At 42.2% G+C, this 122,867-nt stretch overlaps 2 protein-coding genes and 1 long non-coding RNA gene across 10 annotated transcripts; 1 reads left to right on the forward strand and 2 right to left on the reverse strand.

Annotated features, from left to right (window-relative positions):
- Nucleotides 1-4,454: 4,454 nt before the first annotated feature.
- On the reverse strand, nt 4,455-15,023 carry LOC117043423. Its single transcript, XR_004426186.1, has 2 exons — nt 14,813-15,023; nt 4,455-4,795 (listed from the first exon to the last, which is right to left on the reverse strand). It is a non-coding gene; the product is annotated as an uncharacterized LOC117043423 (long non-coding RNA).
- Nucleotides 15,024-37,976: 22,953 nt separating this feature from the next.
- ID2 (inhibitor of DNA binding 2) lies at nt 37,977-40,176 on the forward strand. Its single transcript, XM_033143059.1, has 3 exons — nt 37,977-38,490; nt 38,820-38,884; nt 39,530-40,176. Exons 1-2 carry the CDS (start codon nt 38,143-38,145, stop codon nt 38,874-38,876), a joined length of 405 nt encoding a protein of 134 aa, XP_032998950.1. The 5' UTR covers nt 37,977-38,142; the 3' UTR covers nt 38,877-38,884; nt 39,530-40,176.
- Nucleotides 40,177-50,053: 9,877 nt separating this feature from the next.
- Nucleotides 50,054-109,479, reverse strand: KIDINS220 (kinase D interacting substrate 220). Of its 8 annotated transcripts, XM_033143067.1 has the most exons (32): nt 109,297-109,479; nt 98,695-98,831; nt 97,019-97,117; nt 96,493-96,591; nt 95,740-95,838; nt 94,159-94,260; nt 93,186-93,284; nt 92,305-92,502; nt 92,084-92,182; nt 90,588-90,686; nt 89,331-89,429; nt 88,771-88,948; nt 87,166-87,330; nt 86,637-86,816; nt 85,767-85,932; nt 84,727-84,878; nt 83,650-83,939; nt 83,161-83,301; nt 82,059-82,302; nt 81,811-81,899; nt 80,994-81,138; nt 79,640-79,802; nt 73,146-73,324; nt 69,810-70,036; nt 67,648-67,758; nt 66,058-66,114; nt 62,516-62,548; nt 58,845-58,973; nt 56,595-56,693; nt 54,820-55,065; nt 53,729-53,809; nt 50,054-50,295 (listed from the first exon to the last, which is right to left on the reverse strand). In XM_033143067.1, exons 2-32 carry the CDS (start codon nt 98,800-98,802, stop codon nt 50,275-50,277), a joined length of 4,197 nt encoding a protein of 1,398 aa, XP_032998958.1. In that variant the 5' UTR covers nt 98,803-98,831; nt 109,297-109,479; the 3' UTR covers nt 50,054-50,274. The 8 variants fall into 8 exon arrangements, with proteins under 8 accessions (XP_032998958.1, XP_032998951.1, XP_032998952.1 ...); XM_033143060.1 differs by lacking the exon at nt 50,054-50,295 and having other exon boundaries at nt 51,354-53,809; XM_033143061.1 differs by lacking the exons at nt 50,054-50,295; nt 109,297-109,479 and adding an exon at nt 109,051-109,149 and having other exon boundaries at nt 51,354-53,809.
- Nucleotides 109,480-122,867: the final 13,388 nt, after the last annotated feature.

Raw genomic sequence — 122,867 nt, forward strand, 5'->3', positions numbered from 1 at the left:
CCGACAAACAAGGGACCGTAATATTCTTTTTTTTTTCCTCCCTCCCTCCCTCTCTCCCTTTTCATGGGCCTGCTAACAATTTTATGCTTTTAAAAATAAAAAGCAGGGAGATTCTCCCGTTCTTGAATAGGGTGGGGGTGGGGATTATTTGCTAGCTTTTGTGTGTGCATATACAGGAACTCAGAGAGGGAGGCAAATCCTGCTTTCAGGTATTGTGATTCTAGGACACATTTGCCCCCAGTTAAGTTGACTAGCAATACAACTGTTCTCTCTGTTCTCTATGATTGCTGGAAAGGGATAGATAGGGTCACTCGGAAATCTCCCCTCTTTCAGAGCAGAATCGTGATTTTTGCTGCTGTTCAATGGCACAGGATTCTACTGAGAACATTCTGCTATAATGCAGGCAATCTCCTGGGCCAGGAAGGCGCCTGATAAGCAAGGAACAGTGAGATCTTCTTACTTCTTATGCACAACCTCCAGTGAAGGAGAGTCCACCACCTTTCAAGGTGGTCCATTCCACTGTTGAACAGCTCTTACCGTCAGAAAGTTCTTCCTAACATTTAGTCAGGATCTCCTTTCTTGTAATGTGAATCCATTAGTTCTGATCCTACCCTCTGGAGTAGCAGAAAACAAACTACCATGCGGCACTCCTTTAGATACCTGAAGATGGCTATCTCAGTGGTCTACTAAACCCCCCTAGATCATTTTCACATGCACTGCTGTCAAGCCAGGTGCCCCCCACCCTACATTTGTGCATCTGGTTATTCCTGCCTAAGTGGAGGAGGAGGAGTTAGCACATTACTACTACTACTACTAGCACCACCACCACCACCACCACCACTCTGGGCAGCTTCCAACATATATAAAAACATTCTAAAACATTACACGTTAAAAAGCTTCCCTATACAAGGCTGCCTTCAGATGTCTTCTAAAGGTTGTATTATCTCCTTGACATCTGATACCAGGGTGGGTGCCACTACTGAGAAGACCCTCTGCCTGGTTCCCTGTAACTTCACTTCTCACCATGAGAGAAACACCAGAAGGCCCTCGGTGCTGGATCTCAGTGTCCTGGATGAACAATGGGGATGGAGATGCTCCTTCAGCTATCTTGTCTCTTGTTCCCATAACTGTTCTTGTGCTTTTTTCCTTTGCTGCGGGAAGTACCGAAGATCATGACTATGCTGTGCTAGTTTGAGACCAACATAACAGCAGCTGGCACAGAGGAACTGTAGGCTTGGCCTGCCTGTTTATCCTGATGTAAACTCAGACGACATCAATAAGAGACCCTCAGTCAAAGGCAACAGGTGAACAATATATGAAACACCTCAGCGGGAAATCTGAATGAGGGCCTTATCTAATTAAAGAGGGCATTGCCATGATTACCTGAATATCAGTCTAATTATTATTGGAAAGTGCATATTCACAGTGGAGGGTTTTAGGCTAAAAAGTTGATGAGCTGATCATTTGTGGTCATTTAAAAATCCCAAGGCACCCTTTGTATGATGAGTGGTTTTAATCTCAGTATCTTGGCTGGTTTCCAAACATTGGTAATAAATTACATTCCTCTCTTCCTAAATCCCCTATATTTTACCCCAGAGATGGACAAACTTCCACTGACAGACGAAGGCTTTCATCCACATGAATTGCAAACCTTTAATATTGGTGTTGGGGGGGGGGGGGAGGCAAAAAAAATCTTCATAGCTTTGCGGAGATGGGGGGAGGGTAGCAACTCAATAGTCTAAGAGTTCAATCCTTCAATTTAGTGTGGGAGTTCAAAACTGGGCATAGAGTTTACACTCCCCACAATCATTGCTCTGTTTATTTAAATAGAAAAAGTTGTTCTACACGCAGGTAAATTTGCATACAATATTGAGCTGCCCCCTCTACTGGAGTTAATGAGACAGCTTCTGTGCACATATATTCTTGTGTTCTGGGCTAGAGGGTTGGCCTAGGAATCGTAGAATTGTACAGTTGAAAGGAACCCCCTAAGGGACACCTAGTCCAACCCTCTGCAATACATGACAGACAGCCACTCAACCTCTGCTTGAAAGCCTCCAAGGAAGGAGAGTCCCGCCACCTCTCGCGGGAGTCTCTTCCACTGTCAAACAGACTCACTGTCAGAAAGTTCTTCCTGATGTTTAGTCAAAATCTCCTTTCTTGTAACTTGAATCCATTGGTTCGGGTCCCATCCTCCAGAGCAGGAGAAAACAAACTTGCTCCATCTTTCATTTGACAGCCATTTAGATATTTGAAAATGGGTATCGTATCTCCTCTCAGTCTCTTCTTATCCAGGCTAAACATACCCAACTCTTTCGACTGTTCCTCATAAGGCTTGGTTTTCATACCCCTGATCATCCTGATCACCCTCCTCTGCGCATATTCTAGCTTATCAACATCCTTCTTAAATTGTGGCACCCAGAACTGGACACAATTCTCCAGGTATGGTCTGATGAAGGCTCTATAAAAGATTTCAAATGGACAGGGCACCTGACACATGGGCAGAACAGTAAGATTGCGGTTTTCCGTTTTCTAGTACACAAGGGTATGAGAGAAGCGGGAAAGCTGGGTTCTCAAAAGAAGTGAAGAACCTGCTGTGGTGATAACTGTTGAAGGGGACTGTCTTTCTTCATCCCTAGTTATACTTTGAGAATGGCTTAACAATGAAGACTGTTTCCCTCTTTCAAGGCTAACAATTCCACTGTTGGAGAGTGTCCTTTTCTTTTCTTTTTCTTTTTTTAAAATTGTCTTTATTGAGTTAAAATACAAATACAGTCATACCTCATGTTACGATCGATCGCTGCAGGTTATGGCTTTTCAGGTTGCACTCCACGTGAACCTGGAAATACTGGAAAGGGTTACTTCTGGGTTTCGGCGCTCGCTCATGCGCAAAAGCACTAGATTGTGCTTCGCGCATGCGCAGAACCACCGAATTACATCACACATGTGCGCATATGCACCACTTCGTGATACGAACCCTGCGGGTTGCGGACGTGCCTCCGTCACAGATTACATCCGCAACCTTGAGTGTCCATTGTATATATACATTCGTACATAAATTTAAGAAGAAGAAAAAGGGTTAGAACAAAAAAAGTGAGAATGTCCTTTTCTTTTTTAAAAAAAAACAAAAACGAGGGGGGAGGACAAAATTAAAATGTGGAGGAAACAACAAGTGACTATACTGCCATTCAAGGATTGTTATTAATCTGAGAGATAACTACAGAGACCACAGTGTCACAAGTTTGCCGCTCACCCTATTTCCCCACAAGATGGAACACACTGCCCAATCCTGCACAAGGCCGAGACGATGCACTTCTCACTGCAAATTCTCCCTGTTTTGTCATTCTACAGAAGGGAATGTGACCACCAGCTTCAGCCAAAAGCACGTGCCTCTTCTGTAGGCAAACAATTTAAGATGGTTCAGTCCTATTACCAAGAGGAAGCAGGAGAAAACGATAAAAAGATGAAGGAGGCAATGTGAAAATGCTGAGCGCAAATATAAAGACTTCATAACAGGGTGTAACAGCTACAACTACTCAGAGACTGAAGGGTCCCTGCCATCCTGGATCATGAACTTCTCTTACACAATTTTCCTTCCATTGTGATGCCTCCCACTCTGAAAGCCTACTCATCTTCACATTCGAAGGATGGCATATGGGGAGAGGGAAGTGGGACAATGAGCTCAGAATAACTTATGTGGCAGCAACTGATACAAGATGAAGTCTCGCATAGAGCGATCGTTATCCCCACCACCACCACCAGGTTGTCCTGCAGCCGGCGCCTCAGAAAATATTTGTGGGGCTTTGCCACAGCTGCTGTTTCTGCCCTCTGGTAACTTATCACTGACAGCTTTGCTCTGAAAAACACCTTTGGTTTCAATCTTCTGAGGCATGGTCTACACCAGGGGTAGGGAAACCTCAGTGATGCTCAACGTTGGGGAACCCCAGTGCGCAACAAACCCTACTTATGACACCCCACTCAAGAGAGAGCATACAGCCACACAACCAAACACCAAATTGCCAGCAGGGGTGCGAGTCGGGACAGAATGTAATGGGAACAGTCAAATGGCCTACTAAGAACTAGATTTGCTGTGAGGGAATTCTATGAGCGATGACAGATGTTGTGGGGCAAAGAAGCTGCCTCAGTGTGATTGTATTTCATTTCCTGTAGGATTTGGGGGTCCTTCTGAATTAAAAGGCAGGATAGGGATCGAATGAGCAATAACAAAATAGGCTGTTCAATGTATCAGAGCTCTATCACCTCATTTACGTGTGTGTGTGTGTGTAAGTGGGGGGAGTGAATTTAGCATGAGGCCTATGGAAAAGTTGTTGATTTCTAGACTCTTTTGTGTGGAGATGAACAACGTAAATTAGATTTTAGGATAAGAAAGATTTGCCTTAAAAGCAGAAACAGCAATAGCTAAGGAACAAGCAAGAATAGACTAAAACCATCCCAAGTAAAAGATATATTTTTATTTTTCTTACTGGGGTGCCATCTTGATTTTCCTCCTCAAGCACCACAATGCCTTGGACCATCTGTGGATATCTGGAGGTACCCTTGCATCATAACCCTGTGCTAGCCCTCTGCAGATAAACAATATCCGCCAATTCGATCCATCTCTCTCCGAAAGATGCTGACAGAGAACATTAAACAAAACATCAGAAGAAGAAAAGGCAACTGAAGAAAAAAGACAAGCTTGCTTCACATCAGCATCAATTGGCCATGCTCCTTTGACACTTTCTTATTTTCCAACAAGCAATTTGATTTCACTCTGCCTCAAAGCAAAGTCATGGGGTTTCTTGAAAAGAAAAGGAACAACAAATATTAGTTATTTTAATGTATGTAACAATGATTTCAATGAACAAATGAAACAATGAATTCTGACTTTCCATGTCACTGTTGCCACACACTTCAATTTATGCATCAGAAGCTCTCTCTCTCTTTTCCAATTTATGTGGGAAGGATGGGGCAGAACGACATCCATAGTCTCTGCTTCCAACCCTACAGAAAGATCACAGGTCTGTGGGTCAGGTGAGACCCCTATCTGGATTGGATGAGACCCCCCCCCTATCTGAAATTCCGGCGAGCTGTAGCCAGTCAGTATAGACAATACTGAGATAGATGGACCAACGGCCTCACTTAGTATTCCAGTCGTCTTATTTATTTTATTTAACAAAGCTAATATGCTGCTAACATGCTGTGAATAAACCTCTAAGCGGCTGCTGCCTCCCCATGTTCAGCTGAAGGTGGTCTGACTGCAGCCTAAATCGGGGACCCCAATCACACAGCCTACACATGTACTCTCTCTGTTTGGGAGCCTTAGGGTACAGAGTAAATTTCATTAATCTCAATGGGGATTGCTTCTAGTAGACAAGTATAGGATTGCACTCTTAATTCATCAAAATGTGCTGATCTGAGATGCAAGGAGGGCATGCATAACCCCAATGCCACACACATCCCATGCACACGGTATTGTAATGTGCAGAGAGCCCGATTGCTAGTATTTTCAAAGTTTTTTGCTTCATTGGAATGAATCTGGCAAACTGAAGATGCCACTACCAAAACAGGCTAGCAGAGTCCAGTTCAAAAGAAGACACAAAATACATATTTTCAGCTTTAAAAGAAAGTGTTTGTGCAAAAGTGTTCGTCAATAAGCTTTTTATCAGTACAGTGGCACCTCGGGTTAAGAACTTCATTCATTCTGGAGGTCCTTTCTTAACCTGAAACTGTTCGTTAACCTGAGGTACCACTTTAGCTAATGGGGCCTCCCGTTGCTGGTGCACGGTTTCTGTTCTCATCCTGAGGTAATGTTCTACTTCCGGGTTAGCGGAGTCTGTAACCCAAAGTGTTTGTAACCCGAGGTGTTTGTAATCTGAGGTACCATTGTAGTAGTTCTTACTGTCATGGTAATGTCCACATTCCAAAACAGGAAGGCTCATGAGAATTATAAAGCCACTATTTAAATTTTCCACAATGTCCCTGATGCCACATCTCTCGGTGATATTGTGGGAGATTAAAACAGCGGTTAGGCTCAGCTGCCCAGTGCTGCATGAAGCACTACCACCATCACGAGGGAAACCCACCAGGCCCACTGACTGAGTTAACATCAGACATCGCTTTGCCTGTCACACCTTGTCCATCAAACTCAGAGCTGAAACCCTGAATAGTATGAGTACCATGAAATAACACTTGCTCTTGAGGAAGACACACTTGTTATGCAGTTTATCTGTTGACCTGAGATTCCTTCTTTAATTGATACCTTTTAATGGGATTGTTTCACTGAGTGTTTTAATTAGGGAAATTTATATGAGATTGTTTTATCGTGTATTCTAACCATGGTAAGGTAAAGGTAAAGGGACCCCTGACCATTAGGTCCGGTCTCGAACAACTCTGGGGTTGCGGCGCTCATCTTGCTTTACTGGCCAAGGGAGCCGGCGTACAGCTTCCGGGTCATGTGGCCAGCATGACTAAGCCGCTTCTGGCAAACCAGAGCAGTGCACAGAAACGCCGTTTACCTTCCCGCCAGAGTGGTACCTATTTATCTACTTGCACTTCGTGGTATATTTTACTACTATTCTGTGTTTTAATAAGAAGTCATTAAACAATACATACATTTTTAGCAGCAGCAACACATTTTTTCCTGAGGTTTTTATTATTATTTTAAAAAATGGGGGACTACTCAGTCTCCCATCTGCATTCTTAAGTGACTGCAGTGGGGGCAGGGGTGCTAACTTGAATAAAATATTGGGCGGGCAGGTAAACCAGGTGAGCCCAGCCCCACATAATCTATCACACACACACCACTTGAATAGCAATGCCCATCAAATTTGGGGGGAGCAGTCCCCTCAAATATTTAGGGGGGGGGCAAAGACCCCCCAGCCCCTAGGAGCTGTCTACTATGAGTGGAGGGTATTCAATGTGCTTTTCAGAATGTGCAAACTGATCCGCAGTGAGTTTCACAAGGTCAAGAGGAAGTGTGAAACAGAAAGAGGTGTGGAATAAGCCAGGTTGCCATCCTATGGGACGACACCCAATCACCTTTGTCTCTGACTAATTTCCCCCTACTGACCTTTACATTTCAGAAGGGACAATTGTGAAAAGCAAATATTTGGGTCAGATTTGTTCCAAGGACTTAAGATGCGTTGCTTTGATTTCTGTATTGTTCACTCAAGCTTTTATCAACATAATCTGAAGGAACATGAAAGCTTCGCAAAGGCTCAGACTGTGCCAGATTTGGTAAGGATTTTATCTGAAAATGGAAAAAGACAATGGTGTGTAACCAGTAAGGTAAGCAGAATGAACATAGGTATCTATTTCCTAAAGGTGGTCTGATTCTAGCAGGAGATTTCCCGCCCAGACTTTCCATTTAAGGGGAGAGTTAGGGCACCCATATGGGTGGGCTCTAGATATGTGGGGCCCTTAGCCCTCCATATCCCTCTCCTATGTCAGTGCTACCTAGGTAAACTTCAGGCTTAGCAATTGGCCTGGGCAAACCTACCATTTAAAATTTCCCACAATCCCCTGGGGCGATGCTATGATGAACATTCCAAGGCATTGTAGGGAATTTTAAATGATGGCTTGAAACCACCCAATGCAGGGGCCCTAGAGAACCTATTGCCAGTGGACCCTACCAGGGCGACAGAGCCCAGGCAGTTGCGCAAAACTGCCAGGTAGCATCAGCAGTCTCGATACCCACTTAACTTCCATGCCACATAAGCAGTAAACACATTCTTCAACAGTCTTCCACAACCTCCCCCCCCCCCCAAATGTTGTTCGAGGCCATCCACACAAGCCAGAATGACTTGGGTTGCCATATTTCAAAAAGTGAAAATCTGGGCACAAGAGTTGTTGAACTTTTTTCTGCCCAGATGCTGTTTATGGAGGGGGGGGCAAATCCCGGCTATGTCTGGGAGATTCCAGACGTATGGCAGCCCTAAGAATGACCAATGGTCAGGGATGATAGGAGAAAGTTTGACATCCAAGTACCCATGCATTACCTTAGCCTTTCCATCCCATTTTCTCTGGACCCTGAAGTTGGGGGTCAAAGGCATGCCAATCTTTAAAAAGGTATATACTTTTAAAATTCTGAACTGATACACCCTAGAGAGTGCTCACAGTTCTTAAACCTGCAAATGAGAACGTTCCAACAGTTCATTTGAGCTTTCATAATCATACCAAACAGATGTGTAGGGTACAAATAAAATTTATTATTATTACCTACTGCACACTTGACACCAGCGTCACAGCAGCAACACCAGTGACTAAAGCATGAAAAATAGGGACCTGGTTTCATATAAATGAATTTGAAAATGAAGGATTTAAAATTGTAGAGAAAGGAAAATTAGTACATTTCCCCACCTCTCCATACCAACCTCCCAATATAGACTTAAGGGGCCAGATATGAAGTCCTACACATTACTTTATAATAGAAAATGATACATTTTTTAAAAAAAAATCAAATTTTAAAAATACCTTATGCATAATGATTTCATTTGACATCTACAAGCCACCATCATAAACATTTAAATACTCATATAATCATAGCCATATGTGGAGCTATTCTCTTTGCAGCTACTTGGTAGACATTTTACAGAAGTCCCTGCACATTATTTGCATTAACGTCAATTAGGTGAACAACCATAAAAGCAAGTGACATTTTGAGAAAATACAGAGAAGCCTAAATGAATAACACGGGGCACAATACAGCTTGAGTTAGCAGCACAGTATATGAGGCCCATTGGAAAAGATCAGAGAGCAGTGCCTTGTACTGAGTTAGGCCCAGCTCAGTAGTACCCACACAGGCTACCAGCAGCTCTCCAAGGTATTCCCCAGCTTAACCTGGAGATTCCAGGGAATGGACCTGGGACGTTCTGTACATGAAGATCATGTGTTATACCTCTGGTCCTTTCGATGACAGAGATTCAAGCATATAGAACATAGAATTGTAGAGTTGGAAGGGACCCTGAAGATCATCTTCTAGACCAACCCCCCGCAATGCAGGAATATGCAGCCGTCCCGTACAGGGATCGAACCAGCAACCGTGGCGTTATCAGCACCATGCTCTAACCAGCTGAGCTATCCAGGCATGTTTAGCTCTTCCTTTTTAGTGGGACTTTAAAGTGCACAATTCTAGCCGCATGTTGTAGGCTGATCTAGCCTTAGAGAGGCACAAAGGGAAGGCTAGCTAGATGTGCTGATATTATTTTGGTGCCCTGGGCCTTATTCCTCATGTGTTGTGAATGATACACGAATTGCTTATTACAGGCAACAACTATTATTATTATTATTATTTATTGAATATATACCCTGCCCTTCCTCCACAAGAAGTCTAGGGCATCACGCAGAGCAAGTATAGGTTAGGGAAGAGAGACAACCTCATCCCTAAATGATAGCGAGCGGGGGCTGTCCCCCACATTTTTTTCCAATGCATTTCATTCCTTCCCACCTTGTTCCCTCTGATTTTCACTCATGTTCCCAACATTCCTGTCTTTTTCTTTCCTTCTTTCTCCCTTATTTCCCTGCCTGCCTGTTCCTGTTTTCTGTTGGTTTCTGAAAGTCCAGGGGCACGTGAGGGGCAAACTGCTTGTGTAATAAGAGCAGGGGCAAGAGAGAATAAACCCTGCATTGTAGGCTGGGCTTCAACTTTTCCTTGATCTCACTGTTGAGTAGCCCTTGCTTGTCCACCCAGCTGTAAACGGATGCTTAATCCACTGGGATTAGGAAATCAAAAGGCGACTTCACGCAGTGAGCCTCAGTATACTGCCATGTGTTCTGCTACAAAGTCGTAGAAACTGTCTACCTTAAAACAAACTTGCCTCATGAGCTGGAAGCATTGACCTTTGGTCTGATGATATAAGGAGGAGCACGTAGGTTTCATGGTAAAGAAGTCACGTCGTCTGAAGGCTGCAATCCTAAACACTTACTGTTTAGTTTGCAATCTGTTTATTAGCCTGCAACAACACCTTTGGACTTTAACCCAAGATCTTACAAGTTTTTAAATATCGAGAGCCTTCGGTTCATCAGTTTTAATGGGTCTACTCTTGGGTGTGACAAGTGGGTGGGTGTATATTATCGCCCTGCCTTCAACCCACATCAACTGTTTTCTGTTCCTCCTGTGGTGCGGCACCCAAGACCAGTCCACATACGTTTTTATGGTTGTTTACAAGCCATTGAATCACCCTCGGTTTCTACTTGGAACAGCTTTCGTCTTGTCAGCTACGCCCTGCTCTGAATTATTCTCAGCTCCTCCATACATACTATTTCAGTGCAGGGCCCAAAAGGCGAATGGGAATGTTCTTTTAAACATTTTTACCGAGGCAATTTTGTAATAGTAAACAAGCAACATACTTTTGCTGTCACCGCAAAAGCTACCCACCACAACCTTGCAGACAGTCCTTGCATTCCAGCTCAGCTCTGCGTTTACTAACAACTTCAAAACAATCCAACCTTGAACCATTCGAAGAGTTCCCATTTATATGGCTTCTGAAAAATGTTAGCCAAGCCCTTGTCTGGTATCACCCAAGAATGCCAGTCTTTCTATTACGAGTAGCCTTTACTCATTTCCAGGAAAGTAGCCATGTTAGGGCCCTTCCACATAAGAGGTTGATTGTGGAATTAATTGGTGTCAGTCATGGACTTGAGTTTTTTGCCCCATCCAAATGATGCCGCCATCCTCAAGATGCCAGTCATTACTTTAAAAAAAAAAAAGTAATCTGCCTCTGAAAATTGTAAGAATGACCACCCCTTCTCCACGTACACACACAACTGTCAATGCTGGAAAAAGTCAAAGGCAACGACTTCAGCCCAATGCATGAGTTAACAGTCATTCCATCTTCTCAGATATATTGTACTATGAGCTGTCAAGACCAGACCATCCAAGTGTCCCTATTTCCCAGTGACAGTCTCGAATTTACAGAAGCTGTCCCAGTTTCTGATTTCATCCCATAATGTCCCGCTTTTCCTTAGGAAGTCCATATTTTCTTCAGAGAAATGTTGGAGGGCATTGTGTTATGTGACTTTTGTTGTTGTTCAGTCGTTCAGTCGTGTCCGACTCTTCGTGACCCCATGGACCAGAGCACGCCAGGCACGCCTATCCTTCACTGCCTCTCGTAGTTTGGCCAAACTCATGTTAGTAGCTTCGAGAACACTGTCCAACCATCTCATCCTCTGTCGTCCCCTTCTCCTTGTGCCCTCCATCTTTCCCAACATCAGGGTCTTTTCTAGGGAGTCTTCTCTTCTCATGAGGTGGCCAAAGTACTGGAGCCTCAACTTCAGGATCTGTCCTTCTAGTGAGCACTCGGGGCTGATTCTTTGAGAATGGATAGGTTTGATCTTCTTGCAGTCCATGGGACTCTCAAGAGTCTCCTCCAGCACCACCATAATTCAAAAGCATCAATTCTTCGGCGACTTTACAACCTTTAAAAGACAATTGAAGGCAGCCCTGTATAGGGAAGATTTTTTAAAAAAATGTTTTATTAAGTTTTAATATATGTTGGAAGCCACCCAGAGTGGCTAAGGCAACCCAGTCAGATGGGCGGGTTATAAATAAAATAATAATAGTAAGAGTAGTAGTTGTAATAATAATAATAATAATAATAATAATAATAATAATAATTGAATAAAAGGTAAAGGGACGCCTGACCATTAGGTCCCGTTGCAAACAACCCTGGGGTTGTGGCACTCATCTCACTTTACTGTCCGAGGGAGCCGGTATACAGCTTCCGGGTCACGTGGCTAGCATGACTAAGCCGCTTCTGGTGAACCAGAGCAGTGCATGAAAATGCCATTTACCTTCCCGCTGGAGCAGTACCTATTTATCTACTTGCACTTTGACGTGCTTTCGAACTGCTAGGTGGGCAGGAGCAGGGACCGAGCGACGGGAGCTCACCCCGTCGTGGGGATTCGAACCGCCGACCTGCTGATTGGCAAGCCCTAGGCTCTGTAGTTTAACCCGCTTCCCAATAATAATTGAATAAAGGTAAAGGTAAAGGGACCCCTGACCATTAGGGAGAGTATGTGAGACTCAGGAGACATACCGGTAACTGAAAACCTGATGGTCTTCTGGCACATATGCATGCTTGCTTACAACATTAAAGAAAGAAACCTCAGTAGCTCTCCGAAAAAGCAAATGAAAACCCTCCCAAAACACCTCACCAGCATTTTAGCGGTGGCACGCACCAGGGATAATGACCGCTCTTGGTTAATAAGGACAGTTGGGACATATGTCAAATAGCATTTCAATATACACGTCATCACACCCTTAAAAACGACAACAAACGTTTCATTTAGTTTTCATGAGCAATTTACATTTCAGTTGAAGTTTCTGAAGAGGAGCCCTTTGGCACAGAATTTGCAAGAGAAACGCTGCAAAAGGTATTTCTCCCTCTCTTAGGGAACTGAGGTACGGGAGCCTTCTCTGTTCTGCCACTCCAGAGACATATGTTCTGCTATCCCACCAGTTATGAAGTGATTATTAGAGTGGCACAAACAGATTTTTTTTTAAAACAAAGCGAAGGTGCTATTTTCTCAGGTTCTGCGAGAACACACACACTAATTTTTACCCATCCAATCTGTTCTCTAGGAGCTCAATGTCCGCAGGGTTTATGAGGCCATCTTAGGTGTTGGAGTTTTAGCAACTTTTATAGGGTGCTACCTTACAGCAGAAGTTTGAAAGGTGGGGGGAGAAGAAGTGGAAGAGAACAATACAAGTTTAAAGTCTGTGGGGAGGGAATAATTTAAAAACGAATTCGAAGTTATTCACCCAGACTTTGCCTTGATAATAATGCAAACAAAGCCATGCTTTAAAAGGCAACTCTCTGAGGAAACCATGAATGGTCAACTGAAGCAGGGCCTCTGATTTATTATTTCAGATACAGTGGTACCTCGGTGTTCAAACGTCTCCGATGACGAACATTTCGGTTTTCGAACATGCCTCGGAAGTCAAACATGTCACGCGGCGTCTGCATCAAGTTTTCCGTACTGAGGCTTCCATATTGAGTTTTCAGTTTTCGAACGTTTCAGAACTCAAACAGTCTTCCGGAACGGATTGCGTTCGAAAACCGAGGTACCACGCTGTATTTGTATAAACCTTAATATTCAGAATTTCTAAGCAGTGTGTCTAAAATCGTTTTTTATAAGAAAATTGTTGATTGAGAATTCTTGACATAAAATACAGTAAGAATCAGACTAGTCTACAGAACAAGAATTGAAAAAGCAAGAGGAGAAAGAGAAAGAGAGAAAAAACGGGGGGGAAACTGTAAGGCCCTTTTTCATATTTTTATCATATATATCCTATAATTTAACCACACGCAAAGAGGTAGATCCTCCCATCTCCCACCTGGGATCCTACTTCTTCTCTCTGGGAGACCCTTTCATTTTTTATTTTTTTATAAGATATTTTATTATTTTCAGATTAAACAACAAAAACACAATACAGACACAAACACATAATAAAGAAAACATAATAAACACATAAACAAAAACATCAAAAAATAAAAGAAAACTTATACATACCTACATACACAGGAACAATAAACTGTCATTATTTAATTCTAGTTTCTATCTTGTTTGGGGGGGGACTTCCCCCGTTCCCTCAACTGCGTTCAATATTAATATACTTTGGTAACTTTGTAACTATTTTCTTAACATTAACCACTCTTCTTAATCGTCTTCAAGATATTAATTAATCAGATATAATTCATTACTTTCTGGGAGACCCTTTCAATCCTGCCTTTCATGCCAGGACCCCCCTTCTCCAACTGTTCGCTTCCCGTGTGTGTCCTCTTCAGTCCAATTTAAAGGACTCCTCCCACCCACCCTAAAAAGCTTTTTATAAATGTTTAATACAGAGAATATGAACCATTAAAATTCATCATGCCAACAAACTGAACTACCTTAACATGCCTATTGAAATAAAGTCTTTGTCATGCACCTGAGGTTCAGCAAGGAGGGTGCCTGTCTAATCTCAGGTGGGTGGGAGTTCCACAGGCTTGGGCCCGCTATACCGAATGTACAGCTTCAAGTGTCATGCAGCTGAACTGGAGGGTGGGGAGGGGAGGGGAGGGGACCCACCAACAGAGACCCTGAAAACCTCAGAGTTTGGGAAGGGGTGTTAAATCAACAGTTAATGGATTTCACATTGACCAAATGATTTAAACAACTATTTATTAAGAAGCTGTAGAAGGAGTTAAAGGGGCTTGTTTTGTTCTAGGCAATTGGGTAGTTTATGAAGGCGCAGGAGCAGAGCAAGTAAATAAATAAAAAAATTGGCAACACCATTTTTAAATGCATGCCTTGACCTGTCACAAAGGTTTGGTTGGAGTGGTTAACAAATGTGTCCTATAGGTATAAGACCACCACAAACCACCTTTCTCTGGACACCCTAGCATTTGTAAATTTGGTGCATGGACCCCCCTTCAGAAATGTTAGAAAGGAATCCATTGTTTAAATGGGCATTGGCAAAAATCTCTCAAAGTTTTCAGAGGCCCTACTGCACCATTTTTGATTAACAGTAGGGTGCACCTTCCGGGGGAAATGTGCCCCAAATTGATTTTTCAATGGGTCGCAAAGTTAAAAGTCTTCTCGTTTGCTCGTTTCTGTCTCCAGAGATAGGACAAAAGTTGTTCCAGGGCAGGGACACACACACACACACACACACACACACACACACACACAACTTTCTGACTTTTTAAGAAAACAGTGTCAGTGCATCTGAGAACCGTCTATAGAATGAAACATCCTCTTTGCTAGAGGAAAAAGTATTAAACCAATGTTTCCAGAAATAGGTATTGGTTTACACTGAGACAAATATACTTACCACTTCCTAATAAAGAATGTGCAAGGAGCCATTCTCTCTCTCTTCTGTTGAAACACCTCCGCACCATCTTCTTAGAAAATGTAACCACATGTGTGCTATCAAGCTTCTTGAACTGGAGTTTTAAATACAGTGATGGAGTGGTAAATTCTGAAGTGCAGAAGCTCATCGTGACACCCCCATAGCCACGTTCCCAAAGAGAGTCGAAAAGATCCAGGCAGCTGTGTTGATCCAAATACAAATACACACACACACACACACATACACATGGTAAGGGTAAAGGTAAAGGGACCCCTGACCGTTAGGTCCAGTCGCAAGCAACTCTGGGGTTGTGGCGCTCATCTCACTTTACTGGCCGAGGGAGCCGGCGTACAGCTTCCGGGTCATGTAGCCAGCATGTCTAAGCCGCTTCTGGCGAACCAGAGCAGCGCACGGAAACGCCGTTTACCTTCCCACCGGAGCGGTACCTATCTATCTACTTGCACTTTGTGCTTTCAAACTGCTAGGTTGGCAGGAGCAGGGACCAAGCAATGGGAACTCACCCCTTCATGGGGATTCGAACCGCCAACCTTCTGATCGGCAAGCCCTAGGCTCTTGGTTTAACCCACAGCGCCACCCGTGTCCCTACATATACAGGTACATATATATACATACATATACACAAATATACACCCACCAAAAAGCAGCAGTACGTAGCATAATAGCATCAGCTCACAATCACAGAATAGATTTTTATAGAAGAAATTCAACTCGAAAGACAAATGGAGCTTTAACAAAAGCTGAAATGAAACCTTTTGATTTTAATTAGAAATGGAGACAACCTTGCAGAGCGGTGTTGCCATTTGAATGGATAGCCTGAAGTAGGGACCCTGTCAAAGGAAACGAAAAAGTATCTAGCCTCTGCATTAATGTTTTCCTCATTCTCTGGATTCCCCCTATTCTGAAATTTACTAGACTAGTCTAGCAAACCGCTGTGACTTGGTGCAACTGCGTGAAGGAGAAGGATCCAAGGGAAATACTTTCACGAAGGTCTTGTTGTGGGCACATTTAGCATGTTTGCTGAAGGCTAGTGCCCATGAAGTTATTAGCTGCTATCACTGATCAATGACCAGTGGTGGTACAGTGGTGGAGACTTAGGCAGGCATGAACCTTGAGATTGTTCAATGGGAGTTTCTACATCAGCATAGTGCCTGAGGATCCCCCAGGACCCTCTTGAGATGGCTGGAAGTTATTGTGTGTGACACTGATGTTGGAGAGAATGGCCTGCTAATCTAGGCACTGTGAAAGCAGAGCCCCAAACAACAGAATAGGCAATTTGTCCCAGAAACTATTTGGACAGGTGCTGCAATATCAGCCCATCATTTACTGAACTTCGTGATGGTAAGCAATAAAATGAAATCCAGCATTATAGCCACAAGTAGTTTCCTGCCTCAGAGCAACTTGTTCTACTAGCAATCCTAGGGATGGCAATGGCTTTTGGGGACATTCACAGGCAGACAGTATGTTTGTGGCGGGTCAGTTCCAACAGCCAAGTGGACATGTGGTCAAGAACAAGGGTTGCTGCCACAATCCCGCTCATTCAGTGTGCCTACAGTCAATGCTTAAAGAAGGCTTAGCATGTGCACCTTTAAAATACTGTGATGAGTTGGTGGGTGATAGACTTCTCCTAATCCCTAGGACCAATAGGTGCTAGAATTGAATTAAGGCTTGGGTGTCAAAAGCTAATTGGGAGAGGCTAGTCTCCTATGGAGGAGACTCTTGAGAGTCCCATGGACTGCAAGAAGATCAAACCAATCCATTTTCAAGGAAATCGGCCCCGAGTGCTCACTAGAAGGACAGATCCTGAAGTTGAGGCTCCAGTACTTTGGCCACCTCATGAGAAGAGAAGACTCCCTGGAAAAGACCCTGATGTTGGGAAAGATGGAGGGCACAAGGAGAAGGGGACAACAGAGGATGAGATGGTTGGACAGTGTTCTTGAAGCTACTAACATGAGTTTGGCCAAACTGCGGGAGGCAGTGAAGGATAGGCGTGTCTGGCATGCTCTGGTCCATGGGGTCATGAAGAGTCGGACACGACTGAACGACTGAACAACAACAAAGTCTCCTATGTGAGATGATTGCTAGACCTGTGTGTATTTGGGCTGTGTGTTGAGCCTTTTTAACCCTCCAGAATTAGCATGTGTGAAAAGCTAATTTCCCAAACTGTGTATTAGGCACTTCTAAATCTTAGGGAATCAACGTGGGTTAAGAACTAATCAAGACAAATTAATTTCCTTGTAGGTGGTTGCCTGGAGGTAATGACCCATCAGCACACAGTAATGACATATGTGTAAATAAACCATATGTCATTAAGACATCAGTCTCTGCTGTGCCTCACTTTCCAAAAGAAAACATAAACCCTGATAGGCGTGCCTGGTATCCCTGGAATCTCGCATTGCTGTCAATATTGGGGTGGCATGTAACAATACTTTTGCAGGAAATTTATTGTACTTAATTTCACTTTCCCCAATATCTTCCCTGTAACTTTATAAATATTTCTGCCAAAGCAAACATTTTCGACTGAAATTTACTTGTTGTAAAATCTGAGGAATAATACGCATGGTCCTTCATTTCAGACACTGAACAATGGGGCCAAACTTGTTCTCTTGGAAGTCTGTAAGAAAACAGAGTGATTTTTCAAGCCATTGTGTCAGCATTGTGCTTTGATGTCTGAGAGCACACAGGCACTGAACAGGAGCTCAGCATCACTGATATTAAGCGACTGCAATGTCTCTGGTGGGTTCTTTTCGTGGAATCAAAGAGACTCCTCCTCAATCTGCCAGGACTTTAAATACAGAACAGCCTGGCCTGCAAAGGATGTTTAGCCAGTCTTGAATTCTTGGATTGCTGAAAGAAACAAGACTGCAAAGAATTGGAATATTGAGTAGGAGGGACCGGGGGGGGGGGGCAACCCACCACACTGTTTCACTGTGTGTGTCCTCTGTGCAAAAAGAAGGGGGTAAAACATCTTTGCAAATTCAATGCAGCTATGATAGATGTACGTTGTATCTTGTCAAAAAAAAATTAGCAGTTTGTGTGTATGTGTGTTTGCAGGAGATAGCGAGAGAGAGATCTTTCTCTGCACCATTTAATGTGCTTTGCTGTTGAAACAGCAGATATCCTTGATTAATAACAAAAGGGTTTTCTCTTCTCTCCCCCTGCCTTCCCCCCCTCCGCCTCTTAGGGATCAGAGTCGTTTCCCACCCTCTGTATGCAAACCCAGCAACACAAACTGTGTCCATTAGCATTTCAAGGAACTTCCTATTAAAGAGCGGCAATAAAGCTCCTCTCCGTGGGTAAAATCCATTTTGTCCTCTCTGGTGACATCTGTTCTAACTTCTCAAGCCAAAAAGGAAACCAGATAATGCCACAGAGCCTTTTGATTTACTGTATTGGCACTTGCAGCAATGTGTCGAACTCTGAAAGCATGTAACCCTAGTGGACGTACATGGCTGTGTCAATGGCAACATCTGCATATTCCCACCACATAGTGTGAACGGAAGGAATTCCAGAACTCCCTTCCCCGGCTTTTTTACTATCACACTTCACATTCCCATTCTTGCTTGGTCTGCTGTTGGACAAAATGCATTTTAAAACACCACCACCACCACTTTTGCTGTGTATAGGCTGCTGCTGGTTTTCATACCCTCCAACATTTATCCGATGAAAATAGGGACGTCTATTATTATTATTATTATTATTATTATTATTATTATTATTATACCCCGCCCATGTGACTGGGTTGCCCCAATCACTCTGGATGGCTTATAAAAACATAATAAAACATTAAACATTTTTTTTAAAAAAAAACTTCTCTATACAGGGATGCATTCAGGTGTCTTCTAAATGTTGTATAGTTACTCATCTCCTTGGCTTGGGGGGGTTGCATAACTCCATACCATCCAACATTTCTCTGATGAAAATATGGATTTCCTACCATACCCTCTACCATTTCTCCAATGAAAACAGGGGTGTCCTGAGGAAAGTGGGACATCCTGGGATCAAATCAGAAACCAGGACGGCTTCTGAAAATCCGGGACTGTCCCTGGAAAATAGGGATACTTGGAGGGTCTGGCTCTGAACCCCTCTTTTCCCACAAGTTGGCTTTCATTCATAAAACAATAAATAATAATAGTCAAGCAGACGATCAGCCCAGATGACCAATTACTAAATGGTCACTTGCTACAATACGTATGCAGATTTTACAAAATGTTGGGCTTGAATGGTAGCCTGCAACCAACCTTGAATTATTATTTTTGGGGGGGGGGACAGAGAGACATGGGAATCTTGGTATTTATACTTCAGTTACAGACACCTGAACAATGCAGGATAAAAGACCAAATTTAAAACGTGCAGGATTGTTACTCCTTTATACCATCTGTGCTGTATAGGCCTTAGCTCTTTTACATTGGTCATCCTGGGAACAAAAAGCTGAAAGCAGATTCCAGCAGTTTTTCCATTCACTATTCATTCAGAGGTTCATCAGCTCCATATGGATTCAGCCAACTGCTGTGTTAAATCAGAGGCCTTTCCCAGAATTGACATGGTAATGAAGTCATGGTATTACTCGCAGAAAAGGGCTCTATAGGTATTCTACTCTTCAACAAACCCAGCCTTTTCACCCTATTCAGTCCCCAAAATAGACTCAAACCATTCCAACATCTGTGAACTGGGTTCTGGTCTTTGGGTGAGCGATGTGTTTTATGACATCAACATGTTTTAAGCACTGGTTAACAAGACTCCTACATGGTCCTGGGAAAACGCAACAGATCCCAATGTATGGGGCACTTGCTAATATGTACTGCATCCCCTTTTTATTCATTTGCACTCAAAAACATATTTAAACCTCACACTTGATCTGTAACCCGAGTGCAAGTCTTATAAACATTGTCTTTGCTAAGGAACACTTAAAAAAAAAGCTGCCAAATAGTTTAAAGGACAAATAGTTTGAATGACTTTCTAATAGCTAATGAACCAGTGCCTTTTTATCAAGTTGCAAAAAAAAGTTTGAATTCAGACTGATCAAGGATAAGGGAAATACATGATTTTGTAGTAAACTATCTGCAGATCAGGCAGACCCTGATCAAGAGATAGTGATTATTAGCTTGTGAAAGCACATTTCTGCTTATCCATCACCCGCTGGATTAGTAGCGGCACATGCAAAAGCCACATGTGCAAAACCATGTGCATGTGGTCCACAATGCTAGATCTCTCTCACTTGGGATTTTAAAAGGTGATTTTAAGCCACTTGGGATTTTAAAAGGTGAACACCAGCACTTTTGAACCAATCCCAAATGCTATGCAACAATTGCAAAAATGCAAATGTAACATACAAACAGCTGCAAATTATGACAACTGCTTACTGCTGCACAAGTAAGGGCTAATAAGCACAGACGTGCCTCCCCCCCCCCCCCACTTCTTTTTCTTTGCTTTCACAAAGTCAGTGAGAGGTTGGGAGGAAACGCTCTGGCATTCATGAAAGGAAAGACACATGCACACAGGTGTGGTCGACAGATGGATCTTGCATAGTAGATTACTCAGAAAAGTTTACTTCCCATGATGTAATTCTACTGCCTGAACATTAAGATGACAACTGCTGAGTCACACAGAACTGGCCAGTCCCATGTGATCCTGTGCTTGCAAGTTCTTTAAAGTTTAAAGTACAACCAGATAGAAAACTCAAAAGAACTTTGCTTTAAAAACACAGCAAGGGACAGAAGAGATGGCCTGCGTGTCACGTTAAACTACTTAAAAGCAGCCTTGGCTTCCCCAACTGTGGTTTGCTTGAAATAAACAAATCACAAATGCTGCGTCATGTGCAATGCTAAGCCAGCCTCTGTCTCTCCTCCTTATCCACCTTACTTTCTGGTATAGCACAAGCAGGAGCAGGGAAGGAGCAAATCAGGACCATAGCTGTCAACTTTTCCCTTTCCTTGCGAGGAATCCTATTCGGAATAAGGGAAGGTACGTAGTGTGCGCACGCTCAGAGGATGACCTCCAAACCATCCTAAATATCTTTGCAGAAGCTTACGAAATGCTTGGCCTATCACTCAACACCCAATAAACCAAAGTGCTGCACCAACAAGTACAAAATAACCCCTCTGCAACGCCACAAATCCAACTCAATGATGTAACGTTGGAAAACGCCAATCACTTCTCCTACCTAGGTAGTTATCTTTCCACAAGGGCCAACATTGATGCTGAAATCCAGCATCGCCTCTCCTGGTTGAAGTGCAGTGTGTTTGAGGACCAGGACATTTGCAGGGAAACCAAAATGCTTGTTTACAAAGCTATTGTACTACCAACCTTACTATATGCTTGTCAGTGGCGTAGCAAGCCTCTGCGCTGCTGGGGGCAGCGGCAGCGCAGAGGCACCCCCCTGGGGGAGGGGCACAACGCGTGCGTCGTGACGTCATCATGACGTCACGGCGCATGTGGATGCAGAAAGGGGGAATTCCCCCCTTTCCCCGGCTTTTTTTCGGCGGGGGGTGGTGGCCAGCGAGGAGGGGGTGACAAGCGTGACACACACCCCCTCGCTGGCCCGCCCCCCCGCCGAAAAAAAGCGGCGGAAAGGGGGAAAAGAAGCAGAGCAGGCGCTTGGATGTGCATGCTCTGCTTCCTTCCCCCCCTTCCCAGCGGTTTTTTCGGCGGGGGGTGGGCCAGCGAAGAGGGGGTGTCATGCCAGTGACAGGTATGACACCCCCCACTGGCCCGTGCCCCCCCACCGAAAAAAGTGGCGGAAAGGGGAAAAAGAAGCAGAGCAGGCGCTTGGATGTGCATGCTCTGCTTCCTCCCCCCCTCCCAGCAGTTTTTTCCGGCGGGGGGTGGGCCAGCGAAGAGAGGGTGTCATGCCAGTGACAAGTGTGACACCCCCCCTCGCTGGCCCGTGCCCCCCCCCACCGAAAAAAGCAGCGGAAAGGGGAAAAAGAGAACCAGAGCAGGCGCTTGGATGCGCCTGCTCTGCTTCCTTTCCCCCCCTCCCAGCGGTTTTTTTTCGGCGGGGGATGGGCCAGCGAAGAGGGGGTGTCATGCCAGCGTGACACCCCCTCCTCGCTGGCCCACCCCCCACCGAAAAATAGCTGCTGGAAGGGGGAAAAGGCGACAAGCCCCCGTTCAGGGCCGCCCAGCGGGGCGGGGTGGGAGGGGGCGGCCAAAGTGTCACCCCCCTTCCCTGGAACTAGGGGCGGCCCACCCCCCCTTTGCGACGCCCCTGATGCTTGTGAAACATGGACCACTTATAAATGCCATCTCCAACTCCACGAAAGATTCCATCAACAGTGTCTCCGAAAAATTTTACACATCACTTGGGAAGACAGACGAACTAATATCAGTGTAATGGAAGAAGCAAGATCACCAGTGTTGAAGCAATGATTCTTCAACATCAACTTCGTTGGTCTAGTCATGTTGTGCGGATGTCTGATGATTGTCTTCCAAAGCAACTACTGTATTCCGAACTTAAAAATAGAAAGCGTAATGCTGGTGGTCAACAAAAGAGGTTTCAAGACTGTCTCAAGGCAAATCTTTAAAAAGTGTAGTATAAACACTGACAACTGGGAAACACTGGCCTGCGAGTGCTCCAGTTGGAGAACAGCCTTTACCAAAGGTGTCATGGGCTTTGAAGACACTCGAACTCAGGACGCAAGGGAGAAACGTGCTAAGAGGAAGGCACGCTTGGCAAATCCACACAGTGATCAACTCCCACCCAGAAACCAATGTCCCCACTGTGGAAGGATGTGTGGATCCAGAATTGGCCTCCACAATCACTTACGGATTTATTGTTAAAACCATGTTTATGGAAGACAATCTTACTCGGCTACGAGTGATCGCCAAAGAAGAAGTACATAGATTTACCCTGCATAGTTAAACATTGAAAACAATTCTGTAATTTTTTGTGCGGACCACATAAAAGTTGTCTGCAATAAAGGGTGTTTCACTTTTTGAAAAATGTGAATAGCAGCCCCTGGTAAATCTGCCCCTCATTTCTCAAATACTTATGTTTAGTTGGGATGGCCCATGACAAAACAAATAGTTAAGATAAGCATCAGTGGGACACATTAGCTCAGTTGGTTAGTGTGTGGTGCTGACAGCTACATATTCCTGGACCAGATGGTCTTCAGGGTCCCTTCCAACTCTATGATTCCAAGAGAGGCACATTTATGAGTCTCCACCACCACCACCACCACCACCACCACAATTTCAGATACAACATTCATTGGGTTAGGCACCGCATTAGCAATGAACTTGGGAATGCTCATTCCTGGCTTTGGTGCCAAGAAAATCGTGATGAAGGACGAGTAAAGATATTGGGTCTACAGCAGGAGATTCTTTCATGCAGTCTTGGTGTGTGAGGCAAGAACAAACTTTCTCAACCATAGTTTGTTAAGGGGCTTAAATATATATATATATATATATATATATCCTATGGTACAATGTTGGCTGAATTTTCTTTCTAGTGTTAATAATGCTGCCTTTACATAGCTGCTAAAAAAAATAAATGCCACTGCTGTATTTGGAATAAGTGAATCAGCCAACTGTTTGTTTAAGTCCCATACAATATTCTGGGAGCTTAGCTTCTTTCAGCAGCTATATTTTAAACATGAACCAGCCAAATGACCTTTGTTGCTGAGCCCCAACTTTTACCTCTGGCTGTACCCACCAATGCAAAGTGGCCCCTGAAAGGCTGATCAGGAAGGAATGTGGCCCCCAGGATGAACATTTTCTCACCCCTACTCTAACCTGATTCCTGAGAGGGAAAGCAGGAGTCTCCATTATGCCACCTGCCCATGAAACATGTTGCAGATGGCATTGTATGAGATCTTCGCACATCACGAGAGGTGAACGCAGTGTGGATTTGAAACATGAGAGTGGCATCCAAATGGTTGGTTTCCTATTAACGGGGTTCCTGCGTCCTCGCCCACATCCTTGAGAAGAAACCAGGATCTTCCTTGTCATCACCAGTTTTCGTAGCCTTTGTCAATATATAGAAGTGCTCGGGTCAAACTTTAAAGGCTCCTTTGATAAACAGCAAGGCGGCTCTTTCATAGAGCGTTGCAGGTTTCCAGGGATTAGGGTGAGTAATTCTCCTATTGTTGTTGAAAGCCGCCATCAGTCATACTCAACGTTAGTCAACTGGTCCAAGCACATTGCAAAGCAAGAACTGGGATAGAGTGGTTTGATCATAAAGAACCCAAATAGAGGCTGAGAGAAAGGGAAACAATGTAGCATTCATAGGCAATATAAATAAGCTCCCCCCCCCCCATTTTTCTTAATTTATTGCATTGTTTTTTGAGTTAGGGTACATTTTCCATCCGTTTTCTTTCAGCATTCTTCGTCTCCCTGATGGCCGACCCCTGCAGTACCTCCCATGCAAATCTTTTTAAAACGCTAGACATCGATTTAACAGGGAAGGCTGTTTGAGAGTTATTAAATGGAACAGTCTCCAGGATCAGGAAAGGAGTTGGATCTGACAGAGTTCCCAAGCTGCTTATACATGTCCGTGTGAATAACATTCTTATTAATCTGTTAATTCTAGACTCAAGATACATTAGCACGGAGACAAAGAAAAAGGTTAGCCCTCTCCTCGCGCAGCCTCGGGCCTTGTTTGGTTATCACACTTCGCTGCACCACCTCACTGAAGACAGACCAGTGTGTCTTCATCTACCGCAAACATAAATAGTTCATTCGGTTTCGGCCTTGGTTGTTAAAGAGAGTTCGGATTCTCTGCTGCAAATTGATGCTGGTTGAATCCACTTCCATCATGCATCTCACCTGCATTGCCTGGCTTTTGGAAGCCAAAGGAAGCTGCTTTGTACAGCTCAGCAACTGGTTCATCTAGCTCAGTACTGACTACACTAACTGAGAGCAGCACTTCTCCAGATTTTCAGGCATGGATCCAGCCCGACCTGGAGATGTTGTGGATTGAGCATAGAGCTTTCCAAGCAAAGGAGATGCTCTGCCGCTGAGCTAGTCCTTCCCAGGAAGGCATGGCTTCATGAAGCATAACATGTCAAGGTTGAAGGTTCGATCCCCCTATGGGACAACTGTATGGCAGGGGGTTGGGCTGGATGATCCTCAGGGTCCCTTCCAATTCAACAGTTCTATGATTCTATTATCTCTCTCTCTTTCAAGAGAAATAAAGTGTCTCGAGTTGTTGTTTTTTAGGTGTAGAAACAAAACTCATGACAAATGATGCTGTTCCCTATCCCGTCCTTTTTGCCACATTTGCTTCATTGTGCGAATTTGTGCGTCCCCAGCCTAATAGCTGGGCAATATCAATTCAGTGGTAGACACACATTCAGAAGGGAAACTTTTTTGCCAAGGGGATTGAAGACCTAACTTCCCCATGGAATTCCTGCCTTTTCTTACACAGTTCTGTATTGCTCTGGGGAACTCTCGGCGGCCAGATGGAGAGGCTGTGGCCTCAAATTAATTTGCACTGGTGGTTTTTCCTCTTGGGTTACACAAGCGCAAAGAGAAGGTCTTGTTCTGCATCTGAAAATTCTGGGGCTTTGGCAAGCCACCTAAGGAAGGGAACATCAGGAGCATGGCACACAGGATGTGCACAGGAGTTTCAAGCCTAATGAGCACAGCAACTTGTCTCCTGCAGGTCTTGCCCCCATGAAGTAGTTACTGAGGCCGAAGGTTTTGCAGGTTCCCCCCCCCCAATAATAAAGAAAAAAAATCTTGTTTACCAGAGGAGAAGTAGGCGAACCACCAGGAGCAGCACAAAACTCCTTCAGATTTCCTTAACCCACCCCACCCCCCCAAGAATATATATGTACATGTTTATGCATCTATCAAAAAATGGTGATTGGATGCTGACAAAAGGAGCCTAATTGATCTTTTGCAACTATTGTACATTAAAAAAAGAACTCTGCCATTCCCAGCATAATACATACTGAATTAACTTCAACTTTCCATCTGTCTAGTCTGGAAGGGACACACAATAAAAGTAGACTACTGCATTGTTACATTTCTGCAAATAATCCAGTTATATCCACATCTAAGAAAGGAATCGTTTCGAATTTGTAAGCCTGAGTTTTTAAACCTCCTGGAAATAATTGTTTCCTACAGAGCACCCCTGAGCTGTGCAAGCGTGTTGCCACGAGCCAGGATTGTTGAAATTATATGGGAACCCTGCAGGCAACAGCTGGGTCCTGCTACATATTCGAAAATGACCGATAATAAGCACCATGGAGACTCCCCTAATACCAGTAATAGCAGTGTCAGTTAAGTCAGCCCGCCGAAAGCATGTGTTTTACGTTACTCTCCATTCCTGACTCGGTGGGTCAGAATGGGGAGCAAGTAATGGCAGTACAGACAACAAGCTTCCAAGTTTACTGAGAATTAGCTTACCGGTATATATATATAATCTGGAGATCTCAAACTTCCTCTAAAACTTTAAGCTATGGTGGTGGTAGTGATGATGATGATGACGACAGTGACATAAATAATGCAGGGCACTTCATGCAAATCCGTCTTAACCCCCAACCCTGCTGCTAAGTAGGAAAGGTTAGCTCCCCCCTCAAACAGTCACCTGGAACACATTTCCAAGATCTCCTTGCTAACCCAATTTCCCATTCGCCACCCCCCAAAACCCTCCAACGAAATTAAAACGGCATTCTATGATCCTCATTCACTGGGGGTCCTGCTCCTTGAAATCCGTCACCGAGGCTGTGGTGAACAGCATAGGTATTATTTTCAATTTAGTTCGTCCTGTAATTCCACGAGCTGGTATCTGCAAGCAATTTTCCAAAAGACTCCTTCCACCCCTCACCCCCACCCCTGCAACAACTATAGTTGTTAAGAGGCCATTTTGAGGGTCCTGTGTGCCTTTATAGGCTATTGTATGGGTCGGACTCTTAATATGCAGATCAACTTCTCCTCTTGCTGCAGAGGGTGTGGCACAAACCAGATTAAAACACTCTACACAAGAAATGTTTCAAAGCCACTGCTGCCTCTGCCTCATGAATTAGTGAAAGGAGGGTGTTCTGGAGGGTGGGTACTATCACTGAGAAGGCCTGCTTCCAAGTGACAATCTTGCAAAGCACTAGCAGAGTCTCCTCTGAAGATCTTAAAAGATCAACTTCGTCTGCACTGGGGAGGCTGCTAGGTGCCTGGTTCCAGATTACCGTACTTATGGCTTTAAATGCCTGCAGCAAAACCTCAGAATTGAGTCAGTAGCTAAGAGGCAGCCAATGTAGATGTTTCTCAGTACGATGTAATATGTGTAAAAGCTCAGCATCCTCAGTTGGTAGAACACAAGACTCTTGATCTCAAAGCCATTGGTTCAAGCCCCACATTGGGCAAAAATATTCCTGCATTGCAAGGGGTTGGACTAGATGCCTCTAGTCTAGAATTCTGAGATTCTATCCTCGCAACTGCAGATTGCACTAACTCCCCACTTTTGCCATTACGGTTTTTGCCATACGGTTGGTACGTGGGTCAAACTTAAGGAACAATTTGATGCATCTCAATGGACAAAGATCTGCTCCATCATCTCTTTTAGACTGGTCTCTGCCAGCAAGTTGGAGAATTCTTTAAAAGTCATCCATTGGCGGTATTTTTTCGCCAGCATGTTTGGTTCTTATTGCAAGATCAGGATCTCCCTTGTGCTGGCGAGGCTGTGGAAGCACATGGTGGAGTCCATAAATTTTGGAAACAAATTATTGCAGAAATCAGTACACTTACCGGTAATGTGATTCTAGGTCCTACTCTGTGTTTTATCTGTTTTTGGTAAAGGCAATGTGGATCTTATATGTAAACAGTTAATTGTATATCTGGCAGCTGCTCGTTCAGTAATCGCTCAGGGCTGGAAAGATGCTTCGTGTTATACCCTAGATAACTGGGTCAAGAAAGTTGTTCTCTGCTATTTCAGACATTGACACATAATCTTTGTGTTGCTAGGGGTTACGCCAGGCCAGGCATAGGCAAACTTGGCCCTCCAGATGTTTTGGGACTACAACTCCCATCATCCCTAGCTAACTGGACCAATGGTCAGGGATGGTGGGAGTTGTAGTCCCAAAACATCTGGAGGGCCAAGTTTGCCTATGCCTGCACCAGGCTTCCTCAAACTTGGCCCTCCAGATGTTTTGCGACAATTCCCATCATCCCTGACCACTGGCCCTGCTAGCTAGGGATCATGGGAGTTGTAGGCAAAAAACATCTGGAGGGCTGCAGCTGAGGAAGCCTTGGTTACGCTGACCCTTCTGATTTCACCTGTTTTGTGAGCGTTTTATTAAATATATGACATCTGCAGTGACACGGTTGGCAAATTCCTTCAAAATATGATTCTGTTTGGCAGCGTCTGTAAACAGGCAAGAACTTTCTTCTTGCCCCGCCCCCTATTTTCTTCATTGTAAGTTGTATTTTTATACCCTATTTATATTTTTATATTTTTATAATTTCATAATTGCACCGTTCATTTACTTCCTGATTTTGTTTTGGTTTTTTAAAAAATCATTTTACTTTATCATCAAAATCTCATTGTGTTGTATACATGATTTTGTTGTTAATGTCCATTTTTCTTTTTGTGTATATTGTCTTAGTTGTTTAGAAAAACAATGTAATGTAATGTAATATATAGATCACCATCACAATGTGTCAGGCTCCAGGGAATCCGATCGCCCCCCCCCCATGGCAGGCTACCAGGGATTAAGTAGACAAGAAAGCTCTTACCAAGTATTTTATTCAATATTCACAGAGAGAGGCTTAGGAATGCTGTCTCTTGGAGTAATGGCATGGCTCCGGGTAATCTCCACCCTCCTTCCCTTCTCATTCGTCCCCCGTGCCACCGCCCCCTTACGGGGGCAGCTTAAAACCTATTGCCTCTTAGCTCACTGCTCGCCGGGTTCTGGGAGAAGGGAGGTCTGGAATGCTTTCTAGTGGTGACGTGGCAGCCAGCTGCTCCTGCTCAGCTTCCCCCCCCCCCTTCCCTCATCATTTCCCAGCTTTGCCCCTCTTCTATCTCTGAGCTGTGCCCTTCTGCAAACCACTGTTGTAAATCAATACTGCTTCCCTCTTCTCTGGAAGGTTCCACCATTCCTCTTCAGCCCAGTCCCTGACACAATGCTATCTGTATCCAGGAACGGCTGCACGCGGTGCACCAACCAAAATCAATAATTGTTCCAAGCCACTGAGGTCATGTGGACCTGTAGCGATGGATTTAAGAGCACCCGAAAACTAGGCACTTGCTCCATAAGATGGAGTACCCTCCCTCCTCCAGAGCTGGTACACCGCCCAATTCCTGATCCAGGGAACAGCACGTACATAATGCTCAGATCTTGCCAGACTTCAGTCACCATTTAATACCTTTCAACCAGCCCATGACTGTATGCACACATCACTTCCAGACGTGTGCAGAAATTGAGGTGGGCATCATCAGCATACTGCTGACTCCTTGTCCCTAAATGACTGCCCCCACCACTGATATTAAATATTGGGAACAAAACCATGCTTTGTACCACCCCCTCACACAACGAACAGCATGTTGGTTGGGGCTGATAGGAGCTGGGAGTTTGAAAAGATCTGGAGGACGCCAGGCAGAGAAAGGCTGGCACACGCCAATGCATCTCAAAGCCTATTCCAGGCTGAAAAGCAAGGCATATGTATATGGTTGGATCCTGGCCATCAGCATACTTTGAGTAGACCCACTGGAATCAATGGGACTCAAGCTGGCCATGACTAATGTAGGACCCATAGATTTCAATGGGTTTACTCTTCAAATGTAATTTATGTCCAGGATCCAACCCAACAGAAATGAGAAACAGCATTTCAAAAGTATAGGAAGCAGATGTTCCAACTTGAATAAAATATTGGGGGGGTTGAGTCCAGGTAAGCCCCGCCACACAGAATCGATCACAAGATGAGGCACACATACACCATTTAAATGGCAATGCCCATCAATTGGGGAGGGGCTGGCCCCTTCAAATACTTTATTGGGGGGATGGCCCTTATGATAGGAAGGGTTTTCGTTTTGGTATCCATTTTCTAAAGCGTTCTGGTAAAAGTATTGGTTCACTCTGCCTCGAATAAAGATTGTCTATGGGGAGGGGGAAAACATAGGTGATCTCAAGTTACCGCAAATAGCAATAACAAAACAGTAATATATTCTGTGTCTGAACCTTGCTTCTTTTTCTGCAGGGCAGCCAAAACTTTAAAAACGAAAAGCGCTGCGGTTTAAGACGAAACCCAAAGATTTTCTCTTGCAAATTTACACACACATCTGGCTCTTCTCTGCCCGTCAGCCTTGCATCAGCTCGGGCGACGGAGGCGTCTGCTGCCCGCCGAGGAAGCCGCGGCCTGGTCCGCCTCCCCTCCCCGTCGTGGAACTGGAGCCACCGGCAAAGTTTACGCAGAGCAGCACGCGACCGGCGTGTGGCGGAGAGTTCGCAACAGCGGCGCCTGGTGTTCCGCAGAACCGGGCGCAGAGGCGGGAGGGCGGAGACACAGAGGGCGGGGAAACCGAGGGGTTACGTGGGGGTGGGCGGTTGGCAATCTTGTTACCTAGGGGATAGGCGGCGTGGAGGAGTCCAGAAACCTCGTGGAGAGGCTTTGCTGCGCGAGGGCAAAAGAGGAGCCGGAAAGGGGGGTGGGGGTCATCAGCCGTGCGCATAGCAAGCAAAGGGGTGCGCAGTGCAAAATAAAAAAATTTGATATGGAATATAAAAAGAGGAAATGAGTCAGCAGCAAACTTCGAGGGGGACGAGCGTGAACGAGTGAAGCGGAGGTGGGAGGGGGGAGAGAGATACCGCTTCTGCATGCAGCTTGGTAGCGACGCATTTCTACCGCCACCCCTTAAATAAAAATAAAAGCAATTAAGTTGATGGTGAGAACTCTGAAGTTTTCTAAGGTGCCTTTGCGCCCCTTTCCCACTACTCTGACTGCGCCCAGTTACTCTTTAAAAAAGAAAGAGGCGGGGAAGGAAAAAGCAAAGAGCACAATGTGTTTCTTGTTACGCAGCCCAGCCCGGCTTTCCCCTTTCTCTTTTTTTTCTGTATGGATTACATCGTAATATTAAGCTGCAAGTTTTAAGTTCTGGACAAACAATCTCTTGTTGCATCTCTAGGACGCGCGGAGGGGGGGGGAGTTGATGAATTCCCACAGATGATGTTGCCCAAACAGTGATCGGCTTGTGACTTGATTTCAAACATCATGATGGCTGGTTGGTGTGTGTGTGTGGAAATGGAAGGAGGGAAGTGGGGCAGGGAGGGGAGGTCAGTACAGAAAAGCGCTTTGAAGGGGAAAGGCTGCCTACAGCAGGATTGTTTCTACAAGCTAATTGTACTGAGTGCAGCTGCACAAAGCTGGATCAACAGTAATAGAAGGCGGCGCAGACTTCCTGACGCCAGCCCTGCAGAGCTCCCACCAACACTGGCAATTCCAGATTGTTTTCCAGACCTTATCTCTCCCTAGTTAATTTCTTTCGCTCACTCGAGTTTTGTGACCGGAACAAAAGTAACAGCAGAATCCTTTGTGAAAGCAGGAAAAAAGAAAAAGAAATGCTGTTCGAGATCAGCGCACTTCAGAGATTTCGGCAGCAGTATTTCGCAGGCATTCCTCTCTCTCCACCACCCCCCCCAACCCAGCCAGCGCGCGCGCCTCCATGAGCTGTCCTTCTCCCCTCGTTTTCTAAAACTTCTCTCTTTGAACAGATTGGCAATGCGATGCAAACAACAGTAAAAAACAAACAAAAAAAAACCCGTTGGCAAGTCACTGCCCTGGTTGTAAATCGGACAGGGTTCACCCAACCCCTACCCTGTGCAATTCTCGGATCTATTTACAGTGTGCAAATTCTATGGCATGTATGCAGCATGCGCAAGCAAACCTTTCTCCCAGGTAAGCGCGTGTAGGACTGTTTAGTGACTCGGAAAACGCATGTGGGATTCTGTCAAGATCCAGAAAATGCTGGGATCCTTCAGGTTCTAATAACTCCACCTTTGCATTGCATTGTTGCGGCACTATAAGAACTGGTTTTGAGTTTGCAACCCCCCCACCCCACTTTTTTTTTTTTAATAGTGTTTCATCCCCGTCATTCGGCTGTTTCCATATTAAAGCCACTCCCCATTTATGTGTGAGAGGTTTGTGAACCCCGCGAAGCAACGACTTCAACCTTAATCATTCATCTAGGTAACATGTTCCTTAAAAAGTAGAACCACTTGTGGGAGCCTTGCAATTAAATCTATAGGTAGTTGGTTAACAGCGTGGTGCTGATAATGCCAGCGTTGTGGGGGGCTGGGCTCGATGATCCTCATGCTCCCTTCCGACTCTACAATTCTATTACTCTATATAATCTTAAGTACATAGACCTGCTTTTAATACCTCCCCTCCCCCAAAAAATAAACCCTTTTTTTTTTAGTGTCTTTAGGATTTTGGAGTGTTGCGCCCAAAATGGATTGGAGAAACACGAAACTTTTCAAACATCGGCGAAAGTCACTATTCCCACACACGCAACAAAAAATAAATAAATTTTCACGATCCTTACATTGGACACATAAATGCACGCAAATGCCTATGTAACCTTTGCCAGAAATTATCACGGGACTAGGAAAATATCCCAGCCACAGAAGCTGTTTAGGGGTGCAACCGTGGTGCAGCAGCGCTTTCAGTTCTTCCGCGGCGGCGCAGACTGGCGGCGAGCGGTGTCTCTCTGCGCGCTGCGTCCGCAGAAGGAAAGCCTCCCGGGGCCGCTTCGCTCCTTCCGCAAGCGCGCACCAACACACACCGTTGCAAAGAACAAGCAGGGGGGGGGGAAGAGAGAGAGAGAGAGAGAAGGAGAGCGCGAGCTGCACTGCAGGTGCGGGTGAGAAAAAAGCGCGCCGCTGCCAAGCCTGGGCCGGGCCGGGTCCGCCTTTTGCAGCCTCCCCCAAGCCCCGGGCCGAGCCCCGGTCTCCATGGCAGCCGCCTGAGAGGCGCCGCCGGCCTGGACCGGGAGGGAGGGCAGGCAGCGGGGGAGCGACGTCACGGGGCTGGCGCCGCCGAGTCGGGCCCGGCCTCTGGGTGGGAAGGAAGGAGGGAGGGAGGGAAGGCAGGCGGTGGGAGGCCTGCCCGGAGGAGCGGGAAGGGAGCAGGAGGAGGAAGGAGGCGCTCGGCTGGTGCGCGCACGGCGGCACTCAGGGAAGCCCCCACTGCAGCCGCCGCTTGCTGCCCGTGCCAGCCCAGGTGCAGGAGGCTGGGATTCGGGGAAAGGGAGGGGGCGGGGCGTCCTTTTTTTTGCTCACTTATGGGGGGGGGTGAAAGGAAGTGGGTCGTGAAGAGAGAGGCCGGGCTAAGGGGCTTTCCCCCGCCACCCCTTTTTTGAGGCGCAGGAGCTCCTAAGCGAGATTTTTTGCACACTTAGCCCCCCCCCCCCGCGCCAAGCCCTCTTGCAAGAAACAGGAGAAACGCCCTCTCTTTTCTCACCACCTCACCCCCCCCCCAATGGTGTACCTCCCTCCGCCGCTTCCCTGTAAAAGGAACCAGAGGCGGGTATCAAGAGTTGGAAGGGACCCCCAGGGTCATCTATACCAACCCCCTGCTAAGCTGGGATCTCTTGCCTGCACGAACCCGCGACCCTGAGGTTAAGAGTCATGGTCTCACTCTCCTCATGCCCCATTGCATACATAGACGGCTCCCACGCCTTGTCTTCGCCATCAAAGGTGGCGCAAATACATTTTCCTCAAGCAGACGCTCTCACTGTTCTCTTTCCTGCAACAGAAGATTAGCTGAGAGGATGAGCGGCTTTTACATCAGGCCCTAAACAAACTCTGAATTCCCAACCAATTTAACTCTGACACCATTATTAGAAAGGACTTCTTTTTCCAGCTTGTAGTACATTTCAGAGCCCTAAAAGAGGAGGTTCTCGGAATGCACTGGTTTTAGTCTTCAGGACACCACACAAGGGTTTAGGTGCTTTTTCCATCTGTTGTGCTGTAAGGAAGCAGTCTCCCAAGTATGGGAAGCCAGCACGAATAACTGGCTTAAAAGTCAAGCTAGTGCAAACTACACCGGATCTGTTCCAGAGCAGGGCTATTGCCATTTGAGTTGGCCTAAACCTGGCAGAGGAAAACAAGCCTTTAACACAGGGGTAGGCAACCTAAGGCCCATGGGCCGGATGTGGCCCAATCGCCTTCTAAATCCGGCCCGCGGACCGTCCGGGAATCAGCATGTTTTTACATGAGTAGAATGTGTCCTTTTATTTAAAATGCATCTCTGGGTTATTTGTGGGGCACAGAAATCCGTTCATTTCCCCCTCCCCCCCAAAAAATATAGTCCAGCCTACCACATGGTCTGAGGGACAGTGGACCGGCCCACGGCTGAAAAAGGTAGCTGACTCCTGCTTTAACAGTTTGACTTACACCACACCTTTTGCCGGGCTCCTAAATTCTGGCAGGTTGCCATGCCACATGACCAAGCTGAATGGAGTTAGGATCCAGCTTTAAAAAAAACTCAGCATGATCCCACTTTCCTGGAACGGCCATTTTTCAGAGCTTACTCCAGCAGAAGTTTCAATGGTCTCAGCTCAGTTGACTTGAGGCTGGCATATCTCCAACCGAGTTGGGGTTGGGGACTTGCTGCCAGCATAGGCCAGCTGAGCTGGGATTTAGTATGCTGAGCCAAATATCCGCTGCATCTTAACTCATCCCAGCAGACCTATGGCTAGGATTGTACCCTACCTAGCCTGGTGAGGTAGAAACAATCGAGCATTGAACCGGAGCACTGGAATGCAAATAGGTTTGCAGAGCTGTACAATCTAGTTTAGATTTAGGTTGCAATGAGAATAAACCCCTCTGAATACAGCAAGACTTCTGAATAAGCATGCGTGTGACAACTTAGTTTCTGGAGAACACTAGTGCACAGTTTCTCAATAAAATACAATTGGATATTATAGTGGCTTCCAACTGAAAAGAAAAGCTAGAGAAGATAACATAGCCCATGTTTCGCCTCAAGCAGAGCAACGCTTCAAAAGTATTTATAGTAATAAATTGCTTACAAAGGTTAATATAGCAGTAATTGTGTAAATTTGTTAGTGGAAGTGGTAAATGTATACTAAAGTAATTTTTATCAAGGAGTGTTCATCCACATTAAGTTCTTCTCTAGCACTGATTTCAGTGGAAGAGATTTAAGCATGTACTTAACAAGTCACTTTTAGATAAACATTTACCTGAAACTTTGGCAGGCAAACATCCAAAGTGTTTCATAAATGTCATGTGCCAAATTAGTATGGCTTTGGCCTTCCTTTTAAGATGCTATCCTCTGTATTTCAAAGTGACTGCAGTATATCCTGCCAGCCTACCTATTTTTTTTACCTTTCCCTACCTATGAATGTTTTTGATTATTTTTTCCCCTTGAGCATACAGTAACAAACCAGTGATAAAAATCTGTTCGATTTGCATACAGTCTCGTCCAAAATAAAAACATGAAGTGATGAAGCCTGACATAGCCAGAAAAATGTATCTCGGAAGACCTCAAACACAGGCTAAGAAATCAGCTGATGATAAGGAAATATTGTGGGGGTGGGGGTTAAATCCTTGGGGCAAAATCATGTGTTTTGAGGTTTTTTTTTACTAGCTATCGTTAAGACTCGTTAAGTAGCAATTCTCACTGAGCTCATTTACTTCTGAGTAAGCATAGTTAGGGGTCATGCTGCATGGATCATGGCCTTCCACTGGGTTTAAGTAGCCCAACAGCTGGATTGCAGTTTTAAAGTGCAGCCCTGTGCTTCGTTACTGAGAACTCTTCGGTAGAACTTCCATATTATCTGCGTAGCATTACAGGGTCAATTAATCTTTTCTTTAGCATAAGGCATAGTAAAGCTTCAATGAAATGAGTGGCGAAGTACACAGGAAACACTACCAGGTCAGTTCCTTAGTCCACCTAGTCCTGCATTGTCTACTGGCAGCCATCCACCAGAGCTTCCAGCCTTGCATGGAGATTGCTAAACACTGAACCTATGCTATAACTCAGCACTGTGGACGTAGACGGGAGCAGATGCATCCCTAAATGAAGTAAATAAATAAAAATACTTAACTCATTGGCCAATTGAATTGCAGATAACTTGGTTCTGCCCCCTCCCCAACGAAAAGCCTGCCCCCTGGCCACGCCCATGCTCTGCACCCAGGTACGCTGATTAGGAATGTAAGTGTAGTCTTGTATTGTGGCAGAGAAGCCACATACCTTGGGGAGGAGGGAGAAGTGGGGAAAGGGTTGAGTGAGAGCAAGTCCAGGGTCATATCTTGGTTGGTTGGTGGAAGCAGCTACTGCTCTTCACCCTCTTACGTTCCTTTCCAAGAACATGTGAGCTGGCACTCGGTGATTACAGCCACTTGTGTGGAGTGCAATTTTATTTCCCTTGCAGGGTGGGAAAAGAACATTTACAAACAATAACTCCACATGAGGAAATGTCACTGGGATGTTAACAATCCACACCTTAATATATATATATATATATATACAGGGGAGGGACACCACCATAGCTGTCAACTTTTCCCTTTTTTTAAGGGACATTCCCTTATTCCGAATAGGATTCCTCGCAAGAAAAGAGAAAAGTTGACAGCTATGGGCACCACCTGTCCTCATTATGGGAGAGAGTTGCTCACAAATTATGAGATGGATCGAAAGGCAAAAAAGTGGGAGAGAGGAACATGAGGGATAGCAAAACCTGAAGACCTTCCAGTAGCCCAGAGAGGTCAAAAGGCAGAGGTGCCAATGTCTGATCTTACCTGCACAAGTAATCTCTCTCAAAGCTAATTTCAAAGTACAGTGCAGGTATATAGACATTGCATTATAGGCAGCATAGATATTGCAAAGAACCTCAAAACCACCCATGCACCCCTGAATCTAATGTTTACTGGTTGTATATTTATTTTCAGTGACACCCCCCCCCCCATGCCATAATTTAGTATAATGACCCATATGGAGTGGTGGTGTGATTTGTTTTGAGCAGGTTTCTGCCATAGTTATCTTCAAGAAAAGCTTCGCACATCCAAATAAAGGCATTCATATTTGTCCTGTGATTCATTTTTATCTCTTTAAATGCCATGTATACATTAAAGGGGCACAAGCAGGAGTCTTACATGAACAATATATGTCTATGGGTGCTACATATGCACGTTGGCCTAATGCTCTGAAATTTATAGCGTCGCTTAGCTAGCATACTTGCGGAACTAAACAACTCCATCACCTCGAAAACTTCTGGATTTCTGCACCGCTGGCAGAGAGGGAACAGTTCCATTTAAGCCTTGCATGTTTGACAGATGTGCTTGACTTGATTACAGTTACCCCCCCCCCCCACTCTCCTGCGGTGCCTCGGCTTCCTGCATCCCATTATGTTTTTCACTAAAATAGCCACATATAAACTATTCAGTTGTTTTAGCCAAATTATTACAGTATCTGACCGTGAGTGAGATCACACACACTCACAAATCTCAAGGGAACTGCTTCAAAATAAGTAATCTGTGATTGCAAGTCTTGAGCCAATCAGGCTTGAAACAGACTGTCAGCGAAGACTGGAAGTCACTATCACTGCTGTTTGGGTTGCTTATAAAAAGAACTTGTATGTTCCCTTTTTGGTAGGCAATGCATCCAAAAACAACTCTTGCAGGTTCTTTAAAAATATATATAATAATACTAACTCTGTGGCCCGTGCATGGAAGAAAACTAACTAGTTACACTCATGCTTGCCATGGTGACAACTGTATATGATGCGACCTATGTCCAGTTGGTGGGAATGACACGCAGAAAGAGTGGGGTAGCCATAACCACTGTGAGAGCAGGATGCTGCCCTAGATGAGATCTCGTTGGCCTGATCCTGCAGGGCTCTTCTTGCGTTCTTTTCTCAGGCCTGCCTCTGCCAAGAGCAGCCCTTTCCGCGTCTTCCTCTCCCTCGGAATGGTCTCGGTTTAACTCCAGGCTCGGCGCTTGCCTGTACAGTATTTACTACCCACAGCTGTGCTCGGGGCCCGCCCCGCTCTGCCAGGATTGGCTGCGAACGCGGAAGGCCCGAGCCTTCTTTTCGGCTGCCTTGGCGCCAGTGAGAAGTGCCTGCGCGCCTGACGGACGTGTCCAGGGTGCCCAATCGCAGCGCGCCCAGGCTGGATTTGTCAGCTGCTGAACGTGCGGTATAAAAGCAGGAACTAGGCGCCTTCGGCTTCATTCCGAGCGCGGATCGGGCAGCTGCAAAGAGCAGGAGTCGGAGGAGGAAGTGAGGCAGCGCGGAGAGAAGAGAAGCGAGAGCCATTTCCTCCCCGCGGCGCGTGCGTTTTTGCGCTTCGTCTCCAAAAGGCAAAGCCGGCTCTTGCTCTCTTCTTTCCTCGAGTATGAAAGCATTCAGTCCGGTGCGGTCCGTGCGGAAAAACAGCCTCTCGGAGCACAGCTTGGGGATATCCCGGAGCAAAACCCCGGTGGACGACCCGATGAGTTTGCTGTACAACATGAACGACTGCTACTCCAAGCTCAAAGAGCTGGTGCCCAGCATCCCGCAGAACAAGAAAGTGAGCAAGATGGAAATCCTGCAGCACGTTATCGATTATATCCTGGACCTGCAGATCGCTCTGGACACGCATCCCAGCATCGTCAGCCTCCATCACCAGAGACCGGGACAAAACCCTTCCTCCAGGACCCCGCTGACCACCTTAAACACAGACATCAGCATCCTGTCATTACAGGTAAGCACCCTGTCCTTGGCTTACTTCTTCTTCCCCGGCGATTTCGTGTATCGCATCTTTAATAGGATTTGAGAAAGCGACATTGTTCTGAACCTGCGCGGTTTTAGATCTCTCTCTCTTTTTTTTAAAAAAAAAGTGGTTGGATTAAAAGGGAATGCATAATGAGTTGGGGTTCCTTGTCCATTCTAATGTTCCCCATTGTGGTCAAATCGGAATCCTTGCCCGTCACGTTTAGTGCCTTTGTAATCTGGAGTGTACTTCATATGCTTTCTTGAACTGTTAAGCATCTTAACACCACACTGTCTTCCCCCTTCCCTCCCCCGTTGCAGGCAGCTGAATTCCCCTCAGAGTTAATGTCAAATGACAGCAAAGCACTTTGTGGCTAAAGGAAATGGTAAGTTGTTCAGGTTTCTTTCTGTTTTTTCTAGTATATGATTTAACAATGCCGCACATCAGAAATGTGGGAGGGGGGGTGTCTTGCTAGTGTTCAGAATTGCCCTTGGAACTGTCTTATAATTACACAGAACCGGGGATCCTATGAAGTGGCAGTTTAAGTCATAAAATGCATGTTGGCTTCTGCATATTCTGTACCCAAAACCATGTTGGATGCTGTAAATTTAGGGACAACCTCCAGAAAGCTTAAGCAAATGGGGGCAGTGAAACTTAACATGGAGATACAGAATTGTTCCTTGTTAAAGAACTTGTAATCAAAGGATAATTGCTCAGAGAAGTAGGTTAGTGTCTCTTGTCACCCCAAATAGAGATTCAAATAATTATTATATAGAGAATTTGGGGGCAGCGGGGAGGGTGTTACCAGGAGTCTCTTCATACCCAAACCCCAATTTTTAAAATTTCATATGTGGTGTGTGTATCAGAGTGTGTGTTTGTGTGCGCATGCTGCATCTGGACGCCAGGGTTTGCCCAATCTTTGAGTGTTTGGTTAAATGTTCAAACTGTGGCTTCCTCTCTGGCGCCAGTCTGTCCGGATCTCTGCCCTGTTAGCATTCTTCTAAATATGCCTCTCTCCAATCTTTTGCAGGTGTTTGCTGACTTTTTTTTTTTTTTTTGCACAAGAAGACAGCCTCTTTTTTCCCTTCTTTTTTTGGGCGAGCTGCTGAATCTGATTTTCAGCTGTATGTGGAAGGGGAGAATCCATATCCAGTTAAATGGACATTTTAAGCAAAATTGTGGACACACATCTCCCCTCTTCTGCAACATGGACTAATCTTAATTATTTATGAAGAGACTTTTAAAAATGCCCTTTCTCTAGTTGGAAGGCTTCATTTATATAATATCCCCACAACGGGGAGCAAAATGAAATGTAAAAAACGAAACAAAAACTCATAAGGAATTGCCTGTTTTAAATGCAGACTTTGCCTTTTTTCCTCCAAAGGCGGAGCGTGAGTACTAGAAGGATTTAGTGTTCAGTTTTTCGGTGAAGTCTTTGTCAAAAATTATCCTCTTTTGACACAAACGTAGGACTGAATGCTATGTATATATTTATATATAAATATGGGAATGAAACTATGAACTCTTTAATTAGAGTTTTCTTGTATAGTAGCAGAAATGTGCATTTCTGCAAAAAGTGTAATGATGTACGTAATCATGCTAAACTTTTTATAAAAGTTTAGTTGTAAACTTAACCTTTTTATACAAAATCAAAATAAATAATGTGTGTTTATTGAACAGTAGTTTGCTTGCTTTATTCATAGGGATGAGCGTGATGGGGGGAAAGTATCTGTAAAAAACCTACACAATAAAAAAGTACCTGAAATGAATTTATGTTCCTAAGTTGCTTTAAAAAAAGTGGGGAGGAGGTATAGTAGATGTCTGATAATCAGCTTATGAAAGCGCCGTAGGAAAACTGCTTAAGTTGTTCATTACCTAGAGAATGATGTTAAGCTCTGGCAAAACCAAATTCAGTTTAGCCAGAGAAATTCCTCTGGTCTGTTTGCTCTTCATCCTGGGTTGATTGACTTGCATTAACTTCTCACAGGATCTACTTCAACTCCAAGCAAACTTGCCCTTTTGGATAATTATGCCTAACTAAGATTAGCAGAGAGCTGTTACATTTCCCCAGCCACCCAGTTTCTGCAACACATTTTAACGGAGAAGCTGATGTGTAGCACTAAACTGAAAATTCTACCTAAATCCATGCAATATTTCAAGGCAAAGGGTATTAGTTAATCAGTTGCAGCAGCCTCCCTATATGACTATGCTATTGAGAAATGAAAGTCACCCCTCATGTTATTGATTAAACTTTGGCTGCTCTAAGCATCACCCTCTCCCTGCAAAAGAAATTGAGTTGTATTTGTAGTACTGCCTTAAGGCAGGCTGCAATCCTGGACATAGTTAGGATGTTGCAATACAGTGATTCACATGGAATTCAGGCAGCATAAATATGTGTAGGTTTCTCCTCCCCCCCCCAAAAAAAAATTATGCACCTTTTTCCTGTTCTGCATGTAACCCCAACTATCTAGTGCAGAAATACTCGTTTGTAGCAACTAAACTATACCTGCCTGTTGGAAATTAATGGGATGTGGTCAGTTTCTACCACCAGCAGCCACTTCTCGGCACACTATGTTAATTTCCCACTTTGGGCAAAGCTGCACAGCAGAAACATCTGCAGCAGACTGCACAAAGTTTTGGGGGAAAGAGTCCTGCTGAGGAATGCCTCCGTTTGGCACCTGGGCGTGAGCCTGGGATTTCTGTGCTCTGGGGACTCTTACACTGAAATGCAGAAGCCTCACCTGGGGCCTGTAACACTTTCACCAAAGAGAACAGGTGTGTGGGTGGCGCCGCACAGTCTGCTGCAGCTGTCTTTCCTCGCCCTTGACATCAAATCTATCCACAGAGGGGGGGGGGGAGAGCCAGCTCAGATCAGTTTAGTACAAAAGCTGCCCCAACCAATCAGCGGCCCAGCCTTCTCAAAAGGGATCAGAGCAATCTAAGCAGGAAGAGAGCTCATCTTCTCTGCCTCCTGTGTTTCGTCACTATTTCCCTCAAAATAATAAGGGCCTCAAGCCTTAAATATATGATACGATTTTATCTTTCATGGATGAATTCCACCAAATAGGCAAAGTTCTGTCGACAGCAGAACGCTAGGAGTTTAGAGTCGCATATCTGAACTTTCCACGTGCGCTGGGATGCATATCTGCACACTGGAATTTAATTTGCAAAGGGTTTTATTAAGAGTGTTTTGGCTGCTCCCAAGAGCAACCAACATAACTCACTATCCTGCTTCCTCTTTCTTTCAAGGCATTTCATCTTAATATTCAAATTCGGGCTCTTTGGCCTAGGCAAAACAATGTGTCATTCATGCCACTAATGTTTTTGACTCCTCCCCAAGAGTAAAGTAATAAGAACACTGAAAACTTTCCAGTTATTTACACCTTCAATTTTGAACGCTTGGGCATCAGCGGACACTACAGAATCTAAACCCATAGCTGCCTTCTCCCTACCAGTCAGTTTTAGTGTTTGCATGTAACAAATGAGGGAACAGTAGAGAATTAATTAAACCTAAATGACAAATAATTGCCTTAAACTCCAACAACTCACATAAATTGTGTATCTACCCCTTTTTGTATTATGGGCTTCATTAGTTGCATGATTCTGTCAAACAATTCCTCAGCATTTTAACGGAAACAACAGGTTTTACATCAAATTTAGTTTTGCTGTTAAGACGGATTCCACTGTAGCGTGACAAACCCAACATTTCACAAGAAGGTACAAGTGTTATAAAGATGACAACATACTCTCAAGCCTGTATCAGATTGTGAGAATGGAACAGGAATAATCTATCATTAACATGGTTCATAAACACAATTTAGATGGAAGTGAATTTCAGGGAACAGCCAGTCTCAATATTTTATTTTCCAGATTAACTGATCTGTGGGGCTTGCTCTCAGTCCCTGATGTAGAACAGCTCCCAGAGCAAGCTTCTGAAAAGCTCTTTAACTATATCCAATATGATCACACTTCTGTTCATATAAACAGCTTGGTGAAAAGGTAGAAGACCCTGTTGACTCACTAGTGAACAATTCCAATGTGTGTGGTGTACATCTGACTCAATTCACCAAGAGTATGGTAATTTAAAAGCCTTTTGCAAAAGAGTGGTAAAAAATACTGCACTTCATCCTGCTGTGCAGAAAAAGAAATGTAGGAAGGATTAACTGAACTGTTTGGCAAAAGTTTCCTAAGGAACAAACATCAGCATGCCAATAGTTCTCTCTTTGGGGGCCTAATCTAATGCAGAACAGGATCGCAATAGTGCACATTTGCAGATACAGCACTGAACAAAAAGGGTGGTCAATACAGAGCAGGACAATCTATGGTCGGAGGTGTGTCAGCTAAGGATAGCTGACAAAAATGATTCCATGTGGCAACATTAACACAGTGTAAGCCAGTCTTGTAAGATGTATCACTGTCATGTTCAAATTACAAGAGAGTCAAAAAAAGGTTAAGGGAACTGTCCAATCACAACTTTGGGTTGCTAAGAATTTACCAAAGTGCTTTTCAAATCCTCTCTCTCTTACCTAAAGAAGTCCGCCATTCTGAAATGTAACTGTGAGGAAATGCATGCAAATATTCCTATTTTTGAGTAGCATTCCATTCGTGCCAAACATTACTGTTTCTGTCCGTGGACAGTGAGCACCACCTTGCGGCCTAGACAAAGATGACAACTTCCACTTAAAAGGAAAAAAAAGGTTTCCTGCTGTATTTACAAATAGATCAGAAATAACTATTTGAAAGAGATACTGACTGAAGTAAATTTGGAAGTCTGAACTTATTTGCTTTATTAAGTTTATATCCCACCTTTCTTCCATTTTAATGATTCAAGAGAAACAAATGTCCTTGGGCATTTTCTCAAAAAGTTGGCTTGTGATTCTGTTATAACTCAATTTGGCTGCCAAATAAACAAACACAAACTATTTCCTGTCAAAAAGGGCCAGAGATCATCCTTGTAACAGAGAGTCCAATGAAATACGGGACGCCCATTGCATTCTATAGGACAAGATAGTCTAATTCAAGTTCTCCATTAGTCACAACATTTAAGTAGCCCTGCTTAGCATTCCATCCAACTGTATCTGAGAGATGAGACACAGAAGCCCTCCCACACCACAATTCTGGCTGGGACTGGCTGCCGTTTGGCTCCTTTCATTTATTTCTTTAATTGTAAGATTTTTCCAGTGCCCACTGCAAGGTTGCAGGGCGGGCTGCAGTGCAGCAATACTTTTATACAATAAAAAGCAAATCAAAGTCCAGCTGTTTATACAAAAAAACCAAGTAGAACTAATTCAAGCAAAAACAGCAGAGTATAAATTAACCAAAACAGAAACGTTGGGTCCCACAGTACCATAACTTGTCAAAGGGTAGGCTAAAAGGGAGTGCATCTTCAGCATGACAAGGAGGCTATATAATGAATATGCTAGATGCACCTCTGTGATCTTTTCTGGACCACTGTACTTGAGGGTAGTTTAACATCAAAAGGGCCCTCTTTGCTCACACCACCACCCAAGAGGGTTGGTAGGAATGGAGGCGGTTCTTCAGATATTTGGGCACTAAGTTGTTTCGGGCTTTCTACCCCAATATGAACACCTTGAACTGGGCCTGGAAATAAACCAGCAACCAGTGCTTTTTTAAAACGGCTTATATGAGCTTTAAATGAAATCCCAGCCAGTAACCTGGCTGTTGCATTTTGGAACAGCTGGATTTCTGGAGTCTCCATGTAGATCGCATTGCAGTGGTCCAATATGGCAGTTTCCTGAACACGGAGTACAGTGGCCACATCATCTCTGTCCATGAGGAACCACAGCTAGAAATGAAGGCACTGCCAGCCACAGAGGCTTCCTGAACGTCCAGTGCTAGTGCTAGACCCAGGAGCACCTCTAAGCTATGAACTGGCAGGACAACAGGGAGGAAGAAGAGGAGGAAAAGGATCCCTGCCAGGGGTGTATCTGGGACTAGGAAAACACTGGGGCAAGCTTGGGCTGGGGAAGGAGAGATTGGTGTAGAAAGTACTCACAGGGTGACGGAGGATGACAAGATGAGGGTCAGTGCACAGGAACCAGAGCAGCAGGGAGGCCCATCTTCACAAACGCAGCGGGCTCTCAGGCCTAGGGAGCAGTGGGCAGGGTGCTCCAAGAGGCGGAGGCAGGCAAGAGCCCACAGCCCAGCTACCTAGCTGGCCAGGTGGGGCTCGCTAACTCTAGGAGGAGGTGTGTGATTCCTCAGCAGCAGCAGATTTGGAACAGGTGAGGGTCACCTGCCTCAAGCCCAGATGCTGCAATCAGCAGAGCAGAGGTGCTGAGTCTGCTCGACTGCCCACCTTGATGGCTCTCAACTTGGGTGCTCCAGGATCTCTGCGGGGCTGTGCTTCGGTTTGGACTTTGGAAACGTGCATTGACCCCAGACTGGGAACCTGACTTACTGACTTGTCGCCAGATAGGCCAGGGGTTCGGGACAGGGACCTGATTTTTCCTAGGGGGGGTGCAGTCCTGTTCCCAACAGGCAGTTTCCCCCCTCCCCCCAGACTCAAGAACTCTGTCTATTCAGGATTCAGCATCCGATTTCTCCCGGAATGCATTTCCAACAGTAGCCATTCCAGTCAGCAGCAGAAGAACGATGCAACTACTATACTGTATATATATGAAACAACCAATGGCATGGTTCGGTGGCTAACTGAATGCCTTCAGGATGGAAGGAGGCAGGAAGGCAAAAAGCCTTATAATGCTAAGTATTTGGTATTCAGCGACTTAGGTGCTTGGTATTCAGAGACTAGCAACAGAATGTCAGAATGTGAAATGACAGTGTGTATGAGTTACAGCCAGCCATGCCATCTTCCAGGACAGAAGAATTTCCATCATTTCCCCTCACACAACACCCTGCTTTCTGCAGCCACTGAGCATTACGAGTTCTCATTTTGCTGCTTGGGGGTTCCTCCTTAGGATGTTTCTCTAAAAGTACTTCTGCTAATGTTGGGAGTTCCCTAATTTCTGCTACATAAGGATTGTCAGAGAACGAATGCCTTATTAGTATACAGAATACAGTCTTTTGAGTATAGCAAGCGGACTCAAATTGGTGCCATTGCACTTGCAGAATGACACACTAGAGGTGTCTGATAATGGAAGAGGCAGATTCTGCCTTTTCCGTGGTTCCCTGAAGCTGATTTTCTGGCGATGCTGAGGGTGAAGGAAAGCGGGGGGACATGCAAAAACTGACCCAATATCTCTTTCCTGAACAGTCACAGTCACTGAGACCCCAATCAGCAATTGGATACCATTTTTGCCCCATTTGCCATTCTGCTGCCGAGGGTACTCATTTTGAGAGATCTTCCTAGAGCTCTTCATAGTATGCCTTCAACTTCACTATACCAACTGAATGCCCTCTGAAAACTCTGCTCTTGCTATTCCACCCTGGCATCAGATCAGTTCTGAATGTTAATGCAAACAGTCCCAACACAACTCCTGTATTGTGAATTGGTCCACTCCTGCAGTTTTCTGCTCTTTAACCAGCTACAGCTGCTGCCCCATGATTCATATCCTGTGTGACTGCGAAGTTTGCTCAGGAGTCTTGGGTGTCAAAAGCCCAATTGTCTATTGAATCACACCATCAATATGCTTGTTGACACTCTTAAAAGAATTCTGAAAGGTTGATAAGGAAAAAACTTCTCTTTGTAAAGGCCTTGTGATGCAACATCGCCAAGGCTTGTTCTTTTGCATGTAACTGGCTAAGGATTAATGCCTCCTCCCATATGTACTTACGAGTGTACTCAAGTTTCAGAAGCCACGCTCAGTTACTCTCTGAGGTCTGAAGTTCTGTAGACCCTAGGGATTCTTCAGTCACTGCACCTCAGCTCTGGAAAGCCCAGCTTCTGGCATATAACCTGAAACCTAGCTATTTAGAAAAGCCTTTGGGCAGGTTAGCATAGTTACTAGCTGTGGCATATATTTTACGAGATGGGTCTTTTTTTCCTTAGCTCAGCTTTTTATTTTTAAATTTTTGAATGTTTCACTTTACGTTGCACGGCAGCTACAAGCAAAACAAAGGCAAGACAAAAAATATTGGGGGTGGGACACTGATCTAAAATTCTCAAGAAACCATGTTTTAAGATGGGTGCTCATCATAAATGGGGCATACATTTACTAAATCACTTTGGGAATAATGGAAGACTGATCAGATGTTTAGTTTGGTGTGTAATATACGTGAAAGCACAGACCCACATATATAGTAGCATAGCCCCAGTACATTATTTTTTGTTTTTCATTATTTTCTCCCACAATGATTCTATTCAGAGGCTTCTAATTTATTGCGTTCAAGAACCTCAGGCATATAAAGCACAAAAGCTGTTGCAACAGACTCCATCCCTATGTAGATTCTATATCTGGGCATTATTAAATTATAGTAATTCCAAGATATCACAACATATGCCCCTTCAACTATACAGAAAATCTTCTGGATGCTCACTAAGAAGATCAGTCATAACCAAACGCTTGTAATGAGACATTTGCTACACTTACCTGAAACTTGATGGGATTCATCTTATATGGGAGACTTGTACAGTTGCAACATCAGGAGCCTTGTGTTTAACTTGACTAAGGTTTTGACTAATTTAGTCTTCATAAAGGCAGAGTATTATATGATTTTAAGGCTGCCCCTAAGGAAACACCACCTTTCTTATTAAAGGAGACCATGGGTGAGATGCAAAGTGGCACCCGTGGGCATCTGCCCATGCAACAGGACTTCCCCCTCCTCTCTTCCCTCCAGAGACCCCATATTTTGGGGGCACCCAGGAAACAGGAACAGAGAAACCAGATTTTCATTGTGCAGGCAGGCAGGACATCCTTGGATGTTGCCACAAGAGAAGGTAGAGCTGCCCTCCTCCCTCATTTCTAACCTCCAGCTAAATGCCAAGGAACTCTGAACCGGACAGATTCATAAAGGGGGGGGGGGGTTGGGGATGTGACCATCTCTTTTTAACAGTGAAGAGGCACCAACACTTGTACTTCAGCAGATTTCCAAGGGAAATTAATTTCACAGCAGAGGAGCAGCCTCTAGTAACACTTCCATTACATGTCCTTGCAGCCCCATCTTGAGGTATACTAGAAAATTTAAGAGACCACTATTCAAACATTCTCAGAGATTGCACACAGTGCGGCGAAGGAATAGGAAATGTTTCTTTGTTGTGCAGGGCAGAATTTGGAATTGATCCTGTACAATGTTGGGGTGTCAACACAGGCTCTGAAACGGTGTTATGTACTCCTGCTCTCTCTGCACAAGGGCAGCTGTATGACGAGCACAGTATATGCTTGAAATGTGGACTGCACTGTAATTTGTGCCAGCATAATTCTCTCGTGTGTTCTAGTATATTTCAGTTGCCTGTAATTGGAATGCTCTGTAAGCTATATTGGGGGAAAGACTGCATTTTCTCAATGACAAAATATGGCAGTCAGGATGCCAGCGAAATGCAATACCCCAGAAACAAAAGCTCTTCCTTGGGCAAAGATATCTGGATCCTCCAGAACTGCATGTGGAAAACAGGGTCAATCTGACCATGGAAGATGGTCTGAGCTGTTTCAGGCAGCAAAATGAGCATGCTTTCTCCTAAGACACCCTGCCCCATAGAAATCACTGTCCTACAAACGAAGATAGTGATGAATGAAGGCAATAAAGCCAGTTAAAAAATGTCTAGCCCTAGCATTGGCTGAGGCAGGGGGTGTACCGAGGGGAGAAGAGATGCAATGCAGTGCTCTGATTCAGGCAGCATTCCGGACTAGCAGTGTAGAAAAATTGCCTGGCCTCACCAGTTATTTATCAGGGCAAAAATCCCAATGTAATTTTGGAAAGCTGAGAACCTGGAGTAATGACAATTCTCTGGGTGAGCTATAACCCCAACCGTATGTGTGTATGCATATAGAATAGGACATCTCACTTTAATGATGCTCCCAACCTAAAAAAGGAATGGAACAGGGTTTTTAGGAATGTGACCTTATCTTGAAAAACATATTGGGGACTAAGAAAGGGCTCTGGTTTACAAAACTTTCTTGAGGTTAGGCTGATGTCGATCTTCAAGTCTTTGACCAGTGACCAGTACTGCACACAGAGGATCATATCCGGTGTCCATTCCACCACGCCACTCCCAGAATGTGACAAAAGACCGACCCTTTTCTTGTTGAAGAAGTTTGAAAGACATAAGCCACAAGAGGCTCTGACACCATCATCAGCAAGATGACTTCCTATGTCCATAGATTTGGCCTCTCTCTTTCTCTTTCTCTCTCTCTTTCTCTCTCTCTCTCTCTCTCTCTCTAGCAGGTGCCCATGAATAAGATGGAAAAGAAAGACAGGATGATTTGACCTGGATTTCCCTCCCCCCCCCCCCAATTGCTTGGGAGGAGATTAGTCACAGCTGCTATGTACAGGAAAGCCAATTTCTATCATTCTGTGCTCAACTCGGGCAGATGGGTACCTTCAGAACCGGGGAAGGAAAACCTATTGCCTGGTTTTTTATGCTTCTGAGGAGTCCCATTGAACATGAATAAATATTGTGAGCGCACATAGTACTGAAAGAACAGTGGGTCAGAACAATAATTGGGATTCCTTTTCACAACTAGTTAAGAGAAGCAGCTGCAGGAAAATCCTGAGACTCCATCTTTCCTAACTGAGGCATACAGCAAAGGAACAGATAGCTGTCAACCTGGAAATATTTAATACCAGACTGAATTGTCACACCAGGAACCTCAGGGAAGGATGGAGCTTCCGCATGGCTAGCAGATATTGGGATTTGTTCCTTCCTACAATTCTAAGGACATATTGCCCAGGATTAATACACAAGATGTGCTCATATTAGTCCTTAAAGTCTTAAATATTTGCAAATTCTAAGCAATTCTCCTCCTTCTCTAAATTATAAACCTCTAAGACAAATGTGTTCATTCTCACTTGCTTTTTTCTTTCTCTTTTTGTCACTCTTTTTATAAATGGAATTCTTCGAATGAAATATTAATAAATAAAATCTTTCAGTTTAACCTGCCTCGCAGGACTGTTGGAAGGATAACTCTGGGGGAGAGGCTACAAAGGATTTGAGTTCCTTGTATGCAGGAAGGGCAAAATAAAATGGAATCCATCTAGGAGAGTAAATAAAAAACAACTACCGTCTATACACCAATTACATTGTACATCCAAATGTCAGCAACTAGTTTTTAGGAAGGCCGCTTTGAAGAAGGGATTCAGGACAGCTGATGCCAGCAAGTTGCAACAGCCACACTCCTCTACAACCTTCAATCGCATCAGGCTTGTTAATTTGGAGGGCGGAGGGGGGAAGCAGCTGGTATTTCTCAGGAGACCCAAGTTTGGGCAGCCAGTTTATGATCCCTAGTAACATTACTTAAAGTTCTCACATTGTAAAAATGACCATATAGCCATCCTTACATTATGAACTTTTCATAAAGGAAGAAATAAAGTTTGGCATGGGGCTAAAATCTTTCATAAGAGGTATTTGTTCTGTGAACTGAAAATCTGGGTGATATAATACGGCTAGTGGTGATTCAAAGCAACAATATTCCAGGAATAGGAAATGTAATGTTTTAGTATTTTACAAAATTCTGTACATATTATATTAATCATTTAGCATACATTGGCAAAACAGCAATGTTAAATATCAATTGTGTGCTAACTCAGACCTGGGTTCCTTTCTCCTGTGTTTTTAGAATCTCTCTCTCTCTCTCTCTCTCTTCAGTCATTATCTTCCTCAGTTTTCCCCTTCCTCATTATGGGGATATTGACCCCTCTCTATTTTTGTAAATGTTCATCCTGTAAATACCAATAAAGATGTACTCAACTCAAAGTTCAGTCATTCTGAAAACACAGCAGCAGCTTTTATATATCACAATTACAAATCAGTGTATATTCAAGTGAATCCAACTATTTAAACGAAGAGACCTAACTCATGCCCAATTATTTCTTGGATTATGCCTTTTATGTACAAGTTCCACTAAAATCACTGAATTTTCCTTCCACGTGTGTTCCCTAATCCACATCACAGAAAGGCTCTGAAATGCATAGGGCTCCAAAGTAGCTGCTGTCCCGTCAAGAAAGGAAAAGCTGTTTCCTTTCTCCTTCCTTCGGCTTCATTTGGATGTCACAACAATCCATGGCTTATGATGACAGGAACAAGTTTAATATTCTGCTGGGCCCTTTCTTCAGCAAAGAAGCAAGGAGTTCCAAAGCTTTTGCTTCTGTATTTCATCAACCACAGCTTGATAGGCTGTTTTAGCTTAATAATATGTGGCTGACTATTGTTGGTTTGAAACAAGCCGACTCCAAACTATCGGTATGGAACTGGCTTGCTTAAATAAACCAAAGTTAAGATGAGAACCACAGATTAGGATTCAGATATTAACATTCAACTGTGATTAATTTAAATCTGAAGCAAAAGCTTCTTATCAATGCCCTGTGGCCGTGCTGCAGGAGGGTGCAAGTTAAGCTAGTTTCCATCATGATATACCAGGGTTTATTGTGACCTCTGAACACAGTCATTGCATATACACATCTTTCATCGTTCAAGCAAACGGCATTCCTCATTGAACAAATCACCTGCATCTTACTATGCAGAAAGGAGCCAAGCAATTTTCAATTAGGCTGTTGGGTCAAACAAATGGTGGAGAACTGGAGCTCTTCACAGAGCACCCAACAGTTAACATCTATCCAACTCTGGATAAACGGAGATGCAGGTGCTTCATACTTCTAAGGATAACCTACATTTTTCGTCATTAATTCTCTCGTTATCCAGATATTTTTTTTAGAACCAGTCGCCTTAATGCTTCTAATCACCTGAAGACACAAATAAAAAAATGTCTGACACAAAGAGCATCATGCTTATTATTTTATTGTCCTCTCGGTGCTAGTGGAATACACATGGTTCACTGATCATATTCAAATTCCTGCATATTTCATCTGCAGAACAAATTACTGACATTACAGGCACAATACTAGAAACAGAAGGGGGGAAATTATGTACCGTTTTGTTGCACAATGCCAAATGTTAGATTTTTTTTTTTACTTACTCTTGAGGTAACGACAATTTCTCATTCCTCAGACTTTCTACAATCCGATCAAACCTATTAATCAAAGGCCATGATTTCTGAAAACTGTAAATATTCATAATAGCTCCAAAGACTACACCCAAACTGGCTTCACCTAACACCATGACCACGGCTACTTTGTTCAATTACTTCAATACTACTGTGGGCACCATCTACAACAAACAGAGAATACAGCCTGAAATCCTATACAAAATTACCTGGAAGTAAGCCCCACTGAAATCAAAGGGGCGTACTTCTGAGTAGACATGTGCAGGATTGTGCTGTTCATCAATTACGTCCAAATCTCAGCCACAGCTAACATGTCCAACATGCAGTAATCCATTAAAACTAGAGTCACACACATGACACATCCCCAAAGACTGCACTGCTTAGAAGGAACAAAGAACACTTGTACTTTGACCACTCTACATCAATACTTAAACCATCAAGACTTTTAAAGGTGTCACACATAGAATTGGAAAATGCAAATTAACAGTTGTTTCCATAGTTTCAGGTTCGTAACAGTCTGAGCCTTCCGCTTCGTTTGATGTGAGACATTCCTTCCTCCTATTTCTAAACAAATAAGTAGTACTGAACCTTATGATATGCAGATAAACTATTCGTTTTTGCCTTTGTGAGATCATCCAAATGTTTAAGGCATTTCCCTTTTCAACATGTGGACTAAGGAATTTGTACTCACACTGGAAAAGTTAAGCTTTTATTTAAAGAGGAAACACTGGTTTTGTTTTGCCTAATTTTAAGCAAGTGGTTGAATCTCTCCCATTGAAATCTATGGGACTCAAACATGCTGAACTTCAGCTGGATTCTGTCCTTCACTTGATATGGAAATTCACAAGTGAAAAAAGGACAGGGAACCAAGCCTTGGTAAGAGAAGATTTATAGGCCTGGCCAAGAGCCAGCATGTCTAAAAAGTATTTAAGCACTATATGTTTTAGCTTGGATCTCTTTTAAAGAATACTTTCCCTCTCTTCTCCAAAGCCTGCAGCATCAGACCCGGTAACAGTAAGGAGCTCAGAAGAATCTTTCGAAAGCCTGGCATAACTCGAGCGCTGGCTACGCTTATGGGCCACACCTTTGATGTTATCATTTTGAACCGGAACAGAATTAGGACTCGGTCCAGGGCACAAAATGATCTGAGAATGCTCTCTCATGCTCTCAATCTCCTCAAAATTCTGATTAGCTCGGTTGGTTGGCTGGTTGGCGCTGTTGTTATTCAGCGTGACTGTGCTGGGTGTTCGGTTTAAATTGTAGGCTTTCTGGCATGCTGGCCAGTTCTCTTCAGGGCTGCTCGCTATTAAGCTGCTGTCCGAAGGGCTTTTCTTGTCTTCTGAGCAGATTGACATACGTGCCATGGTTGCGTCTTGAAGGCCGCTCAAGCTGAGGGGGATTCCCCGTTTCCCACTGCGGCCATCGTCTTCAAGCTCAATGAGATTTGCTTTTTCGAGCTGGGAGTCATCTGTATCGTTGTGGAGAGAGTGGTTTGGAGAACTTTCACTGGATCTTACCCCAGAGTCAGAGGAATCCTTTTTGTCGAGAAGAGCATCCGTCAAGTACTCCTTTGCTTTAATCAGGGTTCTAATGGGCTCAGACCCATGTTCTGGAGATTTGGGCTGCTTCTCTGTTTTCCCTTCGACTTTTCTGTCTTTACCTTCCTTGAGGAGGGGAGTGTTATCAGATTCTTCTGTTCCAGACTCATCTTCATCACTTGGAAGTTTCTGATAGCGCAGAGCTACACCCTTCAGCTTCAGGTCTGCAGCTTGGAAAATGCTGGTTCTTTCAGAAGATTTCTTCCCTGGGAGAAGTTTGGAGCCAGACTGATCTGATTTTTCATCTTCTTCCGTGATGGGATCCAATGGAGAAGCATCGCTAGTAGACACACCTGATGTACTATAATCTACAACATCATTCCGTTTAATCAAGAAGGACTTCCTTCCATCGTCTTGCTTTTGCTCAGCATCCTTTCCCTTATCTTGTTCCACACTGGAATGAAGGGAGCCTGTTGATGTGCTCTGGCCCATATAGAAGGCTGCTGAACTGTGAGGGGAAGATCTACCACTCACCGTGCTAGAACTGGCACCCCCTTCTAATTGTGACATTTGAGCAATATATTCTCTATATGCATCTCTATATTCTGCCTGTACCTTATCGGTAAGCTTTGAAATTTCAATACTAGAATCTTGAGAATTCAGGCTTGAAAGACTTGGAGTCCGACGGGCCTGTGACTGTACAAACAGAAAAGAAAACACATTAATACAAAGTCAGCGGAGTTGACACCAGTCCTTCAAAACAGAAAAGACATTGAACCCAAGGACACAGTTGTGAACAGAGCAGCGTAACACTTGGCTCCTTCATAACCAAAGAGGACCAATAGCTCAACGGTATAGCATACGCCTTGCATACAGCGGGAATACTCAGTGTTGTGGGCATACCAATTATTACCTGTGCACAGAACATTGAGCACTATGTTCACTTACTATATAAATATTTTTACGGACAACTTGAGATGCATGAATTTCTGCATCTCTTATTTCAAGCATCTTAATTTAGCTGATGCTTAGAATAAAAGGGTGAGAGAATGTATGAATCCTGCCAGGTACTGTATACAGGAACACAGAGACATCTATCATGCAACATATTTTTGTCCCATTCTACAGTGCTGCATGAAAAAGTTCGCTTCAATGGAAGAGGCAACCATAAAAATCTTGTATATAAACACACACCCCTGCATTTATGCAAGTTCACACATGCAAGGTTTCAGTTGCAGAAAGCTGGTCTTATACACACACACACATCTCATATATTAGTTTCACCTTTGAAGTTGAATTACTGAAAGAAATGAACCTTTCCACGATATTCTAATTTTTCGAGTTTAACCTCTATTTATGCATTCAGAGTTGCCTCTCCATTGAAGTGAAAGGGGAAAACAGTGCCAAATAGAAGATTTATATGTGTCCATCTGGTTTTGTAAGTCACTTTGCATATCAAGCAACTAAACTGAAACAACAACAACAACAACAACAACAACAACAACAACAACAACAACAACAGCTGAAATGGGGTTTATATTTGCAACTCCAGAAAATAAATTTAGTGAACATAAAATGTGGCATTTCCTCTTCATGCCACCACTGCCTGCTGATTTGGGTGAGGGAGGAAGCTATTTGCTCTGTAAAACTGCTAATGTTAAGAGAGAGAGAATGGGCTGAGATTAAGTCTATGTTGAAGAGAGTACCTGCCAACTCAGGTTACTATGACGTGGAGGGGCTTCTTCTAAACCAATGGTGTTCAACTCTTCAAAACTGAAGTTGAGAGCATAGGGGGCTTGACCCGGAAGACCAGTCAGTTCAGTATGAGGCAATTCAGTGTTCAGTGCAGGACGACGAGCAAGATCATTATGAGGTATGGTACTGGTGTGTTCATTCGCTGCCCGGGAATCTTCATGGGCAGCCTGACTCTCAACATTTCTCAAGTCAAGCACCTAACATAGAAAATGCAGCAATTAGGATGCAGCATGAAAAGCTCTGAAAAGATAATCTGGTTGAGGTGATTAAACACTGGATAAACAAGTCACAGAGTATAAAGATGTGAAGCACACTTCTGTGAGAAAACCAGGATTTGTGAAAACCCTTGAAAAAGTTCTTTGAAATCACTGAAAAGCTACTCTGGAAAATTGGGAGACCCAGTAGAACAGGTCCTACTGTAACATAATGAGAAGCGGAAACGTGAAAACTCTCACTGCGTGTATATGAAGACATATGCGCAAAGGACTCTCTGAAATCTGTACTGTGTTTGTGAACACTTTTCACAAACAGGCTAAGACATACACATTTATGCAAGTACACGGTATCAAGATGTTAGCTCCAAAACACCAATCTTATATAATTGTGTGTCAAAACAATGGACCGTTTCTAGTAAGTGGGATAAGAGCATCACTTTAGTATGGGGTTGGGCAACCTGTGGCACTCTACTTAATTCCAAAAGCTCTCTGCAAGTGATCAGTTCAAGCCTATGGGGCAAGACTGATCCATCCCTTTCCTGGCAGCCCGCTGGGTGGGAAGGCGAAAGAGAAAAAGTGGGTTAAGTAAAAGGCAGTTTTGGCTCTGCCCACCCGATCACGGGCTTCGGCCCATCAGCTCGGCATGCAGCTCTGACAGATCACCCCCAAAGGAATGCAGCCCTCAACAGAAAAAAGGCTGGCCAACCCTGCTTTAATAAATAACTCCTTTCTTTCCCCAATGCCTCCTATAAATACTCACCCAGGCTTTCTGTGAGTGCACTGACAGGGCTGAAACAGACAACTGTTCAAGGCCGCAAAGCCTTGTAAAAAGCAAACATTCCTGGCACAGTGCTGCCACTTTATATAAAAACACTATGCCAGATACGATGTCAGACATTATTTTGCAGAAGCAAGGCCTCAGAGTTTGGCAAACCAAAGCACGCAAAGGCTGCATTTCCATGTATTATTTACCTGGTGCTAAACCAAGAGTGAGGAACCCTTCTTTGGCTAAGATCTGCAAACCCTATGGGGAACAGGGATGGGCGATATATTGTGCAAAACCGGTTTGAAGTCAGTATCATGATATGGGTTTCATAATTTTTGGCCTGACCATGTTTCACGAATCATGGTGTGTGTGTGTGTGTGTGTGTGTGTGCGCGTGCATTGGGGGAAAGACTGCATTTTCTCAATGACAAAATATGCAGCCAGAGAGGAAAGGCTAGCTTTTCACTGCCCCACTGTGCCACATTTAGGCTTCAATAACCCACCAATGGGATCAGTAAGAGGATTTTGTGAAGCCTAAATGTGGTACTGGTAGGTGAAGGGGTTGGGAGGTGAGGATGGAGGCTGGGTGGAGAGCATCCAGACTGTGAGCCAGCAATTCCCAGCCCCTGTGCTAACTCCTACAAAAGACAGTGGGAGTTACTTCCAAGCTGACATGACTAGGATCCAGCCACACAAGCACCGTCAACAAGGCATTTGTATTCACATAAGACTTAAAATTCTCTTACTGCACTTCTGAAGAGATGCCAGTCGCCAAAATTCATGTTCATCTCTCTCTTCAGTTCATCAACGTTGCACTGTGCTAAAACTCGACCATTTATATTGGCCTAAACAAATTTTAAAAACACAAAACAGATAAGTACACCCTTGCCAACTGTAAATACTTTGTAAGCTAAAAAAAAACCTGAAATTGAATATCACATGAAAGTACATGGTTAATACGAGTGGGATTTGCAAGAAGAAATTTAAACACTTTGATAAAATATATAATTTCCACATAAAACAAATTGTAAATTTGTAATGTCAGAAAACAAATCAGATGCATCATATTCCTTAATTACATATAGGGAATTTGCATTTTCTGGATTTAAATCTGGCCTTTTAGAAAGCCTTCTCACAAGACAGTTTACAAAAATATATTCAACCAACAACAACAAAAATCAACGATAAATAAACATTAAAAAATCAACGATAAATAAACACAACAAAAACAGCTCATCTGAAAATATTTCAAAAAGCAAGTCAGCAAATGTAGATTTAGAAACTTATAATAAAATGCCTTTCAATTATTTTTTAAGCACTTAAAAGTGTAAGGGGGCTTGCCAAATTTCCCCAGGGACAGAATTCCACAGGCGAGGTGCTGCTGCAGAAAAGGCCCCATCTCTGGTTCACATAAAGCAAGCATGAGATGACTATCTTAAATGTCTGATAGGCTCATACTGGCAAAAGCAGTCCTGGGAGGCACTGAGGGATTTAAAAGTCAAAACCAGCACCTTAAATTGAGCCAAAATATATATATCAGTAAACCAGTGTAACTGGTGTAGGATAGGTGTCGCCTGATCCAACCAGCATGCTAATATCAGTATTATGGCGGCTACATTTTGAACCAATTAAGTTTCCAAGCTGTCTTTTATGGCAGCCTCATGTAGAAAGCATTGCAAAAATCTGGATGTACCAGCACATGAATAATTTAAACCAGGTCTGTTTTCCTCAAACAGGGACACAGTTGGCAAAATCAGCCAAAATAGAAAAAAAGATAATCTGAAACTCTGATGCCATCTGAGCCTCTAAGGTTAGCGCTAGGTCCAGGAAAATTCACCCAGCTGCAAATTTGATCCTTTTAAGGAAGTGAGACATGAGTATGTAGGTATTATGGAGGAAGATGGTTACATTTCTTTGTCCATATCAGCAGAATTTCCCAACTAACAGCCCTTCAATCTTTTCTAGATTAAGTGTCAACCTGTTTGCCCTCATCCATCCCAGTTTTCAGACACCAGTTCAGAACATCCATGGTACAACAGAGCTTTAGAGGCTCCTTTGTCCAGCTTTCTGCCAGCAGTTTCCTGTTGAGATGCCAGCTAAGTTCTCTCAAGCCAAGCTCAGGGGTACATAAATGCCCTCTTCAAAAGCAGAAGTGAGCCTTAAAAGCCTTAGAGATTTCCATCAGGCTGAGCTAACCCTGTGCCAACCAGGGAATTATTGCAAACAAAGATCCAGCATGCTAACAGAACATTCAGTGCACTGATTCTTTAGCAGCCAAAAAAAACTTTATAAACCTCTTAATTTCAGCTCTATGCAATGTAGTGGATTAGTGTTGCTGTATCACACTGAATAGTACCAGGATTAAAAGATGTAGGGTGGAAAAGGAAAATCAACCCCACAACCAGGTATTCTTTGGGTAGCACCCTTGATGGATGATATTATCATCATCATCATCATCATCATCATCATCATTACTACAATCTATATTCTGCCTTTCTACAAATAACACCCAAGGTGCCTAACAGTGCTAATACCACTTAAAATATACAGCAACACAATAAAAAGAAGTGATGGTTTGTCATGAACATGCCCATCTAGGCTGTTATGTTCCTTCATGTGAATGCACAAAAAACAAACCATAGTCCTCATCTTACATATGAACCAGGAACTGTGGCTTCTCTCTCTCTCTCTCTCTCTCTCTCTCTCTCTCTCTCTCTCTCTCTCTCTCTCTCTCCCCAACCATATTCAGTAAGCCAAGAACACAACTTGTCCTTTCACGGTTTGTTTAGAGCAAAACAAACTATGTTCTCTTCTTTCACCATCTTTCTTCTAGTTAGTTGTGCTTTCTGCATGACATGTTGGTATTCAACTGGCAATGAGTTTTGCAGAAAAAGGAAGGGACACTCAATATATGATTGCTGGAGAATGTAGAGCCCAAATGAAGGTGACATTTTTTAATGAAAAAAGATGTGCAATTTTTAAATGAAGGGACTCACCTTCTTTATAGTTGCAGAGTACTGAGCCAGCATATTCTGGTCAAGTCCTTCGATCTGTTTCAGCTTCTCGCACACAGCGTCGACCGTCATCGAGCTCAAAGGCACTTGGGGTGCTCCTGAGCCTGTTCCCTGCGCAAGGGAGAAGTACATACATGCAATATGTTCAGACGCTCATTATGCCTACTGCACGTTGTTTTTCTTTGCAGAAGCAAAACATAACACACATCTGAGTCACATTGGAAATGCAACGCCCCCCACCCCCCCGGGAGCTGGGAATATTGGTATACTGTCTGGTGTCCCCGCCCCACCCCAGTTGAGGCACTGCTCTTTCCAGATTAATACTCCAGTTTTTAAAGTGTTTAAAAATTAATAATAATTGCATTGCATCGTTATAAGCAAGGAGACCCATTAGAGATTTGCTCAAGATGTTCAGGGATTTAAAAGTTAAATAACTTCTGCCATAAAGACCAAGGAAACTGCAATATACTTATTCTTCACATATACTTTCAGTGCTTGGTTCTTATGAGAGGAAGGTCTAAGAACCAAGGAAGATGCTCAAAATATCACTCATTATATAAATCTGTCCCAAGGATTCCTGGCACAATAGCATAGTGTCCTTGAACCAGATCTTAGCTAACGCTAGTTCTAATCAGAGCAGACCCAAAGAAATTAATAAACCTGACAAATTTAGGTCAATTTATTTCAACGGATCTACTTTGAGTAGGACTAACACTGGCTGCAACCTGATGCTTTTTGAATTGCGTGACCCAATAAAGAGGAGGACATAAAGGTATAAAGGTATGTCCCCAGTTTTAGACATTTTGTCTTAGGGAGGAATCCAAGAGGCAGCTGTGCCATGTGAGAGCCCTCTATGTGTTTGTGTGTGTTATGTGCAAGGGAAATAAATGCACATTTCGAAAAACTGGTGCTTTAAAACCACTAAGGTTCCCTGCTAATGGAAGCGCGTCTTAAAAAAAATAAATTCATGTCCATCTCCCAAAAAATGAAGGCTTCTTTAAAGAACTGTAGCATCCTCATTCAACTTGTTTAGTAAGGAGCCACCTCGTTGACACTGAAACATTCCACTTCTCTGAGAAACTAAATTCTTTTTTTTCACATTCAAAAGCCAGGAAAGCTCAGTCTAAAGGACCATGATCAAAGACCAGGACAGATAATTGGGGGGGGCACTGGATTAGGAAGCCCTAGTGCTAAATAAACATATTTGCAAGAAAGGATGCACTGAAAGCCCCAGAACAACAAGCTGCTTCAGGAAGGGCATGATGTTGCAGCAACAAAGTATTTTAATGCCATTGTGGGGTGTTTGCACTCAGCTCAGCTCACAGGTAGCAGATTCAACTACGGACCTGTCAAAGCAACTGAAAGCCAAACTGTGACAACCGATACATTACAGCAGGCATGTCCAACAGGTAGATCGTGATCTACCAGTAGATCACTGGACGTCTGTGGTAGATCACCAGCAGATCAGTTGCTCCCCCCAAAGAAGCTAAAAAACTTTGGCTCCCCTAAAAAAAAAATCTCACCATCTTTGCCCTGCACCCCTAAAATGACCTGAACCACCAAAAACAGGGCTTTCCTCCCTAAAAAAGCTCAGCATCGCTTTCCTCTTCCCTAAAGAAGCTCAACTACTTTTACGTGAACCCCCCAAAACAGGGCTTTCCTTCCTAAAAAAAAAAGCTCAACAACTTTGACCTGAACCCCCCAAAAGGGGGTAGATCACTGCCAGTTTTTAACTCTGTGAGTAGATCACAGTCTCTTGGAAGTTGGCCTCCCCTGCATTACAGTATTCAGAAAATGTCTGGAAAGCAGACTGCAACCTGTCTGGTGCAAGGTGGAAATAAAATTAAGCAGATTATTATTATTATTATTATTATTATTATTATTATTATTATTATTATTATCTGTTTGCTTACTGCAGTCTTGAAAAGGTTTCCATGAGTGTTTGAGTCAGGCCCACTACTAACAAAAAATATGCTACCATAAAACAAAAACAAAGATTCTCAGATGCTAAATCTACGCCTCATTTCTGTATAACCTCTACACCAGGATACCTCCCAAAACTGTAATCTTAAAAGACAGTTGGCGTAAAATAAAAAAAGTGATCAGTGGTCGTGTTGCATGGTAAAATGAGCAAAGACGTTGACTTAATAAACCACACTGCGCACAACCCACATGCTGGTGCCAGAATTAATGGATAGTCTTAAACCAAGGTAGGTTGGTTGGTTGCTTCTGAATCCTGACTTGTTAGGGAGAAAGAAAGAAAACAATGATCCTATGTTTGGATGCCATGCTAATCCTCTCTATGGTTCATATATCCACTCATGCAAAGGGAAGAACAAAGTGGGCATCGCCAGGCACTATACAGTTTATTAAACCATGGTTCTTTAGGTTATCATTACACATGAGTGTGGCCACTAAGAGATGGATGTAATTTGAAAAAAAAATTATAATCCTCTGTACAAGTTTTTTGAAATATTCCTTCACAAGACTGGCTTCACAGCTTAACACAACATTGACAAAGTAGTAATTATTTTTCTTTAAGTGATCCCAAAATGGTCAATGAGACCATACATTTCTCAGGATCTATTCTACTGTGACCAGATGCAGGGGAAAGAGTGTGTGCCTACAACACAAAAATGTCTGCTAGAACAGGGAAATTCCTCCCTAAACAGCCACCCACCCCAGCATTGCATGGCACAGGCGTGTGTTGTGTGTGTGTGTGTGTGTGTGTGTGTGTGTATACATACATACACATACACACAGACTATGGCTACATGGAGATGGATAACTATGGCTTTCCATCTTCCTTGGTCAATATGTAGCAGTGATAGTCTTAAGTTTCATTGTGTAACCCATTTTCACATTCAACAAGTGGCTCTGATAATGTTTTCTTAACAGAAGTCACAATTTTTATAAGACATAAAGATAATGAATAAAATATTCCATAAAAACTGAACCAGAATATTATAGATAACGTCCTACTCAACTTAGTAATTCAAACTATATTAAAAATAATGCCTAAATGCATTAGTTTTATCTATATTATATAAATTCTATATACAGTTTTAGTGGGCTTTCCTAACATGTTTAGAATTCAGTTACAATTCCAACTATCCATTTACCAAACTCAGTATCTGAACTATGTATGAAGCAGAAAGGAAAGCAGAAAATTGCTAAAATACAAAATGTAGTAATTACTGATGCTGTATTTCAGTGGCAAATAGTCATTTCAGCATGCATTGTAAGCTATTTTAGGGAAGATTTTTCTTACAAAAATACATAGATTACTGGTGTCAATGCATGAATCATATGACAGAGATTCAGTTTAATCTGGAATGCTTCCTATTAAAAAAGCAGTATTTAAATAATAAGCAGTGCAGGTGCTTTTAGTGATATTTGTCATAAGTGAATTGGAACCGTACTTAAAACCGACATATTTTTTTCCAGTGGTAGTCTCTTTCATTATAGATGTGGAAAGAACATTAATTCTACTAAATATCTGCCATGCAAAATCCAAAAAGCAGGATGTCAAAGCAATCCTCAAGACTTGAAAAGTGCATTAGTGCATAAGACAGCCAGCATGAAGTGCTAGTATGGACATTCTACAATGAGAATACAAAAATAAGTGAACAGTTTGCAGAAAGTTGCTGTACCTGTCTCTGTCTGTTTAACCCAGTTTTACACTGCTTTAAGAAAAAGGACAAAAAGTGACACAGCTTAACATGAAACATGAAAAAGCCATTAAAGAATGAGCTAGTATGGTTATTAAGATTTCTTCATCAAAGTGATGGAGGATAAACAGCTGGGATTTCTTTTAAAAGTTGAATACCTCCTGATTAACACATGCTAGACAGGATCCAAAGAACTGTTCAACACACCCAAGGGGATTCTGTGCCTGTGTTTCTCCAATAATTCCATGTTGCATTGCAAACCGATGTTGGGCTTTCAAAAGCAGCTTCTGATATCGCATCACTGATCAAAACCCCACAGTGCAGTCTCAGGCCCTCAGAGACGCAACTGTTTGACAACACGGTATGCACTGGAGAACTTTTTGCGCACCTCTGCAGCTCGTTACACTTTTGATCTGCGGTGAAATTCCTGCAAAGCAAGGGCAGCCAAACTTTGGCTCTCCCACTGCTGCTGGACTCCCAACTCCCATCATTCCTTGCTGGCTGCGGCTGACGGGAGCTGGGAGACCAACGACATCTGCAGGGTCACAGCTTTGCCACCCTCTTTGCTACAGAGGGCTTTTAAGGCACAGAAGACTGTGTAAAAAATATCACGAAAACTCAGGGCTTCCAGGTTCAAAATGGTATCTAATACTGCCTGCGCAGACTTCCGTTCGCACAACAGGAGTCACCTTCCCCTCCTCCCCTCTACAGCTTTCACGTGCCTGAAAAATCTGCTCTGGAAGGTACCCAAACTCAATGGAACAGATTTTGAGGGCATTCAGAGGTTTGGAGAGAGGAAGAGAGTAAGGTGAAGAAGACCCATTGTGCACAATGAGTACTGTCCTTGTTCAACTACGTTTTACTCAAGAGTAAACCCACTTAGATAAACACGACAAAGTTAAGGCCATTGTTTTCAGCAGGTCTACTCTGAGCAAAACGTGAGTTCAATTCCACCCTTCATATTTATACAAATAAAATACCTGATTTATTGCAAACAGGGATTGTAATCCAGCAAATGTTTCCTCCAGGTATAGCTAGGTTTTTGAAATGGCTTTATTTATTTAGGTTTTATTGAAATGGCCAGTGCTGGAGGTTCCTTGCTTTTACTGCTGATAACAAGACCTAGTTGTATACTCAATTCAGGGCTGTGGGTATAGTACCTCTCTCTTTCACTGAGAAGAATCCAGCAAGAGTCTCACAGAAAGCAGTTACTTCAGTGTGACTTAGCCCATTATGTTAAACAGTTCTGCAGGATTTATTATTATTACATGCACAGTGCCATTGGGGTGAAATACTAGAATCATGCCTGTACCATGCTTCAACATGAATAATGCTCAATTTTTAATGCAAACTAAATCCCTCATTTTCACATCATTTATTCATGCTAGCTTCTTTTGGCAATTGTTTCCTTCTACCTTGCTTTGGTCTGTTCTAAATAGCAAAATGCAAAGGTATTATGTTTAATAAAACAGATTTCATCCATTCTACTGGTACAATCACCTTGTAACCTATCAAGTTTTTATAACACTTATTGCAGAGACTGCTTGGGAGAATGTAAAAAAAAACAACAACTTAGAATTTTGATGAGACAAACATTTTAAAACATTTGAGCAAAACTGACACCTTCTTCAAACTTCAGAAAACTGTGAGGTTGAGGTCACTCATACTTTCTCAAATAATCAATGGAAATAATTAAAATCTTACTAAACAATTAGGTAAGCTTCTTTTAATTAATTCAAATGCACTTGTGAATAAAAATAAAGATAGCAAGGGAAGAAAGTGTATTTTATCGGTATCATAAAGCTGTTATAAAAAGGGAACCTACTATTTATGGGGGGGACCATCTTACACAGAGGTAGGCGGAACCTAAGGCCCGTGGGCCGGATGCGGCCCAATCGCCTTCTCAATCCGGCCCGTGGATGGTCCAGGAATCAGCATGTTTTTACATGAGTAGAATGTGTCCTTTTATTTAAAATGCATCTCTGGGTTATTTCTGGGGTCTGCCTGGTGTTTTTACATGAGTAGAATGTGTGCTTTTATTTAAAATGCATCTCTGGGTTATTTGTGGGGCATAGGAATTCGTTCTTTTTTCCCCTTCAAAATATAGTCCGGCCCACCACATGGTCTGAGGGACGGTGGACCGGTCCATGGCTGAAAAATGTTGCTGACTCCTGATCTTACATCAGGTTGAACAGGAGAGAAACAGGCTCTGTGCAACTATCTCCCATCTGTTTATATGAATGCTTCTGTATGTACCCTTCCCAGTGAATGATTATCATTGTATTCAAACATATGTTAGGCTGGATTTCCAAATCCGTAACATAACATAATCATTCCAATGTTTATCTTTGTTATTAAATTATCCATGGACTTATCTTATTCAAGACTTGCACCAGTAATGGCCAATGTGGTGGCAACAAGGGAAGGAAGGAATCTGCTGTCACTGAACAACAGGTGTGAAGGGAGAAGAGGCCGGCTAGGTCATTTTGCTGGACCATACCCATTATGCAGGTGATTCGTCTACACCAGTGTTTCCCAACCTTGGGTCTCCAGATGTTTTTGGACTACAATTCCCATCATCCCTGACCACTAGTCTTGCTAGTTAGGGATGATGGGAGTTGTAGACCAAAAACAGCTGGAGACCCAAGGTTGGGAAACACTGGTCTGCATTACCACAAGCTATTAACAAGGTGGAAGTGATGCAAGTTGAGGGGGTGAATTTTGATGGAATCCTCATCTTTTTCTCTAAAGTATTTGGAAGAAGGTGGGAGAGACTGAGTTTATCCTGCATGAGTATTTAGACTATGATCAGAAAACCAATATCATACAACCGAAAGCTGTTGCAGAAAAACAGGATAAAGCCATTGAGAGAAGGGTTACCATCCAAGTTCAAATCAACAATTTTAAAATAGAGTTAAGAGTTAGAGGTTTTGGAAATAAGACCCGAGATTAATGCTAATCTATGGAGATATTTGTACGGCAGGAACAACTATGATAGAATGTAAAATGCAAAGCCTGCCTATTCCTAAGGCTCAAGACAGGCACCTTCCATTCTCATGACAACTGTCTTATGACCAGCTTTATGTCTTGTCGACTGCAGCAGCTTTATGCCCTGATATAACCAAGAAAGGGCAGGTATGAATTATTCGGCTAAAACACTTAGAGAAGGCATCAACCAGTCACTTTTACAAAAGTGAATAGCTAATAGCCTAATTCCCTTCTACTAGCCAGGACAATACTGCTAATGAAGACAGAACACACTGTACTCTACTGAAAACACTGTACTCCACAGACTACAGAAGGCTAGCAAGGGAAAGACAAATACAGTATGCATTATAAGTAGAATATTAGCTCGTACTCTTGTACTCATTCACAAACTATGTTCATTAGTCTTCATCTATTCTATTTGCTCATCAAGCCACCAATGCAGTGTTAGTGAACTGCCATGGTCATTCAAGCAGACTCATTACTGTTGAAAAAGCAATGAGATGCTAAGGATCCACACCACATGACTACTCATTTACCATTGAGGGGTCTGTGGGTGAAGGAAGCCACTCAGCATCCTCCTCCTTGATAACATCCTAACAACAACAACAAATTATTATGATTTGGACAAAATGGTTAAGCATGCAACGAAAGTATGAAGGAACAATGGATGAAAAGGATATATCATTCTGCAAAAGAACTGTTTTTTTGGTTTTTAAGGGGTGAGGAATGTTAAGACTTGCAAGAACATTATGTGGCTCGACAAGGCTTTTTTTCCAGACCTGTGAAAAAGAACCGTGTGTGGCCACTGTGAGTTGGTTCCCAGCACTCAATCAGGAACAGTTTGCACCCCTCTTCTCTTCCCTTTGCATGCTTCAATTCCCTACATTACTTCCGGGTTAGCAGGAAGCCATTGTTTGCCATTACATCACTGCTAGGCAAACTATGACTAGTGTGGAGCATAGTTTGTCCACAAATCAGAACTTGAAATGAAGCAAAATAGGAAGAGGCATGTGAATGCAAGGCTCATTCATGTTATGGCCAAGCATTACATCCGAACTGAGCGTCTGTGATGACTCAGCAGTAGATCAGTCATTCCCGGGAACTGGGAAGAACCGCTCTTTCAGAAGTCTTTGCAGGTCAATAGTGGTCCACAGGCTATAACTGCCTACTACTAGGTTTCGAAGATGTTTACAATAACATTTTAATAAACTCTGCACAGCTTTGCCCAAAATGCACCCATATTCCACAGCTGAAGTAGCCTAATAATTTTCTTAATACTTCCTATTTGAAGAACACCGTACAATATGATTTCCTGTTAAGAAAATTTTAATTTATGGAATTATGGCACCATTTCACAAATGCGGTTAAAAGTTCAATTTATACGCGGAAGGAAAATTCAAATTCTAGAACTTGTCCAAACTAAAAACAAAACATATTTTGTTTTATATCTGAAACCTATATAAAACATACTTTGCTTTATATCTGAATGTAAACATACAAATTTTTGATACACAGCTTCCCCTTTGTCATAATGGTTTCCTATTTTCTTCAATCTAAACAAAAAAGAACCTTTAGGTTTTATCTTGCTCGCACAACATGACTTCCCCTTCCTCTCCTTCTCCCCAAAATCTGCTCTCGGGGGTCCCCCAACCCTCTGGAGCAGATTCTGAGAGTGTCTAGGCAGCTGCAGGGGTCAGGGGGAGGGGAAAGAAAATTCTGTTGTGCAAGCAGAAGAGCACTGTTGGGTACAACCATTATCTTTCTGTAGTCTATAAATGGCTTAACATTAATCATTTTATTCTAGCTAACGACACCTAAATTGACAATAAGTTAACTACACTTATTACATACTGTAAACAGGACCTCTATGTTTTCACTGTACAAAAATATTCTGTAGGACTCTTACATATTACTCTTAATACTATAGCTCTATGTATATAAACCTGTTAAAAAGGTGCAAAAAGACACATTTTACAATCTTAGTTAACCTTAGCTTTAACTTTTATAAAAGTTATTTTTAAAAACTGCTTGTGCATTTATGTGCTCACATCAAACATCTATTGCTGAATTACTGACTAATCTTATTTTGTAAGTTAGCATGTTCACATACTTTTTGAGATACTTACTAGACCACTGCTCTGTTCCCTGGACATACTCGTTTTTAGTGATGGACGTGAGATGAGATGAGAACTGCCAGGATAATACCTTGGCATGTAAACATATGGGGCAAAGAATGGCTATGGAAAAAAACATGCAACAAAAAGGGACCATTACAAAAATCAAAAGAAAACTTAATTCAATAAATACAACTTATTTAAGAATGTAAAACATAAAAGTAAAACACACACACACACACAAAATTTACTTCTTGAGGTAATTTAAACAATCCTATTTTGAATATTATCAAAGGTGAAATAATTAGGTAGCTACATACCCAACTTGAAGCCAATGGGAGATTTCCAATTTAGTTCAATGAGACACAAACAGTAGGACAATGGAACATTTTTATAATGAATTATGAAAACATCTATACACCTTCCAAAATCAATTAAATGAGACAATTTAGAGCAAATGCTAAAATCAGCCAGTTTAATTCCATTCTAATACCAGAATAATCTCACGGGAATAAATGTGACTTGAGGACTATGACTTAAGTATCTAGGAAATGTTCCACAGGTGAATTCAAGAGACAATTTGTGTTATTCAATTTTCATCAATTTTAGAATTCAGACTGCTTCTCAAACCTTGTCAGATTTAACTTGAAAAATTCCTTGTGATGGAGACCTCTAATATTAAAAAAACTTAGTGACTGGCCAATTCATGACTATGCATATATCCGGGTCTACATCTGAAGGGTCCAAGCCCAACATTTACAGAACAATCCTGTACATGTCTACACATATGGAAGTCCCAATGAGTTCAATGAGACTTACTTGCAGAGATAACTGGCTATATGGTTGCAGTCTTAATCCAGTTTGTGTGATGAACTCAACACATACAGGTTTTTGCAGGGTTTGCACACAATCACCATGTTTGGACGATCACATATTAGCTTAATAAGCAGAGATAAGAACAAATATTTTGCTTGCACATACAAACCTTTCACTCTTTAAAAAAAGAGCCCTCTAGTTAGCCAAAGTTCCCAGACTATTCACCAATGTTTGGGGCTGGTTTACTATACAGTGGTACCTCGGGTTAAGAACTTAATTCGTTCCAGAGGTCCGTTCTTAACCTGAAACGGTTCTTAACCTGAGGCGTGCTTTCGCTAATGGGGCCTCCTGCTGCCGCTGCGCCACTGGCGTGCGATTTCCATTCTTATCCTGGGGCAAACCACTTCCTGGTAAGCGGAGTTTGTAACCGGAAGCTTCTGTAACCTGAGGTACCACTGTAATGGCTTTTTCCAAAGCTAAGCTAGCAAGCACAGCTTCCTGGATGGAGCAAAAGGACAAACTTGGTTCATGGTCCGATTGCTCACGCTGCAAAGAGAAGAACAAAAAGGCTGTGTGTGCAGGCAAAAGGTTCATTTGCATCTTATTTGAAGCCAAAATATGGTCACCCATACAGTACTAGGTTGGTGAACTATTCTACATGCATCCATATTGCAAAACAGCACCCTGGTTGAACACACTTTTCAGAGACTGGTTTGTGTAGCACTCGGCAACCTGGTAAACCACTGAGAAGACTAGTTCAACACATGCCATAACTCCATACTTGTAAATGGGCTTTGCACATTCTAAGTAGCCAACATTATGCCCTTTACATGCTGTTGGAATCCAATTCCGATCAAAACCAGCTAGCATTGCCCATGGTCTGGACTGATGGGAGTTTCAAGTCCAACAACATCTGGAGGGCACCAGGTTGGGGAAGCCACTTTAACCTATGAGTGACCCTATAAACAACCTTCCTTCTATGCAGTTACCAAAACCATGGAGACAAATCTTTCTTCCATTTGTCTACTTCCTGCAATTATGTAAAGATTTATAGCTACTGATAGTCTTGTTCAAACGTGCATGTTCAAAACCATCACGCTAAAAGAGACAAGATCCTTTTAAAAAAATCTAAACATATTCCAAAATATTTCACCACTGCTGCATCATTCGAACCAAAAGTGCATTTCTTCGCAAACTTAGCCCCATGGTTGAGATTTGCTGTGTAATTATGAATAAAAATTCTATGGTTTTCATCAGTTTTCTGCTGAAGAAGTGTGGCATTTTAAACAAAGCATTTATTACACCAGGAAAATCATCATCATCATGCGTTAATTTTCAAAAGCTGCTTTCTTTCTTACTCTATTATAGAATGGATGCTGAGGTCCAGTCATGCCGCTGTAGTAGCTGCTGTGAGGCTGTGGAGATACAACTCCTGCATTAAAAGGCCCATTAAAGGAGTGTGTTGAAGAGCAGGCTGAGGAAGGTTGGCTAAACACTGATGATGCTCTAGGAGCTGCCTCTTGCAAAGGTAACGTGGGATATGGGATCGCTCCAATGTTAATTTGGTCTCTTGCAGCACGGACATCTGAAATATTTAATTTGCAAAAGTAATCAGCAAGCATTGCCAATAATGTATAATCTAAAAATCAAAATAAAGGGCACAATTAGAGCTTCCCGGTAAATTGTTGCTTGCTCTGTTCTCTCTCTGGAGACAGAAGTGGATTCAGCATTAAGATCAGTCTCTCTCTCCCAGAACCAGAGGCAGAAACAAAAACTTGGAAGGTCTTGATAGAACAAGGGCTTTCCTTTCTTTCTCCAGACCTCTTAGTTCAACACTGAGAATGCAGAATCTCAAAAAAATAAATTAAAAAAAATAAAATTAAGAGCTGACCCCCTGCTTCCTCAAACCCCTGTTATATACGAGTACTGCTGCCATTATGAGAGCAATGAAAACAGCAAGGATCAGTGGCAGCTGGTCCCTATTGGTCCTGGTAGAAGCCAGTGCAGCAAATGGTAGATAGAGCCAGTGGTAGACACACCCCCAGCCCGCATTCTATTGGTTCTGCTCCTTTCAAATTACTTTGCAATAATTATGAATGAAGGGCCTTCAAGAAAGTGGTGCGTCTCCACACTACTTCTACAAGGAGGGGGGCAACCAAACCTCAAAAAAGAGTAAGGAAAGTAAGGGGGGTGGATGAGACATTTGTCAAATTCCGCCACCCCATGTCAACAGGAAGCAGACTAAAGGGGCAGTTTCATATTATCTCTTGCTCCCTTTTTTTGCTGCTGCAGCTAACAAATGTGTGGAAGAAGGGGAAATGCTAAGGGGAGACGCTGGTGATGCTAAGCACCCCCTCCCCTCAGCTCCCTTCACCCACTGTATTGTCCTCTATTCTATTGTAAATAATAATAATAAAAAGACTCACTCACTGAGATGTTTTTTTTCCTGATGCTTGGCTTCATTCCACTCCAAGTTCCCTCTCTCTCTGTCTTTCTGTCTGTTACTGTCTCTTACACACTTAAAACACACACACACACACACACACACACACACACACACACACACAAACAGGCAAGGCTCTAAAACAATATTATAAATATAAAGGCAAGTGACAGCCTTCCAGCCTTTTCCTCTTTTTTCTCATATTCTGAAGGGACAGAAGACAAAAACTGGAAAATGCAGCGACTGAATTGGTTGGAGACATTGATTAAGACCACCATACCAGCTGCCGTGTCCTGAAAAACTCCTGAATGTTAACAACAATGGGAAGATGTCCACAAAACCTGCTGCCCATCACACCAGATGGGTCCAATTTCTTCTGGTGCACAGACTCAGTAAAAAGAAAAGATTGCTGGAAAGGAAATGACCATTGCAACAAACACTTCCCACCCCATGATGGACTGCTTTGCATGATGGACAGTCATACCTTGCTTCTCAAATTTAATCCGTTCTGGGAGTCCATTCGACTCCCAAAATGGATCAAGAACCAAGTTTCGGCTTCCGATTGGCTGCAGGAAGGATTTTCGGCTTCCGAAAAACATAACCATCACTTCCAGTTTTCGAACGTTTGTGAGTCAAAACGTTTGAGTTTAAAGGTGTTCGGCTTCCAAGGTACGACTGTATTCTGTCCTATTCTTTGGGGTCCTACACATATCTAAGGCTTGCCACTCTGTCTGCTTAGGGCATGTAAGTTGAAGGCATAAAGGGAAGAATGAATTCTTGAGACTTGTGGAAGGCGGAATTCACCCTGGGAACATTGAAAAAGCTTCAGTGCAAAGAATGCCTCTGAAAGAATTGGGCCTTCAGTGGAGCAGGGAGGGAGGAAAACTGACCTCACCACATTTGGAATGGGTGTGCCACAGTACTTCCTGGAAAGGAAGAGTGATTGGTTTGTCTCCTGTCTCATCACAAAGAACCCTTCCAACCAAATAGAAAAGGGCCCAAACCATTCATGCTGGGCTGCTAAGTACACAGTTGCTCTCATGCTTCCTGCGCTGACTCTCAGGAGATATTAGTCATTCTCAAAGAGCACTTCTCATCAGAACGGCTCTGCAAGGCCCTGGGTTAACAAGCCAGAGTCAGAGCAGGCCTTTTCAGGAATCACCTATATATTAGTCCTGTCCCCAAGTCCAATAGGATATAAGGGTACCTGATGTCCTCCTGACTCTCACTGGAAAAAATAAATAAAAGCTTCCCAACACCCTGGAGAGGGCAGAAATTAAAAGTGAGTGTGGCTTTGGAAGGAGAGGCACAAAAGACCTCCGTCAAAAGAAAGTGGGAATGAGCCTCCTCTCTCCAGACTTCCATTTTTATTCTTGCCTATCTGGGTCAAGAGGAAAAGCTTATATTGATGCAGAACACACTGCCTCCAAAGGGAGAGCTGTCTTTCAAGATATTATACATTATGTACATACTGTATACGTATGCAGTGCTTTTCTTCTTTAAAAAAAACCAAAAATATTTTTAGGGGTACTCTCATTTTGACTCAAAAAAATCACCATTTTATAGTTCAAATCGGGAAAAATAAATACAGTAAATGGACAAAAGTATGAAGATTCACAAAATGTTTAGGGGTATGTGTATCCCTGCATCCCCCCAGAAAAAAGCACTGTACATATGCATGTGTTATATGCTAACATACAAAAATTATGTTACATTGGAAGGGGGAAACCCAATGAACAAGAGCTTGTAAAGCAGCCCTTACAGAAACAGTATTCAGCACTACAGAATACATATGTGTATTCTGGTTTTCTCAACAGGAAATACCTACATAAAATATCTCTAAATTCCTCTGTGACAGTGTATCTCCTGCATTATAAGCACTGCTAGGAATTTATATGCTAAATTCTGGAGACTAGTAGTTTGAACACTAACAATGGGAGATTTAACGACAATAATATGCAGTTCTCTCCAAACTGACACGTTACATATGGACCAAAGAAGGTGGGCAATGCTTTTTATAAAGAATTGCCAGTCCTTTATTCATTACTAGAAGGGTAAAACATACTCAATTCTGAATAGTGATAATGTACTTGGATTTGTGCTGCCGTGTTTCTGTCACTATCCTTGTGTAAGTTATTCGTTCTGATAACACAAATATCTCTTTCTTAGAAAAGTTATTTTATTTATTCATTTCATTACACTGATGTTGGTATTAAGAGCTTTCCTGTTGGATAGTCAAATGGCAGTTTACCTGCAATAATTTCTCGGAGTTTTGGATCGAGGTTCACTGTACATGGAAGAAAGGTTTTTACATCACGTGCTACAAGGACTGGAGTTCGTGAAGACAAAAATACTTCAAAGTTGCGAATATCCCCATCAATTTCAAGGAGAGGTTCGACATCTTTAGTTGTTGGAATATTCTTTGAAATTCTACAGAAAGCAAAGAAACTCCACATTATAAATTCAGACAGAAGGTTTATCAGGCATTTCTGTCTAGCTAAGGATCACAAACCTAATAACAGATCTATTGTTGCTAACTTAAACATGTTCCTATCCAAATCTTTCCTCAAATAATTCACAAACAACTTGTAAACAAATGCAGCTTTTTCACATGTTCAGTCTATGCAATGCATGGCTGGGATTGCCGCAAAACAAAGTTAAGAACGAGAACAAAGGGTTAAAGTTTTTTGGGGTTGTTTTTTTTTTCAAAACAAGATTCCAAAAGAAAAGGAGCTGAAGACTTAGATGAAAAACCACAGCTGAGAAGTCACATGAAGCAAATTAGCTGAATTTTAATGCCAGCTCTGCTTAAGTCTGAATGTGAACAGTGTTCTGCATATGATGAACAATACTCCTGTTCAGAGGCTAATAGCCTACTGCTGTTTTATAGATTGAAATCTCTATTCTAACCTTCTGAGCTCAATACATTAAACTATTATGTTGAAAGAGCTATTTATGTAAATGATAATCTTTTGGTGAAGGGCCACAAATCTATGTGTCTGTGATTCTCAACTTAAAAAAAGGAAAATGCTCACACACAAATTTTTGCAAAGTTACATGCCCTTAAAACCCAAGTTAGTTCAAAGACTACACATTATGCGATGGAGGCAGCAGTATTCTTGTTTTGGAACATCTGCTGCTAATAAACTTTAGTTTCTCTCAATGCAGTAGTAGAATGGACCATGGAGGAACAAAGTGACCATGATTTGCTCTCCAGAAACACATGTTCACCCTAAGCCAAACTTTAGTGACCCAACCAGGCCAATATGTGCACATTATTTTGTGCCAAAACTGAGAACAGGAAGATGGGAAGTTGCCACAGAGTTAATGGTGGTTTGTTGGTGCTCTTTTATGTTTTGTTGACTGCTCAAGCTCTCTGCACTATGAATATTGTTTCGGTTAGTGATCAACATTGTGAGGCAAGGCACTCACATGCACACTATAGAATTTGGAAGCCTGAATTACTTCTTGCTAAACTCCTTTTTATTTGTCTTCTGTTTATCAATAGCAGCAATTCTATCAACAGTAAGCCTCACTGAACACAGTGGAACTTGTTTCCAATGCATACACCAATTTGGGTTGTTCATTTCCATTTTTTCCAACTCACTTTTTCCTGGGGATTTTTGAACTTCTGCTCTTCTTATCTCCAAATTTTACAATTCACCCTACCTCTGCTCCTTCAACGCAAGATTAGGATGAAGCCAGGCAGAGCAAACTACGCTTATCAGTTATACAAGGTAATTAACAGAATGTTTTGTTCTTTCTTTTTTTTGCATCAATAATCTTTGCCTTGTATTAAGTAGATGGGTTACTCAGGGAGTTGAATGTTAAGGCTACAAGGAAGTTAGCAAGAGTGAGAGTAAACACCAGGAATTTCTGAATGTTTTGGAATCGGAAAATCATGCGTGTATATTTTTAGGCGCGTGGATAAATACAGATAGTGTCAAATGGTGGGTGTAAGTTCCCCTGTTACAAGGCTTCAGTGATGGTTTGAAGGAATAATGGGAATATAATAGAAAGGGATTAAATGCATGGTTGGATTGAGAATGCTTGTTAAGAGATGGTCAGTATGAGAGGCTGGGTGTAGAGTGACAGGGAAAAAGGTAAAGAGTCTGAGTGTATGGGCATTATCCAATAAAGAGGACTAATATGTGTGGGTGTGTTTATGTGTGTTCATGCTATGGGTTGTTTGGAAGTGTAGGCTACTCATCTTGAAACAAAATTTGCAAATTCAACTATTACAGCTTGTTAAACAAGAAACGAGGCAAATTAGCAATCAAGTAAAAAATCAGAAATAGACAGTTGATATCAGGCTTGTCGTACCACTGAGATATGTATAAGAACGTAAAATAAGGACAAAGTAAAATGGTGTACTAAACATATGCATATCATTTCTGGCAGCCAAACTAAGTAATTAGTGGAAATTAGATAATTGGGTATATTTTAAGGCAAGCTGAAGGGGAGAATGCAATGAACACAAGAAGGAATTTGCTAACAAAAACATGGCACATCCAAATAACAATATCTGGGTAGTGCCAGAATAGAGACATGGCATATAATTTTGCAGAGAAGATGGCACATCACATGTGATGCTGGTTTATTTCCTTTTTAACGGTAACAGGCCATGGGGTGGGGTGGGAAGTACAGCTGGAAAGGCAAATGGTAAAAAAGGAGCAATGGATTGTCCTCCTTTCAAAAGCTTTGACCACTGTTTCTGTCCATGTGGACCCTTGGAGGCAGACTCCTTTTCAGCAGATGGGTGCAATCAACAGCAGAAAGTGTCTATCCCACCAACTGTTATGTTTATGTGCATAGCTAAACTCTGAAATCCGCTCCCACACGAGCCAGTGATGGCCACCAACTCAGATGGCTTTAAAAGAGGATTAGACAAATTAATTCTGTGACCTCTGTGATCTCTAATGGAGGGTGAAGCTATAAGTGGCCACTAGCCATGATGGTTATGATCTACTTTACAGGCAATATGCCTGTGAATGCCAGCTGCTTGGAATCACAAGTGAGGAGAGTGCTGCTGCTCTCAGGTCCTTTCCATAGCCATCCCACATTGAGAAAAGGATGCTGGACTAGATGAGCCACTGGGAGGTGGAGCAAGAAAATGTCAGGATAAGCTATGGGAGGGGGAAATGTTACATATTACAAAAGTAATTGTGAGCACACACTAATACGTGGGTTGTATCTAATGCAGTGCCCTTGCAAGAAGACCCAAATTTCCCATTGAAATCAAAGTACTTAACTCTTGTCAGGACTGTACCATAGTGGCTGCTTTTGGATGCAAAGCTAAGCCAGCTATATATATTTTAACAAGAAAGAGCAACTTCAAAAAGCACCACCTCCATACAGACTCAGTAGAACCTCATATATTTCTCCCTTAAACAAAACTGGTTAAAACTGTCCTAAAATAGAAACCCGCTACCACCTACTGGAGAGGAACCTTTTTTTAAAAAAAGAATTACCTTGTACAAATGTTCTCATTTTTAAAAAGCACCCTACAAATCTCAAATACAGTTTATAGAATGAGTAATTATCATTTGTCTAAATGTGGCATTGGGAAAGTAGACAGAAAATGCTCGAGTTTTCATTTCTCTTTTCTCAGTTATGTATATGTTAACAAAAAAATCTCAAATGATTTAGACAAAGGCTTTTAGCTCAACACATAATTGCAACAAAATTACAATAATTGTCCCAATTAAAATAATCCTGAATGAACAGTTTGTCATCTTAATGTTCTGATGGTTTATAGAAGTATCTACTTAATTAGCTGAAATTGCTTTCCAGTGTTAGTATCAAATGTCATTTGTTAAAAGTTGAACGATTTGGAAAATAATTTAACAAAAGCAACTTTACCAAACATCAAGAACCAACATTTTTTTCCTCCAGCTGAATAAAGCAAGCAGATGTGTCATCAAATTGCTATAAAAATAAATGAGCCTTTTTATGGGAGGGGGGATTTAAACTTTACTACTGGTGCTAAAGATTTCTTATTCTGATTTTTTTATCAGCTCAGATTTCTTTAATAAAACATGTATCATTTATGCCTTCTCCTATTAACACACTGTAAATACTTTTTCAAAACCTACTAACAACCCAGATAGACAGAAATATATTCCATTTGCTAAAGCAAAGTTATAATGCAGAAGTTATATTATTTACCCCTGAAAAATGCTGTTTAATAGAACACGCCAAATTTTATCATTAGAACTGGTAAAAATACTGAGCAATGCACATTTATCTGCAGAACTTAAGATACTATATATATACCCCAGGGGCACTTAGGGCTATATCACATGAGAACATTTTCACTGTAAGGATAGAGCTTCCAGGGAGCACAAGCCCACCTGAGACCCGTCCCCCCAAGCTTTTTCAGACTTATTTTACAGTGCTCCTGCTGATTAGACTTCAGTGAGGTAGCTAGTGGGAAGCAACTAAAAACCTCTCTCACATTCTTGCTGTCTGGAGATTATGTATGCCATAGTTTGCAAACAAGGGGTCGAAACCAGGAGTGGAACTGGTTAGTTTCGAGAATGATTTGCATCATTGCATGTGTAGTTATATGTAAAAAAAAACAGGAAGTGGAGTGAAATTTGGAAAGCAGCAGAAGAGCTCACATTCAATAATTTGGCTTCTATTTGGAAAACATGGTTTGCTGAGTACCAAGCAATATACCTGCACTGGGCCTTGGGATATTAAGAACAGTCTCTCATTTACAGGTAGATGAATTAGTGTTTGTAGCTATGCATAACCTGCAAACCACAAAGAGTATCCCTCACCGATTTCAGTGTTTAAAAGTTACAGAGAAGCTACTGAAACAAACAGGAAACAAGCAGGAAGACTAATGTTAAAACGCTGAATGACAGACCTCTTCACCAATATCATTGGTATGTTAGTGCCATCTGCTGGAAGATTAAAGGCAGTTACTAATGAAAAACAGGCTTGCAACCTATACACATTTATCTGGAAGTTCCACTGAACTCAACAGGGCTTCCATCTGAATTGTACTGCAGACGTATTCCGGCAGTTTATCTAAAGACAGCTGAACAAGTGCTAACAATGAACGTTAACCTACCATTATGACATACTACGTTAGAAGGGCAAAGCTATTCAATCCAAACAGAGAGCCTATAACTAACAGTTCTGTAGCTTGGGCATATCTGACCTTGGCCCAAGTATTGACAACCCTGCTGGAGCAAGCAAGCAAGCAGAAGCTCCTGCTACTGTTGTTCTTTCCTGGATCTATTAGCCTGCTCTCATGGCAATTTGAGGTTTTCTAATTCCTTGATACCATCTTGGCTGTGAGTCCTGGAAGATCTGCAGGCTTTTTTCCACCTGGCCTGGGAACGCTGCAGAAGCTGAGGCTCTTGCAGTGGGGTGCTATGGGGGGGGGGGGTTGTTGAGGGTAGGGCTGCTGCTGTTATGGATATTATTTTTTGCATCTTTATTTTTAGATCATACTATGATTTATGTTGAAATTGTTTGGTTTGGCTGCGCACCTGTTGATGTGCTTTATTTATTGTTTATGACTAATTTTCTTATGCATACAGGTAGGTAGCCGTGTAATTATGTAAATTTCTTCATGTCAAAACCATGCTCAAGGTGGCTTACAACTATGAGAAGGTGGCACACAAATAAAATGATGAATGAATGAATGAATCAAAGGAGTATCCCAAAAGGGAACAAGAACACACAGAAGGTAGTAAATGTGTTTTATCCTGTACATAATATTTGTGTGATGTGTAACACGTAACAAGTTTTTGAAGAACTTAACATGCATTACCTAGTCATAATCCTTATAGATACTCTATGGGGTGAATCAACATCATTATCCCACACCCTATGGCAGAGGTGGACAACTGCCCAAAGCCTATTCAGTTCATGGCAGAGTAGAGATTAAAACTAGTTACTATACAGTCATACCTTGTGTTGCATACACTCCGTGTTGCATACATTCGGGTTACGCACCTCCATGACCCAGAAGTCCTCCACGGAGCGCAGAAGTGCAAAAACCCGCGAACTTCCGGATTTTCTTTTGTTCGTTCATGTTAAGTACACCCGGGTTATGTGGTGCGACCCGGAACGGATCGTGTACATAACATGGGGTACCACTGTACTACAACTATTCCTTACATTTATGTTCCCAAGAAGATTTGGATGGATAGAGGGGATAATACCATTAGATTATGTTATACTGTGTCCCTGCTGCTTTTCCAATGACGGACAAAAGAAAAAACTAGAAGACAGCGACAGCCATTAATGCCTTTCTCTCTTCATTTAACAGATATAATTATACCTCATTCTGTTAACGAATCATAGCGCCTAATCCAGGCATGGCAACACCTGGCCCTCCAGCTGTTTGGGAACTACAATTCCACCATCCCTGACCACTGGTCCTGTTACCTAGGGATGATGGGAGTTTTAGTCCCAAAACAGATGGAGGGCCAAGTTTGGCCATGCCTGGATCTTTTAGCATAGTAATTAAGAATCACAAGTTATAGTAATCAAAAATAGTAATAGCATATCACAAATACTCACACCTTATTTTGTGAGTTTGAAGCATTTGCCCCAACAAAGCAAATCATTCAGACATTTGCTAATTTGTAAGTACCTGAACCCCAAAATAATTTACTCCCATCTACTGTGGACATTTACTTTCTCTCACCCGGGAAACAAAGATAGTTAAATCCTGACTTTTGAACAACCACCAACAAATGGAAACTTCAAAATCATACCTACCTCTCATAGATAGTTTTTAACGTTAGCTGATCTGGAACACCTTCTGTTTCTTCCAAATACAATATGAGCCAAGAAGTCCTGTATGGCCACTGTTCTGTTAAGTTGATCCAGCTAGCCAGTCTATCCCAGTTGAAAGTGATCTGATTAGCTCTCAGTAAACGACCTTTAAAATATGAAAGGCTGTGTAGGTAAATTTCAACCAAAATGTCACCAACAACCGAGCCAAGTTCTGAGTTCACAGGAAAGAACTTAATGGCCACATATGGACATGACGCGAAGTCACAAGTTGGTTTAGCCGTACTGTGCATAAATCCTTCAAGTGGGGCAACAAAGCATACAGCAACTGACTCAGAATTGTATCTAGGCCAGCGCTCATGGTTTGTTTTCCCCAAAACAAACCACAGTTAGGAAATCAAGAATAAACCTTGCCTTCGTAATTTTAAAACCACATTTCATTTCTCTTCTGCAACAGGTTTCCCCTTTCTTTGTCCTGCCACCAGCCTCCCAACATCTGATTCTGGGGATGCATGGAAGGCTATAGAAGGGAGGGGAAGAAGTGGAAGCCCCACTGCATGATCAGAAGCCCGTTCTGTTCATGCACAGATAAATGTCACCTCATGTACTTTATACTATCTATGCTTTGCTTTTCTCAAGTTAGCTTCTCTGATCGTATCAGAGGCAATTTGTTGAAAAACCCAATCATTCTGTAATTTTTCAGCCAACTTCACTATTGAAGGAAGATAAAAAGCTCTTGATTGAACCCAAAAGTCATTACGCTACAGCAGGCATGCCGCCTTGTCCCCATGACTTCGGGGGCCTGGGGCTGCGTGACATCTATGCGGCGTGCACATATGACATCAGCACGCCCTGCACCATGCTGACATCACTTTTACACGTCGCAGGGTGCACGGCCTCCACAGAACTTTGTGTGGGCCCAGCCCCTTCAATGAAGATTTGAGGCCTTGGCCCCCACAGCCCCAAATAGATGCCCCCCCTGCACCACAGGTTGATTACTAACCGTAAATAGAAAATCATGCAACTCCAGCAGCCATAGTTTGGCTCACCTGACACTGCCCAAATTTTCTCTGGATAATTTGACTTTTATGCAGTTTTCATGTTTATTGTGAAAACAGTGTTTAGTGAATATGGTGTAAATTATTTGATTTCTCATCACCCAAAGTCTCATTTCACTCTAGAAGACTAGGGAGGAACTGTGGACTTGATCTCCATGAACAGGTAAACAGTTTTTCTTTCCTAGGGACTATGGTACATGGCTGACATGCTACACATAGCATGGAAACTGTAGGTTTTTAATGCCTCACTTTGATATGTAAAGTATAATAAGGAAACACACCTGTCACAGAAACAATATTTAGCAATCGCCTCATAGTCTGCGGGCTAATATCACTGAACCAGTCTTCTGTAACCAAAAGCTTAGTCAGATCAAAAGACATTTGACGTGTAATGGTACGCTGAATTTGTCTTCTTCTGTAAGTGTCCTAATTGGGGGTGGGGAGAGAACACAGGTATTATTTGTATGAACTGTTTTCATGTTTTACAGCCTACCCAAAAGGCAAGATGTTGTATTAGTGCATTCAGAGGTGAGCAGAGTTGGACAAACACCAGGAGTCACTAACATACTTTGAAATGTCTCACCAAGAAAAAATATGTAGTTATTTCTTGCAATAATTTTCATTTCAGTGACACTTTTAAACATATGTTTCTTTTGAGCATACTAAGCCTACTTGTTAGCAAAAGCTGTATAAAAAAACAACTTCCCAAACATAATATTGAAAATATTGAATTAATATGTCCTATTTTAAGGTTTCTATGCAGATATTTTTATTATTAGATTTGTTCCACTCTTACTATGCTTGCTTTTGACATATATATTTTTGTAAGATGCCTTATGAGGGTTTACCCTAAAGACAGGACATTAAATGATTGACATGGTTGATCTGGTCTTGCCAAGCACCACTTTCTAGCAGCAATTTGTGGACCCAGTCCTGGGTCCACAAAGCCACTGAGCTTAAAGGATTCTACCACATCTGAAGCCAGCCTATGAACATGAACCCAGAATACATGGCCTAAACAGCTGTTTGCTAAAATGCATAACAATAATTTAGACGTGTAAATTATGTGTAAAAGATTTCCAACTGGCCATTTCTTACCCGCCTGTTGAGAGCTGTTTTGCTTCCAAGCTTGGTCACATCTCCCAGGCTATTCTGTGAAACCCTTCGATCGACTTCTTCATGGAATCCTAGGAAATGTCTCTCATTAAAACACATTTTCATTTTACCGTACTACAAATTATTTCTACTAAGTGGTAATATATAAACAATCGTTCAAACATTTATGCTATCTTTTTAAAAAAAACACTATTGCCATTTGATGCCCGATTATTTATAATATACTGTACCTGAACCATCTGAGTATGGGACATCTCCATTTGTGGTTGCAGCTACCATCATCTTTTTAGCACTACTGAGTCCACGGCTGTTAAGAAAGACAGGTAAGTGTACGATATTTCTCATGTAATCATGCCCATTTATATTTGAGTCACGGAGCACACTGTTCAGGTTCTGATTAATTGCCTTTATGATGATGTGTGGGTCACTAGCAAAAATTGCAATAAATGGGCCTTTGGAAAACAGGACTCTAACCTGTGAAAAGAAAAAAAGAAAAATGAATGAAATCATTCAAAATTTGTATCCCATGGGTGGTCTAGTCACAGTAAAGATGGCACAAATGGCTCAGGTAGCAAGGCTTTGATGACACTCCTAGACAGAAGTTGGTAGACCACTAAGGTTCAGCAGGAGGTAAAATGTGGAAGGGGGCTGCAAATATGTACTGTGGTGTGCATTGTGAACTCACACACTACAGGAAGCAGAAGATTCTGCTGAAACACAAAGTTCAACAGGCTATGTTTATGGAACACAGATTGGGTTGGATCCAGAGAAGAACTCGCATAACAGGGCTCTCCCACTTTCACCTTGTCCCTTCAGCCCTTCACACTCTACAAGAAGTTGCCTTCTGGGATATTTTGGGATGTGACTAATGGAACTGCTGAAGGGGGTAGAAATGGCAGAAATCAGGAGGAGGGACTGTTGAAACAGTGCCTTCCACTCATGCAAGGGATTCTCTGGATCTTGTTGCTGTTGTTTCTTCAGGTTAGCTCACAAAGGGGGGGGGAGGATGAAATCACATGCCGCTTTTCAATGTTATAATATAGTTCTAAAACAATTCATGCAATCTCTTCAGGCAAAGATCTTAACTTAGGAGCAAGCCCCCAATATAAGTGGAACATAGGCTTGGGTTGTGAGTTCCAATGAAAGCAAGTCAACTCAAAATAGCTAAATTGTTCCATTGGTTTTGGTAAGATTTAGTCACAACTACTTGGTCTGGATTGAAACCAAATATAAAGGAAATAATATTCTCATATACCTGACTGATTTCAGAACACTCAAAGTGTTTGATTGCCCAAGAGCACTCAAAGGTAAAATAGTAAAGTAGTTACTTACTGTGTCCAGCATCTGTAAAACTTTGTCCTGCTCGCATGCATCCAATCCATCAATAATTACTGCAAGCCTGGTTTGATTCTGAGTAAAGCTATCAATGGTTTTTGCCATCTTTGCCATCAGTTCCACTTCACATTTAAGAACCTATCAAAATAAAAGTAGTGTAAAAACGGTAGTGTTACCATTCTCCAACACGAATCTCATTGAAATGACACATTTTGCTTTCACTGTTTAAAACAGTGAACCCTTTTTGCACAAATGTATTCCTTAGGTTCACTGGGAATTAAATATAAATCAAGACTGCTTAGAGGTTTTATTTACAATTAAGTAGTGTACTAATTCTACTAAATAAAAAAGACAGAAATGTTCAATTATATAACTGATTGAGTGCTTTATTCTCATGGCTCCCCACCTTTTAAATTTCAAGTTAAACAAGCACCATCCAATTCAAAGCAACTGCCATAGTTTTTATGACAATATAATAATACTTACTTTCATAAACCCCTCACTTTTCAGCTTGTGTAGCTTTGAAGCAGCATTATGAAGCCGTTTTCTCTGTGAGTTCAAGACTGAGTCCATCACTCGCCACCACGTGCGACAGTTCAAGATGAAGCCCAAACCCACAACACATAGAAATGATATCAGAATAGCATTCACTGTCATGTTTTCAGGATTCACTTTAAAATAAGCTAGAAGAGTGATCCCAGCAACAATGCAGCTCAGAATGAAAAGGAAAATAACGAAGGATGGGAGGCAACAAGTTTTCTTCCATTTCTTTTTACCTATGAAACAAACCAACAACTGCTAAGCACTTTTCTACGTTCAGAAGGAAACTCAAGTACCACCACCAAATTTAACAGTCTGATATTTTAAAACTGAGGTGAAATTAGAAGAACAGTAGAGGTCAGGGCAACCAAAAAGCAGCTATAGGAGGTTTTTGAGCAGAAGTTGGATGGTTCTCTGTCGTGGCTTTAGTTGAGATTCCTGCATTGCAGGGCGAGGGTCCCAACTCTATGATTCCATGATATTCTTGAAAAATATTAACATGAGGTCTTTACTTCCCCCCATGGCTTCAAAATGAGTTAGCCGCACAAGTTTCAGAAATCCTTGTCCACGAGTGAAGAACTTGTGGCCCTCCAGATGTTTCTGGCCAACACCTCCCATCGTCCCTATCTACTAGCCAGGCTAGCTAGGGCTGGTGGGAGCTAGCTAGCATCCAACAACACTTCTATCTTAGCTGTTATATAAACTACACACCGAGGATTGTTATGAGGTCAGGCTAAAAGAGCAAAAGTAATGCCTCTCTCCCAAGAAAAAATACAGATCCAAAGAAGATCCTGAGGATTTTACAGATCTTTGGAGAGCTTCACGTTATGTGTTATTCTTTCCACAACTGCTAAGTTTCAAATATTTTTATACCATGGGGATATCTGTAGACCTTCTAGCTTCTTCCATTTATTATACGCTTTCTAAATGTTTCAGGGAAAATATATTTGCGAAGCAGATGCATTTCTCCATTGTTACAACAGAAATGGGGGAAAGCAGTGATTTGGTAAAAAAAAAAAATACCTTGAGTATCTTCAGTCTTGAATACTCGGAAAAGACGTGTTGCTAAGAAACCAAATTCCCTCTCGCAGGCATCTGAGAGTGTGGCAATCATTTCAGCCATTGAAGTTTCTCCGCCAACACTGGATAGCCTATTGTAATCTGTAAATAAAAATCTGAAGACAAATATATGAAACAGTTTGATTGCTATTGGCTGATAGAATAAACTTTTTTCTGCCATTAAGATACACATCTTTAAACTGCTGGGCTGCTTTTAATATAGTAAACTTCAGCATTTTTATTTGCCACTCCTCCCCTGCTTTTAAAAAACATGCAATGATAGTTCTGAACTTCTACACACTTCTAACAATGTAATACAGGAATTATTTCAACCAAGTGTTTAATCAGGACTCCAGGGTTCAGAGTAGACTCACTGAAATTAATGGGCCTAGATTAGTCACGCTCATTAAATTAAATTGGTTTACAATTGAGTAGGACTACTGCTGGCTGCAACCCCAGGTAAGTCACAAAGGCATGTCACTCCATGCAGAATTGCAGCCTTAGAGAAAATCCAACAAAGTGTTAGTAACTGTATTTTGATGAAGAGCTTCCTAGCATGCCTAGGAAAATATTCTGCAGTTTTACTGGGGAGTTTGCCAGTGATCCCAACAATATTTCTCTCTGTTGCTGCAGGACAAGATCTCAAGGAATCAACCCAGTTGGACATTTAAAAATCAAAACACAGGTAGACAGCCACAGGATGACAACATTTACATAGCGTTGCCATCTGAGGAATTTCAAAATTCAGTTCCAAGAGATTGTAGCACAATAGAATGTTGAACCAGAGAATGTTTCCTATTTCTATGCTGTGTGGACAGTCCTACACAGGTAAGTGGCTGCATAGTCAATCTAATTAGAGTATTGGTTAAAGATCCTAGCTCAGTTGATCTCCATGAAACTTGGTCTTAAATAAGCATTCAACTATCAGACTTTTTCCTTTTTTAAAGCAGATGCTCTCTAATGTGATTCACAACTAGAAGAACAAGATGTGAGATTATACTAACCTTACAGGTAAGGCTTTAGTTGTTTGCTCTGGCAGCTCAGGTGGGTTCACAAACATAAGTTTAAGAAGCAACTCCATGTAGCCAATATGTCTTGCCAACCTTGTACTTAACACCCATGCCCAATTCCAGTTCTCTCCTTCTCTTCGGCTACCAAAGTATATCACAGCTAGAAGAAGACGTTTTACAAATACCCTCAATGTTAATAGCAGTTATGGGTTTAAAACAGGAAACCAAATCACAAACCCTTTTGACACCAATCACATTTTAACTTTTGTCATTGCTATATATTTTATGACAATTGTCAACTATTTTCATTTAGTTCCACAGCTTATTTCTGAATAAAGCATGACAAAAGCAGTTAGTTCCTACTTAAGAATCCTAATTCTTAAGTTTTGTACACATCCAATTTTTTTTCTGAGCTTCTTCTGCAGAATATGATGCTGCAGACCACAATGTTATTTCCCATTTAAAAGCTAGAAGCAATAACACCCAACTTTTCACAGACGGGGGGGGGGGGGAATTTGGGACATGCAAATTTTGGTGCATGCATATTTCTTTATATCACTGTCATTGATAACGTTGTGGAACAGTTATCAGTAATCTTCAAAATTAATGGAACACTGTACTGTATTTCTGGAGACAAAAGACAGGTACTGGCCCCCTTCTCAATTTAACAAATATTTGAAAACTGATTATTGTAAATATTTAGCTACCTTATTTTTGTGATAGTGTACATGAATACATCACATATTGAAAATCTGCATGTTTCACAATTTAGTTCAACGGCCGAACAGTTTCATTTCGTACACTAAATTTCAGCTTAATTCTGAGCACGTAATAGGTTTTTAATAAATCCAATTTAAGACTTACTAAAAAATACATATAGCAGTGCCAGTAAGCTCAGTGCCACTGCTATTCCAAGTTTTGCATCCAAAGTGAATGAAAGCAGCAAACCAACACCACCACACAACAAAAGCGTAAGGACCACAATCAGCCAGGAAAATTGGAACAAAGGTTCAATCTGCTGCCCAGCAAAAGTTTTCATTTCATCTATTAAAAAAAAAAGAAACAAATTAATCAAAAGATAATTCCAGAGACGGTTCTCTGTATGGCTACAATTGCTTCCTTGCAGAACAATCTACCATTTTTAAAGAAATGAATTACTATTCCATATTGTCTTCCATTAGAAAGCATGATAAGGAAGGGGTGACTAAGAAGAAGGGATTGGGGGGGGGGGGAGAGAATTAGATTCAGTTTCTCCTTTAAGGCAAGCCTACCAAATACACATCCTGCAACAATACAATAACTGAAACATGGCCATCCTTAACAATTCTAACTTCTCCGAATTTCGCAGAGCAGATCTTTCGTATAAAAAAGCATAAACTGGAGTAATTTTTACCTTCAAGTTTCTTGAGCAGAAAAGATTTCCCACTCCCCCACTGGGCATACAGCCCAACACAGATGGGTGGCTGCATAGTTGGCTCACTAAGAATGTCGGCTAGTGCACTGCTATAAAGATCATAACCCAGCATATCTCCATCAGACTCTGTCGGAGATAAGTGTCCTGCAAAACCATGGAGTTCATGGAGTAAATTAGTTATGCGCGCAAGTATTTAGCTTTTCATACATTGGCAAATCATGCTTAAAGCAACTTAAAATAAACCACGCATTCTTGAAAAGAAACCCTCATTTCTTTTCATAGCCCCACATAAAATTAACAGTTTCTTTTTGCATGCTGTTACCTGAAAGGTGGTTTTGATGCAGTGAGAGCAGTAAACACACACACAAGTTGGGGAGCGGTCAAACAAGGGTATATTGTCACAGAAAAAGGCACACATGGCACACACACAGCGAAAGAGGGGAGTGATAAAAGAACTGCAGAAAATGCACACGCACACAAAAGAGAGGAGCGGTGCGATAATAATAGATTGCCACATTAAGCCAAACACACATTAAGAAAGAAGCGGTGGTCCTGGAAGACACACTATTGGCATACAGATTGTTCCAGGAAAAGGAGAGAGAAAGAGAGAGAGAGAGAGAGAGAGAGAGAGAGAGAGAGAGAGAGAGAGAACGAACACAGGGGAGCACCCGCTGCAAGGTACCACTGATAAGAGGAAGGTGCTGACCTTTAAAGCCCTAAACGGCCTCGGTACAGTATACCTGAAGGAGCATCTCCACCCCCATCATTCTGCCCGAACACTGAGGTCCAGTGCCGAGGGCCTTCTGGTGGTCCCCTCGCTACAAGAAGCCAAGTTACAGGGAACCAGGCAGAGGGCCTTCTTGGTAGTGGCACCCGCCTTGTGGAACACCCTCCCACCAGATGTTAAAGAGAAAAACTACTACCAGACTTTTAGAAGACATATGAAGGCAGTCCTGTTTAGGGAAGCTTTTAATGTTTGACGAACTACTGTATTTTAATATTTTGTTGGAAGCCACCCAGAGTGGCTGGGGAAACCCAGCTAGATGGGCGGGGTATAAATAATAATAATAATAATAATAATAATAATAATAATAATAATAATTATTATTATTATTATTATTATTATTATTATTATGGCCCCCAAAAAAATGAGCAAGCAGGCTGCTGGAACAACAGTAAGAACAAGCCTCCCTTAGACAAAGGCAAAAAGAACTTCAGTATCTTTCCAGTGTGGCGTGTCTTTATGTAACTTCTAATTTTCTTCATTCCAGCCTACCCTCTCCTGAGTGTTGGCTGAATTAAGTTGCTTGGTTGGGAAAGGTGACCGGAGAGGGTAGGGGGAAGGCGGGAAAGGTTTTTTTCTTCGCTCCAGGAACAGCTGTCTTGTCTTCACAGGCTTGTGGAGCTAAAGGGGAGGTTGTGCTGAGGAGGGGTAAGTGAATGGGATGAAAAGGCTGGCTATGTTAGGGGTAAAGTCAGAGAGACCTCCCCTCTGCTTGCAAGCAACGGTCCTCACTTGATTCCTTGGTCACCTCCCTGCAGCTTGGCAGCTAGTAGATTTAGAAGAAAATGCACAATACTTACGAGCTCCAAATATCTGAGTTAAAATACTTTTCTGGTGGCTACAGTCAATATTGTAAGGTGTCTCTCCAGCTTTATTGGGCCTGTAAAGCAGTCTACCATCTTTAGGATTTCTTAAAAGCATTTCTGCAAGCCTACGGCTTCTCCCACGAATAGCAATATGAAGTGGGGTGTCTCCTTTCTGTAACAACAGTGAAAGAGAATTGGTGAGGATGTAGCTATTGTGGAGTACTTACTCAAAAGCTGCCCTGACAACTTCCCTTCACTGCCATCCCTTATCCCCCTAGAACTGGACTTTCCCTTAGTTTTTTCTCTCTCTAAATAACCCATATCACTTTGCAAATTTTGTTTCTGTAAAAGAAAAATCCTGGTTTAGAGTTAATTTTACTGAATCATTCTGTCAGGTCCTTCTTCTTTACAAGCATGTGTAAAATCAGGTATGTACCTCAATATCATTTTCAACTGCCTTCATTTAATAGAGGACAGTGTGCCCTAAACAGTTTGGTGAAAGCATTAAGGACAATAAATTAAAATAAATACAGTGGTTATCAACTAGAGTTTACCTTGTCTACAGCAGAAACTTTAGCTCCTTTGTCAAGTAGAAGCTCAACTATTTCAATATTTCTCATCTTGGTGGCCTTTATAAGAGGTGTTTCTCCATCCTAAAAGCAAAAGTAAAAATGTATTTTGTGAATGCCTTCAAAATAGACAGGCATAGGCCTTCTGGCAGCAATGAATTTTGAATTCTGGAACACCTGCATATTTTATGGCCAAAAAAAAAAATTAAGTACCCACCTCCAGCCTAGAAGTTTGAGGTAAGTTTGAGGCAATTTTAATCGTAACATAAATTTTTGTTTGTCCTTGGGGTCAAATCTGGTAGCCCAGGTTGTTGTTTTTCAAGGCAGATACTCAGTATTACATAATGAAGTTCAGTTATTCCTCAATACATTTACTGAGCAATCTTAACAAGAGGAAACTGGTGTAACTTGGGCTGGCATAACTTACACCAGCATACATTACTACTATTCTAAATGCTGTTCGGAAGCCTCTGCAAGGGTCTGGGCCCTAGGTTGCATGACCAAGCCGAACAGGGCTTGGAATAGGTCTATATCTCTTCTTGTCGGCTCTAGTCCCACCCCTTTTTGGGGAGATTATGCTGGTGTAAGTAACACAGGCTTAAATTCTGCTGACTGAGCCCTGACTGAGCTGGGGTGAGGGATTTATTCCAGTATAGTTTTGGCTGAGCCTCTGGCATCCAAGAAAACCCAAGATCCACTAAATCCAAGCTATCCTATCCCTGCAGATTTTGGGTTTGGATTGTGCTATTAAGCATTCCCTTGGACACAAATTTGGTGTAGTATTTTCCCCATGCTATGAATTATTTCCTTTGTTGACGTTCTAGTTTGCAATGGTTGTTATTGCTAATTAATATAAAGTAAAGCATTTCACATTAGACTTGTTTATGGGAAAGCATCTCAGAAGGAAAATTAGCTTAAGTATGTGCATATAGCCTCCGCTCAAAATGCATTTCAGTTGTTTAAGATATTTTCTATTTTTTTAAAGGTGATGGGAAATGCTGGTGATATATTTTTTTAATGTGCTTCACAGGCTTTCTGAATATAGTTTTAAAAGGAAATTTCAAGCACAGAAAATCAAATATGAACAAACTAGAAATGCACTCAAGTAATCTCTCTTCACATTTAGTGAAGACAACATTTTTAACAAAAATGCCATATTCAGCAACACAGGGAAGAGCGAAAAAGCATTGTTGCAAAATAAACCATATCTCAAAGATCAAAGCCATTACATGATATATTTACCTTTGTACATATTTCAGTGTCTGGGTTGCACTGCAAGATATCTCTAACCATGGTAGCATTTCCTTTCTCAACAGCCCAGTATAAAGCAGTTTTATTATCCTACAAATAAACAAAATATTTGATAAGCACTTTAAATGCAGTCAAACTAACTTCACAAACCACGTATTATGCAGGTTATATTCAACACTATATAGCAAAGTGATAAAATTCAGAATGGAAAAAGGAAGCTGCTTTAAGTCAGGTGTAGCATTTATTGGGTTTTGTTTTGTTTTTAATGTAATGTTAAGTTACATATCAGTGTTTGGCTAAAATTAGGATTATAGCATTTCAAAAATTTTCTTCAACACATGGCATTCAGAAATCACTTCACAAAAAGCTGGCATACACTGTATATTTAATTGAAAGGGATGGAGAATCTTCTCTAAACACTATATTACAACCAAATCTAGAAATCTAGGGTGTGTCTTGGGAAAAAGAAGAATCTTCTGCTGGTATTTGCTTTTAAGAACTGTACTGGATGTATAATGAATTGCATAAGATTTCCGTATTTATTTATTTTTAAAAAGTAGCTCAGCGTCATCATATCAAGAAAACAACTACAATGCGTACTGCATCACCTCTGAACTATATCTTCAGGAAACTACTTGCAACAGATGTACTTAATAAATATTTTTACTATAGTGAAAAGCTGAAATATTCTGATGTCACAGTCCAGCCTGACAGTTGATTATGTACTCAGCATCAGCTGCTGTTCTGATCCACCGACAAATAGCAGCTTCTGTCAGAAGCTGCACTGAACACATATCATCTAGCAGGCTTCTGAGCTCTCGATTCAATTCCCCTTCCATGACTAAAAGCAACAGCAGATTTTTGGTTAACCAGTTTATATAAAGATGGTAGGCAAGTGCTTCATGCCTCACTGAATTAGACTCACTAGCAAGTGCCTCAAACTAAGCTGGATGCAATGCTCCAAAATAGCAGGATGGGGCATGGATGTTCTTTATGATCAAAACAAATATACCTACTTTACACTTAACTTAAAGAGACAGCAAGTATAGAATGCCAAGGAACAAAATGTTTGTCTTTATGTGTCGTGTTAAAGAGCACAGTTCTTTCCAGTTGCGAATACAGTGGTGCCCCGCTAGACGAATGCCTCGCTAGACGAAAAACTCGCTAGACGAAAGGCATTCGCTAGCGAAAGGCTGTCTCGCAAGACGAATTTTCCTATGGGCTTGCCTCGCAAGACGGAAAAAAAATATTTTTTTTCGTCAAATCGCTATTCTCCCGTTGGTGCTTCGCAAGACGAAAAATTCGCTATACGACAGCACTCGCAGAACGAATTATTTTCGTCTTGCGAGGCACCACTGTACAGTGGGAAGTCAAGTGTTTTTCAAGATGCCATCTAGAAATTTGCTTCCCGTCTCCAAGGGATGCTTTTGGAAATGATATATTACATGAGCATTTTCAAAATACTAAACTCATGCAAAATTACTTACCTGCCCTCTAATGTCTATATCTGCATACTTATGAAGCAAGGCTCTCACAATTTCAACATGACCACCTCGGACAGCCCCAATCAGCACAGTATCTCCACTCTGCAATGAGGACAGAACACAGTCAGATGTCTTAAAGCACTCCCAAAATAGCTTTTTATACTTTGTTGTGAGTATAAAAAATAATGAATGTATACATACACATTATCAAGACCCTTACTTACCCTGTCAGGAATATTCACGTAGGTTCCTGCATCTAAGAGGTCCTGAACAATTTCAGTATGTCCCTCCTTTGCGGCAATCATCAAAGCTGTGTTTCCATCTTTATCTGTTAAGTTGACATTTGGATTCCTTTTCAGGATTTCTTTTACCGAATCTGTGAAACCACCTTTTACTGCTACTATAAGTGCAGTCATGGAATTCTGGAAAGTGGAAGACAAAGAAAACACACAATATATTAGTGGCGGTATGAGACTAACTGAAGTTCATCTTATTTCAGTAGCATTAACTTCAAACACACCATTACATCCCACTATTACTTTTATGCCAAAAACAATTCTACATTTTCAGGTAACAGCAACAAGGAAAAATCCCAGAGAGCCAGGAAAATCTGCACTCCAGATTTTATATTCACAGAACTTAGAATCCAAGCCAATAGGTTTCTTTCGAGCCCAATAGCAGCACAGCAAATGAGTTTCTGGCATAGACAACACAGCTCAGGAGATAAGGGTTAATTATTTTCTCCTCAACTATGACTCCCTCCTGAAATTGCAAAATAATAGCTAATAAAAGGCTTTTTAAAATCCTAACTGTATGGGTTTGAGAATTTGCTGTAATTGTCAGAGTTGCAGAGGAAAATGTCTCCACATCACAATTAAGCCTGAAGAAAGCCCTCAATTGAGCAGGTGAAGGATAGAATGGTAGGGTCATCAGGATAGTCCTCTGTGGTAGACATGTGTGTCTTCGGATGCCAGGCTAGCAACCCCAGCAGTAAACCATGTGGACTAACAGACACCACGATCCCATCTTCTTTAAACACTATCTACTGCTTTATTATTAGAATAATATTTAGACTAATCAGATCGCATTTTTTTAAAGTACTCACAGCTCCTTCTTGATCAACATCCGCTCCCATATGCAGCAAATACTTCACGCATTCCAGATGACCTTTTCTTGCAGCCCAGATCAGTGGTGTAGTACCATACTGCAAAATATAGTTTGAACATATTAGACACATTGCAGCTTTGTTTTGAAAGCAGAACAACTCCCTCAGTTTGTGAGTGGGGAGGAGAAGAAAGGCATCAAGTAAGTAGGTAGAATTTCAAGTGGAAGACATGAAAATAACTTCTTAGGATAATGCTAGAACATAACAGAAGACCTCACTAATACAGAAATGTGAAAGGGAAGTTAAAAGAGTCACTAAGTTGGCAACATTCCCAAAGTGGTGTAGGGAGACAGATCAATGGTAAGGGGGGGAAAGCAAAGTATAGGTATGGTAGAGCTGAGAAGTGCTATTGGCATATATTTTGGATTCAGAGGGAGGTAAAATATGAAGCAACAGTCTCACTCTAATAACAGTTTATGTACTATCATTGGGCAGAGTTTGGACAATATACAGCCTGTGAGCTCTTGTAAGGAGTCTTTAAAAATATTTCATTTAAATGTTTTAGCAACTAGAACAGTCTTCCCCAACCTGGTGCCTTCAAGTTCTTACTGGATTCCAACTCTCATCAGTCCCAGACACCATGGGTCAGGGACGAGAAAAGCTGTAGCCTAAAACCTATGGAGGGCACCAGACTGGAGAAGCCTGCACTAGAGCTGGAATACTGTTGAATGATTGCTCAGAGCACCCCAATGGAAATGTGCATAGGTAAGCATGCATAGGATTTCTGGCAAAGTGGGTTTAAAAAACTTGTAACTAAGAACATCCTTGTGGATTAAGATGAAGTCTAAACAAAAATTCCTCTCAAATCCCATGTAGTGAAACAGAGCTTAGGATACTGTCTTAATATTCTTAACAATTTTAACTTATTATGGTAACGAGGTAAGCTTGTACCGGAAAGAAAGAAAACTCCTACCTTGTCAGAGCAGTTGACCTTAGCTCCATGATGCAGTAAAAGTTGTACTATACGAGAGTGGCCTCGTCCTGCTGCCCAAATTATTGGATAGACACTGTATTGCTTTGATGAGAAAAGGTTTGAAAGTTGTAAGAATCCCAAGATTTAAAGGGCAATATCAAGCAGTGCCCAATGTGACTTCTCCTTCCTCTTCTCCTCCCCACACCCAACGCAGCTCCCTGCAATCTGCAATGGGGGGATGGAGGAACTCTCAGAACAGATTGGGAGGGTGAAGAGAGAGGTAGGGGAAGTCTCACTGTATGAATGGAAGTATGTTCAGGCAAAGCTGGATTTCACCCAAGATACCCAATTCCTATACTGTACAAAGTTCTGACAATAATAAGAATTACAAAAATTCTAGACTGCAATACTACCTAAATGTTAATAGTGAAAGCTCAAGAAAGCATATAGCATTATAACTCGATGGATTAAAACTGAAAAAATAAAGTTCTTCTTCTTTTGGAAGGACAAACAGTATGACCAATTTCAAGCATGACTGTGTGATATATACCCAAGAGCCTTGATTGAACCAGGAGACTGATGCTTGGAAGTAGGCTGTGGATAGGTAGCTAGAAACAGCTCCAATTCCCACACTCCACTAGCTCTGACACAGCTGTGTTTACACCCAGCTATGCCAGAGAGGATGAGGCTTGGCTTGAAGGTGCTGACTCCCCTCCCTACTGCATCCAACAGCTGGGACAGGGGAGGAAACATCAGCAGAGATAGCAGGACAGGCAGCAGCAGGAACAAAAGGAGCTTTGAGTGCTAACACCACCAACCTCAGAGGCAGCAGAGAAAGCTTAGGCAAGGTAGATGTAACATAGGAACTGATAAAAAGGAGGAATGTATGTAAAGTAGCAGCACAGCCCTGGACACTTGAGTGTCTCTAAGTAGAGAGAAATGTGTATGTAAAACACAGTATAGTAATTAAAACTGAATTCTGAGCCTCAAAGGAGCCTGTATGATGAGAAGAGACTCAGAATGCATCTACCAAAGGATTCAGAATCTCAGCACGTCTCCTCCAAAACATCTGAATAGACTTGGGACTCTTAAAAGATCCTTATACACTACTGCATCCTACAGGGGCTTTAAAATAAGACACAGGATTTTGCTTGTGCAGTCAGTACTTAATCTGTATTAGGATAAAAATCAAGGCACCACAGAACTAGGTGAATACATATTTTGGTACAGTTGTTATGTACATCCCATGCCGTTTGTTGCATACAGCTAGTTGTGCATCAGTAGAGATGAATCAGGGTCAATGTTTTAAGCTTGCATATAATTTCAACCACACCCCCACAACCAGTATTTTATTTTTTTCAAAGTATTCCAGGTGGTTTAAAGGTGCTCCACGCAAAATGTTAAGTTTATACAAATTGTAAGTGAGCAGTCCTAGGCCAAAAAACTAAAAGGAGAACTTTAAATTCAATTTCTATTTGCTCAATATGCATCCAAGCCACAAGCTAATAATGACAAATTACTGCAGAATTCTTCCCCTACTATCCCCACTGCAAATAGAAACAAAGATGGAAAAAACCTTACCAGGCCAGTGATGTTGGGGTTTGCTCCCTTTTCAAGAAGCAGTTCAGCTACTTCAGTACAGCCTTTGTAGCATGCCCACATAAGGGCGTTCCATCCACCCTAACACAGGAAATCAATACATGGACCATTTTAAAATCTATTTTCAGCATTTGCATAAAAGATTATGTTTCACAGTTGTGAGCCCAGTTCTCTGGTGCAAACAACTTGCTACTGAGCAATGAAATCAAGGAGTATTAATCCATCTAAACTACTTGTAGCTGAAAATTCCTATTACTTGCTCTAGTGCAGGGGTGTGGAAAAGGTGGCCCTCCAGATGTGGCTAGACTCTCAGCAGCACCACAGACACTGTTGGATTACAACTCCAATCATCCATAAGAATTTCAAAGGTTACCAGAATTTTGATAAATTTCCAAAAGAACAAATTCTGAAGCACATGGTAGGATGGAGCTATGCCGCTCACCTGACCTCTCTCAGGCTGAGTTGCTTCTGCATACAGTATTGGGAGGGGGAGCTGGCAGCAAGGTCAGCACAGTGTAAATGCCAATCTGCTGTACTTGCTGGCGTGTTTGCACCACACCAGCCAGAGGGAGGTCTGGCGAGTGGCACAACCCCACCATACTGTCAGCTACTAGAAGTACAGATCTATCTGTGCTGCAGCTTAAAAATAAAATAAAAAGGTCTACACCATTTTGAAGGACTGAAATGTTATTTGTTTATTACACACCCGTCACCCTAAGGTTCCATATGTCATACCATGTCTCGATGTTCCATGTTCACATTGCAATTAAGTAGCTCTGACACGATGGCAGCATGCCCCTCTTTAGCAGCTGAGATAAGAGCTGTCCAGTTATCCTAAAGTGAGAGAAAGGAAAAATTAACAGTCCAATAGCTAATTAAAACCAGATATTATGCCAGTTGAAGTGAAGTGACTATACTTTGAAGCAATAGACTTATCACAGGACAGGGAAGGACAATGTGGTGCCCTTGAGATGTTGTAATATAGACTACAACTCCCGTCATCTCTGAACATGGCCATGCTGGCTGAGATTGATGGAACTATAGTCCAGGAACATCTGCAGGGTACCATTTGGGTACCCGATTCATATGGGGTGGGGCAAGTGATAACATACACACTCTTGTCTGGACCTTTCATGCTTACAAGACTCCCAAGTCTAGCACATGGGAGGGATTAACAAAAGAATTGTGTGGTCAAAACAGGACATGCAGCAGGAGTAGAGAATAATACAGCAAGGAATTAGATCACCCATTCAATACTTACTGCATCTTCCAAGTTGCAGTTGGCACCTTTCTTTATCAATTCTTGGACAATTTCTAAGTTGCCTTGCTCAGCAGCTAGCATTAACGGAGTCTGACCATTCTGAAATTATGTGAAACATGCAATTATATTGTCAGAAACTAATAAATTGTACAGATGGTCATACAGGTAGATTCTTATACAAGAATGTTGCTAATGTTTTATGTTTTGTTTCACAATAGCACACAAAGTGTAATTCTTAAAGAAACAAACAGAAATTGTAGTATAACTCCTGAAAACATTATTAGAAAGTTGGATCCATTGTTACAAGTTTTAGCAAACTGAAGGGGCACTGTTCACTGCTGCTTAATAAGCGTCCTGCACTAATTATTTTCTTGTACTGTCCCCCTATATTATACAGTGGAACCTCTACTTACGGACGTAATCAGTTCCGGAGGTCTGTCCATAAGTCGATCCAGGTCGCTGGTAGAAGCGCCGTTGTGCGCAGGTGCATTTGGCGGCAGCGTGCTTCTGCGCATGTGCAAACGGCAGCAGCCGCTTCTGCACTTGCGCGAATTGCGGCAAACCTGGTATTTACTTCCACGTTTGCCGCGGTTGCAACTTGGATCGGGCCCAAGTAGAAGCGGTCGTAAGTAGAGGTTCTACTGTACTGTAAATGTCTGTTTTATCCAAAAAGAATTTCTGATCAAACATTTGAATTTCCTACAGGAAATAAATTGTAGTACAAAAGTGTACTTTCTGAAAACAAATGGAATGGGAAATAAAATGGAAGAGTGTTTAGCCCTAATTACGCTGTAAAAGCGAACAGCAATGAAGAGCGGAAAATGGCTAAGGCTAAAACCCATCAACGGCAGGAAACTTTTTTTTTCCTGCCAAGGGCTACACTTCCCCAAGGATAATCTGCCAGGGGCTGCATGGTGATAGTTATGTGAAACCAGAGTCAATTATGGGGGAAGCCAGAAACAAAAAGGTGTCATTATTTAATTAATCCAGAATAACGAAAGCCCTGCTTCAATTTCACCATGGAGATCTCATATTAAAATACTCAATCCTCTGCAGGTCTACTCAGAAGTTAAGTCCACTGGGATTGATGAGGTTTCTCTCAAATAAGATTACAGGGAGGGGTTTTTAAATTATTTCTTTATACAACAGATCTCTACAGTTACTATGCCTCAAAAAAGTGAAAGCGATTCCTTTCTGACTTAGCAGGCAGCTATACATATGCATCACAGAAACTCTATCAGAGAGTGGGGGGAAAGAGGTCTTTTCTCCAAGTTATACAACTTGGAAAAAAGTAAAGAAACATCAATTTACAGTCATACCTTACTTCACGTTGCGGCTTTTCAGGTTACGAACACAGAAAACCCAGAAGTGTTTACTTCTAGGTTTGCCATGTGCACGTAGAAGCAATCTGCGCGCTTCGTTCATGTGCAGAAGTGCTCTATCGTGCTTCACGCACATGCAGTAGCGGTGCTCTACTTACGGACTTTTCAGGGTGCGAAACGGATCGTGTTTGTAAGTAGAGGTACCACTGTATTTTTATCAAATAAAATTCTTCCTCCCCCCCCCCCCCAATTCATACCTCCACATTGTGGCACAACAAAGCAGCATATGTTTATCGATTATAAAAATGCATGTCTACAATATTTATTAAAACATTTATTACAAATTTATCTTACCTCATTCCTCTCATCCACATCTTTGCACTTCTCAAGAAGTGCCTTCAAAGCAGGAACATTTTCTTCTTCTACATATGTCACCAAGCTCTGAGACACGAGACTCGCCATCTTTAGCCAAACTCCACAACGCTAGTTATCTATGTTAATGAGATAAACAATTTTAATGTATCACATGAGGTTTTTGCACTGAGTGGAACAATACAATGACTGAAAACCTACTGCAAGAAATAATTTCTACTGTGCCGAAATTGTTGTTCCAAACAGAGGCAATACAGTCCCCATCCAGAAGATTTTAAGTCTGTGTATACATATAGGAGGTGGTAAGGAGTAGCCATGTCATGCTGAAGAGCCGGAGAAACATGGGCATGAACTAATAGAGAGCAGAAGTGTGGCATAGGAGATTGTCCATGAAAAAAGAAGAAAAACAGAGCCTGTGGTGGTTTGTGAAAAGCTTTGTTAAATTTTTATTAAAAAAAAAAAAAAAGATGTCAACCCCGAAACTTAAATATTGTAGAGTTAGCTTATGAGTGTTCTGTCTGGCACTTATTCAGCTTGAAATAAAACATTTAAAATGCTTTTTTAATGCAGAAAGATTTCAACAGAAAATAGATTGGTATCTGTTTTCAACTGAATTACTATATGTTTAGTCATCTATTTGGTACAAGCCTTACAGCTAGGAGCCAAAGAACATCTGATGCGAGAAACTTTACGTTCAAAGCAACCACTGGGAGCTCCAGCTGACATCAGGGCAGTTGAGCTGAGCTGCTTAAGAAGAAGAGAAGACAGAGCCGTCTCATCCATAGAGGCCGGTGGCGCGGCGCGCCAGGGCGCAGGGCACCCCAGGGGCGCCCCCGCGAGCCCACCGGCATACCGGGCTCCCCCTCCCCAACCCACCCCCGCCCCCACGGGCAGGCGGGCACTCGCGCGCCGGCGGGCGGGCGGGCTGTAAGCCGCGCGCTGGCGGGCGGGCGGGGTGTAAGCCGCCCGCCCTCGCCTCCCGGAGCCCCAGCTGGAGCGCTGAAGCGGCGCGGGGCTTTGCGCGACCTTCCAGCCCTCCAGCTGGGGCTCTGGGAGGCGAGGGCGGCCGGCTTGCAGCCCGCCCGCCCTCCCGCCGGTGCGCGAGCGCCCGCCCGCCCGCCCCTCATCCTCTGCCCGCCGGAGCGCGGGCGCCCGCTCCAACGCCACGCCTCTCATCCCCGCTCGCCCACCCCCCCTCCCGAGGGGCGGCCAGCGCGGGAGGGAGGCGGGCGGAGAGGCGGCAGGCTGGGGGTGCCGAGGGATCGCTGCGCCAGGGTGGCCGATCCCTCTAAGACGGGCCTGAGAGAAGAAGAGTTTGGACTTGATATCCCACCTTTCACTCCTCTTAAGGAGTCTCAAAGCGGCTAACAATCTCCTTTCCCTTTCTCCCCCACAACAAACACTCTGTGAGGTGAGTGGGGCTGAGAGACTTCAGAGAAGTGTGACTAGCCCAAGGTCACCCAGCAGCTGCATGTGGAGGAGCGGGGAAATGAACCCAGTTCATCCAATTACAAGTCCACCATTCTTAACCACTGCACCATGCTGGCTCTCCTTAAACCTTATCCAGGGCAGTACTGATTTAAATTGGGCAATCACCTTAAAATGGAACTTAGTCAATGGGACCTACCATAAAATGTTGCAGTGTAGAACATTCCTATTCAGGTTTCCCTGGACTCTACTGTACACTCAAACATCCTCTCTCTGCCACCTCCCCACTCTGTTTTCCTTTCCCCCCCTCTCCTTCTCCTCAGTCTGGATTCTGTACCCACTGAGTCCTCAATGGTTACCCACCTCACACTCCCCCCCAATATCTTTTATATTCCTGTAAATAATCCTGCTGTTCTCCCAATCCTCCCAATAACTCCCTCTTTTGCATGTTTAGGCTACACCAGGATCAGTACTCAGAATGAGTTCCAAACGAGGACCTGCAAAATAATAATGCAGCCTTATCCATGGTGTGCATCAGTAACCTGCCTTTGTAGCTCAGAAAGCTGAAAAAACAAAAGCTTGCATCAAATGCAAGAATCTCTGCTCTAACTTGGGTCCAACTTCATATATACTTCCTGCTCCCATGTTTTGAACATTTTAAAGTGAAACCGGTCTGCATGCAAGTTAAAGGAATAGAAGTTTTCTGCATGCAGCTGAGTTGCTTGATTTAGCCTGGAAGGAGGTCACAGGGGGCAATTTACTGCAACCTGAGAAGAGTGTGTGTTCACGCATGGCGTGTGTATATGAACAGGAATCTAAACCAGTCTCAGCCCTACTTCATCTGCAATATTATCTATGGATTACACTGCAGAGTTTCTCTAAACTACTAACTGTCAACAAGGCTGCAATAAGGGTATAATAATGAACTGCACTGCAACATTATACTACTCTCTTAGCTACTCTGGGATATTTAAAATAAGCTATTCTAGAAGACAAGCTTAAGTGAACTACCTGAAATCAGCTAAAATAAGCTTTGCTTCCTCTTAGAAAGTCTCCAACTGTACCATCATTAGGAAAGTAAAAAAAATGCCTGGACTACAATTCTGCTAACATTCTACAAACTACAAAAAGAAAAGCACAGATGATCAAATTTGCTGAGAAACTAATTTTTATAACAAACTGAAATAACCAGTTTTCAGGACAATGTTGAACTATGCATATTACACCATACAGATTACAGAAGTATGTCACTTTTTTGGTTTTTCTAATTTAAAAGCAGCATCAAAACCACTGATGACTGAAGTTAATATAAACCCAGGATCTCTGCCCTGCCATCTTACCTGTTTAAGATTACTAACTGCTGTAAACTTATATGAGCCTGTTCTGTATTATTCTTGGTTACAAGCCTCACATTTGCAAGCAAAGTAGAAAATTTGGAAAGAATGGCCATTTGGAGCTATGGAGGTAATTTGTCTAGTAAAATTGGCAGTACATTAGAGACATACAGTAATCATAAAGGTAGAAAATTTGCTGAAAAGAACTATAATTTATATTACGAATTATTTTGGGATTAATTTTAGATTAGTAACTGGGTTTGTAAAAGAATTTATTCCGTCTGCAATTTCTGTCATGCACGTAACTTGCAACAACTATAAAAAAATTAGCACACCTTCCCCTGAATACGATAGATCTTCCTACATGACATCTATCGGGTCATATATTCTCAGTTATCCAGTATGCACGTAACTGTTGAGATGAGAAGCAATAACTAACTTCCACAACTAGGTCAGGTCCCTCTATTCTGTGTCCTACCCCACACCCAAGCACAACCAGGTACCATACAAATTTTTACACAACAATTTGAGAGATAAAACATATATTTCATCTGAAATTGTCAGTAAAAACTGGATTCACAGCCCTTGAAAGGCACTGGCTCCTTCTTACAAAGCTGCTACCTACTGCTTTGAAAACATTTCTAGCTATCCTAAACAGAGAAGAAAACATCACATAATTTCACCAATTTTGCACTCCTGGATTGGATACCTGGGTCAACTTTCCCCTAATTACGCTACCAAGCCTTGATTTTGGTGTGGTTTCTGGAAGCATGCTATCTACGCTTCCAGCATATACACTTAAAAGTGAGGTACAATTACTGCTTTGCTAAAAAAACATTTTGCACATTTCAAACTCCTGTGATAACTTAGTTGCTGAGTCAGTAAAGAACTCTCTTTAATGTCACTTGCTTTACTCTGCAACTTCAATATAAACCGCAAGCGATTGATGCTACAGTAATGTGGAAATAATGTTTCCTTCAACAGTCTGTTAGGATAGTCCCCCCTGCAAAAAATACAAGTCGCTTAAGGGTACATCAAATGTGGTGTATATGTAAGAGACCGGTGTGTGCACCCTGTGGGGTTTTATCAGCCATACATGTTACCATCTGTAGAGAAACAAGGAGCTAAGGTTGACAACACATCTTACTGATTTTATACACGTGAGTAAAAGCATTCGGTGATTGCTTTATATTGCTGACCCTAAGGCAATATGGTACAGGTGAATGAAAACAGAAGCCTGAAGGGCAGAAAGTCCAGCTGCTGAGGCAGCATTTGAGGTAAGCTGGTGTTTGTAACTTTGCACTTCCTGTCTAAGACAGAGAGGTCTCACTGCTTTGTGGGATAAGCCTAAGCCCTAGAGATGGCCTTAACAGATTCCTCAGTCATAAAAGCTTTGAGCCTTTGTGTGCTCACCTATTGCAACCCACCTATTGCATGTTAGCATGTTCAGGTAGTCATATTTGGTCTCTAGTCTATTCTCAGTAAATTAGCCATGTTTAGGTGAATTATTTGACCTGTTAAACTTACTACTTGTGGTTAAATGGGCAACTGAAGTTAACCAGTGGAGCACATAATATCTTTATCAGCCTTGCATTTTTCTGCTCACCTGGTCAACCAAGGCAAGCAGTAACAGACCTCAAGCAGTTACAGGTAAGTAGCCGTGTTGGTCTGCCATAGTCAAAACAAAATAAAAAATAAAAAAATTCCTTCCAGTAACAAACTTAGTTGGTCTCTAAGGTGCTACTGGAAGGATTTTTTGTTTGTTTGTTTGTTTTGACACCTCAAGCAGTAACTCAAAGTGGAAAATAAACTCTCATCTCATTCCTCATGCCATCTATCTTTCTGCTCCCCAACATCATTGTGAGGCTATCCCAGATGCTCTCCAAAACATCATCATCATCATTTTCACAATACAAGAAATAGTATTAGATCAAAATTCACCCTCCAACCCTTTCCGACTTTTAAGGATAGGCGAAGCCATCTGAATAGGCTCAATTACCAGAGATTTGTAACAAACCCTCATATGCCATTACCATGCCTTCTGTGTTTATCTCTATCAGGCTATAACACAATCATTCTGCAAACAGCAGCAGGGAGCTATCCAAACTGGTTCTAATGACTGGAGCCAGTAAAGTGGTAGAATGGAGAAACGGGCAGCCCGAATCAACATACAGAAGAGGTGAACAAGAAAGAAACAGGCGAGTAAATATGCAGTAAATTAATGACTTTCAAGGATGTCTTCTTTCTCTACTTCCATGCCATGTAATTTATTCCTGGCAACTACTCTCAGTACCTTCCTCCTCTCCAGCTGCAGACACTGAGGCATGCGGCCGGTCACTATTATATGGAGGGGGAAAATGCTGTACAATGGTAGTGGGGGCTTGCTAGAATAGACAAAATGTAACAAGGCAATGAATGGTGATGAAGTTAATATTCTAAGCAACTGGAAGCAAATAATCACCATTAAAACACATACACATCAATGAAGCCAAAAAACAAATTCCTGAAAGAATCACACGTATGTGATATTGCACAGCATGTATGTTTTGAAATGGCAACATTCAGAACTGCCTGAGATTCAATATAGATTGCAAGACAGGCTGAATCTATGTAGTATCAAGAGCACTGTACCAATTTCATTTACTGGTAAATAAAAAGGGGAAAGTAAAATGCTTTTGAAAAAGTTATTTACAGCGCATTTATGTTGCCTTACTTCTACATAAAGCAACCCACATGTAAGTCCAGGAAGTGTCATCAACATATGTTGCCCTCAGCCACATATATATACAATGGTGCAATAAGTTAGTTTTAAACTCTTACTTTTATAGACTTGTTGCAAGGGGGGGGGGGGTATTTTTGACAAATTTTCACATAAAAAGATTGCATATATGGATACAGATTTGACCATACTGCACTTTATAATGTTTTTTGTAGGTATTTCCAAACTTATCAGCCAACTTAAATACCAGGATTTTCCCACCAATAACTCAGCTGAAGAAGGCTTTTGAAAGTCATAGTTTCAAACTGTAGTCCTATATCCATTTACCTGGCTGGAAGCAAGTCTCACTGAAATGAATGGGACTGACTTTTAGTTATTCTAGATTTCCTTTGAAATTTACAATGAATCTTAGTATTAATTAATTAATTAATTAATTAATCTTAGTTTGTGAAATATTAATATTGCCTGTTATAAGCTTGGAGTAATAGAATATGGAACAGATTTTAGCATGGTTACATTTTGCACTCCTTTTACAGGAGAAGAATTTCACAGTAATCTAACTTGCCGTTAAGACAGATGGAAAAGGTTGAAAGATAATAGCTCTCAACAATAACACTTACTTCTTAACCATGCTATTCCAAGTAATTGCCATATTCTGCTTGCCTTATTCATAATTAACAGTTTCTAAAAATTGCCATGTAAACAGTCCACTATGCAACTGTCAGGGAACTGTCCCCGATGCAGCGCAGGGTGGTGGAAGGGCTCTCCGGATGTTACAGAGAGCCCCAGTCCCACCTTGCCAGCAGCTCCTCCTCTGGTAGTGAGAGGAGCAGCAAGACGTCACAGGGGAAAGGGAGTAGAGGCTCTGGGAATGCAAGAGAGTCCCAGCACTCCCACAGTCCAGAGGGCGATACAGGGGGAATGCAATTTCTGTCACCCCACAGACGTCGTGGGGTGAAAAGAAAGGATGGAAGGCGGGGTTTTCGTATTCTGAAACTCTTTTGTTGGGGTCAGAACCGGAAGGGGCCATTCCTGGATTCTGACACCGCTTGATACAGACACGAACGTTTTAGCTCTGCACTGTACATAGTTTGCACAATAAAATCCCTAAAGGAAACAGCGGAGTTCTGGCTGATTACTCATGAGCAACTAACTGAGAACCTTACAGCAACTTTCTGGAAAACTCTTAAAAGAGGTACCGGTACATACTGCTACACATCAAAGGAAGCTTCTGCACTATGGTCTGTTGTGTTTCCTTCTGTCAAATACTGCAAGTCATAAGCTACACATGAAAGTCCACCATGGCATGGCCACACAAACTCATTTCTAACCATTTTGAGATGGGTAGCCATGCATCTATTGCAGCAAAAACAAAAATCAGTATTGTTGCACCTTAAAGAGAAACTTTTTGAAAGAGCAACTGAAATCTCCAAGTACAAAAATATTAGAAATCAGTAACTGTATTTGGACTGAAAACAGGGATAAGTGTTATACCAACTACTACAGACACAGCCAATGGATGAGACAGCAAAAACTATTCCTGCAGAAACACACCTGAAAACTAGGTCTAGGACAGAAGCAGACAATACCAGTTAGGCCTGGGTGATACCTACTGTTCAGATCCATTTACAATCTATCAGATCCAACTGCAGATTCTGCAGTCATCTCTCTGCAATATGCAGAATGGATACTTACCTCCAATTTTCAAACCATCAGTGCCATCACACCACCCGAGAAGCTTCAGGAATGCTAAGGAAGTTTCAGCAGGGTTCACAAATCTTCATTAGGATTTGCTGGATGATGGGTGTGTGTGTGTGTTGTGTGTCATAGTTCAAAAGGAAGTGCTATTGTTGGGATTTCTGCTTCTGACTAGGAGAAAGCTCATAATTTTCCTATCATTGCTTGATGACAAAGTCTTACCATAAGTCAAAGCATCATCTGATTTTGTCCTATCTAGGATGGTTTTCAGCAGCATCAAATACACTTTTCACACCCAAAGCTTAAATCAGTGCCTCCCTCAACAGAAATCCCAAACCTGTGATGGCTGGAACCCTCATTTGTTTTTTCCCCCATTTCAATTCTCCTCCTGCATTATCAACACTTATACATATCTCAAAAAGGGAAAATGCACTCTATGAAACACATTTCTAAGGTGTTGATTTATAGTACTAGGCTTGGGTGATGTATCAATATCCAGACCACGATGGTGGCTTCACCCAGCAGTAGTATATTCAGACTAACCAATACGAACATATAAAACTGCCTTAGATGTCCTGGGCAGTTAGGGAAACACAGGAGGGGCCACACACTTACCATAACTTAAGTATTTCCACATTGCAAGAGTGGGGAGAGAGGTTAAGCCTTTTCTCTTCATGTACAAACTCTGATCTACACAAGGAGGTAGGGTGGGCCAGCATGTGCCATGCCCATTTCCATCTTCCATGAAATTCATTTCTACAGTACTTGACGGTCAGCTAACTAAGTGACACCACTGGCCCAGAGAAACTGTTATTGGGTGGTTTAGAAATATTTAAAATACAGTAAATACCACAAATAACCCAGAGATGCATTTTAAATAAAAGGGCACATTCTACTCATGTAAATACATGCTGATTCCTGGACCATCCGCAGGCTGGATTTAGAAGGCGATTGGGCCGGATCCAGGCCCCGGGCCTTAATTTGCCTACCCATGATGTGTACACAATCACTCACTGATCTGCAAGGCTACAAACAGAACTAGCACAAACACACAACAGGTGCCATTAGTAAGAACACTATACAGGCACAACACAATCATTTGTAATGCATTCAGTTATATTCCTCCCTCCATGAACTGTTACCTGGCAAAAGCTATTTCATCGGACTATAGGAGAGGGAGTGAAAGCAGGGCCACTATTAGCCCAACACAGAACGCAGAAACCTTTGGCTCATCATCTCTCTAAAATAGTTCCAATCCGAGCTGTTCGTTCTATGAGTTTGTAACCAATACCTAGGGCCTGGGTTGACTTTTTCCTCCTCCCCTCCAGCCCTCCCCTAGTATTACATGTTTTGAACTGTACTGTAAGTCTGAGGACAAGGACTCTCTCCCTATTGATCTCTATTATTTATACTATTTAATAGCCACCTGATATAAAAAAATCCAATATACAAGAATAAAAAACAGACGCAACAACAACCAACTACTTTGTCAACACAATTCTAAAAGCAACATCTCATAACCAGCAGAAGACAGACCAATTTAAACGCCCAGCAGGTTACCGGTAAGTGTCAAATGCCTAGGAGGAGAGAAAAGTCTTTGCCTGAAGCCAAAAAAATTATTAATTTTAGCACCAGGCACATCTCACTAGGGAAAAGCTACTCTGGGGATCTTTTTTGGTCAGAGAAGGATAAAAATTCTTCAAATATGTATAAATAAGTGAATATGAAGAGGCCAACACCAGACAGTTAAAAACACTGCATAATTATTAATAACCCCTTGGAACATTTAGATTTTAAACACTGGATGTATTCACCTCAGAAAACCCTATACAATGATTCCTCAGTCAAATATAGAAATAATAACCAGGTTCACCGCTTTCAAAATAATTAATGCTACTCTTTTCATTCTTAATCGTTTGTTTTCACAAATTCTTATAGAACACTGTTGCTTCCCTTTTCTTGGATTCCCCACCCCTCAACACATTAATTCCCTCTACAACTGTAATTCAGTAAATATCCTCCAGTTATTCTCCAGTTGCAAGAAAATGAAATAGCTAATTGAATGAAAATAAAAGTTAAAAATAAAGGAATTACTGTAATCACAATCAGTGATAATTTTTTTGATCACAATATATCATTCCACCCACTCACACAAATAATGTAATACCAATCAGACACCACATACTTAACTGGAGCTGGCAACCATTATTGCTCATACTTAGCATGTGCTGTTTTTGAAATTCCACTTTTTCATGTTCTAAAAAAAAAAAGCCATTCTGTTCTTACTCAGAGCACATATAAAACCTGGAAAGCTTCCAGCCATTTCTCCATTCACTTTCATTCTTGCATTTCTTAAACTACAAATCAACTAGACACTGTGTTTGCACAGCACCTAGTACAATATAGTATGAATTCTATTCTCTGATTTAAAAAAAAATGTTAAGATAACAATGCTAAAATATTCAGCCATCAACCATCATTAGACAGCATCTCCTTTGACAATAAGCTTCAAGATGTCCTTCACGTATTGCACCAAAATCCAGTAAGGCAGAAACAGCTACAATAAAGCAGCAATGAAATAAACTTACCTGGAAGTAAGGCTCATTTAAGTCAATAGGTGTTGCTTATGAGTAGGCACGCAAGTACACACACACACAAACACACTGTTAAATCTGAGACTGTTGCTTTTACACAGGTTTACAATGATATCCCATGGTAGATGGGATTACTGTACTTGTCGGTTTTGTTTCCTTAGGGGAAAACCAATTACTGTACTCTTTCCCACTAGGAAAAAAAACCCAAAAACAGTGGCTCCTTAAAGGCTGAACGGGGTTAGACTTTCAGGCACATAAAAGACGGGTGTGTTTTCTGTGGTACAGCACAACCCACACGCACATCTACTAAAAAATAAAAGGGTGAAAAGGTAAAGAAATAAACCCCACTGAGTACAGGTAAACGAGTGCACTATTTCAGCCTAACACAGCGACCCCCTTTTCCTACAATTTCTCACCCCCAAGACAACGGCAACTCGCGGGGTTTTGACTGAGGTCGCGAACAAGCGGGGGCTGAAGAGAAGAAGCCACCCAGTCGCGCGTTCAAAACATTCACACGTTCGGGGATGTCATCGAGGAAAGGGGGGGGGGCGGAAGAAATACACACTGAAGAGGCTAAAGCAGCAACCTGTCCTCCTCCAAAAGTAACTGAGCAGTGACAACCAGCCCCACTGCCGCTATTCTGTGCCTTCCACCATGGCTCCTCCGCCTGACTGCGAGGTGGTGGGGTTTGGGGAAGAGATGGGAAGGAGAAGGAGGGTGCTGGGCGGTGCCGGCTCCACTTCCCTTTGTTTTGACAGGTTCACACGACCACCCTCCCCCGGAGACCTCTCGCTCGTCAAACGCCCCTTACTAGCAAGAACGGGAGACCCTGGATGGAGGAAGAGGGCGAAGGTGGTCGTAGTGGCAGCGTCAGGGCCGCCTCAGAGCCCGGCGAGGATCTGGAGCTTCTCCTCCTCCTTCACCACTCCCCGCGAGTAGCGGCGGCAGCCATCTTGCCTTCTCCGCCCCTCTCTCCGTTCTCGGCGCGGTCACGTGGGCGCGACTGGCCTCCTCTTCCTCCGGCTGAGGCGGGCGAGCCTGAGAGCGGCGAGGTTGAATGCGGGGGTGGGGGCAGGAGGCGCGCTCCGCTCGGGGTTGAGCGCCGCTGGGCTGGGTCTGCTTGAACCACAACACGGCATCCCCGTGTCCGGCGTCATGGGGGTGGCCATTCCTCCCCCCCACTCTAAATCAATAGAAATCAATACAAATCTGAAGTTCTGTCGCCTCCCCCCCCCCACAAAAATCCAGGCTACGCCCATGTCAAGAGCTGGGGGGGGACACCTCTCCGTTTACTGTACAACAAAGAGCCCCTGTGGCACCTTCCTTCCTTATTTTATTTCATTACATTGATATTATACACCTCTTGGTTGTGAAGAGGGGATTAAAAACCCTCAGAGAAGTTAAAAAGGAAACAAAATCTATAACACGTTTATTATATGTATATGTATATGTAGGCCTATTCTGGGAAGTTCTTTCCCCCCCCTATTTTACTTTGACCAAGTAATAATCATAAATAAATAAGAATAAAAATGTGCACCCCACTACCGAGACCAGTGCCGGACTTACATATAAGCTAAACAAGCTATAGCTTAGGGCCCACTCTCTTGGGGTTCCCAAAAAGTTTTAAAGGGGAAAAAAGGATGTACATTTTCAAAATATAAGTTCAACAATTACTTTGATAAAATACATATTTTGTTACGTGCAAATGGCTTTAGATACCTATTAGGTCCATAAATTACAGTACCATATATTCAACACAAAAACCAATGACAATTTGTTGACAAAGGACAGCTGGACATATAAAGGGCCCCATTAGCTTTTGTAGTTTAGGGCCTCATCGAACCTAAATCTGACCCTGACTGAGACCATTCCATTGTAACTATCCAACCTCCCAAAATTTCAGCACCTCATGCGATGGTTTGACCCCTTTCCTGTTATAACAGCACATATTCTGCAAACACCTTCCATATCTCCTCAAAATCATTTCTCCTGCATATTCCCTGTCTGACCTTAACAGCACATGTTAATTTATCATTAAAAGCTATATACCCATTTATGCCATATGACTGTATGCAGAGCTGCCCCACTCTGTGGGGCATGGCGAAGCACCTGTCTCGGGCAGCAGAAGCGCTGGAGTCAGCGCTCCAACTGCCCCACCACTGCCAAGTGAGGCGGAGGCAGCTCCAGATTACCAAATAGGCAGTCGGCACCGGCTTACAGACCTTTTAGGGATCCCGCGACAACAAATCAAAATAATATTGATTTGGTCTTGAAATAAAATTGAAATCAAGTATTAACAGATAATTTGCAGGGAGGTGTGGGGGGACCCCCAAGATTTCAAATGCCTAGGGACCTCCACAGGGTTTAATCTGGCACTGGGCGGAGGCACTCCGGCACACAGAGAAGCCGAGCGGCGATGCCTTGAGGTGCCACCCTGGCTGCCGCTAAGTTCTATGAGAGCCAGGGCACTCTACCGGTGGAAGTGGTTGGGGCAGGAGGTGCCAATTCCCATTTCGCTTCATTGAATAATAATTATTATTTATTATTTGTACCCCGCCCATCTGACTGGGTTGCCCCAGCCCACTCAGGGCGGCTTCCAGCACATATAAAAGCATAATAAATCATTAAACCTTAAAAAGCTTCGCTATACAGGGCTGCCTTCAGATGTCTTCTAAAGGTTATATAGTTACACATCTCCTTGACATCCACAATGTGGGCGCCACTACCGAGAAGGCCCTCTGGAAGGCCTGCCCTTCCTGTAGGCACACTTAACAAGGGGTTAGCAGTGCAATCATGTTCACCGGGTTTATTCTGAAATCCCATTAAGTTTGATGGGGGGATTTGCTCTTGAGTAAATGTGATTAAACCTGGAGTCTATGCATATAGAATTTAGCAAGGAGAGGCATAGACATTTGGATGCCTAAGTCTTTGAAATCAAACCATCCTATGCTCTGCACTGGGGAACTTGTTTGCCATTAAATGTGGTTAGGGTTAGTCTATTTTTAAAAATATGGTTTACTAACCCTGCCCTGCCCTGTGGAACCAGTAATCTAGCCCATAAACATTATAAAACAGTTACCGAAGGGAGTGTCCTCTGTTTATGAACAAGTTAAGAGAAGAGTAAAGTTAATTGCTGCCATCAGAAGTTGTAGGAAGAACCTGACTGCAGGGTGTATACAACTCTAATAATAGTTCCTGTGAGTAATTTGAAACTGTAACTGCACTCCCCAGGTATAATGCCCTTTCCAGCATAGTAGCAAGCATTTTCAGATTTTTTTTTTAAACTCTACCTGGAGAGAATGCCTTTAAGGGTGGGTTAAAGGGAGGAAAAGAATACATGGGCATCCTTTAAGGAAGCGGCTCCCCCTCCTAAAAAAAGGTGGGGAGCATTGGGATAATTTTACACACATCTGCATAGATGCCCAGTTTGGTCAAGAAGGTTTTTGTTGCTGTTTTACTAAGCATGGAATTCTGGAAATGTAATGAAATGGAAGACTTCCAACCTGGCGAACAGCCAAATATAAAAGAGGAGGGTGTTGATTAAGGTCATGTGACTTTCCTACCACTCATTTCAAGATGAGCCTGAATCTAAGCATTGCTAAATTGTCATAGAAACCTAGAAACTACTTTGTCGGCTCTTTTCCAGGAATAGACTGAAAATGCTTCAAGACTAATTGGCTTGCTTGGCTTTTCATGTATTGGGATTAACGCGAATGGCAGGAAACTTAGAAAGCTGACATTCTCTAAAGCCTGCCATTCAGATTTCACAATTTAAAAAGATGCACTTCTTCTTAAACTCCTAAGGAACCTGAATTCGTGGGTCATTCAGTTCACTGATGAACACAAGCTAGCTGCCAAGTGCTCTTCACATCCTAACCCTTGCAGTGGACTGGTAGCTGCTCAATCCAGTGTGGAATTGGGCTTCCTAAGGATTGGCCTGCAAGCATCACCCCTTTTGGTCCTACAGTTGCAGGAAAGTCTAGACCAAGATGGATTATTCTTACAGCCAATTAACAACCCATTCCTATAGACATCTACTGAGAAGGAAATCCTACTGGATCCAGTGAGATTTACACCCAGGAAAATGGGTGTGGGATTTGCACCATGATCCTTCTATGACAGGAACATAGAGTTACCAGAGCGGTGAGGTGGGGGCAAGGACAGATTAAACTTTCCATCAGGTCAGGATAGCAAGTTTATGCAGACAAGGCCTTATAATAGGCATATTTAAATGCCTTAAGATGCTGAACTGACCATGCATCTATATCACAATTCCCATAAACCTTTGTGACAATGACATACAGATACCTCACGAGGTCATCTAAAGAGTTTCTCATGGCTCATTACGTTTCTCACCTGAGGTTTGGCTTGTGGGGATACAGCAAGAGGTATTTTTTGGTTGTGGCACCAACAGAGGCTGGCACCAGTAGGGTAAATGGGGCACTATCCTACCAACTTCAGTCTCCCTTCAGCCATCCCCGACTTGCCTGCCTTCTTACTCATATCCAGCTCAGGGAGTGTCATTGACTCTCAATTTCCTCTTTCTTATTCTCCATGTTGCTTGTTGGAGAACTCGGCAGAGAGAAGATAGGAGGCAAAACAAGGTTTAGTGGGCTCTGCCTCTAGCTACTGTGTGCTGTCTTCTGCCCTACCAGTCCCAATGAGCACCAGCCAGCACTGTGTGGAATCTATGGTACGGAAATCCCTGCCCCTAGCGATTCATTTGTCTCCCTATTTACCACTGCTGCTCCATCACCATAACCCCCCCCCCGAAAACTTTCAGCATAGCATTTTATTTCTGCTGTAGTGTTGGCTCTTCCTAGATTCTCCCTTTCTTTTGTGTTACAGTACTTTTCTCTGTGTTATGGGGTTTTTATGTTTTGTGCTCTTTGTAAACAGTCTAGAACACTGGAAAAGAGCCGACAAAATACAACTTCCTTCATTGAGCCCTTCTGTGCCTAGATTCTCTCAGCATTGCTTACACAGCTCTTTTCCCCCTCCTTTTGGTCCACAAGTAAATATCGCTAATATGTAGCTCCAAGCTCCCCATACACCAGAAGTGGGGGAACCTGTGGCCCTCCAGATATTGCTGGACTACAACTCCAATCAGCCCCAGGCCACGCTGTCAGTTGTCAAGCATAATGAGTGTTGTAGTGTCTTTACCCAAGGGCCACAGAATCTGTGTGCATAATCTGTGAAGGCAAAAACACTGGCTTCAGAGAATAATCATGCCACCTATTAAAACTTCCTGCCATTTGCTCTAATCCTAATACGAAAAAGCCAAGTAGGCCAATTGTTACTCTCCAAGCGTTTTCAGTCCCAAATTACTGGGAGAACTGCTAGGTTTCTATGACAACAGAGAAGCAAGCACTACAGTCTCGTTTTGTAACGTGTGACCTTGTTCTTAGTTTCTTGTTTTGTAGTTCTATTTGACAAACCTCGAGGAAGATGCGTTGGGAGAGGGAAGACTGTAGCTCCGTGGTGGGTAACCTGCTTTGCAGGCACAAAGCTCCAGGTTCAATCCCTTGCTGCTGCCACTCAGTGTCAACAATAATCAGTTAGATAGGCCAGTGGTGTGACTTAATATAAGACAGCTTCCTTTGCAGTGAAATTTCTGGAGTGCCATGCTTTGTGAAAACGCTGCATTGTTTCAAATTTTCCTTTCCCACCTTTCATTAGAGGCTCAGGGCTATGGTTAGCCTCTTGTTTGTTTAACAAAGACTGGGTTTTATCAGTGCTTTAAAATACTAACTTGGTTTTTCACAACAAGTGTTTTTGCAGACTGCAGTCTTACTTTGCCAGGAATGGAACTAGAGAGCAGGAAACAGATGAAGGTTCCAGTTTGAATGTTGAAAGAAATCGCTTATATATGTAAAAGGCATACACTTTTTTTCTTTCTTTTATCAGGTTTAGTGGTGAGAGAGGAATCCATAACAAAATTCCCAGGGTGATGGCTCCCAACACTTTCATATAGTTTAAGTAGCTTGGGTAACTTTAAGTAGCTTGGGAGAGAAAATAGCACCTAAAACAGTAAAGGTAAAGTGATGACTCTGGGGTTGCGGTGCTCATCTCGCTTTACTGGCTGAGGGAGCCGGCGTACAGCTTCCGGGTCATGTGGCAAGCATGACTAAGCCGCTCCTGGCAAACCAGAGCAGCGCATGGCAACGCGGTTTACCTTCTCGCTATTTATCTACTTGCACTTTGATGTGCTTTCGAACTGCTAGGTGGGCAGGAGCTGGGACCGAGCAATGGGAGCTCACCCCGTCACGGGGATTCGAACCACCGACCTTCCGATCAGCAAGCCCTAGGCTCTGTAGTTTAGAACACAGCACCACCCGTGTCCCATACCTCAAACAGTACCTCCCTCAATATCAATCACATTGGGCCACTATTGGGTACTAGGAAGTGGCACAGTGGGACTTTTTCTCCTTGGGGTGGGGAGGGGTCTGGAGAATCCCAAAAAAAACCACACGGCAGGCAGAAGGGGATCATTCCTCCAGGTAAGCAGAAATGCTTGTATGAATGGAACAATGGGAAGTGTGTGATGCTGTATTCCTCCCAATGTATTTACATGGTGTGTTTTTCTTAATTGTATTGTTTTGCAACTTTGTTGTTTGCTGCTTCTTGAGAGATGTGTCTTTGACCCTTATCCCCACATCTCACCATTTCCAAAGTAATTTCTCATTTCAATAATTCTCCTTAAGAGGTTGGCTTCTGCCCACTGCTCCTGCCCTGCATTCTGATAAGAGGTCAACAGTGCCCCCTAGTGCACCTCCAATCAAGCAACTTCTCTGGAAGTCTGCAACAGACATAGATAGCCTTGTCTTTTAATCCCATTTCTTTCGATTCTGCATCAGAACTGGCTCGAGTTTTGGACATGCAAGTGCAGAGTTGTTGGCCTCTTTAAAAGATAATAATATTCAGACCACTAGTATTAGAAATGGAGTCTCTCTCACCACTGAGTAAAAGTTTGGTAAGAGTGTGGCTTTTTGTGGTCTCAAAGTCCCATTACATGCAACCTGCTGGATCTGGAGACAGTGTTTCCTCAAAACGTATTGCGAACCAAATCTACTGTGCATTTGTATGCATGCTACAGAAAGCAATGTTTCCAAATGCATGAAAAGACATAACCACTAAAAAAAGGATAATCTGGACGAAAGAGCTGCCAGACTCATATGCTACCAGTTTTCATAACATCGTTTCCCCTATTTGCAGATAAGAGAGTAACATAACTTCAGTTGCATTTATTAAAAGTAATGTCTGAACAGGCTCCAGATAGACCAGATTCTATTAAATCTCCAGATTTCATTTATAAAGTCACATTGCTCATGGTGTGTTTCAAAACTCACTGCACACTGTTCAGTAAGTGAATTGTAGGTCTGCTGTGGAAGTTGGGGTTGTTTGCGTCTTTTTGCAGTGACTCCTCTCATCAAGTGAAGGGATAAAACAGCTACCGGTAGTTGTTTTTAAATGCATCACATTGTGTAAGTTAAACAGCACCAAGCAGATGGAGAAAAACAATTCCAGGCCTCTCTTTTTTTAAACTACTGTTTAATCAGATTTGAAAGACACAAATTAGAAAAACATTTATAGGCAAGTTAAAAACACCTTTTAAAACATAGCAGTCTGCTACTTGTATGTAGCATCTCTTGAGACAAAACTAGAAATAAGTAATTATTAAAATATCACATCACAGTGTAAACTAACACAGTGGTATTTTAAATTACCATACACCAAGACCTAATTTTATGGATCTGTTGAAAAATAACAATTTTTAAAAAATATATTTATTTATATATATATATTGGAATAATAAAAATGAAACTCATGGGCAATGCCTTTTATATTTTGAATTGGGGAAGGCAAATCGAGGAAATACTGCAACTATCCACTTTTGAAGCATATTCTCATCTCAAAAAGCAGATTATCTGAGGAGGGAGGGAGCATAACTATCTGCATTGAGCTTAGAATAGACCCCTTCAATATGTGGCCAGTTAGGAAATAGCTAAATTTCATATTTATATTCCTATATTGAATAATTTTATATTATTTTAATTATCATGAATTGGGGTGTTAGTTTCCTTTCAATAGACATATAGAAATTTCTCTCTGAGCTAGCATCCGCTTGAGGTCTGTTTCAAGAATAACTCTCTACACACTACTGTATTTTTATGACATTTTTGCCACTGTAAGACACATCCAAAGACTTCAAAGAGAGTCAAAATCAATGAACATTGAAAACAAAGGTATGAAATGAGAGCGTCATTAACGTTAAGAACCTGACAAAATACATTCAAGGCAACGACAACAAAAAGTGTAGGCAAATGATCCTTTTATGAAACCTTTTTTCTGGTCTAAGTGCTGATATGAACAGCTAAACGATGTTCTGAGTCATCTACCAAGGGAGGCAGCACATCTCGCATGTTAAGTGGGAATACAAGAGCCAAAATGAGCCCGACGCTGTGTCTTGTAGCAACAGCAAACCAGACGATGAAGCCAGAGAGGCTCACCTGAGTAAATGCCAAAATTAACAGCAGTTCCCCCCCCCCCAGACGGGCAGGACAGTGGGGCTGAAAAAATGGGTAAAAAGAGAGCTTCCAGTATTTTCAAGTGGGTCCAGGATCGAAGTCACATACTCGGGTTAAAGTATCAGCGGGTGGTACAGAATGTTGCACAAGTGGAAATGTGCTTGCGCAACAGTACTTTCCCGTCCCTTCCATTCCACCACAGCCCCCTCTAAAAAAGCCTCTTCTGCGGAGAGGGGCCCTCAGACAAGGCCTGAGATCTAGCAAAAGGAGAGGGATTGCCTAAAATTGGGAGGCAGCTTGCACAAAATTCACCATCCCACTGCAACTTCACATCCCATCCCATCTCAGGCCTTTCCAGAGGGTCCCCTGATCCCCCAGAGAGGATTCTCAGGTGCACAGAGGGCTTCTGTGGGAAGATGGGGAGCGAGAAAGGCCCACTGCACCATGAGACATCTGCTCCATTAAGATTGGATGCAGCCCACTGTTTCAGGGTTTTAAAAACAGCCACTCGTCTGAAAGCAACCAACTTATTTTGCAAAAGGATTCCAATACTGTATTGTTGCTCACACAGCAGATATAGTAGACATCAGTGGCTGAATGGATATTTGTAGTGAATGTCATCCAAAATAAAAACAGCAGAGCAAGAAACTGCAAATATTAAATCTGAAGTGCATGTGTTTGCTTAATGCCAAGCTTCGAAGTGTGAGCCTTGAGACCACACACAGATTTTTAAAAAATGTTTCCTATAACCTTAGCAGGCACGAGAGCAAAAACCTACCAGAACCAATTAATAGCATGGGAAATGGCTTCCATGCAACTTTTAAGACAACGGCTTAGAAACGTTTGAGGCCAGTCATCTAAGGAAGGTACTATGCAGCTACTGCTCTTGCCAAGGTTGGGCAACAGTCTACCACCATCCCAATATTGTTAGCTCCAACTCACAAAAGCCAAAGTCCACTTCAATGTCACACAGCCTGATGACATCCAAGAGATGAGAACTTTAGCCATACAACATAGGTGGTCCTGGCACCTGCTATGCATGGGTAGTCCTATGGACTTCAATGGCACTTAAGCATGAGTAACTAGGACAGGACTCCAGTAAAGTAGCCATGTTAGTCTACATTAGCAAAAACAAAGTGTATGGTGGCACCTTAAAAGATGAGGCCAGGTCCAGGCACCGCATGCAGAAAAGCACTGATCTGTGTGTCCTGGAGTGGGTGGTGTTCATGGCACTATGGCTCTTTGTGCCAAACTGAATGAGGAACCATACCTCACTGATTTGCATTTGGAAAACTCCGGGGTTAATCCCATTAAAAGGATCTTGCAAAGGACATGTATCTCTACCCAACCCCCTTGCAAGTTGCTACTAGTCACAGTAGATGATACCAAGATTGATGGTCAAATAGTATTGATACAAGGCAGCCTACTAGGTTCCTATGCTTTTTCAGGTGTCCCCAACTTTAAGGTTGTGTTTTTGGGGAGGGGTACAAGGCCCAACAGTAGGAAGAGAGAGCATGTGGCTCTTTGGATCCTAGCCTAACCAATTTATTATTAAAGGAACTGATTAGGTGATTGGATTCTGGTCTTTTGACAAATCATTTCTTTAAAGAGCAACGTTCAAATGCTACGTTTCTCAAAAGAATGTACTACAAAATGCCTCATCAAAAGCAAAATATCCTTTGCAAAAGTGACAGTTACCCCTTAAACAACTTACAAGTGTCAAATTTCAATTGGATACCAAGGCTTTTAAGATGTCCTACTTTTAAAGCTAAAACTCTGCTGAATATGGAGCTGCTGTGTCAGTATATTCCTTTAAGAATATATGGAAATGTTTAAGAGCCACGGGTAGCTGTTAGGACAAGTCAGGTTCATGTTAAATTGGAAGCAGTCAGAATTGACTTCAGAATGCCAATTTGTAAATGCACTTTATATAAAAGGAAGGCAGGCAATAATAGTAAGTTATGTTTAGCCAATGGAGACATGTATAAATTAGGTTCAGATGAATCCTAACTTAATTTATGGAGTGGCAATTAGAAGTTAAAGGCTGATTTGGAATACTAAGATTTTGCAGTGATTTCCTCTGGCTGAAATAACTATTTGAAAGTATCAACTGATTTAGAATTAGACAAATGGTTCCCCCCCCCCCTAATTCCTAGTTCCAATCCAGTGGGAATAAAGAGTGTTTCTCACTGAAATGAATGCAACAAAGTAAGTCACAAGTCCTGATTAACTTTGATCTCATTACTTTGATTGAGAATAAGACTATAACCCTTTACTGCCTACGTGGGAATAATCCATTAAACTCAATGGACTTACTTTTGAGTAGATATGTATCGGTTAGTTTGCACTGTTAGGTTGAACCAACTGCAGCTATAATGAAGCCTAATTCGTGTGCATCTAAGAATGTATTTTGTTTACAGTTGGAAGAACTAGAGAGTCATACAATTAATTGCTTATCTTGAGCTGAATTTTAAATCTAGTATTAGGACTAGATATAACGAAGCAGAGAATCAATTGTGTATTCACTGTGCAACTCAATGCGTGTTGGAGTACCACTGCATTCAATATGATTACTTCCAGGTATGTAGTCTTAAGCAATAAACCTTTTTCTTTTTGCATCACAGGACAGAACTTTATATTCATGTTTGCAAATGTGTGATCTTTAGGTGGATGTGAAAAATATATTATTTGCAAGTGTCTATCAATGTAGATACTATGCAACTATAATAGTGATGCAATAATCCAAATAGCATCACAGTATTATGTTAATAGGCAGTGGAGAAGAAAACTGGATTTTAAGGAATTAATCCTTTCCACTTCAGTCTATCCTCAGTGCAACTTTTGGCTTGGTGTGGGTGGATACATTCCACACTTCCTTCTCAGGTCCTTGGAGTCAGAGTTGGTTTGGAAAAATAGGAATAGCCTTGCTTTGTTTCAGTGATGGACAGATGAGTAAGATATTTATAGAAGAACCTTTGATTCTGCGTCCATTCACTATTCTAGTTCCAACTGAGGCCACTGCTATTGCTATGGGCAGGGTCAGGCCACCTACTTTATTTATACAGTTACAGGTAGGTAGCCGTGTTGGTCTGCTGTAGTCAAAACAAAATAAAAAAACTCCTTTCCAATAGCACCTTAGAGACCAACTAAGTTTGTTCTTGGTATGAGCTTTCATGTGCAAGGAATATTTTTATTTTGTTTTGACTACTGTACTTTCTTTATGTATGCTGCTATTTTTTTTTAAATCCCACCTTTCCTCCAAGGAGCTCAAAGTGGCATATATGGCTCTCCCCCTCTCCATATTATCATCATCACAACAACCCTGTGAGGTAGGTTAGTCTAAGAGAGGGTGACTGGCCCAAGATCACTGAATGAACTTCACGGCTAAGTGGGAATTCAAACCCTAACCACTACACCACACTGGCTTCTCAATGTATATGTGTTTGTGGGAAAGTTAGGTTAACCCCCAGCCTTTAAACTAGACTCACCTTTAGCTTTATGTATAGAAACAGGAGTCAGAATGGACTAAGCAGGTTCCCACTAAATACTGGGAGGGAAGAATGGGCTGCCATTTTGGACACAGCTGGTGAATACGCTTGCCCCCAACTCAAACTCTGAGGTTAGCCAGGGTGAGGTGGGGGTCAACTCCCACTGCTGTTAAGAATACATACCTTTATTTTCCCCCATTTAAGTATACAGCTACCATTTGTTGGGGGGGAAATAAAGCATTCCACTTGAGTCAACAGTGTGGTGCAGCAGCAAAAAAAAGGCTAATGCTATTCTAGGCGGTACCAACAGAAATATAGTGTCCAGATCAAGGGAAGTGATAGTACCACTCTATTCTGCCTTGGTCAGACCACACCTTGTCCAGTTCTGGGTGCCACAATTTAAGGAGGATAATGACAAACTGGAACTTGTGCATAGGAGGGTAACCAAGATGATCAAGGGTCTGGAAACCAAGTCTTATGAAGAACGGCTGAGGGAGTTGGGCATATGTTGAGCCTGGATAAGAGGAGATTGAGAGGAGATATCAAATATTTAAAGGGCTGTCACATAGAAGATGGAGCAAGCCTAATTTCTCCTACTCTGGAGGCTAGGACATGAACCAATGGCTTCAGGTTAAAAGAAAGCAGATTCCGACTAAACATCAGGAAGACTTTTCAAACAGCAAGAGTTGTTTGACAGTGGAAAAGACTCCCACAAGGGGTGGTGGGCTCTCCTTCCCTGGAGGTTTTTAAGCAGAGGTTGGATGGCCACACGTCATGTATGATCCACTTGAGATCCCTGCATTGCAGTGGGTTGGACTAGATGACGCTCAGAGTCCCCTTCAACTTGACAATTCTATGATTCTATGGACAATGTTGGGGATGGGGGAACAGTTTCCAGTCTCCTGTTACTAGATTACCCTACCTCCCCTGACAGAGATCCTGTGGTATGTACACACACTCAGAAACACAAAAAGCCACCTCTCTTGTGTTGAACTCCCACCAGCAATATATGGAACACTTCCCTCGCAACTTCTCCCTACCCATTTCTTTAGTATAATGATAATGGAATAATGCTGTGTGTTAGCACAATTTCCAAAGATATTACAACAAGCTTGTTTATTCTAACGCTAATATTCGTTTCCATGACACAAGTCAGTGTGAAAGCCCTATTCAATGTGCAGTTACCTGATCTTCAAATACATATTCCATTCTGTGCTTCCATTCTAACAATGAGATCAACAACATGCGTTAGTTTGCAGTTTCCTTAGACAGAATGCAGCTGTCTCCAACTATCCAGGGATATCAAGGAGGCAGACCATGAAAAGAAGTGGAACACTCTAAACAAGAAATATATCCTATTTCTTACTCTTGATTCTCACATGAATCTGTGCGGATTAAGATGCTTTGAGATTTCTACATATGGAAATTGCATTTGTTTTCTACATCCCTAACAGCAAAGAGCTAATTTCACCTTTCTCTGCTCACTTAAAATTCAGTAAGCCGCTATATACTGTATTAGGGGAGGGATGGGGAACTTGGGAGTCCAACAACATCTAGAGGACAGCATATATCATCTGTCCCAGCCAGCATAGCAAATGGCTGATGGGAGTTGTAGTCCAACAAGATCTGAAGGGCCACAGGTTCCTATTACTGAGATACAGTATTATTGGAAATAAAATTCAGCTTGTTTTAGAAACAATTTAGTCCTGATTTTCATTACTTTTGCTGTGGCACTTCCTTTACATTTTAAATGTTAAAATGGTTCCCGTTTACTAAAGACGAAGCAAATGGTATGCGAAGAAGAAAAATAAAAATTATAGCCCTTTAGTACTTCAATTCTTTAGCAGTTGTTAATGTTCACCAGAAAGTGATTAATATTTAGCAACTCCTTTGATATAGTTTCAAAATAAAATTGTTAGAGAACAGAACAGTTGGGAATATTTTATCAAAAAGCACAGTATGACCCTCCATGAATGAAATCCTGGTTTAGGGATTTCCTAAATCACAGGTTCTCCAGTGTTACAGGATATATAATGTCAAAGATGAGCTAGACAATACCTATTTAACAATTTCACTCTTTGTTTAATATAAACTGAATTATAACCATAATATAATCTGGCTATACTTATATCATAAGCACTTTCTCACACTATTTTTTAATTATTTTTTTACATCTCTGACAAAAAAATTTCCAAGTGACTGTATCTTAAGGTCACTCTTATTTTTACATGATAAAAAGATGAGTTTTACTGGAAAGTTGTGGCTTTAACAGAAACTCTGTGAGTGTCTTATTATGGCTGCCATTTTGTATCTAGTTGCAAAACTCATATATACTGATAGAGCAAAAAAGAAAAGAACCGATAAAA

This window comes from Lacerta agilis, chromosome 3 (assembly GCF_009819535.1).
Source record: "Lacerta agilis isolate rLacAgi1 chromosome 3, rLacAgi1.pri, whole genome shotgun sequence".
Lineage (NCBI taxonomy): Eukaryota > Metazoa > Chordata > Lepidosauria > Squamata > Lacertidae > Lacerta > Lacerta agilis.

Excerpts from the sequence above, each read along its gene's own strand:
- ID2 (XM_033143059.1), top strand. The coding sequence starts at position 38,143 with ATGAAAGCATTCAGTCCGGTGCGGTCCGTGCGGAAAAACAGCCTCTCG. Across the intron at positions 38,491-38,819 it reads TCAGCATCCTGTCATTACAG|GCAGCTGAATTCCCCTCAGA; the intron begins GTAAGCACCCTG and ends CCCCCGTTGCAG.
- KIDINS220 (XM_033143060.1), bottom strand. The coding sequence starts at position 98,802 with ATGGCGAGTCTCGTGTCTCAGAGCTTGGTGACATATGTAGAAGAAGAA. Across the intron at positions 97,118-98,694 it reads ATGTGGATGAGAGGAATGAG|AATGGTCAGACTCCGTTAAT; the intron begins GTAAGATAAATT and ends ACATAATTTCAG. Across the intron at positions 89,430-90,587 it reads ACACTGAAATATGTACAAAG|GATGGAGAAACACCTCTTAT; the intron begins GTAAATATATCA and ends TTTTGCTTTTAG.